The 143,685-nt window shown below is 37.0% G+C and overlaps 1 protein-coding gene across 1 annotated transcript; it reads left to right on the top strand.

The window, feature by feature from the left end:
* The first annotated feature begins 54,411 nt into the window (after positions 1–54,411).
* On the top strand, positions 54,412–121,558 carry LOC125861711 (uncharacterized). Its single transcript, XM_049541569.1, has 2 exons — positions 54,412–55,582; positions 121,416–121,558. The coding sequence occupies exons 1-2, from the start codon at positions 54,412–54,414 to the stop codon at positions 121,427–121,429; spliced, it is 1,185 nt and encodes a 394-aa protein (XP_049397526.1). The 3' UTR covers positions 121,430–121,558.
* The last annotated feature ends 22,127 nt before the right edge of the window (positions 121,559–143,685 follow it).

Genomic DNA, 143,685 nt, shown 5'->3' on the forward strand with positions numbered 1-143,685 from the left:
GCTAAGGTCGAAGAGTTCATTAACCATGGTCAATAAAGTATGAGCGTTAAAGAGTATGCCCTAAAATTCACTCAATTGTCCAAGTATGCTCCAACTATGGTGACAAATTCAAGGGATAAGATGAGTAGGTTTTTGACGGGTGTGTCTGACTTGGTTGAAAAAGAGTGTCGTACGGCAAAGCTCCATCATGGCATGGATATCTCAAGGCTTATGGTGTATTCTTAACAAATTGAGGAGTCAAAACTCAAGGAAAATAATAGAGAGGTGAAAAGAGCTAGAATCGGTAATGAGAACTTCTCCAATGCTAGGTCCGATGGACAAGGTCGACCAAGGTTTAGACAAAGGTTTTCCAATCAAGGCTCCTCTAGTGCTCCAAGGGTCAACAAGGATAGGGTTTCCAACCCTAAACCTCAAGGAGGTAATAGTGGTGGTTCTTATGTGGCTAGGCCTAATTGTAAAAAATGTGGAAAAAACATGATGGTAAGTGCCTAGTTGGCATCAATGGGTGTTTTAGTTGTGGGAATATTGGACACAAGATGAGAGATTGTCCGATGCTCAAGGTTAAGGGAATAGAATATAAACAAGATCCTCCAAGCGGTTCAAACTCCAATGCCCCAAAGCAAAAATGCTTTTATGCTATTTAATCTCGAGGTGACCAAGAGAGCTCTCTGGATGTGGTGAGAGGTATGTTAAAAGTCCTTCTATTGATGTATATGCCTTATTAGATTTCGGTGCTACTTTGTCCTTTGTGACACCTTATGTGGCCATGAAGTTTGATATGCTCCCCAAAGTGTTAGTAGAACATTTTTCAGTCTCTACCCCCATTGGTGATTTTGTGGTGGCTAGAAGGGTTTATAGGAGCTGTCCTATTTCCTTGTCCTATAGAGTTACTCTTGTTGACTTGGTAGAGTTAGACATGATAGACTTTGATGTGACTTTGGGTATGTATTGGTTGCATGCATGTTATGCCTCTATTGATTGTAGGACTCGAGTGGTTAGATTCCATTTTCCAAATGAGCTTATCTTAGAGTGGAAGGGGGGAAATTCTATGCCTAGAGATCAATTTGTCTCTTGTATTAAATCTTGGAAGATGATCTCTAAAGGGTATATTTACCATCTTGTTAGGGTGAGGGATGTTGAATCCAAAATACCTTCTCTAGAGTCAGTTTTGGTAGCTAATGAGTTCCCAAAATTTTTCCCCGATGATTTGCCTATTATTTCTCTCTAGCGGGAAGTAGATTTTGGTATTGACCTTTTACCGGATACGCAACCTATCTCCATTCCTCTTTATAGAATGGATCCGGCAGAGTTAAAAGATTTGAAGAAGCAATTAAAGGATTTTCTAGATAAGTGTTTTATCTAACCGAGTATCTCTTCATGGGGTGCTCCCGTGTTGTTTGGTAGAAAGAAGGACGGGTATCTTAGACTGTGCATTGTTTATTGTCAATTGAATAAAGTGACCATCAAGAATAAGTAATTTTTCCCAAGGATAGATGACTTGTTTGACCAACTACAAGGGGCTTGCTATTTCTCTAAGATTGATCTTCGTTCGGGTTATCACCAATTGAGGGTGAGAGGGGTTGATATTCCAAATACGACCTTTAGAAATCGGTATGGTCACTATGAGTTTGTGGTTATGTCATTTGGGTTAACTAATGCTCCGGTGGCATTTATAGATTTGTTGAATACAGTGTTTAGGCAATACCTAGGCATGTTTGTGATTATGTTTATCGATGATATTTTGATCTATTCAAGGAATGAGAATGAAACTATATACCATTTGAGAATTGTGTTGCAAGTTCTTAAGGACCACCAACTTTTTGCAAAGTTTAGAAAGTTTGAATTTTGGTTAAGGTCCTTAGCTTTCCTTATTCATATCATGTCAAGCAAGGGTATTTAGGTAGATCCTAAGAAGACAGATGTGGTCAAGAGTTGGCCTAGACCTCTATCTCCTTTCGACATTAGAAGCTTTTTGGGTTTGGCCGGTTACTATAGAAGGTTTGTTGATGGATTTTCCTCCATTGCCTCTCTTTTAACGACTTTGATTCAAAAGAAAGCTAAGTTCGAGTGGTCAGAAGCTTGTGATAAAAGTTTCCAAGAGTTGAAAGATAGACTTACATCCGTTCCGGTGTTGACCTTACTGGAAGGTACGAATGGTTTTGTTGTGTTTTGTGATGCCTCTAGAGTGGGGTTGGGATGTGTGCTCATGCAAAATGGTAAGGTGATTGCCTATGCTTCAAGGCAACTTAAATTCCATGAGAAGAATTATCCTACCCATGATCTTGAGTTAGCGGCGGTTGTGTTTGCCTTAAAGATATGGAGGCATTTTTTGTATGGGGTCCATGCGTATATTTTCACCGATCACAAGAGTCTTCAATATGTGTTTAGTCAAAAGGACTTGAATCTGCGCTAAAGAAGGTGGCTAGAACTCTTGAAACATTATGATATGAGTGTCCTTTATCACCACGACAAAGCAAATGTGGTGGTGAATGCACTTAGTAGATTGTCTATGGGTAGTGTGGCTCATATAGAGGATGAAAAGAAAGAATTGGTTTGTGATGTGCATAGGTTGGTTCGGCTAGGTGTTCTACTAGTGGATTCCACCAAGGGTGGCGTCATGGTCCATAATGGGTCCTAATCGTCATTTATTATGGATGTAATGTCTAAGCAAGATTTTGATCCTATATTGGTTGAATTGAAAAAGTCAGTACTTAAGAAGTCCGTTGACGCTTTCTCCCAAATGGGGAGATGGGGTGCTTAGGTACTAAGGTCAGTTTTGTGTCCTGGATGTTGATGGTTTAAGGGAACAAATTTTAGAGGAAACTCATAGTTCTCAATATTCTATTCATCTCGGAGCCACCAAGATGTACCGTGAACTACAAAAAGTCTATTGGTGAAATGGTATGAAGAAAGATATTGCGGGATTTGTAGCCAAATGTCCTAATTGTCAACAAGTTAAGTTTGAGCATCAAAGGCCGGGAGGCTTGTCCTAAGATATAAGTATTCCTACTTGGAAGTGGAAAGATGTGAATATGGACTTTATTCTGGGTTTGCTTCGCACCCAAAGGCAACATGATTCTATTTGGGTCATTATAGATCGGATGAAAAAATCAACCCACTTTATTTCCGTCAATGTTTCTTATTTGACGGAAGACTATGCTAAGTTGTATTGGGGGAAATAGTGAAATTGCATGAAGTTCCTATATTTATTATTTTCGATCGAGGTACTCAATTTACTTCTCACATTTGGAAGTCATTCCAAAAAGGGCTTGGTACTAAGATTAAGTTTAGCACGACTTTTCATCCCCAAACCGATGGGCAAGTGCAGCGTACCATACAAACATTGGAATATATATTAAGGCCATGTGTTATAGACTTCAAGGGTAATTGGGATGACCACTTCCCATTAGTAGAGTTTGCCTACAATAATAGCTACCACTCAAGTATCGGTATGGCTCCCTTTGAGGCCTTGTATGGTAGGAGATGTAGGTCCCTGATTGGTTGGTTTGAAGTGGGTGAAGTTGCTTTGATAGGTCCCAAGCTAGTTTATGAAGCCATTGAGAAAGTTTGGCTCATTAGAGAGAGGTTCAGAATGGCTCAAAATAGACAAAAATCTTATGCCTATGTGAGAAGAAGGGATCTAGAATTTGAAGTTAATGATTGGGTCTATTTGAAAATCTCACCCATGAAGGGTGAGGTTAGGCAAGAAAGGGAAACTTAGTCCCTGGTATGTAGTCCCATATCAAATTTAGAAACGAGTTGGTAAAGTTGCCTATGAGTTGGATTTTCCAAATGAGTTGGCCTTGGTTCATCCGATATTTCACCTTTCTATGCTTAAGAAGTGTATTGGAGATCCAGTATCCATTGTTCTCCTAGAAGGGTTGGGAGTTGACGAAAGTCTTTCATATGAAGAGGTTCCGGTAGATATCCTAGACGAGCAAGTCAGAAGATTGAGAAATAAGGAAATAACTTCTGTGAAGATTTTATGGAGAAATCACTTAGTTGACGGTGCTACTTGGGAGACCGAGGCTGATATGAAGTCCCGATATCCTCATCTATTTCCTTCTACTCCTATTCAAGCTTGACACATGTAGCTCCTCTTGAGATAGCTCGCTTGAACCTCTTTAACACAGTCACTAAGCACTCCACTTGTCTCGCATTCAAATCTGCCGCAATGATTACCGGCAAACTACTCTCTCTGCCCAAATATACATACCTCAAATGCGGTGGTAGAGCCTTAAGCTCCACTTTCGGTGCGTCCACAATAGATGGTCTTGCGGGTGGGGTACTCGCGATTTTTTATGTCTAACTCATACTTTTTTGGTTTGGACCGATATTCATACCTATCGAGTGCGGCTACCAACTCCTCATACTCTTCAATACCATCAGTATCGAAATTCATTGTAACTGTTGCTAGTGCCTCAACACCTAGTTGCTCTTCAATTTGCACTTCTATCCCACTCTCCACTCTATTAGTTATAGCAGATATTGTTTGGAGTTCACCACTCTGCTTCATGGACCTACAAATATTGAAAGTTGCTTCTTCATCTGTCCCTTTTCCATATCAACCAACGCACGCCCTGTGGCAAGAAATGGTCAACCAAGGATGATGGGAACCTCAAAATTGACCTCATAGTCAAGAATCACAAAATCTGCCGAAAAAATGAAAGATTCCACTTTCACTAGCACATCATGGAGTACAGCAATGGGCCTTTTCACAGTCTAATTGGCCATCAGTAACCGCATTGTAGTGGTCTTTGGGTCCCCTACACCCAACTTCTTGTAAATAGACAATGGCATGAGGTTAATGCTAGCACCAAGATCACACAATGCCTTAGCAAAGTGTAATAATCCAATAGTACATGGAATTGTGAAGGCACCAGGATCCTCCTTCTTTTGCACAAGAGACCTTGTGGCAATATCGCTACAATGATGCAATCTATCATTATCTTTAAAACTCACAGACCTCTTCTTTGTTACCATATCTGTCATAAACATTGCATACCCAGGCATTTGTTCCAAAGCTTCTATCAACGGAATGTTGATGGAAAGCTGCTTCAACATAGTAATAAACCTGCGATATTTACCATCTTCAGTCTTCTTCACTAATCTTTGTGGAAAAGGTGGTGGAGGTGTAGGTATGGGGACCACTTTTTGAGATATCTCCACTTCTTTCTCAGTAGCATTCTCAGACTTTTCTCTAACCTCTATCATATCATCTTCTTTTCTAATCTCAAATTCCACCACAGCCGGCATAGGTGGATCAATGTTTTGCTTACCCCCTCGAGTAGTAACTGCCATGCAATGGTCGTCATTCTTTGGATTATGGATGGTGTTGCTAGGAAGAATATCAGGTTGATGTGGTTTCAATGTAGTAGACAACTGTGTCATCGGCTACTCTAGATGCTTTATTGACACTGCATGGGCATCAACTTTTTGACCAATACTAGACAAGTCGTTTCTCATCTCCTTCACATTCTCATCAGCTGCATCAAACCTTCTCATCATCTTCTGCATCATATCTTCAGTACGCGCCATACTTCCTCCAGCTTCCCCAGTACCAGATTCCCAATTTTGAGGGGGAACATAAGGTCCAACTCGATCGTTTCTATTGCCATAACTGTTTTGATTGAAGCTTTGTCGCGATTGAAGTTCCTATACCGGACATATTGACCCTCTCGGTTGTAATTTCCATAGTTCTGACCTTGGCACCAATTTTCCATGTTGGATCCTTGGGCATTTGGTCGGAAACCCAATGTCTGATCATTCACAGCATAGGCATCCTCTTCATAGTAACACTCTTCCACTGGTGGTGGAGTTCTTGTCAAGTAGTTCACAATATTTACCTTCTCTGCACCTCCACTCACATGCTTCCATACCAATCCCAACTCGGTCCTCATCTGAGCCATCTCTTCACGAATATCATCCGTAGACTGGTTGTTTATAGAATGAATGGCAAATGTGTTTCTCCCAGTATCTGACTTCCTAGTTCTCCATGTTTTATTGTTGCGAGAGATCTTCTCCACCCTTTCTATGATCTGTGCGTATGTGCATTCACCGTATGAACCTCCAGCAATAGTATCCAACACTGCTTTATTGTTGTCATCCTGACCTCGATAGAAATATTCGTTAAGTGACTCATTATCAATACGGTGATTCGGAACACCTCTTATGAACGAAGTGAATCTGTCCCATGAGCTACTAAAAGACTCTCCAGGTAATGCCACAAAATTATTTACCCTATCTTTGTGATTTAGCTTCTTGGACACTAGGTAATATCTTCCTAAGAACACATCCCTCAGTTGGTTCCATGTATATATTGAGTTATAAGTTAGCTCAGTGAACCATATAGCAACATCTCCTATCAGTGATAGAGGGAACACTCTCAATCCGATGACATCCATATCCATGTCTGGCCGACCTACACAGCTTTTGTACACTACCCTTATCTTGGGTATGTGAGCATGTGGGTCCTCTAATGGAAACCCTGAGAACAAGCCCCTCACTATAAGCATCTGCATCAAGCTACTGGTTACCACAAATGTGTGCCCCGGAGGTAGATGAGGTAAGACTAGAGGTCCATCAGAGTCAACAATATTTGCGTTGCCCCTGTAGTTGGCATGCAGTTGTAGGTCTGGTGGACCGTGCACCCTCAATGCATTTCCCAATTGATTTTTAGCTAGAGCCCAATTTTCGCTACCAGCTACTCTCGGCTGTTGTAACTCAATGTATCATTAAAATTTACTCCGATAGGATTAACTGGAATTCCTTGATTGTTCATTCTTCGCAAAGTTTTGTTCGACTCTGGATCGTAAGGATTAAGTGGTTCACCTTGATTCCGTGTCCTTGGCATACACTAGAGTCAGAACCTGAAAGAGACAAAAACAAAGAGAAAAAGTAAAATTAGAAAATATTTGACTAACGTTCAATAATGTAGTTAAAATAAATCTAAAAGCCAATTTCCCCGGTAGGGGCGCCAAAATTTGATACCCTCAAATTACACTTCCCTAAAGAAGCATAAGCGATCGTTATCAAGTAAAGAACCCAACTTGTAGGTTGGGGTCGATCCCACGAGGAAACTGCTTTAGATTTAACTTTAACATACACCTATATTCATTTAGTCAAAGTACTTCTGGAAACAAGTAATAAAAAAAGGGGATTTGTGAAACAAATTGTAAGAATTCAGTAAGTAATCAGTAAACAAAAGTTATCAAGATGAGAAAATTAACTAGGGTATACGTGTTCACCACAAGCTCATAACCCAGTAATCCTAGTAATAGCAATCATGTCCTAGTGTATTACATGCATAGTGATAAGTTAGGTATCTCTATATCCTTGGTCCGACATCTAGAGAATTTCACCCCGCACCTTGGTCCAGCTACGTATGTATAAATTACTAATCTTTACCTTTACCTCATATTAGACATCATAATCGATGTTTGCCTAGTTATTACTTCGCACTAATCGACACTAGCCTATTAGATAGTATCACACTAAATCTATGTTGATAATTCTTTTCTACTTGATTATCTCGTTGGTCCGGCAAGTAGCAACAAGGCAAATTCAAACACGTGCACTCGTTAAAAAGACTTTTGAATGAAAGAATTATCAATGCATGCAAAACACTCTTCAAGAATTGCTTATTTACTATTCATACTTTGTTAATCGCTCATGGATCCCACAACCCTATTTGTGGAGCTTAGTTACCCATAATCATATGCACACAATTCATTGTTTTAGATGAAAGAATTATGAACTTACATAGTTGAGAAAAATAAACGTAGAAATTCAACTCCAAATTCAAACCAAATCTTCAAAACTAACCTTTTGAAATCAAGAATTGCTCAGGTAGCAAAATTAGTTATCAAGTCACAAAGTAAAACAAAAGTAATAAAGTCTAACCCCCAAAAACGAGGTTTACATGCCCTATTTATAGAAAAAAAAGTCCTAAATTAAGAGGGAAACAAATTAAGGAAAGTGTGTTCAGGCACTTGTCTTCATTCCACGAGACTGACTCACGGACTATCAATGAATCTACGATCCGTGAGTCCCTTCCGTCAGCCAGGACTTAGAAAATATTTCGGCCTCCAAAAATTAGCTTCTTTGAAGCAAACGACAGACATGAAGTACGGACAGTAGATTGATCTACGGTCTGTCAATCCCCTTCCATAGCTCCATACTTGGAATCTTCAAAAATCAGGTACTGGAACCCTCGCAGTATCAATCTACGGATCAATATTACGGTCCGTAGATGAATCTACGGACCGTCAATGGCCACTGTGGTTCCACACTCTGATTTCCTTGATTTGCCTTCCATGCCTTGCCTGCTGATCTACGGGCATCACGTATAGAGCGTCACTGGACCTACGGTCCGTAGATCACCTTCGTAGGTGCCCTTTCTTCCGTTATTTCAGTTGTCCCTTTACTTTCGCACCTGAACGTCGTTCTTGCAAAACATGATAAAAGCAAATAAAACCCAATACAAAAAAGGCCTTAGACAAACACAACTTGTAAGTGAAATATATTAGAAATACCGTAAACTCATAGTATATCAATTATCTTATTTTGTGACATGCTAAGTGTCTTACATGGAGGTGTTCAGGGTTCTATGTTCCATGTTACATCTAGGGGGTACTCCTGGATAGTGACAAACTTGGTATCAGATCACAAGGTTTAGAATGGTTCTAGGAAGTCTCAAACCACGTCTAGTAGAGACTTGTTCGTAAATGTGAAGCGCACCACATTTATGAATACGAGGCTATTGGATGTTTAGGAAACTTCACTTCTTCATTCTCTAAGTCGTGCCATAGAGTTTAACATTATTAGGTCTTTCTCTGAATTCGTGTCAGATAGTTTTTAGGATATGACTACTACAAGGGCTAATGTTAGAAGGAAGGAAGAAGACAATGTGGATCAAGAAGTTTCTCCTCAATCTCCAATTGACTTTATTGAAGAGAAAGTGACTAATGAGAAGATTAATTTTATTTTCAACTGTAGGTTGAGGCTGGGATATAAACTACAAAATTTTATGGGACAAGGATGGAGGAAAATCCTCGAGAGTTTATAGAAGAGGTCTCTAAGGTGTTGAACTTTCTGTTAGTAACTCCGGTAGAGAAGGCGGAGTTGGCTCCTTATCAACTAAAAGGAGTTGGTCAAGTTTGGTTTAATAATTTGAAAAAGGCTAGACCGGTAGGAATGGGTCCCATAGAGTGGGAAGGGTTCAAGAGTGGCTTACTAGATAGGTTCTTCCCTTTAGAGATGAGCGACGCTTTATTGATTGAGTTCATTAACCTTATGTAAGGTAATATGAGTATTAAGGAATATGCATGGAGATTTACCCAATTGTCTAAGTATGTTTCAATTCTACTGTCAAATCCTAGGTCGGGAATGAGTAAGTTTGTGTTGGGATTGTCTAATTTAATTGTAAAAGAATGTCATAGGGCTATGTTTGATCATGATATGAATATTACTTGCCTTATGATTTATGCTCATCAAATTGAGAAAGAGAAACTTGAAGAAATGTGTAGGGAGAAAAATAGGTTTAAGATTGATGACTATAACTCTTTTCTTGAGAGGTTCTCCAGACTAGGTCATTCTATGTTTTCCCCAAGATTTAGTGAAGAGATGGTTTTTAACCCTAAGACTCAAAGAGGGAGTAATAATAAATCCTTGTTGCCTAAGCCTACTTGTGCTAGGTATGTAAAGAGATATGAGGGTAGATGTTTAGCCGGTATGGAGAGTTGTTATTGCTGTGGTAGGAGTGGTCACAAGATGTAAAATTTCCCGGTACATACCGTTAGGGGAAGAAAGAGGAAGCAAATTAGGTTCTATGCTCTCCAAGTTAGAGGTGAATAGGAGAGTCCTCCTAATGTTGCTAGAGGTATGTGTTTCATGCTTTATTTAGATTTTGGTGTTGCTTCTCTTTTGTGATTTTGTAGACTTTGATGTTGTCTTTGATAGAAATGGGTTGCATTATGGTTATATGTATTTGATTGTAGAACCCGACTAGTCTCGAGGAGTTTTGTAGTAGACGGATAAATTTGATGAATAGGGTGTTTTAGCAATTGCCTTGAAGGGTTGAATCAGTAGACTCCTTTCAAGGGTAGTAGTATAATTCACCATGGTTAAGAATAATCTTTTGTGATGGATGTGAAAGTTTAGTGGTAACTAGATCTGACCTTAGAGTTGAAGGAGATGGTGCTTAGAAGAGTTCTTATAGGCTCACTCCCAAGGGAGAGATAATGTGTTTATATAGCAAGGTCGTTGAGTGTTCTTGACATTATTAATTTGGGTTTGCTTGAAATTATCACCTAGAGGGATGTAGTGAGTTTGGGAAGTTTAGTCCCTATTTTGTAGGCTCATATGAGATCTTGAGTGGAGTTGGTAAAGTTGCTTGTGAACTAGAGTTTCTTAAGGTGAGTGATACCGGTGTATCTAATTTTCCATGTCTCTTGGATATAGAATGGTGTTGGGGACCTATATTCATTAATTTTTTAAGAAGAGTTCGGAGTTAATGAGAATTTCTCTAATTCAGAAATACCGGTAGGGATCGTAGATCGGCAAATTAAGAAATCGGAGAACAAGGAAGTTGTTCGCATGAAAATGTTGAGGAATGATCTTTTAGTAAGGTTTTTAGTTTAGGGTGCTACTTGGGAAGATGAGGGCCAATAAGATGTCCCGTTATCCTCATTTCTCTCCTTCTACTCCTATTCTAGCTTGAGAGAAAGAGTTCTTCTTGGTTTTTTTTATGTCTCGGAGTCATGAGTGTTTTATGTGTTCCATGATCTCCTTAAGTTATGCATGTTCATGAAAGTTTATTTTTTTCAAAGAAAATGAATCATATGATTGTTGTTTCTTATGTTGTTGTGCATTAAGTATGAGTTGCCTATATGTTTCATGAGATAAATTGTTAAACATGCTTTATTTATGCATTTTGAGAGTAAATTACATATTGACTCCATGAGATTGTGTTGAGCATGTTTTAGATCAGAGATGGTAGTTTCCCCTTACACATGATTAGTTATGAGATTTCATGCATAATGGGTTCTTAGATGTTGTTCCTACCTTCCTTCTAATACATAGAGTTTATGTAGCATGGAGTGATGTTTCCTCCTTCGTTTTGTGCATTGTTATGATGTTGCATACATGATGGGCTGCTAATCTAGAGTCGTTTCCTTAGGAGGTATCAAGATCGTCATTCGAGGATGAATTTTCCCAAGGGGGAGATATTATAACACCTCGGAACCTAGTAGCCTAAGAGAGTGTCCAAGGGAGAGGTTGCAAACCTAAGAGTTAGCCTTGGCACCCTCCAAGAAGGTCATGCGAGTCGTGAAGGGCACTACAAGTCGTGGTGGGGTCCGTAGACCTTAGGAAGTAGTTAACAAGGCTGCCTCATCTCGTATGACCACCATGACCCCACGTGGTTGTGACCACGGTAGTGGTGACGGGCGTGGAGGCTAGGCAGTGAGTCCCTAGAATCTGGCCAAAAGGGATCCTCCCCATGAGCCACTAGACGGATCCTAAAGGCCACCATGGGTCGTGGGAAGGGTCATGGTGATGAGTTAGATATTTAGGGGCTAAGGGGTGGCAAGCTAGGCTACTTGTCAAGGACCAAGGGCATCTAAACGGTCCGTGAAGCCGTCCGTGAAGGGTTTTCAGTAAACTTACAATTTAGTGCCAACTTCAAATGATCATATCTTTTAGCTCAAAACGAAAAAGGTGGGCCATGATTTATAAAATTAAAGTTCTCTGAGTCATCTTTCCAACGCCACCGAGTTTTCCCAATTCCCATATCGTAGTAAAAAGTTATGTCCGAAATAGTGAAACACTGTCAAGCTGAAATTCTTCATGGCCTGTTAGACGGGCTGTGGTGATGTTGACGACCCTTGAAGGCGTCCATCATGCCATTTCAACAGTTCCAAGTAAGGGGAGTTATTGGGTCTTTTCCCAATTGTTTTAACTCAAAGCTATGTCGTTTTGCCCAAGCCTAGGACCCCTATATAAGACATTTTAACCCCATAATTCAGCCAATTAAGTCATTTATTCCAAAACCCAAACAATTCCCAAAGTTCATCCTCTCCAAAAATTCTCTCTAGAAAACTCAAAGGAGAAGAAGAAGAGGGTCAAGCTAGGTCAAGTCAAAACTACGTTGTTTCAAGCTTGCTTGACTTTATAATCAAGGAATGATGGCTTATTCATTCACGGATTCCATTCATCCATGAAGCCCCCATGTTTCCCACAATTGTTTAGGTGAATCCTAATTCTAGTTAAAGTTCCTTTTTATATTGTGGGTATTGTTGTTTGTTAATCCAATTAAGTGGATAATGATCAATTATGATTGAATTAGTAGTATATCATGTTTTTAAGATGAAAATACATGTTTGCATGCCTAACCCATGTCTAGAGAGATGAAATTGAAGTAAATGTGTTTTATGACATGATAGGGGAAATTAAGAATTTAGATGTAATACATATATGGATTCCTTGAGTGTTGAGCACCTAGACATGAATTGAATTTAACTAAAGTGTACATGAAGAATTATGACTAGTAGGGTTGAGATTGAGTTTTTATGATGATATATGACTAGAATCACTTAAGAAAGAAGTATGCGATTAGAATACCATTTTTTGGTAGGTGAGGGATTCATGATATTTTTGGTAGTGTGGTACGTGTGGTAGGTGAGCAATTCATTATATTTTGGGTAGGTGTACCATTTTTGGTAGGTGAGGATTCCATTTTAAACATTTTGTTATAATATTCTTTTGCTAAGTGTCTTAATCTTGATATCTCTTTAATATTATTTATGATATATTCTAGATATAACATATCTTGAGTTCTTAGGTATATATATAAATTATTTTCCATTATTTGTTCTAATAGTTTTATATTTTCCATAGCTTCTGTCCAATATTGTAAGTATTCGTAGTTCATTCTAATCTGAATTTATTTCTAAATCATACCATTCTATTCTTTCGAGGTCTAAATCACATAGGTCTATTTCATACCATTGTTGGATTAATATATTTTCTGATTCGTTATCATTAAATATTTTTTCCCATATGATTCTTCTTAATTCAATTATCTCTATATCTTTAAGTATATATAGGATTAAAGTTTCATATTTTTTTATTATTTTATCATGCATGTATGTAGTCATGTTCATTGTTATGCAGGTTTTTTATTTTCAATTATTCCTTCCTATCATATACATAATTGATTAAATTCATATTAGATCATTATGAACTAGATTATCTGTTTATCATGTTCTCCTGTCACTACTAGCATCGTACTATAGCGGATACTTCCTTCTTATCAGTGCCTCAACTTTGTTTACTCCCCTAAACGACTTTCCTTGCCTACTGCTTTCAACATTAGGATGGCATAGTATAGAAGTTTTCTCCTTGTTTCCAGTGTGCTAATAAACTAGAAATCATGATTCAAATAATTCTAATACATAATAACTAACATAAATTTATTCAATTATATATATGGTATTCAGACATATATGAAATTAGTTCCGCATATTTGTTGAACAATATACCTTTGCCTCTTGCTTATCCATGGTATATGAGGGCTGCTCCATTATCTATTAAGTATTTAAATATTTCAGAGAGTGTTTTTAAGAAAGCTTGCTTCGTTTTGTTGAAGGCTTGCTTAATATGTTACATGTACATTCCTTTATATATAAATAAATTTCTATCCTATGGCTATTTTACAGTAATGCACAATAATGCACGTACTATACTACAATAATGCACAATAATGCATATACTATACTACTTACCCTACAATAATGCACAATAATGCACATATAATTCACAATAATGCACCTACTTGATGACTTTTTTACATAGTACTATTTACTTTATACTATTTGGTTTTGGCCATATGTCTTATTTTCCTTATCTCTTTATTTACGACTTTCTTTGCACATTTTACTTCATGTGTCTTTTTATTTTTGTCTTTTTCTTCTTGTCTTCTTCTTCGTATCTTCTTTCGTCTCTATCTTATTTGATCATTCCAGCTGGACATCGGGAATCACATTATCTTCTCCATTACATTTTGAACATATATTGTCAGGATATTTATGTCCAATTAGCTTACAATATTTGGTTAATAGTTCGGGCGAAATAAATCCTGCTTTGAGTGCTTTTGTCGTAGGTCTTTCTTCTCGTTTTAATAATGATAAAATTCATTTCTGGACTTCATCCATATCTGCTTTCCTTAGTTTTCTTGAATTTGAATATATCATTAAATGGTCTCTAGAGTAGTAACTCCGTATAGCATTTCTGTTTAAATAATTGTTTGCTAACTCTTGTATAATAGTTGATATACTAATTATTCTTTTATTGGTATAAACACTTGGTATCTCTATTTTTTGTATTTCTTCCTGTTGTCCAATATCTTCAGGTATAATCATGTCTTTGGTTTGTCCGATCTTAATAACTTGAATCGGAGATTTTATCTCTTCGTATAATATCTCGGCTGGTGTTGTATAAAACTTTATATAAAATAAATTTCCTTTGGTAACACTTTTATATGTGACGAATGCTTTGTGTAGTTCTGGTATTCGACTTATCTCTTCTCCATCGTATGTATATACGGTATTTAATAGTCCATAATTGTAACATGTTCTTACTAAATTGGTGTTAGTTTTTGGTTGTGCGATTAACTTGTTATAACATTGTAATTTTTGGGTTAGGTAGTCTTGGTTCGGTTCTTTGGTTGTAGTGGATATAGGGTTAAGGTTCAAATAAGAATGGATTTTGTATATATTTTCAATATAGGTTCTCGTAACATGGTTATATAATTTTTCTCGTTCTCTAGACTATCTGCATATGTAGAGGTTTGTGGTTCCATAGTCAATGTGTTTCTTGACGTTCTTGGGGTAAATGGTTTTTCAAATAGCTAGTTTACGTTTGCATTCTTATGTTGTTTTTCACTAACTTGTTTAGTTGTACCTGCAGCTGTATTTAAACAAACATTATGGGTTTTAAGGTGTTTCCTAACATCACCTCTTAGCTCTGGATTTTTAAAGTCTTCCGATTGACTTAGCTTCGCATTTTTATAGTCATGTTGCTGAATTGTACTAGCTTTAGACTTCAGATTATCTTCATTAGTGTTTAACTTTTGTATCTTATTGTCCATACTGTCCACTTTGATACAAAGTGTAGTAATAGCTTCGAGTATCTCTTCGATTGTACTTTCTTTCTCAGTTTGGGTAGCTTTGTCTTGATAAGTAATCTGCAATAACATTCTTATCAGTTTTTATTACTTCAATAGTGAATGTAAAATTTAATATATTTAATACCAATCTTCTCATTTCTTTTGTAGTTACTGAATTATGTATTTTTCTTGTTAGCCACCATTTCACTTGTGTGTTATCTGTCCTATAATAAATTTGTTATATACAATATATGGTTCAAATGATAGTAAACATTTATACACTGAATATAATTCTTTCCTATTTATTTCCCATCTTATTTCTGTATTAGTAAATGTTCATGAATAATATCTAAAATACTTCTATTTCAAGACTCTTTCATAACTTTTTTCACTGGCGTCTGATTCTACTATATAAGTAATATTTTTGTTTTCATCCGAAAAATATAGTTTAGGTAGGTTCTTACATAATAGTTTTATCTTTTGTATTTCTAATTATTGGAACCATTTTTTCCATTGTTATTTGATACATTTCGGTCATTAACATTAATGAATTAGGTGAAAGTGCGGAAAGAGAGGGATTCGAACCCTCGGTAAACAAAAGCCTACATAGCAATTCCAATGCTACGCCTTAAACCACTTGGCCATCTCCCAAAAACCGAGTTTGTGTTTGGTCTTTCTTATCAAACTGGTATTTTACATCTTTCTTTAATTTTTGTTGTAATAGTTTTAAATTCTCTACTAATTTTGATATGTATTCTCTTACTAGATTTACTAGTCCGAAGAATGATTGTAATTTCTTTTTTGTGTTTAGTTGTTCATTTGACTTAATTAGTTTTTGTACTATATGCGTTTGCATTTTTATAAAAAATTTATCCATCTGTATTCCTAAGAATTCTATTTTGGTTCATTATGTCTGCTTTCTTTTTACTTAGGCTTATGCCTGAATATTCTGTAATATATATGAATTTTTCTAATAATCTTATGTGTTCATCTTGGGTTTTAGAATTTAGTAATATATCATCAGTATATACTACACAATGTTCTAGTTGCTTAAAGTAGTTATCAATAAAGTGTTGATATCTACCTGGGCATTTTTATACCCAAATGGTAATACATTTCATTCATAAAATCCTTGTGGTATTGTAAATGTTGTATGTTATTTAGATCCTTCTTCTAACTTTAAGCAGTAAAACCCTGATTTGTAGTTAAATTTACTAAAGTAATTATATTCTTGTATTTGTCTTATCTTTAATATTTTATTAGATATTGGGTAATTATATGTTTTAGTTTTTGCATTTAAGTTTCTATAATCAATAACCATTCTACTTTTTCCTCTTTTTTGTTCACTATGTTTATTTACTATGAATGCTGGGCTGGTATGCTTACTATTGCTTTCTTGTATATATCATTTTTCTAGTAATTCACTTATATGTATCTTAAATTCTGTTAAATCATTAAAATTATATTTTAATGATTTTTGGTTTATTATACTATTATTATCAACTAGCTCAATTTTTACTTTTGTTTTATGTTTTTCCCATCATTGTAAAGGATCTTCACTATATAATAATTCTAACTTGTCTTGGATTATTTTTACTTTATCTATAGAGAATATAATTAATTCTATTTTAGGGTCTTCTTCTTTTATATTTTCTAATTTTTGCGTAATTTTCTCACTTCCTTTTATCCATTTTGTTGTTTTTCGTTTTTTGTTATTTACTCTTTTTGCTCCTATTTTTTGCTTACATGTTATTGTGAACCACTCGTGTGTTTTTGTATTTATATGTGGGTATAATTTTTCTAAAAATGGCATTCCTAATAACATATCTTTTGTGGTCAATTCAAAGTTATATTTCTTCTATAGTTAATATCTTATCCCATATTTGTATTTTTATATTTTTTGCCTTATATGTGATCATGCTTCCTTCATTATTAAATCTTGTTACTACTATCGGTGTTTTCAATTTTTTCCATTTATCTTCTGGTAAGCAATTGTATTTACATATATTAGCTTCTACTCCTATGTCTATCATTGTTGTATAATATCTCTTCTAATATACTTCGATTATTATCTTTGCAAGTATATATATTTTCATGTTTTTATCATAAGAAATTTCTTTTTATTATTATCTTCTTATTATTATAATTTATTGTTAACCGTTTGTCTTCTAAATTATATGGTTTTACTTGTTCTAACCATTTTATTCCTATACTGATATTTTTATCTCCTTGATATACTTTAAACTTTATTATTATTGGTATTCCTCCAATGATTATTTCTTTTTCTGTAGTTTCTTCGGTATATATTAATTCCTTTGGTAGTTCAGGGCATAATTGTTCAGTAGTAATTATTTAATCTTCTGTTACTAGTCTCTTGTAATATAATTTTCTTCTTGTCATGTATTTATCAATATTAGATATTTTCGTTGTTCCATTACTCACGTTATGTAGTAATGATATGGTTTTATTTATTCTTCTATTGATTTTTGTGGAGTTTTTTCTATTCTTCTTGAGGTACTCATTTTTGATGATATTTGGGGTATTTCATAGTTTATTCTTTTTTATGTGCTTAATCTTTCTTTTACTATTTCTAAATCTTCTTCTATATCAATCTCATTATAACTATAATCATTATTATCTATGAATGTAACTATCCTTTCAAAAGGATTTTCTATTTTTATTTATTTATTTTATTTTTTGCTGTTATTTTATGTTTTGTTGTTAAAACATATAAGTTTTTACATCTAGCTGTAAATATTTTTCTTCCTGGGGCTAGCTCTATTCCTGACATTTTCCAATAGAATACTAGTGATTTATCTATGTTTCCGTCATTTATTGCTACTAAGTAGTTAGCACTTATTATAAATTTAATTTTTTGGTATATTAGGTTACCTTTTACTGCACTTATTATACTTTTTTCTATGGGTTGTCTAATTCTATCATCCGCTAAGTATATTTCTATGGGTGTATATATTCCTTTTCTAAAACATGCTTTTATTAGTATTTCTGTTCCTCCTAAATGTACATATTTAATTGAATTTTTAACCTTAATATCTTGTATTTCTTTATTTATTATTCGTTTATTTATTATTGGTGTTTTAGTCTTTCCTTTGGTGTATTTGCAATCTATGATATGTTCTCTTTGACTTACTGCATAATATTCTTCTTTTTGTCGTTTAGACCAATTTCTCATTGTTGGTATTTCGAATATTTTTTCTACGCTTAGGTCTAATTATTTTCCTTTTATTTGTTCAAATATATTATTATCAAATATTATTTTTTGTTCTGTCGATTCTTCATCTTTATATTTTTCTTTAGTTATTATTTGCATATCTGTTTCAGTCATTTGTTATATTATAGAATTCATTGTCTGATTCCATTTCTATATCATTATCCTTTCTGATATTTCATATATGCTATCTTCGCTTTTTAATTCATAATCTATGTATTCTATCTGCATATATTTTTCATCGTCTATTATTATTTCTGCTATTTGTTTTTTCTTTGGATTTTTAGATAATTTACAATCTTTAGCTATGTGTCCTAATTTTCCACAATTATAACAAGTACATTCCGTTAGTTTTCTCTTTGGCGTATATGGTGTTTTGGTTTTGTAATTTTTTACATAGTATCTTCTTCTCGGTTTTTTATATTTATATTTTGATCTGTATTTTTTATTATATTTCCTTTTATAGTACGTGTATGTATCCAAATTGGGGTGTTGTTTTATTTTTACAATATGCTATGTTTTTTACTAATATTGTTTTCATTTTTATTTCTTCTTTATGTTTTTCACACAGTTCTATAAACCATCGTTGTAAGAATTTCATTCTAGCTCCTAAGGTATCTGTTAATTCTACTTCATTCCAACTTTTTATTACTTTTGAATTAAAGGTTATGGTAATTTTGTAAAATATAATTTTCTTATTTCTTTACTCTCTTTTGTGCTATATGTTCCTTTATAATAGTATTCTCTAAATGCACATGTATAATCATCTATATAACACATATTACAGATTGCTAATTTTGGCATTAGATTACGGTTTATGATTTTTTCTCTATTTTGTTTTTCTACTTCTGTTGTCATACTACTAAATTCATTTCTTATAGTTACTTCGTACTTATATAATATTTCCATAGTTGTAGTAGCTAATTCACCATTAGATTTTTTATTACTTCTTAGAGTTTTTAAACTTTCATCTGATAAATTTTGTAGCCATAATTTTACTGTTCCTATAGATGTTCTTTCTATATATCCTGGTGTTTCTGTCATTCATATTTTGTTATCTGTTAATTGTTTTGATATATATCCCATCCATAATTGGATTGTTTTATTTATATCTGCTACACAATCTAAATCTAAAAAATTATATTGTTCAGTTATTGGTTTGGGTGTCCATTTTTTATTCAATCTTTTATCCCATATCATTTTTTCTTTATCATATTTTTCATAGTTTGTAATATAATATTTTAATTTTTTTGGGTTTTTTATACCTGATGTACTAGGTTTTTCATCTATGTCTACGTCTCCTGTATTTACTTCTAAATTCTTTGTATTATCCATGTTTGCTAAAAGTTCCGTATATGTTTCCCTTGTTTCTGAATGTTGTTCATCTAGATCATTGTCGTTTATTTCATCAATTCTTATTTCAGGTCGATTATCTTTGTTATTTTCTTCTTTTTCTTCCAATTCATCTTCTAATTGCAATTTTTTTTAAAATTTAATTATCTCATTTGCTAATTTTGTTTTTTGTTTTTTTTCTTTTTGTATAATTTCATACATTTCTTTTAATATTGCTAGCTCATTTTCTAATTCTATTATTTTAGTATTTCTTACTTCTTCTAATTGTTGTACTTCCTTTTTTGCTTGTTGTTTTATTTTTTCAACTTCCGTTTTTCTATCTCTTTCTTCATTTCTTTTGTTATTCTTATCATAGCAGTTAAACTATCTTCTAATTTTACTGTTTCTTTTTCTAACATTAAACTTAGATTGTCACATATTTTCTTATATCTTCTACCTTGATTAGAAAATATTATCTTTATACCATTTTTTTGTGGGAAATTCATTTTATTTGTAGGTGAGGGATTCATGATATTTTTGGTAGTGTGGTAGGTGTGGTAGGTGAGCAATTCATGATATTTTTGGTAGGTGTACCATTTTTGGTAGGTGAGGATTCCATTTTAACATTTTATTATAATATTCTTTTGCTAAGTGTCTTAATCTTGATATCTCTTTAATATTATTTATGATATATTCTAGATATAACATATCTTGGGTTCTTAGGTATATATATAAAATATTTTCCATTAATTGTTCTGATAGTTTTATATTTTCCATAGCTTCTGTCCAATATTGTAAGTATTCGTAGTTCATTTTAATCTGAATTTATTTCTAAATCATACCATTCTATTCTTTCGAGGTTTAAATCACGTAGGTCTATTTCATACCATTGTTGGTTTAATATATTTTCTGATTCGTTATCATTAAATATGTTTTCGCATATGATTCTTCTTAATTCAATTATATCTATACCTTTAAGTATATATAGGATTAAAATTTCATAATTTTTTATTATTTCATCATGCTTGTATGTAGTCATGTTTGTTGTTATGCAGGTTTTTAATTTTCAATTATTCCTTCCTATCATATTCATAATTGATTAAATTCATATTAGATCATTATGAACTAGATTATCTGTTTATCATGTTCTCCTGTCACTACTAGCATGGTACTTTAGCGGATATTTCCTTCTTATCAGCGCCTCAACTTTGTTTACTTCCTTAAACGGCTTTCCTTGCCTACCGGTTTCAACATTAGGATGACATAGTATAGAAGTTTTTCCCTGTTTCCAGTGTACTAATAAACTAAAAATCATAATTCAAGTTATTCTAATACATAATAACTAACATAAATTTATTCAATCATATATATGATATTCAGGAATATATGAAATTAGTTCTTCATATTTGTTGAACAATATACTGTAAAATAGCCATGGGATAGAAATATGCAGAACTAATTTCATATATTCCTGAATATCATATATATGATTGAATAAATTTATGTTAGTTATTATTTATTCGAATTATTTGAATCATGATTTCTAGTTTATTAGCACACTGGAAATAGGGAAAAAACTTCTATACTATGTCATCCTAATGTTGAAATCGGTAGGCAAGAAAAGCCGTTTAGGAGAGTAAACAAAGTTGAGGTGCTGATAAGAAGGAAGTATCCGCTAAAGTACGATGCTAGTAGTGACAGGAGAACATGATAAACAGATAATCTAGTTCATAATGATCTAATATGAATTTAATCAATTATGAATATGATAAGAAGGAATAATTGAAAATAAAAAACCTGCATAACAACGAATATGACTACATACATGCATGATGAAACAATAAAAAATTGTGAAACTTTAATGCTATATATACTTAAAGGTATAGAGATAATTGAATTAAGAAGAATCATATGGGAAAAAATATTTAATGATAACGAATCATAAAATATATTAAACCAACAATGGTATGAAATAAACCTACATGATTTAGACCTCGAAATAATAGAATGGTATGATTTAGAAATAAATTCAGAATAAAAAAAACTATGAATACTTACAATATTGGACAGAAGCTCTGGAAAATATAAAAATATTAGAACAATTTATGGAATATAATTTATATATATACCTAAGAATCCAAGATATGTTATATCTAGAATATATCATAAATAATATTAAAGAGATATCAAGATTAAGACACTTAGCAAAAGAATATTATAATAAAATATTTAAAATGGATTCCTCACCAACCAAAAATGGAATACCTACCAAAAATATTATGTATTGCTCACCTACCACACCTACCACACTAACAAAAATATCATGAATCCATCACCTACCAATAAAATGAATCCGCACCAAAAAATGGTATGCTATTGAGAGTAAGACCTATAGTTATGAATGTTGACTTCTAGGATTTGAAGGTAAAGCTAATATGATGAATGATGTATGTTAAGGCCTTAAGAGGGAAGTTGACATGGTGATGGTAGACTATTAGATAGAATTGTTGTGGAAGGACTTTACCAACCTAATTTGCCTAATGAATGTTTGAATACATAAAGTGATAGAATCACATGAGTTAGGATGTAATCCACGTCCAGTGCTTGAACCTTGGGGGTGATGATGGAAAGCAAATTTAGAACCTCCAGGAGTTGGAGTATGAGATTATGCTTGTGGTAATTGAACTACTTGAATTATGATTGTATCCATGTATAATGTAGTTATTCCAGATGTGTTGATTTGATATGAGCTTTGAACCTAGAAAGGGAAAGTTATGATATTATGCATGTTCTATGAAGTATAGTACATGCTTCAAGAACGTTTTGAGAGTAAAGTGAATATGCTCATGATCTAGTTATTTTGTGGTTGAAAGGTTATTCTCATATACACACTTATGCATGAATATGATATGATGTGAAAGGTTGGTCACATATAGTGATTCTAAGGTTGGAAGACTAGTCTTACCTATTGAATCTATATTTAGACACGGACGGTGAAAGGTTATTCTCACGCATGATCTAATAAGCTTTAGTATGAGTTATGTTGGATTGAGTGTCCAGACATTATTCCATAAATAATAACTTATGTCAAGACTTAATATGAACTCAATGGGAATTATTCTTGTAACAACCCGGAAATCTAGTGAGACCAACCTAGAGTCTAATGGAATCAAGTAGGTTAAACTAGAGCCTCACATGTGAGTTTGAAGTTGGAAACTTGATTAAATGTTGTTAAACGGTTTCCCAAGTGAAGGTTGAGGAATTTAGGGGTTAAACGTCAAGATGCAACTATAACGTCCAGAAACTAGTGAGTTGAGCTAGTATGTTGTAGAGTCTTGTAGTGGAGTTTTGCAGTGTTGTATGAGGGTTAAAACTCAAATAAATGACTCCCATACTTAGAATGTCATGTTTAGGGGTTAAACATCTGGGTACGACTCCCCAAGGACCACCCAAGGGGTCCTTGAGGAGGACCCCAAAACAGTCCCTAAAAACTGTCAAATTTGGTGATGTACGAGACCAATCCACGCCCCTTAGATCAACCTACGCCCTGTAGGTCATGGGAGTAGGTCAAGGCCTGCAAATGAATCCCCAGGTTCAAACCACGGAGGCGATTCACTGCCAGTAGACCCATCCGCGGTCCGTGGATGGGTGATCCGTAAATGCTGCTAATTTTCCAGATTTTTACTTTAAGTTAGGGACCTTAGTTTTAGTTAGTTATTTAATTAGGGGTTAGGAGGGACGATTAGATAACTAATTAAATTCCTATATAAACTATTTTAAGTAATAAAACGCTTCATTAACTCCTTAGAACCCAAGACCCCAAATCAAAACCCAACTACTCTTCCCTCTCAAAATGTTCTTTCTACAACCCCCATTGAAGAACAAAGGAAGAGATCAATATAGGGCTTGAATATGGAAGATTTTTCATAGGATTTTGATGTGAATCTACACCTAAGGTATGGGAGTTCTTCATTCTTGGTAAGCTACCACCAAGAAGCCCCTTCAACTATGTTTTCAAACTTCCCCAATTTCTAGGTTTTCAATCAATAGCATGGGTCACCTTCTAAAAACGTTTCAATTGCTTAATTATGATTTTTTATGTTTAGATATGATAATTTGTAGGTGGATTTATTGTGTATTGTTGGTTTATGAAAAAAATCCCCCCTATGACCCATGTTTCCCCCCCTTTTCTCAAATGTAAACCCTTGTATAGCTTGATTGATTAATGGAGGTTGATAATCTAATATGTTTACTTTGAATTGATTATTGTATCATGATGTTACCCTACATAATGTTCTAATTTCAAGAAGTAGGGTTGAATCTTGATGATAGCCTTGAGAGCCATGAATGAAGGAATTCTATGTGATAGGTATTCTAGTTATGAACTGTTGATCCACTTATGGTGGAGGTGTTTACCTATTATGTATCCTATGTACGAATTGTTGATCTACTTGAAAGGTGGAGGTGCTTACTTGTCATGTGTGTTGTGTTGTTGAGATAAGGTTCCTCTTCCCTACTAACCCTAGGTATGATAAGTATGATTCTACATGTATACTTGATTAACCTAATATTTCTAAGGTGAATTGATATAGTCTAGGGTTGTGTCATGAAAGAGACAAATTGAGGATCCTCGAAGAGTGATGAACCTCTTCTTGTAATGCCTTAGATTAGATCACATAGACTTGAATTAGTTTAGGGTAATGCTTCTAAACATGAATTGACTTGATCATGACATTATGTGCATGTAGATGAATATTTGATGTATAATGTGCCAATCATGATGTGAGTAATATTTTTATGAGTTGTTGGATCATGGCATTCCCTTATCTAATTTACTATTGCTATATGTTGGGATGAGTTGATCTATAGCCCTTGAAGGGCATATTACTAGGGTTTGTGCATATGAATGTGTGATGTGTATAAACTATTGATTCCTTTAGAAAGTAAATCTCCTATGATGTGTAAAGTTGGTATTGTTGAAATGATGTTCTTCCTTTACCCTTATACTTGGCATTATATGAATTGTCTAGGATGATGATAATGTTGTTGTTGGGTTGTTACAAGGAAAATTACACACACACATACACTTCATGTATAAAGATGATTATGATGTAATCAAATTGTGTTAATTGAATGTATAGTTCTCATATGCGCCTTTACACATTATTATGCATGAAATGTACATAAACCATGTTGATCATATTGTGTTGATTGAAAGTCCATTCTCATGAGAACACATGATCTTGGTGTGGAAGTCATTCTCACTTACTAATTATGATTCTAAAGTAGAAAGTACATTCTCACCTTTAATAATTCAAAGAGCTATTTTATGAATTGTATTGAACGAAGGGTAGAGCACTCCTTCACACATGTAAATACAATTCAAGACTAATGACGTGTAATTTGGGAAATATTGCATAGCACCAAATGGATATGGACAATGAGATAAAGGCCCTTCCGCTAATGCAATAGGGAGGGTCATCCACTAGGGAACTCATGAGATAGAAGCCCCTCCGCCAATGCAATAGGGTGGGTTTCTAGAAGCAATCTCCCTATACTAAAACTATGTTCCAACATAGGACCTTAGCTAGTATATCCACCTTATAGCTAGACATTTTAGTCCTACCTTAGGCAAGTAGGACACCTTTCTCAGTGTGGGGTTACAGGAGATCGGATTCCATGTAGCTCACATGGTCTATGCCGGTTGTGGCTATTTTTCCTTATATAATGAATATAATGAATGAGATGTGAATTATGGTATGACTTCTTGATGAGTTTACTTAGTTGGAGTGGGGGTATGGGACTTCACTACCACATTGTACAAGTAGACTTAGTAGGATTTCATGGTATGGTTCCTTTGCATTTCCATGAGATTTGAATGCATGCATGTATAGTTAATGGATAGTTGGTATGAATGACTTTCCTCATAATTGAAGTACTTTACATGACTATTTCCTTAATTGTGACTATTGATTATAATGAGGTCTAAAGATGAAGTACATGACTAAGGTAGCTTCATGGGGCTACTTAGTAGGGTTGGTTTTGTAGGATGCTAACCACACATTGCACACGTGTTCCTTAGGGGTTACTAAGGTAATGGCTTTACTATGAAATGAGTATAAATGTGATCTTGGCTTGTGTTGTACATTGTAAATGCATGTTAGTCACCATACATTGCACAAGTGTTTCTTAGAGGTTGCTTATGTGATGATTACTTCATGATGAGATGATCTTGGTATTTTTCTTTCTATTGTCTTGTGATTGGAGGCTATGTATTGTGGAGATTAGGATTTGTATTGTATTGATGTTGGAGACTATGATTGTTATTATAATGATATCTCTCATATTATAATGAAATGTATGTGAGTTGCCTTATTGGTTGTATTCTCCAACTATTTCAAAGATGATGTTCAAAAATGGCATAAAGCATGATTTTTAATGAAATGTCCCTTTTTATGCAGGTTTTAATTGTTATGTGCATGGCTTCCATACTTAGTACGTTTTCGTTGTAACCCCTTCTTTCTACATTTTCAGCAAGTGTAGGCTTTGGAAATATTGGATTCAATGTTCATGGCTAGGTTGATAGGAGATCAACAAGAGGAAGATTGGCTAGTCCTCATTGTATTCGAGGGCTCAACCTTAGGTCCTCTATTGTCTTTCTTTTATTTTTTAGACTTTTGTAAGGGCCGTGTCCATAAGTTGTAGTAAAGAGTTTTATTCCAAATTTAATAGATGGTATGAGACATAGTGTCACAAATTCTCTTCCATTTTTATAAGAGACTTTGATTGTAAAGAAAAGTTTTTAATTCTGCACTTTTTTATCACCTATGCGATGAATGAATGCTATGAGGCTTGCATAAGACCCCTTCGGGGTTGAGTAAGTCGTGTTACGACTAGGGGGTGCTCTCGGGTCGTGACAAACGTGGTATCAGGGCATAAGGTTTTTTTTGGGATGGTTCTTAGGATGTTTCAAACCACATCTAGTAGAGTCTTGTTCATAAATGTGAAGCGCGCCACATTTTATGAATAGGAGGCTATCTGATGTTTAGAAAACTTCACTTCTTCATTCTTTGAGTCGTGCTATAGAGTTTAATCTTATAAGTTCTTTCTTCTAATCCTTATCCGGTGATCTAGAGGAAATGACTACTCAAGGAGCTTGCACCAGTGGGTATGAAGAATACTATGATGATCAACGAGATTTTCCTCAAGATCATCAAGTTCCTATTGACTTAATGTCAAATGAGAGTATTAGGTATGGTTTTCATTGGTAGACTCAAGTCGGGATAGATATTCCAGATTTCTATGGGTCAAAGATAGAGGAAGATCCTCTAGAGTTTATAGAGGGAATATCTAGGGTGTTGAACTTTGTAGGAGTAACACCGGTAGAGAAGGCGGAATTGGCCGCCCACCAATTGAAAGATGTTGCCCTAATGTGGTTTAGTCAATGGAAAGGAGCTAGGCTGGTGGAAGTGAGTCCCATGGAATGGGTATGATTTAAGAATGCGTTCATTGATAGGTTTTGCCCTTTAAAGGTGAAAGAGGGTAACATACTTGAATTTGTTAACCTTCTTCAAGGTAGGTTGAGTGTTGAGGAGTATGCTTAGGTATTCACTAGGTTGTCAAGATATGCTGCATCCATAGTAGCCAACCCTAAGATGAAGATGAGTAAGTTTGTGTTGGGTTTATCCGACTTGATAAAAAGGGGATGTAGTATAGTTATGCTTGAGAATGATATGGATATGGATTGTCTTATGATTCGTGCTCAACGGTTTGAAAAGGAGAAACTTGAAGAAAGGTCTAGAGGAACAAAGAGGTATAGGCCTGAAGATGATGACTCCTCCCAAGAAGGGCCTTATGGTCACAGCTCTTCCAATATTCCCCTTAAGTTTAACCAAAAGGAGGTGACTAACCCTAAGCCTAAAAGAGGAAGCAATAGTGAAGTGATGCTACTTAAGCCTACTTGCAAAACAGGTAGAAAGACACATTATGGTAAGTGTCTAGCCGGCACAAAGGGTTGTTATAGTTGTGGTGGGAGTTACCACCTACTAAGAAATTGCTCGGTTCTTACGGCTAGGGGAAGGGAGATGAAGAAGATTAAGACCGATGCTCTTCAAGATAGAGGTGAACAAGAGTATCTTCCTAATGTTGCTCCTGTTATGTGTGTCATGCTTATTTCCATTCCGGTAATACTTGTCTTTGTGAGTTGATAAATTAGATATGATGAACTTTTGTGTTGTCCTTAGTAATCATGGGTTTAATTAGGGAGATATGTGGTTGTTAGTATAACCCAACTTAGTCATAATGAGTTTTATGATGTGTTGGATTTGGATGATTAGTGGTATCTAAGGTATCTAAGTGATGCCTACAGGATTTGGGTGAGTAAACTCATTTAAAAGAGGATAGAAGTGTAATCCTCCATGGCTTAGAATCATATTGTGTGCTGAGTGTGAAGGTTTAGTTATGACTTGGTCAAACCTTAGAATTGAAGAAATGTTGTAAAGGGTTTGTATAGGTTTACCCCAAGTGAGGGATAATGTGCTTAGATGGTAAGGTCATTGAGTGTCCTTGATGTTCATGAATTAGGCTTTCTTGATAATATCACCTTAAGAGGTGTAGTGAGTTGAGAAAGTTTACTCCAGGTTTGGTAGGCTCATGTGAGACTTTGAGTGGTGTTGGTAGGGTTTCTTGTGAGCCAGAGTTCTTAGATGAGAACCTCATGTCGACCCACTCCCACTTGCCATCAATTTAGTAGTCTTAGCTTTACAACCTCTCTCTCGAGCAAGTTGAAAATACAAAGGTGAAATCGTATTTTCAACTACAATTTCATTAAGTTCCACCACAACTACTAAACGAAATCACATTTACACAACAAATAAACCATCAACAAGCAAGAGTCCACAGATAATCTAACCCATAGAAATTTATACCAATATGAGTTTGCATTCAAATGGGTATGAAGATTTAAGTCTGAGAACAAGCAAAGAGTGAAGAATCAACAAGACCTAAGTCCAAAATCTTGGAGTTGAAACCCTTTGAATCTTAAAGTTCTTCAAAACCCTCTCCAAACTTAGAACTCAGAATTCTATGTTAAAAGTTCTATATTAAAAATTTGATACTAAGTTACAACTGTCAACGAGTATTTATAGTTTTAAAAGATTTGTGTTGTAGCGGATCATTTGGCGTCGTTAGTCGAGATCGCCGATCAACTCGGTGATCTACCAATGTTTCTTCGTCTCGCCTTCAATTCGTCATCAATTCTTGATCTAAGTCACTGTAACTTACGACTATCTTGATCGGGGTCACCGATTGATTCCACGAGTTGCCTTCTTCCTTGCTACTTTACCCATCAACACTTTCTTATAGCTTTCATCAGCACCTTCGGCGACTTCGTCATCTGACGCCGACTGGATCGGCAATACTCCGAACAAGATTGCTAGTTGCCGTCATTTTTCTCATCTTTCACTCCATCTTTCTGTAACTTTCAATGGTTTGGGAGCGTATTCAGCGGGTTACCGAATGGTTTTTGGGATCATCAAGTTTTCATTGTTGTTACTCTTTTGTGTTGTGATGCGTCTACAAATTGGACTAATTTAGGCATTAATTTTGATAGAAATAGTGTCCTCAATTGCTTATTTTGTCTCAATATCTGATGAAAACTCTTAAGTTTCAGGTATTTGAAGTTGTAGTGGAAGCATGGACACTTAGGCGCAAAAGGGAACAAAAAACCTGAAAAAAATGGAGAAGCTGAAGCCGGAGCATCGCCAACCACACTTGGCGAATCGCCGAAGGGTGCACTCCGCCCTTTGTTCCAGTATGCAAAGCCCTGAAGTACAAGGATCAAAAAGACGATGAAAGGAGTAGTTGGTGCTTTGCCGAATAGTTCCGCGAAACATCACTATACCACCCAATGGTCCAGAACGTGAAGATGCAGAAGGGAAGCACGAAACAACAATGAAACAGAAGAAGGGCGCGTCGTGGAATCATTGGGCGACATCGACTAACCTCGCCGAGCGATCCGCCAACACTAATTTATGAAGTCTATAAATACTAAACTCTTTATTAATTTTTAGTTTGTGTGTGAGTCAATTTATTATTATATTTTCCGAATAGAGTAGTACTTTTTGGGATATTTTTTTCTCTCAAGTTTGGAGAGGGTTTTGTAGGAGACTTGAAGAAAGAAGGATTTCATCTTCCACAAGTCGGAAGTGGGTCTTTTCCATTCTTCTTCCTTTTCTTAAATCAAGGTTTAATTTCTTATACCAATTTGATTTTAGTATCATTTTAGGTATATTTTGTTATTTCTTGATATGTGACTAGAACCCCCGATTCTTGGGGTGTGATTTAGCAAATATGTGTTGATATTGTTGTTGGGTCTTGCTTGCTAAAAGGTTAGATGTATTTTAATGTTAAATTCACCTAGTGGTTGTGGTTTAATTTAACGGGTTTGTAGTTGCAAATACAAAACCAGCTATGTGTTTTTGGCTTGCCCGAGGGGGAGGTCGCGAAATCAAAACCACTAAACTGATGGCCTAAGGAGTGGGTCGACATGAGGTTCAGCCCAAGAAGGTGACCCCTAGTCCCATATCCTAACACTCAGCTCGAGAAAGTGAGTGGGGTAAGGCATAGGCTGACCTTTATACGGCAAGGCTGTCCGAGAGAAACACATTTGAAATGGGGTAAGTTGCCTGAGAGGGAACTTTTTTCCATCTAAAGCTTAGCCTAGTAACTATTATCTTTCAAATTTCCCATCGAAAGCATGTACCCAACGATTTAACTCAACTTGTATTGCGGTCACATACTAAGAAATTTTCCCCTTACTTTATTTTCTTGTTAATTTTTGTTATTTTTACTACTTCTGACAAAACCCCCAATTGATATTTGACACTTTATGTCAGCCCCTTTAATTTACTATGTTTCTCATCGTTAATGTATTTAGCTACGACTAATTAGAACTAAATTTTATTTTTCTATTATTTCTCAAAAATACTCCGTTGGGACACGACCCTAACCTTTAGTTGGGTTACTATATTATCGACGATCGTAGACACTCATACCGTAGGATAGTGTCGTTGGTCACGATAAGCATCATGTTGGTAGTTTGAGAACATCTAGGTGAGCTGATGGTCAGATTGTCATATCGCCAAACATGTTAGGTGAGTATCAAGTTATCTTTTCCTCGGTTGTTTTAGCAGCTAGTTCCTTGTTGGCTCGATAGTGTCCATGTTTTTCCTCTAACATTAAATACCTGAAACTCACGGTTGTTCATTAGTTATTGAGACAAATTATGCATTTGTGGACACTAATTTTATCAAAATAAAGCCCTAAATGAGTCCAATTTGAAGACTCATCAGAAAAATGGTTCACTAGACCACACTCATAGCAACCTCTTCTATTACTACCCCTTTACGATTACTCAGTCGAACCTAACTGACCACTATGGTATGAATGCCTTAGAAGAACACCTTAGGAGGCCTGAACCGCATTATGAATCATCTGATCACCAGCATTTCAATACTATCATCTGTTAGCTGAACGACTACCTGAACCGGCCTAGCGGGATGAAACTGTTTTGGGTAAACCCTGCATGGAAACCCTCTACCATAGGAATGAGACACACTGAAAGTATCTTGTCGATGGATCCTCTTGTCGTTGTCTCTATAGTCCTCATGACAAATTCCCTCAATGGTGCGTGCATGATCACCTATCTAAAGAAAATAGAAACCTGATATCACCATATGCTCTGTAGTTATCCGCAAAGGAAGTGAGATCCCATGAAAAAACCTACGCACCCTATCGTGTTATGTCGACATCGGTATAGTTGCATGTCAGGATAAATCATTGAACCATGCCTCATACTTTGCAACGCCTAGGGATCCCTGAATAAAGTTTGTTAACTCATCTCACATCCACTCTCTCAAGCTACAAGGAACATACTTCATCTAATAAGCCTTAGAGAACTAAGTCTAAGTGATCAAAATTGACCTGCATGGTCTGCACTCGAGATAAGATCACTGTCGTACTCCCGACCCATCAAGGTAGAAGGTGGTATAAGAAACTCTATGACACTCCACTACTTCGAGATTATGCAACTTTTCCTAAAAACAGACTAGAAACTCTTGGGCATCCTCTCCCGCATCACTAGAAAACTTGGAAAGACCCAATATGATATACCATCCCAAACATCTTCTACTTCTTAGAAGAAATAGCTGGAACAAGGGCCATAGGTTGAGAAAAACTCAGAACTAGATAAACTACATAAGGATAGGCCATAGCAACATGATGTGCCGATAGGGTTCTCATAACCTGTGTCCCTTTTAGGGATGAAGTATGTGTCTTATCTTTGATCTGGGTCAAGCTAAGTTGTTACGCATAATACTCGTCTACGCCATGCTCTCCATGGAGGTGAGAATCTTGGCAAATGTATCATAGAGCACATGTGTGGCCCCAACCCCTGGTGGAGGATGAGCTGACCCCATGCCATCTGGCTGATGTTGGACATGCTTAACATATGTCTCGTGCTTTGGTGTTGGTGCCTGCTTATTGTTCCAAGCATGTGTTATAGCCCACGCCTCTCTCAAACTCTGGGTTTGCCTTAACATCTATCCTTAGCTGGGGCATTGCTCGGAGGTTTAGAAGGCTCTCGACATCAAGCAGCTAACCTTGTCCTAGCCATGTAGAAAGAGTCAGACAACCAGAATTTAGATGGCGCTACAACCATCAATGCACAATAAAAAACAATAAATAATGAATTATTCCTACAAATGCCATATAGCCTATCAGAGATAGGATACAAGAATCATTGTGGCGATCAGTGAGACTATACTAGCCAACTACTTTTATAGGGGTAAAAGGTGTGAACCTAGAGCTCTAATACCATGTTGTCATAATCCAAAATCAATTCATGATGGCATCAACTATAACCCTCCATGTGGACATGCCTAAACCCTAAGAAATCTTACAGAAAAAATAATTCGAGATATAATAAAAAATAAATTACGGAGATAGGAGCAAAATAAATGAATTTTCCATATCATAAATTTGTACTGTGATATAAAATATACATAAGAGGCCCAAAAGGAACATAAAGAAAAATTAAGAAAAGAACTAATCCTCGAAGCTGGTACCACCTATATAAAAGAGGCCAAGTCTTAGAATGTAAAGAAGGAAAGCATTAAGTCTATGGATGTCGGGAACTCACTAGGATTTGAGTTTGTGATGGACGTTGAAGATCTAATGCTCATTGAGGGTGGCATAAATTGGGTGCTGCATTAGAAAAAGATTCTTAAGTGCAGTATGAGTACCAAAAGAAGGGTACTTAGCAAGGCATCATAGTCCGACCGAGCTCGAAAAGGTCAAATATAATAAATGGCACGATAAAACTAAAGAGCAAGGGAAGAATCTAAACAACAAACATAAGATAAAGGACAACCAAATAATATCAAACAATAATTCATGATCTATACTATCACGACCCAAGGGTAACCCCTAGGCGTAACATGGCGGACAAGACCCCGTGAGGCCCCATACAAGCCACTTAGCTTTCATAATCCAAGATAATAAAATAAAGAGATTTAAAATATCAATTTCAAGATATCAAAGTTTTATAAAGCAAAGAGGAAATCTAAACATCGTCTCAATAACCATCTAGTACATAAGATGAAATTGGGCCTAGACAATACATCATGTTCAAAGCTTAAAATAAGGAAAGACTAAACAACAATAAATGTCTGATCCTCAAAGCTTGAGGACTCACCAGAGCTCAAAATCTCTCAAATGAACCTCTAGCCACGAATGTGAGAACCCTGATTGTCGGACCCTACATTTTAGGAAATGCAAGAAAGATTGTCCGTTAGTAAAAAATATTTGAAGCTCTAGCTACAGAGGATCCTCATGAACACATTTAAAACTATGTAGATGTGTGTGGGCCATTTTCTGTTAAGAATATCGCCTAAGAATCAGTTTTTAACACCTCTGATTTGAGAAAAAAAGCAAAATATCAGTTTTCAGAATTTCCATGTGGCATTTCACGGAGGCCAACCGCGGTCCATGGAAAATACCATGGACCGTAGGCCTGGTCCGTGTTTGGTCGACCTAAATGTGTTTAGAACCTAGGAAGATCAGCAAACCATGACCCATGGGCAGGACTAACAGACCGGTGTTGGGTCCACGGTCCGTTGATGAAGGTTCATAGGTCAGGGACCCAAAAATCATGTATGTGATGCTGAATTACACGTAAAAGACCAGGTTCTGTTAGTCATGGCCTGTCGATGGTGGGTTCAACAGTTTTTTTAGGGGCTGTTAGCTATTCTCCTAATTTGTCTAGCCTAATACTATGTCATTTTTCCTATGCCTAAGACCCTTATATAAATGATTTTTAACCCTAACTCAATTCATTTTCTTAAACTCACCAAAAGAAGTCAAGTTCTTCCTCTCCAAGATAATTCTCGAACTTCTATCTCTACCTAGAATGTTGAAGAAGAAGATTTAAGCTAGGGTTCAAAGTCAAGTCTCCATTCTTCAATTGCTTTTCATATTTGATAGCCAGGTATGCTAGTTTTTAATCAATAAAATCCTTGCATTCATGAAGCCCCTAAGTATTCCAAATTAAAAGTAGAAGTTCCCCAATTTGAGTACGGATTTTCTTCCAAGTTATGGATTCTTTATGAATGTTGATTCAATAGATTGAATTATGAATAATGATGCATGAATTGAGAGGATTCTATGTTTTTATGATGAAATTACATGTACTCATGTTTAACCCATGTTTGTAAGAGGAATTGATTAATAATGGGATTTACTCTATGTAAGGAGGATTTATGCATTTATGTGTATTCTTATAGATAAATAAGATATGATATGCATTGCTTTGATAGTGAAGAATATGTTATTAATTGTTGATTTTGATGTGATTATTATGGAAGGGATTTTCCTACATCATTTCTTTTGTATGAATGTGAAAGGCTTTCTCACATTGAATGATTCTAGGTTGAAAGGATTCCTCAACAAAAATGAATCTATGCTAAGGAACTATGAATATGATGATGGCTAGAGGAGATTACCCATGACACTAATTGAGAAGGTGATGAGTCCAAGATGTGGACTCATTTAAGGCTTTGTTTACATAGATTTAGTGTCCTCAAATGATTAATTTGTGCCAACAACTAATGTCAATTCCTTGACTTTCAGGTACATGGGTTGACGAACAAATCTAGAACGTTAGTAGGCAAGAAGGACAACAAAAGCTAAAAAAGGAAAGAGGAAAAAGAAACATGATGATCACCGAGGGAACTCGACGGATCGCCAATGAGTTCTTGGATCGCCTTAATTTACAGACCACTGAGCTTAAAATAAGTGGAATTTCGGTGAACTTCATCTCCTATCGGCGAATCACCGACTGCATCACTAGGGTATGACCATGTCGCCAAAGACTACTGATGGAGACCAAAGTTAATATAGATTGTTGAGATAATAGACTAAAGGGAGCATCGGAGAATGGAATGGTGATCCTAATCTAGATCGCCTAAATGTACAGTGGCTGGATGAGGAAAATGTGAAGAAAGAAGGTGAGATGCGAGGACGATAGGTGAGTTGCCGAACGGGTTGGCGAAGCCCGAATTTCCACGCCAAACCCCAGATTTGTATACCTTGATTTTTGGAAGAGAGAGAAGGTATTTCAGAAAATTGTGAGGACCAAAAGAATTATAGAAAAAACACTGCTATTGTTGATGTTCAATTAATTTTAGTTAGGGTTTTCAATTGGGTTTTGTAATATAGAAGATATTATTAATTTTTGACTTTCAAATTTCATCTACCTAGCTATGGAAAATGTGACAGGTATTGAATTTCATCTTTTTACCATGATTGACTAAGACCCTAACCTTCGGGGTTTGACAACGTGACCAATTGTTGCATTTGAATCAATAGGTCTTATCAATTAGTGTATTTTGGTGTTAATTTTAAATGGGTATGATGTATTACTGTGGTTTAATTTCAATGTTGTATGATGATTGTAATATACTTCAGAGTTATGTGCTTGCTTGAGAGAGACGTATAGAGCTAAGGTAGTAATTTGGCATCCTTAGTTAGTGGGTCATGATGGTTTCAGCTTGAGAGAGTGAAAGTTGAGATTCAACCTTTGTACCTAGCTCGAAAAAGTAGATTTGATGAGAATGTGGGTTGGTTTTCTTATGAATAGTTTTGAGGTTGGAAATAAGGTAATTGTTCTAGAGAAAAGTTCCTTACCTATTCTCCATGCTACCCATGAATAATTAGCCCCGTTGGTAATGATATACACCCGTTGAGTTGAACTCTACAGTTGGTTAGTCAATCCCCTAAGTGTTATCTCTCTACTTGGTTGTTTCTTGTTTTTTGTTGAAGTGAGTTGGTGATTTGAAAACAATTTTTTTAGGCTGATACGACGCCCTAGAATTTGACTTATAGATTCTTAACTATTTTGTTAGTTCAGCTGCAAAGGTCACTATCATAATTTCATATTTGAACTCAAAAGAAATCTACACTATGTGGGATATACCCCAACTCATTCAGTTGGATTTATACTAATTTACGATTGTTGACACTTTGAACTGGATGAAGTGTCTATGAAACGTTAATCAAAATGGTGTCACTGGCGGGGAGTAGAGTTGTTTAGAGTTCCTTTATCGAAGTTACACCTGTGAGTTTGTTGGCTGTAGTTTAATCATTTTAGACTGCATTGTGTTAGTGTTGATTGGGCTCAGTAGAAGTAAGAATGAGTGAGGAAGAGGTGAATGGTAGCCTAGCAGGTCACCGAGATGATATCGATTATATTAATAGTGCATACAACCCAACCCAATCGGGAGAAATTAGTGCAATTTGCCTACCATCAACTAATGAGAATGCAATATTTGAGGTCACAAGCACAACTATTAATCTCTTCCTGTAACACCCCTCAAAATGAAGTAGGATTAAGTAGAGCCTCACATGGGTTTTATGCATTAATAACTTATTAAAATAATGAAGAATAGCCTTTTTAGTCAGTTTTAAAGAGTTTGGAAGTCAAACGTCAAGGGACGACCAAGACGTTCAGAAACTAGTCTTTTACGTGTTGGTGTGTTCCAGTATATTGTTCATGTTTTTATGTGTTGTTTGGAGTCTAAAATCACTGGAGGTAACCCTAGTGTCTTAATAAATGTTTTTAGGGTCAAAACGTTAGGGTACGATGCCCCGGGGTCACCCTAAGGGGTCCCAAGGAGGACCCCAACCATTGGCCAAACAATCTACCAAGGCAGCTTGCAAAATGTTCATGGAAGGGGCAATGTCCGCGTCGCGGACTAGCTCCACCAAGGGCCAAAAGTTTGGTCCGCATCGCGGACGTGTCGCGAACTCTACTACCTAGAAATTTTATTTCCAGAAACTTGTAGGAACACCTCCGCGTCGCGGTCTTGTTTCCCGACGAAATCTGCGAAAATAAAACTCAAGTTTGACTTGTTTAAAAAGGTCCAACTAAATGAGGGGTAGTGTGGGTAGTTTGGGGAATTATTATAAATAGTTATTCTACCTATTTTAGGGTATTTAAAATGGATAAAACCCCAAAACCTAGAGTTGGACCTCATTATTCCAATTGAACCTTCCCTCTCAAATAAACTCTCTCTAGAACTCTATGGAAGACATCCTTGAAGCCTCAAGCTAGGGGATGGGTTCCTACTAATTTCTCCTTCAAATTCCTAGGAAATTAATCATAAATGTATGGGGATTTTATCTTTGATTCTCCTTTCAATCAAAGAGCCAAATCTTAGTGATTTCAATGTTTTTGAAAAACACTAAAAGCCCCCAATTTCATTTCTAATCTTGGGTTCTTGCATGAAAGTATTTGAAATGATGTTTTATGTTATTATTGATGGTTTTAAGGTAAAAAACGCCATGAAACCTTGCATATCTTGAAACCCTAATTTTGGGTCTAAAGTGGGTCTATTGATTATGAGCTAATAATGTGATATTAAATTGTAGATTGTTATGAGCTATTGATTTATCTACTGTTCTATATTGAATTATGAGGAAATGATGGTCATTTAAGGCAAAAGGGAAAGAGACCGATCAAGTTGCTCATGATGGCCCGGATCCAAATGCTCCTAAGAGGAACCGTTTTTATATGCTTCAAGCTAACAAGGATAAGGGAACAAATGACGGTAAGTCAATTTTCTTTGTTGTTTGATGATAAACTTAGGTGGGTTTACCCTAAGTGGGGGATGATGAGTTGAGTAGTAAGGTTGTTTATATCCGTATATTTTCCTTCTATTCTAATTCAACCTTGAAACAAAGAGTTCTTAGTAGCATGTTGCATGTTGGAGTCTTATGTGAATTGAGTATCCATATTCTCCTTATGATGTGCATATTTTAGTTGAATTCTTGTCTGAATAAATAAATGAGTTTTCTTGATTATGTCCCTCTTGATTTATATGCATTTATGAAGAATTGTTTAAATTCCTCCATGACATGCCTAGTTGAGCATGATATGCTATGGAGAAGGAAGTTCCTCCAAAGAAATGAGAAATGGTAAAGTTTTGTGCATATTGAGTGGAAGATGTTATTCCTACTTCCTTGAATCGGATGAAAGTCTTGTTGTAATGCATTTTATGTGGAGTTGATATTTCCTCCTAGATGTGTGCAGTAGTAATGATATTACATGCTTGTTGTGGGATGCTAGTCCTAGAGTCTTAGACTAAGATGTCTAAAGCGTCATTCGAGGGCGAATGTTCCCAAGTGGGGGATATTGTAACACCCCTCAAAATGAAGTAGGATTAAGTAGAGCCTCACATGTGTTTTATGCATTAATAACTTGTTAAAGTAATGAATAATAGTCTTTTTAGTTAGTTTTAGATAGTTTGGAAATCAAACGTCAAGGGACGACCAAGACGTTCAGAAACTAGTTTTTTTTGTGTTGGTGTGTTCTAGTATGTTGTTCATGTTTTTATGTGTTGTTTGGAGTCTAAAATCAGTGGAGGTGACCCTAGTGTCTTAATAAATGTATTTAGGGTCAAAAATTTTAGGTACGATGCCCGGGGCCACCCTAAGGGACCCCAAGGAGGACCCAAACCCTTGGCCAAACAAGCTGCTAAGGCAGCTTGCAAAATGTGCATGGAGGGAGTATGTCCGCTTCGTGGACTAGCTCCACCAAAGGCCAAAAGTTTGGTCCGCGTTGTGGACGTGTCGCGGACTCTTGTGCCTCAAAATTTAATTTCCAGAAACTTGTGGGAACACCTCCGCGTCGCGGACTTGTTTCCCGATGAAATCTACGAAAATAAAACTCAAGTTTGACTTGTTTAAAGAGGTCTAACTAAGTGAGGGGTAGTTTGGGGAATTATTATAAATGGTTATTCTACCTATTTTAGGGTATTTTAAGTGGATAAAACCCCAAAACCTAGAATTGGACCTCATTATTCCAATTGAACCTTCTGTCTTAAATAAACTTTCTCTCTAGAACTCCATGGAAGACATCTTTGAAGCTTCAAGCTAGGGGATGGGTTCCTACTAATATCTCCTTCAAATTCCTAGGAAATTAATCATAAAGGTATGGGGATTTTATCTTTGATTCTCCTTTCAATCAAAGAAGCAAATCCAAGTGATTTCAATGTTTTTCAAAAACACTAAAAACCCCCAATTTCAAGTCTAAGCTTGGGTGCCTGCATGAAAGTATTTCAAATGATGTTTTATGTTAATATTGATGGTTTAAAGGTCAAAAACTCCATGAACCCTTTCATATCTTGAAACACTAATTTTGGGTCTTAAGTGGGTCTATTGATTATGAGCTAATAATGTGATATTAATGTGTAGATTTTTATGAGATATTGATTTATGTATTTTTCTATACTGAATTATCAGGAATTGATGGTCAATTGTGTTAAATTGAATGTTGTCCTTGAATAGGCAATTGTGACCTAAGGTTTATGGTCATAATGAAGTTGTGAATAGATTATTCCGTTCTAGTATTATATATATATATATATAGTGAGGTGTTTACCCTTTGAAAGTAGGGAGGTGTTTACCTTATAAGCATGTTCTGATCACGGCCTTGTAGGCAACGTTGGATGAATGTTGTTTTTCGTAATGTTGATTATGTGAAGGTAATGTGATATGATGTGAATTTGTGTATGGTCTAAGAGCATGAAATGTGACCTTGTGTAAGAGACTTTATGTGTTATGCTTGGTTGTTGCCTTCTTTGAATGACTTATAATGAAGGAAAGGTTAGGATAGACTATGTTTACCTACTCTCACACCTAGTGAAGATTGAATGAAAATAATGGGAGTTAATGCTAATGAATAAAAGTTGGGTCTATTGTAAGGATATTCTCATAAAGTACTCCTTTTAAATGAATGGGGTTCTTAGATGAAAGGTTTTCTCATCTTGGAATCCAAGACCTTCCTTAATGAATTTTGGGCTAGGATAGGTGCTCCTTCGTGAGTTGAGATGAGAGTACTAAGTAGCAATCCTTATCCCTAAATGAAATGAATGTCCAAACTCCGTGGGGGAGTATAGTCTAGCACTGAGAGGATATGAAGATGGGTGGATACTCGTTCGTTAGTTGAGATGTGAGTATTTTGTAGCAACCCTTAAGATGGGTGCCCCTTGGTTAGTTGAGATGTGGGTACTTAGAAGAAATCCTTCTATCCATTAACTATGTGGCCACATAGGACTAGCAAGTGATCTCCATCACATACAGGCTAAAAGAATGACCCTACCTTAGGCAAGTGGGGATCCCTCATCCGATAAGGGTATTACCGGGAATCCATGTCAAGCTCCATGGTCTATGTTGGTTAAGGCTTTTCCCCCACACTAATCAATGAATGAACTACGTTCTCTTAAGGGTGTACTACTTAGGATAGGTGGTGGAACGGCACATAATTTAGACATTGCACAAGTAGACATTTAAGGGAGATCTTGGTGTGTCTTAGTAGTGATAATGAATGAATGAGTCTCTTTGGGCTAATTAATGAAAGTGTTGGTCTTTGAGCATGCTGATGTGAAAGTGAGTCATAATGAATTGAATGTAAGTGCTTATGTTGAATGGAATGCATGTGATGATCTTATGTCATTAGTGAATGAAGTTGTCTAAATGCATTAAGTTGAATGAACGATTTATGTTGAGATGTGAAAGGAGCTTGTCTTGTGTAGCCTTAAGGATCACTTGGGTGTGGTATGGAGAGGTAGTATGGGCTGCCTCACCATGCCTTACTTAGGTGAGTCTTGGGATGACATTTGATGGGTGTTCTAGCTTTATGAAGTTACTTGTTGGCTTATGTGCTTATATGTCTCATGTGACTAATTGGTGAAGGTTGAGGTATGCATGGTAAGTGCACTTTGTGTGACCTTAAGGTGGTGCCTTAGTGTGGGTGATGGTATGGGACGTTGCCCATGTATTGCACAAAGGTATTACTTAAGGGTTACTTGAGGTGAAGGTCTAAGGCAAGAAGGTAAAAGGTTAATGGGTTATGTATGTTTATGATGTATTGTGATGCATATGTCTTTGTATTGTTGGTTGTGACTTGTAAGGTGCCTATTATGTTGATGTTCATGAGATTTTATCAAAATGTCAAGAAAGCATAACTTCCAAACAAATGTCCTTTTTAGCATGTTTTGCATATCCTCATACTTTGTACGTGTGTTGTACTAACCCCTTTCTTCTATTTTACTACAAGTGTAGGTTGTGGTAACTAGGAGGAGATTGTGCTTTGGAGTTGCTTGGATGGCTTCATTCTTCCAAGTCTTTGGTATGTCCTCAAGATTCGAGGACTATGTTCAGAAGTTTCTTAGTCATTTTAATAGACATTTAAGTTCCATTTCATTTGTAAAAGGACATGTCCCTTAGTGCGTTTTAAGTTCTTGTGTAAGATTGGCTAAAGGGACTTAGTAGTTCCGCTTGCATATTAGTGTTTTCAAATGTTGATGACTCTTGAAGTCTTATGGTTTTATTGAATAAAAGTTTTAGATTCTTAGTGATTTTTATGATCTATGCAATGAATGAATACTAAGGCTTGTATAAGATCTCCAAGAGGTCGAATACACATGTAACGGCTAGGGGGTGCTCTCGGGTTGTTACACTTCCAAATGAAGGGACTTTATGGTGGGCTGGTTCATGTAGATCCACATGATCATGTGAGGAATTTTATAGATGTTTGCAGCCCGTTTTCATTCAAGATTGTGCCACAAGAATCAATCCGGCTCAGATAATTTCCACTATCTCTGATGGGGGAAGCTAGCACATTGTTGGCCGAGTTACCAAAGAATTTTATCACGTCGTGGGATGAGCTTATCACGTCATTTAATGAAATATTCATTCCTCCATCGAGGATGATGTAACTCAGGGATAACATTGAAGGATTTAAGCGATTGGAGGTTGAACCCATCCATGAAACGTGGTTGAGGTTCAAGAAACTCCTACTTCAATGACCAACTCATGGGCTACCAAAAGATTTGCTACCACAATATTTTTATCGGAGTCTGGATTTCGTTAATAAAGGAGTGGCTGATCAATTGGTTCGAGTGGGAATAATGTTGCAATCATATGAGATGGCTTCATTTCATCCTAATGACATGACAAAAAAAAATCAAGCTTGGTGCACTCAAGAAGATCAAGTTTCTCCTTTTTTGTTTTAGAATGACTCAAAGAACAACTTGATAAGGAAAGAGAAACAGATGAGAACATCAAGAAGATGTTGGCCCAAATGCAACTACTACAAGAGCATGTGATGGAGAATGTGAGAAAGACCAAGGGAGTAAGTGGAGTGTTTAGAGTTGAGGAGGGTTCTTTCGCAGGTTATTCAAAGCTGGGGGAGAATCAAGGTTGGAATTCCAAGAGTTATGAGGAAAGTTTCCACCCACGCTATTTAGGACGAGATGGGAATCACGGTTGGAAATATTAAAGAAGGGAAGAGAAAATAAGATACTATCAAGAATGGGCTGAGCAAAGTCATTTTTTGAGAAGAGAGGATGCCCATGTAGAATGCCACACTCAATCGAGTGAGAGTTCAAAGTCAAAAGGGAGTGTAGGTAGTCCCTGAGTTAATGACTTTCTGTAACGCATCCTTGACAAATTTGAAGGTTCAGATGATTTGTTACAAGGGATGCAAAACAATTTTTCGTCATTGAACAATAGAATGAACTCTCACGCGAATGCAATCAAGCTTTTTGAAAGTCAGTTGAGTTTACTTTCAGAACAATTTGAACCAAATATGATGAGGGAAAATTGAGATAGAGGTCTAGTTGTGGTTACTCGTAGTGGAAAGGTAGAGGTAGGCGATGTGACGGGCAATGACGAAGCTCAAGGTTACAAAAAAGACAAAGGTTTGGAGGAATAAAAAATACCCATCCATCAAAGCATTGCCAAAGGGTAACAAAAATATGTGAAAAAACATAATCCAATCCCAAATGCTGCGCAACCTCTACACAAAATATCTCCTCCATTTCCCCAATGCCTCAACAAGAAGAACGAGGATGAGAAGTTCAAGAAGTTCTTATCGGTATTCAATACATTATCGATTAATCTCCCTCTAGTGGAGGGATTGTTTGAGATGCAAGGTTATGCCAAGTTTATGAAGGAGTTAGTCACCAAAAAAAGAAGCTTAGATTTTGAAACAATTGAAGTCTCTCATAATTTTAGTGCAACAATGACTAAGGAGCTGATAAAAAATAGAGAAGATCTCGGAGCATTCACCATCCCTTGCACCATCAGCATTCTCCAATTTACCAAAGCCCTATCTGATTTGGGAGCAAGCATCAACCTAATGCCATATGCAATTTATAAACAACTTGGGTTGGGTAAACCGAAATCCACAATAATGAGACTCTTTATGTCAGACCGATCAATTAAACATCCTGTGGGGATATTATATGACATCTTGGTAAAGGTACCAATTCATTTTCCCGGTTGATTTTGTCATTATCAATTGTGAAATCGATGCAGAAATTCCCATCATTTTTGGAAGACCATTCTTGGCAACCGGGAGAGCGTTGGTGGATGTTGAAAGCGTACAGCTGAAGTTCTGGGTGAACAAAAATGAAGTAACCTTTAATATTTGTAAGTCAATGAAACACCCAAGCAATATTCACATGGTCTCTACTATCGATCTTATTAATGAGGTGGTGTCTTGTCAGCCATTTGATGTGTATGTGTGAACTACTTGAGGTCGTGCTTGCTAACTATAATGAATTCGAAATTCAATGCTATGAAGAGGTTGTAACTGATCTTTCAGGTTTGGCGGGGGGGTATTGAATGACTCTATTGATGTTGGACATCGATCTAAAGAATCGAGAGAGTCCTCTTGCATAGCCATCGACAGAAGAACGATCAAATTTGGACTTGAAATTAATTCCCTCATATCTCCGATATGCCTTCTTGGGGGCAAATAACACCTTACCGCTAATCATTGTAGTTGACTTGCTTGAATGGATGATAAAATTGCTCCTTGAGGTGTTGAGAAGGTATATCAAAGCTATAGGTTGGACGATCGCTGACATAGTAGGCATTCCTCCCGGTATTTGCACTCACAAAATCCAGGTTTATAGTGAGTGTAAACAAAGGTCTGATCTACCCTATTGCTGATAGCAAATGGGTAAGCCCGGTACAATGTGTACCAAAAAAGAGAGGTATCACAGTGGTTCCAAATGAAAAGGGGGGGCTTGCATCTATGAGACCAGTGACCAGATGGAGAGTATGCATGGATTACCGAAAGTTAAATTCGTGGACCGAAGAATATCATTTTCCCATGCTTTTTCATGGATCAAATGCTTGATCGACTCTCAAAGAGATGTTGGAATTGCTTTTTGGATACGTATTTCGGTTACAACAAAATCTCCATTGCTCCAGAAGACCAAGAGAAAACCAAGATCATATGCCCTTATGGACTTTTGCCTTTAAAAGGATGCCATTCGGGTTAAGCAATGCTCCGACAATATTCCAACATTGGATGATATCTATTTTTGCTGACATGTGGAGGATTCAATGGAGGTATTTATGGATGACTTCTCGGTTGTGGGTGACACCTTTGAGGCGTGTTTAGAGCACATAGGACAAGTTCTCCAAAGATGTGCGGAGACAAACTTGGTCCTCAATTGGCAAAAATGTCATTTCATGGTTAAAGAATGTATAGTACTTGGTCACAAAGTGTCGCAAAAGGGGATAGAGGTTGATAAAATGAAGATTGAAGTGAGTGAGAAATTACCACCGCCAATTTCGGTAAATGGGGTTCGTAGTTTCAAGGGACATGCCAATTTTTACCGGAGGTTCATCAAAGACTTCTCAAAAAATGCACATCCTCTATGCAAACTCTTAGTGAAAGAAGTAAAATTCCAATTTGATGATACTTGTATGTTGACTTTCAGGTGTTTGAAGGAGAAATTGGTATCCACCCCGGTCATCATTAGTGCTGATTGGTCAGAATCTTTCAGAGTAATGTGTGATGCAAGTGGAACGCCATTGGGTGTAGTGCTGGGGAAAGAATGCAGAAAACTATTTCACCCAATTTACTACGCGAGCAAGACTATAAACAGTGCTCAACGTAACTATATTGTTACTAAACAAGAATTGTATGGGGTAGTCTATATGTTTGAGAAATTTCGGGCATACTTTGTAGGTACTAAAGTGGTTGTTCAAACTGATCATGTTGCACTACGTTACCTAATGGCAAAGAAGGATGCCAAGCCGAGATTCATAAGGTGGGTGATACTATTGCATGAATTGACTTTGAGGTCAAAGATAGGAAAGGTTGTGAAAATCAGGTGACTGACAACTTATCAAGATTCTAAGGCAAGGATAATGATGAGCTTGAGATTGACATAAATGATTCTTCTCCCGAACAAGTGTTCGCGGTAACTCTCAAAGAACCTCCTTGGTATGTTGATTTTGCCGATTACGTATTGTGTGGATTAATGCCGAATGAACTGAACTTCTACCAACAAAAGAGGTTCATGTTCGATGTTAAAAAGTACTTTTGGGATGAACCATATTTATTCAGGGAGTGTGCAGACCATATCATTAGAAGGTGTGTTCCGGAAGAAGAAGCCATAGGAGTTCTCCATACTTGTCATGCTTCATTAGGGGTCATCATAGTGATGTGTGTACAACTGCTAAAGTTCTCCAAAGTGGCTATTATTGGCCATCCCTCTACAAATATGTGCATGAATTTTTTAAGAAGTGCAATCAGTGTTAAAAGCATGATGCACTGTCCAAAAGACACGAGTTACCCCTTACCCTCATTTTAGAAGTTGAACTATTTGATCGTGTGGGAATAGATTGCATGGGCTCATTTGTGAGTTCGTTTAATAATAACTATATTTTGGTGGCAATAGATTATATTTCTAAATGGGTGGAAGTTGTTGCACTTCCAAACAATGAAGGGAGTGTGGTTCAATTCCTGAAACGCTACATCTTTCCTAGATTTGGTACTCCTCGAGCTATCATTAGTGATGGTGGATCCCACTTTTGGAATAAGTGGTTCTTAGCCGCATTGAGTAGGTACGTAGTAAAACACAAAGTAGCAACTCCGTATCATCCCCAAACAAGTGGCCAAGTTAAAGTGTCAAAATAGAGAGATAAAGAGCATCTTGGCCAAGACAGTGAATGCTAATAGGACTGATTGGTCTCAGAAGGTTGATGATGCCCTATGGGCGTATCATACTGCATACAAAACACCAATCGTTATGCCTCCATATCAACTAGGTTTTTGTAAGTCTTGCCATCTACTTGTTGAATTGGAACACAAAGCACCGTGGACATTGTAGGCTCTAAATATGGACTGGACAAAGACTTTAAAACAGAGAGTAGAATAGTTAAATGAGTTGGACGAATTTATGTTCAAAGCTTATGAGAGCTCGGACCTTTACAAGGAAAAGATAAAGAAATGACATTATGTTAAAATCCTTATGAGGGAGTTCAGAGTGGGAGATTGGGTGTTACTATACAATTCTCGACTTTGAATCTTTTTAGGAAAGCTCAATTCCAAATGGTCATGACTATTTAGAGTGACATGAGTGTTCAGAAATGGTGCCATCAAAGTTGAAGGTCAAGAAGGACCTGCAACGTTTGAAATTATACTTTGGCGAGTGCTAATAGATCTCTCTGAATAAGGTAGTGTACCTAGAAGATGCTTGAGATCATTTCCACACGGTGCGAGGACGTTAAATAATGCACTTCTTGGGAGGCAACTCAAGTGTTACTGTTTTAAATACTGTATGTTGACTTTGCAGGTAAAGCATATTGTGTGAGGAGAAGATGCTATTGGCGAATCATCGAAACTGTTCGGCCAGAACGACTTAGCCAGCCTTATGGATCGCAAAGAAGGGGCTGAGATTCTGGAATATTCAGCAGGAAACCTTTATCACTCAGAGAATCGCTGATGTTGTTAGGCGAACCAATTTTTCTCGCCCTCTCTACTTCAGTGCTAGCAGCGTAACACAGTGATTGTTCGGCGATGTTTCAAGTCCATTATGGGATTCGCCAACCTGTTCGGCGACCTTATGCATCTCCGCTGATCTGCCCTTTCTGAGAGTGTCAGACAATGGAAATAACGGTGAGATTTTGCTCCTTGGGCGCACCGCCGAATCACTCTACGATTAGTTCATTACCTTGCCGACACGTCACTTAGTGAAGATTCCTTGTGACCTTGCTCTGCATATTTACATACTAGAATTTTATCTTTATCTACTAGTTTTCTTTTACTATTTTATTTTTACTTTTTAGTTTTATTTGAGGTGGTATCCATTCTCTAATCTATTGGGGACAATGTTGACTGCTTTTGGTAGGGGTAGCCCTTGGTCAGTGAATTCCTCTGTGTTCTTGGACCCTCTTGATTGTGTTTAATTGTGGTTGTTCTCTTGCAAATTTGAGTATTGATTTCGATCAATACCGATGACTTGAATAGTGCTCATAATCGAACCAAAATGAATGTGTGGCTACGATGAGGCCAACTGAAGTTGCATATGCAATATGTGAACTTTTTGCATCTCGTTGTGGCTAGCCAATTATCAAATTTAGTCTCTTGTGATAAACATTGCACACTAGAGAGAGTGTGAAGTCTTGTTTGACATTGGTGTCAATGTCTTTTGTGCGATGAGCTTACCGTGAATCATGTATGATGACACCTACAATTTCCCCGTTAGTCTAGTTTACTAAGTGATGCAATCTCTTGAAGTGATCTTAGGCAACTTTTAAGAGTGGAACAATTTGACATTATACCTCTTTTGTGGCCTACCTTGTGAATGTGTCAACTCCGCTTGAACACCTTTTGAGCCTTAGCCTTTCCATGGAAGAAACTTGATGAAATTGTAACCTTACTTTATCACTTCACCCTTAATCCTCATGAGATGCGGTTTGTGTGAATAGCCAACTTAGGCCAAAAGCCTAAGTTAGGGGTGTGGTGGAAAGTGAAGGTAAATCAAGAAGTGCAAAGAAGTCCCCTTTACCCATGGTTTTGAAAAAGATGGAACCCCTCCATACAAAAAAATAATAATAATGAAAAAGTTTAAGAAAGTGCAAAGAAAATGGGGTGTCCGGTATTCCATGGAAAGTGAATAATGGGTGTGACCTATGAGCATAAATGAGAATGATGAGGAGAAGGAAAGGAAGTGTTATTCACACCATATTTCATGACAATAGATGTCACTGAGCCTAAATGACCATACCTTTACAGTTAGCCCTGTTACAAGCCTTGAAAAGACCTTTTTTATCTTGAGTGAGCTTAAACTGTGGTTGGTTGGAAAATATGGGAAAACTTATGGGTGAAATGATGCATTGTGTTTATGTTTGTGAGTGTGAGTGTTGATAGTGATTTCAGAGCTATAAATTGTTGAAACATTGTGTGTGAATATAGAATCATTGTTTATGTGAGGGCATTTGAGTACCTTTGTTGAGCTTGAACTTGCATTTGAAGGAAGTATGGTGAACTTGAGAATCTTTTCTAATGGTGAGTCACAACTTCAATCCTTGAGTGCACAATTGAACCTTGAATGAGTAAGTTGAGTATTTTTGTGTGCATTCATGAGTGAGTCTTGTGTAGCACTATTTGAGACGTCCTTTTTGAACTGTTGAACTTGATTTTTAATTGAGGACAAGCAAAAGTTTAAGTTGGGGGTGTTGATGAGTCCACTATTTGGATTCAATTAGGGCTTTATTTGGATAGATTTAGTGTCCTTAAATGCTTATTTAGTGCCAAAAACTAATGCAAAATACTTGATTTCCACGTACTTGGATTTAGGAACAAAGCATGGCCACTAATGTACAAAAAGGAATGAAGCGAGCTAAAAGAATGAAGAAATGAGGCCCTAGAGATCACCAATGCCACTTGGTGATTCGCCAAGTTGTCACTCTACCGCCTAAATACACTGAATGCTAAAGCTGAATTGGGGGTAACTTCGACGAGTAGCAGTTTCTGTCGACATGTCGCCGATCACTTCAGCGAGGGACGACTAGGTCTCCAAAAGTGCTGATGGAGATCCAAACTAGTACTAATAGGTGAGATGAAAGAAGAAAAGGCGACACGTGGAATCATTCTGTGATCCCGATCTCGGTCCCCTAAAATTACAGTAGTTGTACTAAGAAAAAGTGAAAAATAAAGGTGAAAGGAAGGACAATCAGCGAGTCCCTGAACTGTCGGCGAAACCCTACTTACCTCGCCGATTGGTCTTAAACAGTCACACATCAGAATTGCGTAAATTGATTTTCCCTAGAGAGAGAGAGAAAACATTCAAAAACGTGTGGAATAAGAGATTAAGAGAAGAACCAATGCTAAAGGGGGTTTCCTAGTTATTTTAGAAAAACTTTCTTGGAGATCTTGTAAAAGTAGAGATTTTTAGCTAATCTTAACATTCAATTTTCATTTTTACCGAGCTATGGTAGACATAATGGATGTTGATTTTCCTCTTCTTACTATGATTAGCTAAAATCCTCTTCTTGGGGTTTTGACTATGTGACCAATTGTTGAGTTTTACTAAGTGGGTGTCATTGCTTTGCAAATAATGGTGTTAATTTGAAGTGGGTCTAATTTGCTGCTGCATTTTGAGGTCATCTTACATGATTAGTGTATCAAGTTCAGTGTTTTTACTTGCTTGAGAGATAAGTGCGAAGCCAAACTCGCAAGTTTAGCATCCTTTGTAGTGGGTCTCCATGATATCAGCTTGACATTGTGAAACATGGAATAAATCCTTTGTATCTAGCTCGAGAGAGTGGATTTAATGAGGACGAGGGTTGTGTTGTTCTATCTAGTGTTGAAGTTCGAGAGAATTAGACGAAGATAAGGTAATTGTTCGAGAGAAAATTTCTTTACGTATAGTTCTACCTACCCACGATAGTTTATCCCATTGTGAGCATCAATGTTCATCCACTAAGTTAAATTCAATAATTGGTTGGTCAAGTCCCCAAGTATTACGTTACTATTGGATCGTTTCCTGTTACGAGTTAAATTGGATTGATAATTATAGCCTAAAATTTGAAGTTTAAACCGAAAAGGGTGCAGTAAGTGTTCAGTTGAAGAGCTTATTCTCATACTTCTATAATTGAATTTGAAGGAAAAGCTACTCTATGTGGGATTGACCCCAAATCATTTAGTTGGGTTATTATACTAACTAGCGATCGTTGACACTTAGAATTGGATGAAATGTCTTGGTAACGTTAATCAACGGTTACCCATGTCTTGACTAAGGATCAATTAAGTTTACTTCAAGAAGTAGTCCTTACATGCTAAGATGATATATTATATGGATTGATATTTATTTATGACTTATGATGTTGAAATCTTATGTTATGTTTATGCATGCTATCATATTTAGTACATTTTTGTACTAACGCGTTCTCTTGTTTACATTTCTTCTCCAAATTTAGGGTTTGGCATTCCCAATTCTCATCCCCGTTGCTAGGATCTATAGTGGAGAAATAATTGATGATTGGTGAACCCTCATTCATCAGAGGATTCGGGAACTACTTTTCTTATGTTCTTTACATTTGAGTTTTCAACATTTATTTACGGGCTACTTCCTGATATTCTATTGTATTGCATGGTTTTGGAGACAAGTATTTTAGATATACACTTTATTTTTTTGAAAACTTTGGTTGTGTTGAAATAATGTTTTAAATCTTACCATTTTCTATTATCTCTACTATGAAAGCTAAGTGGATTGTATAAGGGATCTCAGGGTCTTGTGACCCATATTACACCTAGGGGGTGCCATTTGTCATGAAAAACATTCAAATCTAAGCAAAAGGTTTCGAAAGGTCCTAGGCTGTCCCCAACCCATGGCATGTAGAGTCTTGTTCATGAGTGTGAAGCGCTCCACATTTATGGATGAGAGGCTAGAGGCTTAGAAAGCTCCACTTCTTCATTATTCTAAAGTAGTGTGATACACTCTAACTCTATAAGGTCTCTCCCCTAATCCTTATCATATCCTCTACATGATATGGCTACTCATAGCACTTATGCTAGAAGAAATGTGAGGGAGAATGTGGAACAAGAAGTTTCTCACAAGCTCCTCAAGTTCCAGTCGATCCTCTAGCCTGTAACGACTCGAAAAATGATAGAGTGAAACTAGAGCCTCACATGTGAGTTTGGAGTCGAGAACTTAATGAAATGATTATATTTGAATTTGACCCAAAAAGTTCTTAAAAATGTGCTTCGGAAGTTACCGGAAACTTGTTTAGCTGTATATAAAAAGATCCGTTTCGTTTTTCAAAAATCCGACTTCATATTCTTGTTTAGGGGGTCAAATTGAGTGGGAAATGGGTCTAACCCAAATTTTAGAGCAACCGTATCAAAATCCGAAATTTCCAAGTGAAGCCTTTTTCGAGGGTCTACTTTGGAGGGTCATATCTCCTAGCACACAAATAATTGGGTGACCCATAATATATCCATGGAAAGCCCTTTGAGTTAGCTACCTAACGCACTTCGTTTCACCTCATTCGGAGTTCGGACGAAAAAGTTATGCCCATTTTCGTAAAGTCTGTCCGGCAGAGAAAGGCAATTTCCAGTAGCCGATTTTACTGTTCACCCGCCCCTTTTTTTTTTTTAAGTGTTGGACGAATTTTTTTTCCAAAGGGCATATAGTATTTCCTATATATCATTAGTTCATTCCCATCCCTAAAAACATTTCCCTCACTTCTCAAATATTCTCTCCAACTCAAGAAGAAGAAGAAGTGGGAGCTAGGCTTTGGATTCAAGTCTTTCTTCATCAATTTCTTGCAAGATCATAGCAAAGGTATGGTGATCCTTCATCTAGGGTTAGCTTTCACCCTAGAGTCCATTCAAAGTTAGTTTTCAAAGGTTTCAAGTTCTTCAAAACCTAGGGCTTTTATTCTAACTCATGGGTTCCTTCTTCAAACGTTTTCAAATGGTTATTAATGACTTATTATGATTGTATTAGTATTTAAATGATGATTTATGACGAAAATACTCCATGAACCCATGATTTCTCTCTATTCCTAGTTTATGCCTTTATAAAGTGGGTTGCTTGATAATGAATGTATATGAATCGAACTTGTTTAAATGTCTTTAGATTGTTGAAGTATGTCATTACTCATGCTTATTTTATGGTGTATTGTTGGTGTATTGGTATGAGAGGCTTATGGCCTTAAAGGCATAGTATGAGAAATTGAAGTGTTATCATGACATTGTATGAATGAGAGTTCAATGAAGATAATGTGATCATGTTATGAATGTAAAGGTGTTGTTGTAGGTTGTTCACTGGTTTGGTTGCATAATTACTACCCTATTTTCCATGCTCTTTGATTTCATTACATGCCTTCAAGGTGTTTGACAAAATGTCCAACTATGGAGAATTGATGAATCGATGTTTTAAAGCTTGAGTTATGAGATGTATGGAAATTCCATAGATGTGTTGATGACACTCATGAATGTTGATGATAGAATATGAAGGATTCTTCAATGTAAAGTATACCTTGGATCGGTAGGCTAATGGCACCCTTCCATTAATGATAAGTAATGAACCTTGGATTCGGCAGGCCTATGGCACCCTTTCCATAAAGGTTAATGATGAGACTTGAATCGGCAGGCTTATGGCACCCTTTCAAGAGGAGTTAATGAGCTTTCCTAAATGTACCTTGAATCGGCAGGCTTATGGCACCCTTTCATGTGTTAAATAATGTACCTTGAATCGGCAGGCTTATGGCACCCTTTCATGTGTGATGATGTCAAAGTAATGAACTATTCTATGGGAATGTAGGCTAAGCACCGAGCGGATTTGGTTAGATGGAAACTCCCCCGACAGTTAGGCATGAGTTTCAATGATCGTCTACCTTATCCCATAAACTATGTGCCCGCATAGGAAGCTAGTGGATCCATTAAGCTATATATACCGGTCTTCCTTAGGCAAGTAGACCACCTCTTTTCGGTGTGGGGACTCATGACACCGGATTCCATGACAAGCTCTCATGGTCTATGTCGGTTAAACGCTTACTTCCCATCATGTGAGATTTCATTATGGTTTCTTGACAGGTTCTACAAAGTGTAGGTAGTAGTATGGGATGCTACCTATACATTGCACGAGTAGGCTTGGAGAGGGTCATAGTGAGTTTCTCTAAATCCTAATGACTGTGACATGAATGTACCCTAAATGAGGTTATTAAAGAATGTTGGCTCTTAAATGCTTAATATGTTATGCATGTTATACTTGGGTTATATTACGAGTTATTTTCCCTTGTCATGTCTTAATTAATGATATACCTCTTATGTATGAATATTGTGCAAAGGTGAAAGAAAGGAATGATAAGTTACTTTAAGTGACCTAAATGTGGTGCCTTAGTATGGATGGTGGTATGGGACGTCATCCATACATTGCACGAGGTATAGCATAAGGGTTTCTTGAGGTGAAGGTCCAAGGTAAAGGTTTTCATGTTGATATTGTTTAAAGGTGATATTATGACTTACTTGATGTTATGCTTGTCTTGTATGTCTTTTATGCTATTGTTCATGATATTTCAAAAAGGTGGCATAATGCATGGTTTCTAACTAAAATGTCCCTTTTTAAGCATGTTTTGCATGGTCATCATACTTAGTACATTTTGTGTACTAACCCATATTCTTCATATTTTTACTATAAGTGTAGGTTCCGGCAAGTGATCCCTCCTAGCTAGTTTGAAGTGTTGGATTGCTTTCCTCCAAGACTTGGTATGTCCTCATGGATTCGAGGACAAGACTTTTAAGTTCTTTTGTTCATGTAATAGACTTCTTTTGATTGTAAAGGGCCGTGTCCCTACTTATGTTTTGCGACTGTGTCTAAGATGGCCATGTGAGACTTAGACTTCCGCTGTGTGTTTTTAAAGTTGTTTTAAGAAGTTTAAATGTGTGGATGTAAATAAGTTTTTTTTTTTTTTTCCGCACTATTTTCATTATTGAATGCAATGAATGACTATGTGGCTTGTATAAGACCCCTTCGGGGTCGAGTACGCCTTGTTACGACTTGGGGGTGCTCCCGGGTCGTGACAAACATGGTATCAGAGCATAAGATTTTGGAAATGTTTTTTTTTAGGATCGATGTCTCACATGCCACATCTAGTAGAGTCTTGTTCATCGGTGTGAGTCGCGACACATCTATGAGCGAGAGGCTATAGGATGCTAGAAGTTACACTTCTTTCATATTCTTAAAGTCGTGCCTTAGAGTGTGGTTCTATAAGTGTTCTTATCCTTATCCTTCTCTTGTGTTTATAGGATATGAATACAAGAGGGAGACCCGCAAGGAGAGTAGGAGAAGAGGATGTGAATGAGGAAGTTCCTCCCCAAGTTGTGCAAAATGGTCAAGGTGTGCAATGCAATCAAGTTCCTATAGGTGAGCAAGAGAATGAGGTTCCGGTGGTTCCCCCGGATATGACCAATGAAGAGATTAGGTCGGCTTTCTTAATCTTGGCCCGAGCCATGGCGGCTCAAGCGACTAGAGATATGGGGCCTAGGGTGAATGCTAATGAGGGTACTATGGCTTCTAAGTTGAGAGACTTTGTGAGGATGAATCCTCCGGTGTTTCTAGGTTCTAAGGTGGGAGAGGATCCCCAAGAATTTTTGGATGAAGTGTATAAGGTAGTGAGTGCTATGGGGGTGACTTCAAGAGAAAAGGCGGAGCTTGCCTCCTATCAATTGAAAGATGTTGCCCAAATTTGGTTCACTCAATGGAAGGCTAATAGGCCGGTGGGAGCGGATCCTATAGAATGGGAGGAGTTTAAGGAAGCTTTCCTTGGTAGGTACTTTCCCCGTGAGATGAGGGAGTGTAAGGTTGAGGAGTTTATCAATCTTCGGCAAGGTAATATGAGTGTGCAAGAGTATTCCTTGAGGTTTACCCAATTGTCTAAGTATGCCCCATCTTTGGTGTCAAACCCTAGGGATGAGATGAGTAGGTTTGTGACCGGCGTATCCGACCTAGTCAAGGAAGAGTGCCATACGGCAATGCTCCATAATGACATGAACATTTCTAGGCTCATAGTGTATGCTCAATCCATTGAGGAGTCCAAACTTAAGAGGATGAATAGGAATGTGAAGAGGGGTAGATCCGATGAGCAAAGTCAACCTAGGTTCAAGAAGAGGGCTCAAGATCAAGATTTTTCAAGTGCTCCTAAGGTTAACCAAGATAAAGGTGGTGGATCTCAATTTTCTAAACCTACTTGCACCACTTGTGGCAAGAGGCACTATGGGAAGTGCCTAGCCGGTACTAATGGATGCTATGGTTGTGGGAAGAATGATCACAAGGTGAAAGATTGTCCTACTTTTACGGCTAGAGGAAGGGAGGCAAAGCAAGCTTCTAAAGATGGAACGGTTCCTATTCCTCCAAATTATGGTCGTTTCTATGCTCTCCAAGCTAGCAAGGACAAGGAAGCTAATCCGAATGAAGGCGCCGGTAAGTTTTAGTTCCTTATGGTCATGAATGTCTTGATGAGGTTTCTATGGTGTTGTTTTTCATGTTTGCCTTAATTGGGTTTTCTTCTAAGTGGGGGATGGTAGGTTGAATAGCAAGGTTGTTGAGAGTGTTGATATCCTTATCTCATTCCTTCTATTCTTATTCAAGCTTGAGGCCAAGAGTTCCTAGTAGCTTGTTTTATGTTTTGGAGTCTTGGGTGAAAATGAGTTTCCATGGTCTCCTTATGTTATGCATGTCCTATTTGAATTCTTGTTAAATGATAAAATGAGTTTTCATAAACGTGTTCCTCGTGTTGATGTGCATTTAGTTGAGTTGTCTATATGCTTCATGAGGATAAATGTTGAACATGCTTAAATGTTGCATGAGTTGATTTATTAGGCATGCTTAAATGTGTTCTTGAGAATGTTGCATAATTGTACTTTTGTGAGAAAATTGCATAATGTGCCTAATAATTTTGGGATGAGTGTGATGTAAATTGGAGAAGGAAGTTCATCCAATGAAATGAGAAATGGTAAAGCTTGATGCATAAGGAATTGGTAGATGTATTCCTAATTTCTTGAATTGCATGAAGTTGTTTGAGCCTCATTGATGTGGAGTTGATGTTTCCTCCGATATTTATGTACTTGTATTGATGTTGTATGCATGTTGATGGGCTGTATACTTGAGTTGTTACCCCTTATGTGTTTAAAGTGTCATTCGAGGACGAATGTTCCTAAGTGGGGGATAATGTAACGACTCGGAAAATGATAGAGTGAAACTAGAGCCTCACATGTGAGTTTGGAGTCGAGAACTTAATGAAATGATTATATTTGAATTTGACCCAAAAGTTCTTAAAAATGTGCTTCGGAAGTTACCGGAAACTTGTTTAGCTGTATATTAAAAGATCCGTTTCGTTTTTCGAAAATCCGACTTCATATTCTTGTTTAGGGGGTCAAATTGAGTGGGAAATGGGTCTAACCCAAATTTTAGAGCAACCGTATCAAAATCCGAAATTTCCAAGTGAAGCCTTTTTCGAGGGTCTACTTTGGAGGGTCATATCTCCTAGCACACAAATAATTGGGTGGCCCATAATATATCCATGGAAAGCCCTTTGAGTTAGCTACCTAACGCACTTCGTTTCACCTCATTCGGAGTTCGGACGAAGAAGTTATGCCCATTTTCGTAAAATCTGTCCGGCAGAAAATGCAAATTCCAGTAGCTAATTTTACTGTTCATTACTGTTCACCCGCCTGAAATTTTTTCTAAGTGTTGGACCATTTTTTTCAAAAGACTTATATTATTTCCTATATACCATTAGTTCATTCCCATCCCTAAAAACATTTCCCTCTCTACAATCCTCCATTTAAGAAAGTCAAGAACTTGGAGCTAGGGCTTGGTTTGAAGGTGGTGTCTTCATCAATTTTCGTGGGAGATCATAGCAAAGGTATGGTGGTCTTGATCCTTGTCTAATTTTCCATTCAAGGAGCCAAATCCAAAGTTATTTCAAAGTATGAAAAATCTAGGTTTTCACTCAATCTCATGGGTTCTTCCACCAAATGGTTTTAAAAGGTTTCTAATGGCACTTTATGGTTATATTGTTGTTGTATTGACGATTTAAGATGAAAATACTCCATGAACCCATGATTTCTCTCTATTCCTAGTTTATGCCTTTATGAAGTGGGTTGCTAGATAATGAATGTATATGAATCAAACTTGTTTAAAGGTCTTTAGATTGTTGAAGTATGTCATTACCCATGCTTATTTTATGGTGTATTGTTGGTGTATTGGTATGTGAGGCTTATGGCCTTAAAGGCATAGTATGAGAAATTGGAGTGTTATCATGACATTATACGAATGAGAATTCAATGAAGATAATGTGATCATGTTATGAATGTAAAGGTGTTGTTGTAGGTTGTTCACTGGTTTGGTTGCATAATTACTACCCTATTTTCCATGCTCTTTGATTCCATTACATGCCTTCAAGGTGTTTGACAAAATGTCCAACTATGGAGAATTGATGAATCGATGCTTTAAAGTTTGAGTTATGAGATGTATGGAAATCCAGAGATGTGTTGATGACACTCATGAATGTTGATGATATAATATGAAGGATTCTTCAATATAAAGTATACCTTGAATTGGTAGGGCTTATGCATCATTTTCTTGTATAAATGATTATATTGTTGATTGTTGAATCCTTGGATCGGTAGGCTTATGGCACCCTTCCACACATGCTTATAATGAACCTTGGATCGGTAGGCTAATGGCACCCTTCCATTAATGATAAGTAATGAACCTTGGATTCGGTAGGCCTATGGCACCTTTCCATAAAGGTTAATGATGAGACTTGAATCGGTAGGCCCATGGCACCCTTTCAAGAGGAGTTAATGAGCTTTCCTAAATGTACCTTGAATCGGTAGGCTTATGGCACCCTTTCATGTGTTAAATAATGTACCTTGAATCGGTAGGCTTATGGCACCCTTTCATGTGTGATGATGTCAAAGTAATGAACTATTCTATGGGAATGTAGGCTAAGCACCGAGCGGATTTGGTTAGATGGAAACTCCCCCGACAGTTAGGCATGAGTTTCAATGATCGTCTACCTTATCCCATAAACTATGTGCCCGCATAGGAAGCTAGTGGATCCATTAAGCTATATATACCGGTCTTCCTTAGGCAAGTAGACCACCTCTTTTCGGTGTGGGGACTCATGACACCGGATTCCATGACAAGCTCTCATGGTCTATGTCGGTTAAACGCTTACTTCCCATCATGTGAGATTTCATTATGGTTTCTTGACAGGTTCTACAAAGTGTAGGTAGTAGTATGGGATGCTACCTATACATTGCACGAGTAGGCTTGGAGAGGGTCATAGTGAGTTTCTCTAAATCCTAATGACTGTGACATGAATGTACCCTAAATGAGGTTATTAAAGAATGTTGGCTCTTAAATGCTTAATATGTTATGCATGTTATACTTGGGTTATATTACGAGTTATTTTCCCTTGTCATGTCTTAATTAATGATATACCTCTTATGTATGAATATTGTGCAAAGGTGAAAGAAAGGAATGATAAGTTACTTTAAGTGACCTAAATGTGGTGCCTTAGTATGGATGGTGGTATGGGACGTCATCCATACATTGCACGAGGTATAGCATAAGGGTTTCTTGAGGTGAAGGTCCAAGGTAAAGGTTTTCATGTTGATATTGTTTAAAGGTGATATTATGACTTACTTGATGTTATGCTTGTCTTGTATGTCTTTTATGCTATTGTTCATGATATTTCAAAAAGGTGGCATAATGCATGGTTTCTAACTAAAATGTCCCTTTTTAAGCATTTTTTGCATGGTCATCATACTTAGTACTTAATTGTGCTAATTCCATATTTCTCTATTTTCTACAACTGTAGGTTCCGGAAAGTAAGCGGGTTCTATAGTAAGCTTGGAACTTGAAGTTCTTCCAAGATCTTGTGGTATGTCCTCATATGTCGAGGACAAGACTTTTCTATTCTAGTTTTATGATAAGGTTCTTGTAATAGACTTAATATACTTCTTTTGATTGTAAAGGGTCGTGTACCTAGTATGTTTTCCCGTTTATGTCTAAGATGGCTAAGAGACTTAGTATTCCGCTTGTGTACTTTTGAATGATGTTTTTAAAAGTGACTTTTGAGTCTTATGGGATTTTATTTAAAGAGTTTTTAATTCCGCACTATTTTACATATCTAATGTGATGAATGCTAAGGGCTTGTATGAGACCTCCGAGAGGTCGAATACGCATGTTACGACTTGGGGGTGCTCTCGGGTCGTGACATAGCCGAACGATTGACCAATGTGAAATTTAGGACAACATTACAAGTGTTTGCTCGAGCCATGACGGCTCAAGCCAAAAGGGAGGTCGTGGTTCCCGTGAACCAAAATATGGGTACGGTGGCATCTACAGTTAGGGACTTTACACGAATGAATCCTCAAAAATTCTATGGTTTCATGGTTGAGGATGATCCTCAAGAGTTCATTCATGAGGTTTACAAGGTATTGGCTATTATGGGTGGAACATTTCAAAAAATTCATGACTATACTAGTAGCGAACTGATGAGTCCATGATGTGAACTCATTTAAGGCATGTTTTTGATAGAATTAGTGTCCTCAAATGCATATTTTCTCTCAATATTTGATGTAAACCCTTAAGTTACAAGTATTTGAATTAAGAGACAAAGCATGGACACTATCGAGCTAAAAAAAAGAAATAAAGTGGCTGAAAAAAGGAAGAAAACACGGCTTGACGATCACCTAATCCATTAGGTGAGTTGTAGAAAGGCCTACAATCTCACCTTTTGTTCCAGTGTGTAGAGCCCTGAAGGGAAATATCAAGTTGGCGATGAAATGGAGCTGTTAGCGTGTCGCCGAGTAGTTCCGTGAAGTAGTACTATACCGCCCAATGATCCAGAACACGAAGATGTTGAAGGTAATATATGAAAGGTGATGAAGTAGACCAAAGGGTGGATCGCCAAGTGCATCGGCGATCCCGACTAACTGCGCCGAGTGACTCTTCGCAACACACTTTTTGACAACTATAAATACCCATTTAAAACCTTTAGTTTAGTATCAAGTTGTTTTAGAATCAAGATTTGAAGATTTGAAGGTTCTCATCTCCAAGAAATTAGGTGTGGGTCTTGAAGAATCTTCATCCTAGTCTCGTTTGAAGTGAAAATAAATCATACCCAGTTGAAGTTACTTCGATTTGGTATAATTTTCTTCCTCCTTTACATGTCTAGCTAAAACCCCAATTCTTGAAGTGTGATTTTGTGAATATGGGTTAAATTATCTGTTGGGTCTTGCTTGTTGATGGATTATTTGTTGTTTAAATGTTATTTCATTTAGTAGTTCTATATGAACTTAATGGGATTGTAGTTGCAAATACAATTTAATCTTACTGTTTTTATCTTGCTCGAGAGAGATATCGTAGAACTAAGACTACTAAATTGATAGCAGGTGGTATTGGGTGGACATGGGTTCAACGAGAGAGAGTGAATCCTAGACCTTTTCCCACACATTCATATCGACATAGTGAATGGGCTAAGGCGGAGGTTGTGCTTAATGCAGCAACTCGGTGTTCGAGAGAAACGTAGTTGATTCGAGGTAAGTTTGTTAAGAGAGTATTTATCCCAACTACAGTCTAGCCTAGTCACAAATATTCAACAATTTACTAACAAAAACATGTACCCGATAGTCTAGTTTATCTCGTATTCCTATCACATCCCAAGAAGCCCATCTCCATATTCGCATCTTTAATTATTTTACTGGTTTTATTTGATATTTGACTACAAATCCCCTATTCATAATCGATATTCTTGTCAACCTCTTTTAATTTCGTATGTTTTTACTTGATAATGTTTTTAGCTACGGTTAATGTTAGCATATTTGCGCTTAACCATTAATTTTCAGGAACCGCTCCCTTGGGACTCGATCCCAACCCATTTGGTTGGGCTATATTACTATTGTACGATCGTAGAAACTTGAATTGAAAGTTGTGTCTTGATTACGAAAACATTAAAATGGCGCCACTGCCCGGGAGTGGTGTTACGTGAAAATTTTGGTTAAGACGAATTTTTGTTTTGTTAGTTGTAGTTCACTTAACTAATTTTTAGTTTTGTTTTGCTTGTTGGTACTTTAAAGTAGAGGAGGTGAATATATCGAATAGTACTTACGAGCTAATGGAGTTTCCTCCATTAGATGTAATGATGTTTCGGGATCGCATCCTAACCTTCAATCAATTGGAAGGTGAACGGATCCCGAAATCGTGGGCAAGGTTTAAAGAACTGATAACTCAATGCCCAACTCATGACATTCCCGACATAAAGCTCCTTGAGTATTTCTTCAGAAGTCTTGGTCCCGAAGACAGGGTGTTGGTCGACCAACTCATTCTAGGAGGAATTGCAAAATAACCATATGTGATAGTAGCCCAACTACTTGATGAAATGATTGAAACGAACTAAGAAGTAGAAAAGGACTTCATGTTGGCCGCACTAATGTCTCAGATTGATGAGTTGGCCAAAAAGATGGTGGAGATCAAAGTCCAATGCAAATGGAAGGATAAATACATCCCTCTTCATGAGCGAAGAAAGCGAAAGGACAATTAAGTTAAACACATTGAGGGAATGCTCTCAATCATTCTCCACAATGAGAGCATCAAAGTGATAAAGCAATTGATTGCTTCTCATTCTAGATATGTCTAACTGCTCGAGAACCTTATGGGTCATGCCTTGACCCATCTCTACTCTCAGCAAAACAGGGGGTTGCCAAGTGATACTATGGCTAACCCCAAAAATGAGGTTTGAGTGTTGACTTGCGGCGTGCCACGACGTTAACTAAGGTGTTGTTTGGGAGGCAACCCAAAAGCCTTAAATGCTTTAGTTTGGTTTTTTTAAATAATGGTGTGTTAGTTGTGCAGATTTACATGCGGAAAGTGTTTGGAGAATGCAGATTGACAAGCAAATAGTCCAGTCGGCGTATCTCCGAAGAGGTCGGCGTGCCCGACTTGATCCTCCATGTGGCTTAACAAAATTTCAACTCAGAGCCTGTAAAAATAATCGAGCTCAAGAGCAGTTTGGCGAGTCGCCGACAACGATTAAGACGGCCATCTTAACACCCAAGAAAATGAAGGCCTGTAGAAATTGGCGGGGTAAGTGACTATTCGGTGCTTCACCGAGTGTATTAGCAGACGCGACTAACATCGCCGAACAGACGCAAACTAGATGGTTATATATGGCCAAAGGTTTTGAAGTTTCAAACTCTTTACCTTCCCTCGCTCTCAAACTTCACAAACTCATACCAAGTTAGTATTCTCAATATTCTTGCTTTTCATTAGTATTTTGGTTGTTGATTGGTGCTCGGAAGTAGGATTCCTTTGCCGCCTAGCATTTCAATCCTATTTTAATCAGCATCTATGGTTGGTCTCCGAATCCTAAGTTTATTGTCGAAAATTTTGTACTCATTTGCAATGATAATATCGTATTGTCGTGTGCTGGGCCTCTTTGATAGGAATAGATTATCTCAATGCCGATTTTAATTTAAAAATCTTGCCAGTATTGTTTGGATCATCGAATGGCCGTAATTTTATGGTTTTCAATGAATGAAGTTTTGTTTGGTTGTACTTACGTGTGTTTTAGATTGATTAGGTGAAGTTGAAGTAGCTCGTGTTTGCGCTAAATGACGTATATTGCTTAATGATAGAGCGGGTGGCACCCTTCCTAAGGGATATTGTCGTCAAATGGCCAAATTTGGCAAAACATGAAGAAATCTAAGTATTCCGGGATGATGGGTTCTATGGGTCTGAGCCTAATTTAACTATTGCATATTATGATTTGGTTTTCGGGGGTTGCGGGTTTGAATTCTAGAAGGTGGATTAAAAATAGGCATGTTGGGCCATTTGGCAAGCTGGGTCGAGCTCGCTGAACCACTCGACGGTTCACCAAATCACCCCTTATCGCCTTAAATTTCGTGCTATATGTATTTTTGGTTTTTGTAACTTTCGGCAAGAAGCCTTTTGTCACCAATAGCACTTGGCAACTAACCGATAGTATGCTTGATTGCCCTTTGTCTGCACCCCTGAAACCCTTGTTGCACTGTAACTTTCGGTGGAAAAACCCTTGATCGCCGAATGTACTCCCCAATTCGCTGAAACGGCTTTCCCATTGCCGACTTGCTGTAATTTTTTAGCCAATCCCTTAGGCAAGCCCGATCTAGCTCGCTAAAGAGGGTTGGCAACTTGCCGACTGGATCGGTCAGTTTGTCTGCAATTAATTTTCTATACTTCAGTGTGATTATTATTTAACCTGTCTTTAATGTTTTGCAGATATAGTTTGGAGCAATCTGACCATGCCACACCAGAAGAAAGCACGAGGCATTACGATAAATGAACGGGGAGAAAATCCTCCAAAGAGGAGAAGGGAAGAACTCCCACCGAGAGAGAAAGGCAAAAGAAAGAAACACTCAATTGAGAGAGTGGTTGTTGACACCCGGGCTAATTTGTCTGATCCTGAAGACGAGCAGCCTTTAATTTCCCGAAGATATGAGATCCAGGATAGATCTCAACCCAGGTCCACCAGAGCTCCATCAGCTGCCACCTCTCCTGAAACAGAGTCAGTGCCAGCTCAGGCACCTCCAGTGACCCCTACACTCCCTATCATTCCTCCACCTAAACTACTGAACAGATTGAAAGATGATGGGGTATGGACCATTCTAGAGGAGAAGCTTTTATCTACAGAGGGCCTACAGAGCAAGTACCCCGATATCAGGGACACAATCAACTACCATGAGTTTGAGCAGTCCTCCAGGACCTGAGGCCCTTAAAATCCCTCCTGGGTCCGGGAGTTGGTGCCCAAAAACAAAAAGTAGGTGAGCGAATTCAGACCAGTGAAGTCGGTCATGATTAGAGGCAAGGTAGTTGAGTGGGACAATGAATATATTAACACTGTTTTGGATAGACCGCTTCACTCTTCACTTCCTTACGAGGGGTTGTTCATTGCTATGTCCTTAGATGACTTGAAAGGGTGGTTGGCTGCACTGATTTTTGACACCACCTCGTTGTGGATGGATGCAGGGTCCCTATTGAGAAGGGGGACTTGAGCATTGTTGCCAAGTTCAGGTTTGGCTTTATCAGCAGCACCATAATGCCATCCCCGAACGAGTCCTTTTTGCACAATCCTAAAACAGATTGCCTTTGTTCTATAAAGTCTAGGAGACGCATCGACCTAGGGCTACAGATTTCAGCCATGAGAGCCAAGTAGAAACAAACTTCTCTGCCATTCCTAATCATGATCACTAAATTGTAGCGGCGTTCTAGAGTCCCTCGGGACACTGCGAGGGATATTGAGGTCACCCGTTCATCCTCCACTGACATCCAGCGTATTGAGGCTGCGTACATAGGAGAAGAGGCTGATGGGAGGAGAGTAGTATTGGCAAATATTTCACCGGAGGTTGATTTTGACTCGTTACCTGCAGAGGCATCTTCGCCTACTATAGCCTCTGGGCCTTTAAGTACATCTACTTGTTCCTCTTCTTTGCAACCCCCAGGTGCTTCCTCCTCCTCCCAGCCTATCAGGATTACTCAGGCCATGATCTTAAAAATGGAGAATTTGGCCTAATCAGTTGTTATATGGGTGACCCTACTCGAGAGATCCATCCCTGAGATGATCGAGAGAGCCATTCTTGCTGCACTCACCCCCATCCAGACTTCTGTTGATAAGTTGACTGTGATAGTCATAGCTTGTGAGAGCAGACAGGGGGATACCTCTGAGGTGACGACTTTGAAAGCCGAGTTAGCACAATTAAGAAAGGAGTTGGATTATCTAAAGTCTATCGACTTCAATTCATTAATAGAGGCTGCTGCTGATGAAGATGCCCCAGAGACTTCAGAGATTTCTCCCACACCCATATGAGAAGTATAGAGGGATGGCACAATAGAGGGGGAGTCGGATACTGAGACTGATGAGGAGATCATTGATTGCCGAGAGGAGAGCATATTTAGAGATTTGCCATATCTTGTAGAGACGGTTGTGTAGCCGGTGATCCAGACATCGCTGACTGAGACGTCCAGAGTAGGTCTTGTTTGATCTGGCACTGCTATTCCCTCTGAGGTGAATCCGGGCATTGATTCCCATATCCTGAGCACTATTTAGGGCACTGATGCCCAAGTACAAATTGTTGCACCGGGCACTGAGGCCCAGACAAATTGGGAGACTACATAGACATGATCCTTTCTTTACCTCCCTTTCTGTCTTACTTTTGCTCTCTTTTTGGATACTTTAGTTCATTTGCATTTGAGGTGAGGCCCAGCTTTGTGCAGATTTTTTTTTATATATATTTGGGTTGGAATTTATAATTGTGTTAATACTGCATTCTAGAAGATGTTTGAGGGCTCCGTATTTTAAATTGCAAAATGATTTTGGTCATTCCAAAAAATTTTTACCACACCTTCTTTGTTGAATGTGGATGTTCTTTGACAAATTTAATTATCGGTTCCGATCAATACCGATGACTTGAATAGTGCTTATAATCGAACAAACATGAATGTGCGGTTACGATGATGCCAATTGAAGTTGCATAGACAATATGTGAACTCTTTCCATCTCGTTGTGACTAGCCTATTATCGAATCGAGTCTCTTGTGATGATCGTTGCACACTGGCGAAAGTGTGGAGTCTTGTTTTACTGTAGTGTCAATGCCTTTTGTGATGAGCTTACTATGAACCATGCATGATGGATCCTAGAATTTGCATTGTTGGTCAAGTTAACTGAGTGATTTGAACTCATGAGATGATCTTAGGCAACTTTAAAGAGTGTGAGCTAATTTGACATATACCGCTTTGGTGGCCTACATTGTGAGTGTGTGTGAACCTCTTTTGAACACTCCTTGAGCCTTACTTTTCTTTGGAAGAAGCTTGATAAAACAATGACCTTTCTTTACCCAATACCCATAATCCTCATGATTTGTGTCTAGTTTGAATAGGAAACTTACGCCAAAATCCTAAGTTGGTGTGGTGAAAAGATATGGTAAGCATAGAAATACGAGAAAGCCCCCTTGTTACCCATGGTTTTGAAAAAAATGGAACTCCTCCATACAAAAAAAAGAGAAAGAAAGAAAGAAAAAGAAAAAGAAAGAAAAAGTTATGGAATAAAGTTATGAAAATGCAAAAAGAAAACAAGGTTTCCAACTATCCATGGGAAGTTAATAATGGGACTACTTGTGAGCACAAATGAGAATGATGAAGAAAAGGAAAGGAAGTGTTGTTCACATCACATTTCATGAGGACTATAGTCATTGAACCTAAATGACCATAGTTTTGCACTCAGCACCATTACAGGCCTTGAAAAAACCTTTGTGATTTTGAGTGAGCTAAAACAAATGTCTATTGGAAATTACAGGCAAACCTATGGGTGTAATTATGCATTGTGTTCCTATTTTTGAGTGTGAGCGTTTGATTTGATTTCAAATCTTTGAATTGCGAACTAATGTGTGAATATGGAATCATTCTTTTTGTGGCAGCATTTGAACACTTTGGTTGAGCTTGAACTTGCATTTTAAGCAAGTATTGTGAGCATAGGATTGTTTGATATTGGTGAGTCACAACTTGAATCTTTGAGTGAACAATCGATCTTTGCATGAGTAAACTGAGTCTTGTTGTGTGCATTCATTATTGAGTCTTGTGTAGCACTATTCGAGACTTCCCTTTTGAGATACTGAACTTAAGTTTGCTTGAAGACAAGCAAAAGTTTAACTTGGGGGTATCGATGAGTCCACGATTTGGACTCATTTAAGGCTTTTTTTTTATAGAATTAGTGTCCTCAAATGCATATTTTGTCTCAATATCTGATGTAAACCCTTAAGTTTCATGTATTTGAATTGAGAGACAAAGCATGGACATTATCGAGCAAAGAAAGGGAACAAAGTGGCTGAAAGAAGGAAGAAAAGATGGCTTAACGATCGCCTAATCCATTAGGCGAGTCACAGAAAGGCCTAAAATCTCACCTTTTGTTCCGGTGTGCTGAGCTCTGAAGGGAAAGATCAAGTTGGCGATTAAATGGAGCAGTCGGTGTGTCGTCAAGCAATTTCGCAATGCAGTACTACACCGCCCAATGATCCAGAACGTGAAGATGCTGAAGGCAAGAGCTGAAAGGCGATGAAGTAGCCCAAAGGGTGGATCATCGAGTGCATCGGCAATCCCGACTAACTGCGCCGAGTGACTATTTGCGACAAACTTTATGACACCTATAAATACCCATTTAAAACCATTAGTTTAATATCAAGTTGTTTTACATTCAAATTTTAGAATAAAATAGTTGTTACATTTCGGAGAATTTGTTCTTGAACTTTGAAGATTTGAAGGTTCTCATCTCCAAAAACTTTGATGTGGGTCTAGAAGAATCTTCATCCTAGACTCGTTAGAAGTGAAACTAAATCATACCCAGTTGATGTGACTTCGATTTGGCATCATTTTGTTCCTCTTCTACATGTTTAGTTGAAACCCCAATTCTTGGGGTGTGATTTTGTGAATGTGTGTTAAATTATCTGTGGAGTCTTGATTGTTGATGGTTTATTTGTTGTTTAAATGTGATTTCATTTAGTAGTTGCGTACAAATTAATGGGATTGTAGCTGCAAATCCAATTTCATCTCAGTGTTTTTGTCTTGCACGAGAGAGAGGTCGTAAAACTAACACTACTAAATTGATAGCCGGTGGTATTGGGTCGACATGGGTTCAACTCGAGAGAGTGAATCCTAGTCCTTCTCCCACACATTCATCTCGAGAGAGTGAATGGGCTAAGGCGGAGGCTGTGCTTAATCCAACAACTCAGTGTTCGAGAGAAACCGAGTTGATTCTAGGTAAGTTGCTCGAGAGAAAATTTACCCCCACTATAGTCTAGTCTAGTCACAAATGTTCAACAATTTACTATCAAAAGCATGTACCTGATAGTCTAGTTTATCCCGTATTCCTATCACATCCCAAGAATCCCGTCTCAAATTTGCATCTTTCATTATTGTACTTTTTTAGTTGTTAGTTAACTGCAAATCCCCCATTGATAATTGACATTCGTGTCAAACTCTTTTAACTTAGTATGTTTTTCCTCGATAATGTTTTTAGCTATGGTTAACTTTAGCATTTTTGCGCTTAACCATTAAATTTCAGGAACCTCTTTATTGGGACTCGACCCCAACACATTCGGTTGGGTTATATTTCTATTGTACGATCGTAGACACTTGAATTGAAAGTTTTATCTTAATTATGCAAATATCACTAACCTGAAACGAGTAGACTAAGATAGAGTTCTATGTTAGAATTAGAGCCTTAAAGTTGCCTTAAAATTGATGTTTTGGTGTTAGGAGGTGAAGTCCTAAACATCAAGGACCAACCTTAGGTCCTTTAGGAAAGGATCCTTAAGGTTGCCAAGCAGTGACATATGAGTGGGTTCCACACCACGTGGATGAACCCACGCCCCATAGGGGGGGTAGCGTGGGTGAAGTCTTGTGGAATCTGCATAAGGTACTAGCCAAGGGCAGGACCCATGCCTCATGGATGGGTCCATGCCACGTGGCCTGCCCCGTAGGGGGGGCAGCGTGGGTGAAGCCTTGTGGAATTTGCCTAAGGCAGTGGCTACATGCAAGACCCACACCTCATGGATGGGTCCATGCCACGTGGCCTGCCTCCATAGGTCGAGGTCCCAAAATCTAGCTCCCAGCCACGAACCATAGATGAGCAGCACAGGCCGTGGTCCCACCCACGGTCCGTGGGACACCAACCGTGGATCACCCCTTAAACTTCCTTTTGGCAGTTGAGTTGAGGGGCTCTTTAGTAATATCCTAATTCATTATTAGTTATGTGGTGTAGTTTTAAGAATATTTTAAAGGACTATATAACTATTTTCCCACCTAAAATAACCCATCTAAAGTCATTATCATAAATTCCCAAAATCGAATAAAAACATCTCAAAATATTCTCTCTCTAGAAACTCCATTGAAGAATAAAAACAAGGTCAAGTCTAAGGAACAAACTTCATGGTGACTTTAATTTATTGTTAACCTTTCACCCATGGAGTCCTTAAACTCTCTATTTCAAAGTAATGAAGTCTCCAAAAAACTAGGGTTTCTATTTTAAGCCATGGATTCATCTTAAAACGTTTTCATTGATTTAGTTAATGTATATTATGATTGAATTGTTGATTATCAAGGCTTTTATGAGAAAAATCCCCCATGAATCCATGTCTTCCCCCTAACCGTAGTTTGTGACTTGTGAATTGGGTGAATTGTAGTAATCATGAAGTTGTACTTATAGTAGATTAGTTCATTTAATCATGTCTCCATAAATATCTAATGTAGTAATCCTAGATTGATTGGTTGGATGTGATCTATAGCCTTGAAGGCCAAAACATGAGAATTTACTATATGTATGAGATTAGCGTGTATACAATTAGATTGCTTTGAGGGTAAAGTAACTAGATTATAATCTATTGTTGTGATGATTGGATGATTATACCCATGTACACACTTAGGTATGAATAGAGTATTATGGGAAAGGTTTGTCACATGCAATGATTCTTAGGAAATATAGACTTCAGACAAGAGTGCTAGCGGATTGCTCGGCGAGGTTAGTCTCGAACGCCGAATGACTCGGCGATTCGCCCTTCTTCTAGTTTATCGTCGTTTGCTCTTTGCCTTCAGCATCTCTATGTTTTGGATCATTGGGTGGGTATACTTCTATTTCGCGGAACTGATCGGCGAAACGTCGACTGCTGTTTTCATCGTCTTTTTGATCCTTCTCCTTTAGGGCTTCGCGTACTTGAACAAAGGGCGGATTGTGTCCCTTCGGTGAATCACCAAGCATGCTTGGCGATGCTCAGGCTTCACATTCTTCGTTCTCTTCAGCCTTTCTGTTCCTTTTTGTGCCTAAGTGTCCATGCTTCCACTAAAACTTCAAATACCTGAAACTTAAGGGTTTTCATTAGATATTTAAACTAAATAAGCATTTGAGGACACTATTTTTATTAAAATAAAGCACTAAATAAGTCCAATTTGTGGAATCATCAACACCCCCAATTTAAACTTTTGCTTGTCCTCAAGTAAAAATCAAGTTCAACAGTCCAAATAGGATGTCTCAAATAGTGCTACACAAGACTAAATTGACATACACAACAAGACCCAAATTACTCATCCAAAGATAAATTGTGAACTGAAAGATTCAAGTTGTGACACACCATTACCAAAGATTCTCATGCTAGCAATACTAGCTACTTGTGCAAGTTCAAGCTCAATAAAAAGTATCTAAGTGCCCTCACATAAATAAAGATTCCATATTCACACATAGAGGTTAATCAATTCAAGATCAGGAATCAGATGCAACGCTCACTCTCAAAAAGAGGAACATAATGCATGCTTTCACCCATAGGTTTGCCCTTATTTTCCAATCAACTTTCGGTTCGGCTTACCCAAGATCAAAAAGGTCTTTACGAGGCTTGTAATGGGGCAGAGTGCAAATGTACGATCATTTAGGCTCAGTGACTTTCATCTTCATGAGATATGGCGCTCTCAACACATCATTATTTTCTTCCTTCATCATTTTTTTTTCTAGTGCTTTATAGTCATCTAATTATTCACTTCCAATGGATTGCTTTGAAACCCAATCTCTTTCGCACTTTATTTCACAACTTTCTTTTTCATTTCTTTTCTTTTCTCTTTCCTTTTCTTTATTTTTATATGGAGGGTTTCCATTTTGTTTTGCAATACCATGGATTAAGAGAGTCTTCTTCTTGCACTCTTGATTTCTTCCTTTTACCTTTCACAACACCCCAAACTTAGGCTTTTGGCCTAGGTTGGCTATTCACTTAAACACATCTAAAGAAGATTCTAGGTAATGGATGAAGCAAGGTCTAAGTTTTCATCAAGTTTCTTCCAAAGAAGAATAGGCTCAAGGGTGCTCACGAGAGCACAAGCTCACAGGGTTTGCCACAAAAGACTTATATGTCAAATTGGCTCACACTCTTCAAAAGTTGCCTAAGATCATGTCAAGAGCAAGACTTACATAATCAATTCGACTAACGTGACAAATTCTAGGTGTACTCATGCATGGTTCAGAATAAGCTCATCACACAAGGCATCGACACTAAAGTGAAACAAGACTACACACTTTTGCTATTGTGCAATGGTCATCACACGAGAATCAATTTGATACATGTCTAATCACAACGAGATGAAAAGAGTTCACATATTGTTTATGCAACTTCATTTGGTCTCGTTGTAGCCGCACATTCCTGTTTGTTCGATTGAGAGCACTATTCAAGTAATCGGTATTTGAGAGCAACCGAGACTCGATTTTGTACGAGAACAACCACTTTCAACACAAGAGGTGGCAAAAAATTTTGAAAAATGAAATTTTTTCGAAAGAGTCAAAATATTTATGCAAATTAAAAACATAAAGGAGCCATAAGCTCAAGTAATCGCAAAGCAGTTCAAAAAACAAATAACCCAAATGTATATCAAAACACAAGTTTTACGATCTTTGTTTGCCTCCCATGAAGCGCCTTATTTAACGTCGTGGCTGGACGTATGTCCTGCCTCACTCTCTCTTATTGGAGCTAGGCCTACTGTCACTAGGTAACCCCCAATGTATCATTTGGTTGGAGCTGAGGCATTGCAAACATCAGGAGTGATCTGATGAGCTGGATTGATGTAGAATGAGATCCAATCAACTGATTCAACACTTCAACATTCTCTCTCATTTTGTCCAACACTCGATCTTGATTAGTGATCTTTTATAGAATGAATTGAAGTGTGTCCTCAATACGACTTTTCTCATCTTTTCTAGACTTCTTTCGCGCATGAGGAAGTATGTACCTTCCTTGGCGTTTGCACTGGTTTTCCACCTCAGATGTTTTGGTAGTCAAGTCATTTAGTTGAGATACCAGTCCAGCTAGTGTGAATTCACCCTCAACTTCTTGATCTGCCTCAACAGGCATGCCACCCACTCCCTCTGTCATGCTCAGAGGACAATAATACACAAAGAAAAACAAACCTAGAAGTAAAATTAGTAAAAACTAGACTAAAAAGAACAAAAACTATAGAAATCTATATCTTCATGTGACACCAATCTTCGGCAGCAGTGCCATTTTGAAGGCCAGCCTACGCCTTACCCCACTCACTCTCTCGGACACCCATTGTGTGGGGTAAGGCGTAGGCTGGTCATCATGCAACAAGTAGGTGTCCGAGAGGCACCTATTTGAAATGGGGTAAGTTACCCAAGAAGGAACTTAGTTACATCTAAAGCTTAGCCTCGTCACTGTTATCTTTTAAATTTCCTATCGAAAGCGTGTACCCAATGATTTGTCTCAACTTTTATTGCGGTCACACCCTAAGAACTTTCTCCCATACGTAAATTTTCTCTTTATTTTTGTTGTTTTAGTTGTAGTTGTAACAAACCCCCATTGATATTTGACACTTTGGTGTCACCCACTTGAACTTACTTTGTTTTTATTCGATAATTTCTCAAACTACAGCTAACTAGAACAAAATTACAGCCTAACTACTATTTTCACTACCACTCACTTGAGACACAACCCCAACCCTTGGTTGGGTTACTATATTATCACCGATCGTAGACACTCGTACCGTAGGATAGTGTCGTTGGTCATGATAAGCATTAGTTAGTAGGTGAACCGCCGAGTTATTCGGCGAGCTCAACTCAGCTCGCCGACTGACCTAATGCTTGGGATTCAACTAACTTTTCAAAATCAATCTACAAATCTCCAAAACAAAATTAAACTATGCATTATTGAAATTCAGTCCCCAGACCCATAAAACCCATTCATGGTTAACACCCATCATGCATAGTTCACAACATTTAATTTCAAGGCAAGTAGAGTGAAAAAAGAATTCGAACAGTAAAAGCAACTAGGCCCCAATTTACAAATCAGAAGCAGGCATTTGAATATTTCTATGCTTGTCAAAGAGATCTAACACACATTACTGGATACCTAAATCGCAGATGAATGTTGAACTATTCAACAGTGAACGGGGGTTTTCGAGAAACTAACATTTTGGCCGAGTAAAGTTTGATATCCTTGTTCTCATTGTTTCTTCTATTATGAGGGGGAATATATTTATATTCCTTTTGCAATGAGGTTCGACCTTCACCATATTTCTTTTTAACTCATCTATTTGAGTCATTAGTGTGGTCATCAAGAGATCCTTTTCAACCTCTTGGCTCATTTTAACCATATTGTCAAGTAGTTGGACTGTTATTATATATGGTTGCTTTGATGTCTAACCAGGAAGGAGTTGGTCAACCAATATCTTGTTTCTGGGCCAAGACTTCGATATAAGCAATCAAGGAGGATCGTACTAGGAATTCCGTGAGTATGGCATTGAGTTAGCATTTCATTGAATCTTGCCCATATCTCAAGGATGCACTCATCCTCCAATTGCTTGAAGATTATGATACAATCCCGATACATCATTACCTCTAATGGAGGGAACTCCATTAGCTCCCGAAAACTTCTTGCTTTCCCTTGTTTAGATTCCAACGAATAACGAAACAAACTAGGAATTAAGCTAGTGAACTACAACTAAGAAGAACAAAAATTCTACGAATCTTGCAGTTCTCAAATAACACCACTCCCCGATAGGGGCACCATTTAGATGCTTATCGTGACCAACGTCACTATCCTATGGTACGAGTGTCTACGATCATCTATAATATAGTAACCCAACTAGAGGTTGGGGCCGTGTACCAAAGGAATGGTTTTGAGAATTAATAGAAAAAGAAAATTTAGTTCTAATTAGTCGTAGCTAAAGAAATTAACGATTAAAAACATAGTAAAATAAACTGGGTGACACAAAAGTGTCAAATATCAATAGGGGTTTTTTTCACAAGTAGTAAAAACAACAAAAATTAACAAGAAAATCAAGTATGGGAAAAAGTTCTTGGTGTGTGACTGCAATACAAGTTGAGATAAATCGTTGGGTACATGCATTCGATGCGAAATTTTCAAATGTGTTCCTCTCAGACACCCATTTGCTGCATGAAGGTCAGCCTATGCCTTACCCCACTCACTCTCTCGAGGTGAGTGTTAGGATATGGGACTAGGGTTCACCCTGTCAAGCTAAACCTCTTGTCGACCCACTCCTTAGGCCATCAGCCTAGTTGTTTTGGTTTCACGACCTCTCTCTAGGGAAGGCCGAAAACACATGGGTGGTTTTGTATTTGCAACTACAAACCCATTAAATTAAACCACAACGACTAGGCGAAATCACTATTATAATACATCTAGCCTATCAAAAAGAAAACACATGGGTGGTTTTGTATTTGCAACTACAAACACTACAAGAAAAACTGTCTCTAAGGAAGGGAAATCCCGTCCCTAAATGTCCAAATTTGGTCCTTAATAAGCATTTGGGGACCTGAAAAGTCTGGTCGCCACTCGTCCTAGTAGCTTCCGTCGCTATTGATTAACAAAGACGACTTTAAGAATCCGGTCGTTAAATGGTTTTGGGACGGAAAAGAAATCTGGCCGCCTCAGTCATTTTAGAGACCACAATTCTGGTCTCAAATACATTTAAGATATCTTAGAAAAAACTTATTTCGGGTCGTTAACCCTCTTTAGGGATGAGCAACCACCTGGTCCTAGAAACACATTAAAGACGAGTAATTACCTAGTCCTAGAATAGAGTAGAGACGATCAACAACTTGGTCCTTGAATAGATTTAGCGACATTCAATGACCTGGTCCTAAAACAGATTTAGTAACGATCAAGCTATTCTAGTCCTAGCTTAATCATTAGAGACGAGCAACATTTCTCGTCTTCGATTGACCTTTAGGGACGAGCAATAATTTTAGTCTCAAATTGACCACCAATGGTCCTAAAGCAATTGATACCACTAGCATACAAATCATCCACAAATATTAATCTGGTACTAAAAATTTTTAAACAAAAAGATGATATAAATATACAAAGAAGAGACAAGATGATAGAGATCAAGAGTGTACGATTAATTACAATAAAGTGGCTAATATCTGATGATTTTAGTTATAATATTTGCTTAAAAAAACATATCAAATATCCGAACTATACTATATATAGTATCCTGTTTTGAAAAACATAAATTTGTGCTAAACAAATAGGGAGCTTGCGCATCAACAAAAGCTTGGCAAAAAGTTACAAGTTTCAGTCTTGAATTCATCGAGTTTTGTCCAGAAACATCAACAAAAGATGCAAAAAAAGTAAGAAAATCAATTAGAAAAACAATCAGATGCATTTATCAATATCAAAAATCTATTTTGAAGAACTACATCTAAATGGAATTTGGCAAATAATAGAAACTAATGAACTGATTAACTATTATTAGTTTATTTTTACTAATAGTAGCTACAGTTTTAGTAAATTCTCCCTCCTACATTTTTCTCTCTATACGTATTCTATATGTTAATCTACAACAACCATTTCTTAGAGAGTTAACTACACGCTCCGCCCTATGGAGCTGCCATACGGGACTCATCATGACAGGAAAAGGGAAACAGAGAAGCAACAAACTCCTATGACAAAGCTGAAAATTTCTATGGTGCGAAGCTCCTATGACCAGCAAACTAATGGACATAATGAGGCAAAAACCAAAAACAATCAGCTGAATTACAATGGTACCAAGCTGAAAATTTCTATGTCTCCTAATAGCTCAGAAGGAAAAGTGGAAAATACCTACCCAAATGAAGAAGTTGTCGAAAACGAGCAGCCAAGGATCAATCATATAAGCAAGTTTACTAGCTTAGTTACGAAGATTAAAAATAAAAAAAACCTCTACAGTTAGCGATGAAGCTGAACAGTGAGCAGACAACAATTCAAATGATTTTTTCAATCGTAAAAGGCACATAGATCTCACTACATCCAGTTCTACAATCTCCAACAAACAAGTATATTTTTACTTCCTCAGTTAGCAGAAAATATTGGTTATTCACTTTATGATAACCAGATCATGGCTGAGAGATTATGTATGAATGAAGCATAAGAAAAATAAAAAAAGTGCTCCAAAAAAATTAAAGCAAAGTCATGTTCAAATCAGATATATCTCTAGCATCAAAACAAGAAAGAATACGAGACAAAATAAGCCGGATCACGACAAGAAAGGGGAAACAGAGAAACAACAAACTCTTAGTCAGAAAACGAGATGCAACCTAATTGATATAATGACGCAGAAAGTAGCAACAATCAGCTGAATTACAATGGTACCAAGCTGAATATTTCTATGTCTCCTAACAGCTCAGAGGAAAAGTGGAAAATAGCTACACAAACGAAGAACTTGTCCAAAACGAGCAACCAAGAATCAATCATATAAGCAACTCTTCTAGCTTACTTACTAAGATTAAAAATAAAAAACCTCTACAGTTAACGATGGAGCTGAACAGTGAGCAGACAACAATTCGAACGATTTTTTCAACCGTAAAGAGCACATAAATATCACTACATCCAGTTCTACAATCTCCAACAAACAAGTATATTTTTACTTCTTCGATCAACAGAAAATATTGGTTATTCACTTGATGATAACCAGATCATGGCTGAGAGATTATGTATGAATGAAGCATAAGAAAAAGAAAAAAAGTAATCCAAAACAAGAAAAGCAAAGTCATGTTCAAACCGGCAATCTCTAGCATCAAAACAAGAAAGAAAACGAGAAAAAATAAGCAGGATCACGATAGGAAAGTGGAAACAAAAAACAACAAACTCCTACTCAGAAAATGAGAGGCAAACTAATGGACATAATGAGGCAGAATCAATCTTTATAAGAACTTGTCAAAAACGAGCTTAGAGGAAAAAGTGAAAAATACCTACCTGAATGAAGAACTTGATCAAACCGAGCAGCCAAGAATCAATCCTATAAGCAAGTCTACTAGCTTACTTACTAAGATTAAAAATAAAAAACCTCTACAGTTAGCGATGGAGCCGAACAGTGAACAGACAACAATTCGAAAGATTTTTTCAACCGTAAAAAGCACAGAGATCTCACTACATCCAGTTCGACAATCTCCAACAAACAAGTATATTTTTACTTACTCGGTCAATATAAAATATTGCTTATCCAGTTGAAACGGGTGATGTCATAGGTTGGACATGTGATTCTTGAGGAGCAAAGAGCTCTTGCATTTTCCTTATTTCTTTCATCTCATCTTCTAAGGTAGATAAGCAATTGTTCAAGGATTTGTTCTCTTCGTTCAAGTATTTGTTATCCTCTTGAGTTGAACATAGCGCAAATAATAAATCAGCCTTTGAAGAAGTTCCACCTTTCAAGTCTTTCGTCTTTACTCCACCCTAAAATACAAATACATGCTACGATTTTGAGGTCCACAAAATTTTTCAACAAGTTCTATAGTAGGTATAGATGGTTCAGCTTGAACCATTTCTTCAAGTTGAGCCTACAAATATATAAAAGAACATTTTCTATCATAACACATAACAATTTAAAGTAATTACTTATGAAATTGATCCCTTTAAAGATATGTTAAACCAATACATGATTACAAGCAACTACTATATATGTTGAAACTTACAAAGTCGATGATAGATTGTCTTCTTTAGTATATAATTGAAACCAAGTTCACATTTACACTAACTTCAACATACTCCCAAAAGAAATCAAGGGACTTTTGAATATGGATAGATGGAAAGTTCTCTCGGTAAAAACACAAAGAAGAACACCTGCTAGGCTGAATTTTGATCCTCAATACTAATATTTTAAATTGTTGGAGGACTATGTAAATTGTATAGATATTATTCTCCATGTTGCATTTAACGAGTCTTAAGATTAGATAAGATATATGGAGTATCAATTCTCTAATGTGGAAGCTTATTATACAACTCGCTTAAATCACTTGTAACTTTTTGGATTCCAAAGATGAATGAAACACAATCGTTTGATCAAAAATAAAAATACAATCAAATGACACAATGGAAAATAAAAGATTATAAACTAACTTGTAATTAAGATGTTAGTTCTTGAAACATGTATACATGATTCCTTTTAGCCTACCAAATATTAAAGTAATTTGTCAATAAAAAAATCTCTTGTTGGTAGTTGGTTTAAGATCACACACGTATCAAGATTCATGTGCCCTGCTATTTTTTTTCCCTTATCTACAAACACTTAGATTTTTCTTAATAATTAATGTTATGGAAGAAACATTTATATGGATACAGTAGGAGTTGTATGTTTGACATAACTTGGCTCATAAACTAGCTTCTTCAAGTTGGTCAACATAATTTATTGCAGCCTCAACTAATACAAAAAAAAGACCAAGAAAATTAGAAGTCGCTAAATCACAATTGCCCTCCATAACTATATGTTACATTGCATATATCTCTAAACTATAGAACACTATTATTTACCTCACCGAAAGTCACTCCACAAGAGAAGAAACCAGAAAAGCGAGGTACATAATTAGTGTTTAATAGTCATCCAGCTTCAATAATGAATCTACAAGCAGACAATGGTACCGTGATGCCTAATATTGAGCAGATGTTTAGTCTAAATTGGACATCACTTGGATCAGGTGAAAAATATTTAGGTAATACTCATGAATACACTATATTCGTTAATGATTTGACAGTTGATATCACATCTTACTTATTTTAGGAGACATTCAAGGTCAATTATCCTTTAATCAAACTGCTAAAGTTGTAACAGATTGTGTAACAGAAAACATAAAGAGCTACACGTTTATTAGATTAGGGGATGAGAGCGAGCAGTTACAAGTTATGACTATGCTTCATATCAATGTACTGAAACTCGAAATGAGCATGACCCTAATAAGACTAATACGTTGGGAACTTGGATACCAATAATCTAACAGATAATCACTTCAGGCAGGTTTCTAGAAACTACATGCAATTACTATATGTAAAAATATCAGTAGGCGATCATTTTGGTTTTGTTCAATAGTTCAGGATGATTTACTCACATCATCTTATATTTTGCAATGAGTAACTGGCTGCCTCAAAGTAATGCATAAAGAAGAACTAACAACATTAGAAATTGCTAATCTTAATAAACATACAACTATATATTAACTATTTATATTACTACAACATTTATATGTCCAAACTCCAAAACACTTCAATTTTCTAAGTAAATCACAATAACTAAAGGTAAACAATACATTTATATATTCTTGAACATGAATAACAATTTTGTCGAAACCTTTTCAGATGTAAATAAAATTTTCAATAAGACTAACAACACAAGTCCTTATTTGGCTCGTAAATAATTGAAACATTGATCATATAAAACTAGATAATGAAATCAGAAAATCAGATTATCTAGCTATTAGAAACCTCAATCCAATAATGTTTTCACTGATTGTACAAAATAAAAGACGAGATTATGAAATGAGTAACCTATTTAATGTTAGAAAAGATGAGGAAGAAGAAGAGAAACTTCAATATAACAAGAAAAAACGTCATCAAAGCAACCTATGGAAAAAAAAACAGAGCAAGTCAATGGGAAGAAGAACAAACCTGTAACTCTGCTGCTGCGATGAAATTTTTAGGGCTGACCTGCGACAAAAGCACAGTGAAAATGTTGGGATTAGGGTAGAGAATTTCGATTGGATATGAAGAATCTAATGGAGACATTGCACTGAAGAGAAAATAGGGCAGCTTTGCAACCGGCGGCGCAATGTGTTTTTGAGAAGACAAAGCGCTCTTTTTTTTTTATTTTTCACTTTCAATGTAAAAAGTTTGGCGCCTATGTTTTTGTTGAAACAATATTTCTATTTTAATAATTTAGTATTAAATTTGGGGGAAAATATGTCCCGCTCAAAGACCTTCAATTACCATTTGGGACTAATTATAAGTTCTTTCGGGACCAAATTTAATACCTTCGCAATAGACTATACAAATAAGGACTAGAATATAATCTCGTCCAAATAGATATACTTTTAGAGACAAGATTATTAGTGCGTCCCAAAATATTGGTCTTAAATAAGGCTTTTTGTTGTAGTGAAACCCATTAAATTAAACCACAACCAATAGGTGAAATCACCATTATAATACATCTAGCCTATCAACAAGCAATACCTAACACCAATATCAACACATATTTGCTAAATCACACCCTAAGAATGGGGGTTTTCAGCCACACTTCAAAAGTAACAAAATACACTTAAATTGATACTAGAATCAAATTGTTATAAGAAATTAAACTTTCATTTAAGCAAAGGAAAAAGAGTGGAAAAGACCTACTTTCAACTTGGGGAAGCTGAAATCCTTCTCTCTTTAAGTCTCCCACAAAACCCTCTCCAAATTTGAGAGAAAAATATCCCAAAAAGTACTATTCTATTATGAAAAAATAATAAAAAATTGACTCTCACACACACCCAAAAATTAATAAAGAGATCAGTATTTATAGACTTCAGAAATTAGTGTTAGCGGATAACTCGACGAGGTTAGTCGATGTCGTCGAATGACTCAGTGACTAGCCCTTCTTCTGTTTCATCGTAGTTTCGTGCTTGCCATCAGCATCTTCACGTTCTGGACCATTGGGCGGAGTAGTACTGCTTTGCAGAACTAATTGGCGAAGCACCGACTGCTCATTTCATCGCCTTTTTGATACTTCTCTTTTAGGGCTTCGCGTACTGGAACAAACAGTGGAGTGCATTCCTTCGGCTATTCGCCAAGTGTGCTTGGCGATGCTCAGGCTTCAGCTTCTTCGTTCTTTATAGCCTTTTTGTTCCTTTTTGCGCCTAAGTATCCATGCTTCCATTACAACTTCAAATACCTGAAACTTAAGAGTTTTCATCAGATATTGTGACAAAATAAGTAATTGAGGACACTATTGCTATCAAAATAAAGCCCAAAATGAGTCCAATTTAGTCGACTTGCTCGACCTAGGTCGCCAAACGACCCAACGTGCCTACGTTCAACCCAACTTCTAGAATTCGACCTTGCAACCCCAGAAAATAAAATCAAAGCCTGCACAACTCAAATTAAAATAAGAGCCATTACCCCATTACCCCGGGATAATCAGACTTCTCCCAGTTTTGCTAAATTTGGCCATTTGATGACTTTTACCCTTAAGATGACATCACCCACTCTATCATTGGGCAAATTATGTCATTTGGCACAACTACAGGTTACTTAGACTTCACCCGACTAGACCCAAAAACATGCAAGCACAACCCCCACAAAATTTAGCCAATTTTAAGGCACAAAAAATACAAGAATTCAATATTAAAAATAATACGGGCAAGCATATCAAATTAAAATAGGCATTCAAACAACAATAAAGATCAAAGAGGCCTAACACACAACACTAAGATAAGATCATTTTCATAAGAGTACAAAATCGCTAAAAATAAACTCGGAGTTGGGAAAACCAACCTTTAATGACCATTAAAACAATATTGAAATGATAGGCAGCAAAGTATTTCCAATCCGATTATAAATCATCGACTAAAATAGTTCAGAAATGCAAAAATACAGAAACTAAAGTGTGGGTGTGAGTTTGTGAAGTTCGAAAGTGAGGTAAATTGATAGATTTGGAAGTTTAAACCTTTGCCTTTTAAAAACCATCCAGTTCTTGCCCATTCAACGACATTATTCATGCTCGCCGACCCACTCGGTGACACGTCGACCCACCCGGCGACACGCCGATCCACTCGGTGATACGCCGAGTAGTCACTTATCTCGCTGAGTTTTACAGGACATTCAGTTGATGTAGAGGTCTAAATGGTGGTTTAGATCGCGATAATTTCCTGGGTTCACCGAGATTTATAGACACCAATTTAAAGTTGTCTTGATCCAGCGACGGTCTAGGTTGGGGTCGCCGATCTCTTTGGCGATGCACTGACTGGACCTTTAGCTCGCCAACTTGCACTTTTCAACCACTTTTCACCCTTTGACCTGCACATTCAACATACCAATATTCCAAACTTAAAAAGAAAGAAAATAAAACCTGGGTGTCCCTCCCAAGCAATGCCTTATTTAAGTCGCGGCACGACACAAGTCCACGCATAAAACACATTATTGGGGTTGGCCATAGTATCACTATGCAAACACCCTTGTTGTCTCGGGTTCAAATGAGACGACATATGACCCATTTGGGTCTCCAACTGCTTGATCGATATTGAATGGGAGGTAACGGTCTGGCTAAGTTTTAACACATCTTCTTTCATTTCTTTAAAAATCTTGTTTGACCCCTCAACTTTTTTGAGGATACGAGAAAGGATATTCTCACACCATTATTGGGGTTGGCCATTGTATCACTACGCAAACACCCTTGCTATCTTGGGTTCAAATGAGATGACATATGACCCATTTGGGTCTCCAACTACTTGATCGATACTGAATGGGAGGTAACAGTTTGTCTAAGGGTCGACACATCTTCTTTCATTTCTATTAAAATCTTGTCGACCACCTTTCGAATTCTTTGTCTTTTGGCGCTCATGGGGAGTCACATACTTATACTTTTCCCCATCTTTCCAATTGGCACCAATAACACCTATATGATGGGGGACATTAGCATTACGCTCGTTGACATCGTTGATGTTTCCGATGTAATCTTGATGGCTTACTTGGCTGCCATTCACACTCATACTTCCAGTTTCAAAACACAAACAAGCAAAACTAAACTAAAATTAAGTAACTACTACTATAACAAACAAGAAAAAAATCCAACTTAATTAAGAATTCTCAAATAACACCACTCCTCGGCAGTGGCGCCATTTTTTATTAATAAAGTTTCACATACACTTCATCCAATACTAACTGTCAACGATTGTTAAGTAGTTATATAACCCAACTAAGTGAGTTGGAGTCGAGTCCCAAGGTAGTTGGTTGTAATTGAGAATCAATAGGCAAGTAACAATATGCTCAAGTCAATCATATCTAAAACATTTACGAATAAAACCATGCTTCAAATTAGGGGTGACACAAGTATCAATTATCAGGGTGATTTGATTTCAACTATCAGCTACAATAGCAAATAACACAAAAAATAGCAAATATAGAGACATGTTCTTGGGATGTGATTGGATTATGGGCTAAGGTAGACAATCAAATAATTGCAATTAATAGTGAATAGCAGTAAATCAGTGAATAAGCTAGACTTTAGTGAGGATAAACTTTTTCTCGAACAATTTATCCCGAATCAAATTGGTTTCTCTCGAACACGAATAATAAGCAATTAAGAACAGCCTACGGTTTAGTCCATTACTCTCTCGAGCTGAATGTGTGGAAAAGGGTTTATGGTTCACTCTCTCGAGCTCGACCCATGACAACCCAATACCCACAGGACCATCAAATAAGTAATCTTTGTTTTACAACCTCTGTGTCGAGGAAGCCAAAAACAGGAAGGTAGAGTTGCATATGCAACTACAACCCTTTAGATTAAGCCAAAATTGCTAAATGAAATGTCTTTTAAACAACATTTACACTATCAACTAAGAATACCCAGTAGCTAAATCAACCTGTAATCACATAATCACACCCCAACGATTGGGTTTTAGCTAGACATCATAAAAAGGTAGAAATTCTTACCAAATTATGTTTCCATCAACTGGGTAAGATTAATATTTTCTTTACAAAGGTCTAAGATGAAGAATCTTCAACACCCACTTCCAAATTCTTAGAAATGGAAATCTCCAAATCTTCCAAGCTAAGGAGAAAATGTCTCTAAACTCAATTCTCAACTCTCTAACTTGAAAACTGAATATTAATGAAAACTATTGAAAGATAGATACTAAACTAAGAATTTAAAAATATACTCATAGTCACCCAAAAATGTGTTGTGAAGGACCATTTGACGCAATAAGTCGGGATCGCCGATCCACTCGGCGATCCACCCTTTGGTCAATTCCATCGCCTTTTTGCTTTGGCCTTCTGCATCTTCAAGTTTTGAAACTTTGGGCGATATGGCACTGTATCGCGAAACATTTCGGTGACTCACCGACTACTTCTTTCTATCAACAACTTGATTTTCTCCATCAGGGCTTGGCACACTGGAACATTAGGCGAGATCATGGACGTTCGGCGACTCGTACAATTGGTTAGGCGATCCTTAGGCCTTATTTTGTTCATTCTTTCAGCTGCCCTAGTCCTTTTTTCTCAATAGTGTCTATGCTTTGTTCCTCAATCCAAATACCTAAAATTCAAGGATTTACATAAGTTATTGACACAAAATATGCATTTGAGGACACTAAATCTATTAAAATGAAGTCTTAAATGAGTCCAAATCGTGGACTCATCATTGATCCACGTAAGCTAACATATTTAGTTCTACCTTAGGCAAGTAGGACAACCCATTTTCGATATGGGGTTGACACCGGATTCCATGAATTGGCTCTCATGGTCTATGTCGGTTAAAGCTAATTCCACTATGATAGAATGAAATAGAATTGGAATTATGAACTATAAGCACTTAATGAGTATTCCATAGTGTGGATAGGGGTATGGGAACTTATATATACATTGTAGAAGGTTGCTTTGATGGTTCTTATGGTTTGTTTCCTTTATGTTGAGATGATCAATATGTTAAATATGCATGTATCTTATGCTTTTGTACTTGTTTCTATGATAGTTCCTAAACATGATCAATAGCTTAGTTTTCATCTAAATTGTCCCTTTTTAGCATCTTAAATGGTTTTATGCGTAGTTGCCATACTTGGTGCATTTTTGTACTAACCCATATTTCTTTAATATTTTTCTACAAAGGCTAGGTTCCGGTGTTTAAGGTGATTCCTTCAAGTTCAAGCTTGGATTGACTACTCTTCAAGCTTGTGGTATGTCCTCATGAATTTGAGGACAAGAGATTTATTGTTGTTTCATTTCTTTAGTTGTACTAGACATTTTCATATTCTCTATTGTAAGTGTTGTTTCCCTATTATTTTGAGACTGCGATTGTAGTTGATGGATTAATTAGACTATGTCTAGACTTTTGCTTATTTCTATGAAATTTTCCTTAAAAGGCTTGAAATTGTGTTTTATTCTTTATTATTATATACTTACGTGATGATGATAAGCTAAGCAACTTAATTGGCTCCCTTTCGAGATTCCATGTGCCATGTTACGTCTAGGGGGTACCCTTGGGTCGTGACAATGGGAGTGATGCTGGTGGAAAAGGGGGAATTGGCCGCTTATCAATCTGAGGGTGTTTCTGGTCCTCTAAATTAGGAAAAGTTCAAAGTTTCTTTCATTGATTGGTTCTTTTCCATTGAGATGAAGGAGGCAAAGGTGCTTGAATTCATCAGCCTTCTTCAAGGAAGTATGAATGTTAAGAAATATGCTTTGAAGTTCACATAACTATCTCAATATGATCACACAATACTTGTCAATCCTATGGAAATGATGAGTAAGTTTGTGTCACGTGTGACCGAAATGGTGGTTAAAGAATGTCGTACCGCCATGCTTGTTAATGACATGGACATTTTTTGTCTCATTGTTCGTGCTCAAAGAATAAAAGAGGATAAACTCAAGGAAGAGTCTAGGGAGACAAAGCGAGCTAAAACTGCTGCTAGTAATTTCTCTCATGCAGGGTATGATGGACACGGTCATCCTAGATTTTGACAAAGGTTTTGCGGTCAAAATTCTTCCAATTCGCCTCCTAAGTTCAGATAAGATAGGTAGTCTAAACCTAAGCCTCAAGGAGAAAATGGTAGTGGATCCTTATTCCCTACTTGTCCTAAGTCTAGAAGGAAGCATGATGGTAAACGTCTAGCGGGTTCCAATGCTTGTTTTGGTTATGGTAAGATGGACCACAAGATAAGATATTTTCTTTCGGTTGCTAAGAATGAAGGGGATAATTATCGAAGGGCTCAACCTAATCCTTCATCCGGTCCTAGTACAGGTTAGAAGAAAAACATGTTTTATGCACTTCAAAGTGGTAGTGATCAAGAGGGTTTTCCGGAGGTGGTTACCGGTAAGTTGAAATTCTTACAACTTGATGTTTTTTATTTACTTTATCTCGGTGATACCTTGTCTTTTGTGACGTTGTATGTGGCTATGAGGTTCGACATTCTTCTGAATGTTTTGTTCAATTATTTTTTGTCTCTACTCCGGTTGGTGATTTTAATGTGGCCAAAAGGGTCTATAGAAAATTTCATGTTTCCTTGTCCCATAGAGTTATCTTGGTGATTTGGTCAAGCTTGATATGCTAGATTTTGGTGTTATCCTTGGTATGGATTGGTTCCACTCATTTTATGCTTCTATTGATTGTAGAACCCTTGTAGTCAAGTTTCAATTCTTGAATGAGCCTATCCTAATGTGGAAGGGGGGAAATTATATGCCTAAGGGTCAGTTTGTCTCGTGTCTTAAAGGTAGAAGGATGATTTCTAAGGGTTGCATTTACCATCTAGCTAGGGTAAGGGATGTAGATACTGAAACTCCTACATTTTAGTCGGTCCTTGTTGTGAATGAGTTTCCAAAAGTTTTCCCAGATGATTTATTGGGTATTGCTCCTGAAAAGGAAATAAAATTTGATATTGTCCTTCTCCTAGATACGCAACCTATTTCTATTCCTCATTAACGTATGGCTCTGGCAGAACTTAATGAGTTGAAAAAGCAATTGAAAGACTTTTTAGATAAGGGTTTCATCCGACCAGGTATCTCTCGATGAGGTGCTCAAGTCTTGTTTGTTAGAAACAAGGATGGTTCTGTCCTAATGTTATAGACTAACGATAATTGAATAAGGTTACAGTTAAGAATAAGTATCCTCTCCCAAGGATAGATGATTTGTTTGACAAACTTCAATGAGCGAGTTACTTATCATAGATTGCCCTTAGGCCGGGCAACCACTAATTGAGGGTGAAGGAAGATGATATTTTTAAAATGGCTTTTAGAACGTGATATAGTCATTATGAGTTGCTAGTGATGCCATTTGATCAGACTAAAGCTCAGTTGGCTTTTATTGTTTTGATGAATACAGTGTTTAGACAATACCTTGATATGTTTTTTATTGTGTTCATCGATTATATATTGATCTATTCAAGGAGTGAGGATGAACACATTGATCATTTGAGGACTGTGTTGCAAATTATCAAGGATCGACAACTTTTTGCAAAGTTTAAAAAATGTGACTTTTGGCTAAGGTCCCTTGCTTTTCTTGGTTATATTGTTTCAAATAAGTGTATTGAGATAGATCCTAAGAAATTTGATGCGATCAAGAGTTGTCCTAGACCTCTAACCCTTTCGGATATTACAAGTGTCTTGGGTTTGGCTGGTTACTATAGAAGGTTTGTTGAAGGTTTTTCTTCGATTGTGTCTCCACTGACGGCATTGACTCAAAAGAAATCTAAATTCCCATGGTCCGAAGCATGTGAGAAGAGTTTTCAAGAGTTAAACGATAGACTTACTTCCTCTCCGGTGTTGACTTTACTGGAAGGGACTGATGGCTTTGTTTATTAATGTGATGATTCAAGAATTGTGCTAGGCTATGCACTTATGCAAAATGGGAGAATTATTTCCTACGCTGGAAGGCAACTTAAGATTCACGAGAAGAATTATCCAACCCATGAACTTGAGCTAGCGGCTATTGTTTTCCCCTTAATGATTTTGAGGCATTATTTGTATTGTATTATGTGGATATTTTGACCGACAATAGAAGTTTGCCATATGTGTTTAATCAGATGGACTTGAATCTTTGGGAGGTGGCTTGAATTATTGAAAAATTATGATATGAGTATTCTCTATCACCCCGGTAAGGTGTGGTATCAGATGCTCATAGTCTGTTATCTATGGGAAGTGTTGCTCATATATTGAAGAAGACAAGAAATAGTCGGTTCAAGATGTTCATAGATTGGCCCGATTTGGTGTTCAGTTAGTGGACTCTTCCAAGGGTGTTGTTGTGGTTCACAATGGTTCAGAATCATTTTTCGTGGCAGATGTGAAACTCAAACAAGGTCTTGATATAACTTTGGTTAACTTGAAGGAAAAGGTGCTTATAAAGTCCGTAGAGGCTTTCTCCGAAGGGGGAGATGGGTTCCTTAGATATCAAGGTAGTTTGTGTGTTCCTAATGTTGATGACATGAGGGAACATATCTTGTCACAAGCCCATAGTTCTCGGTATTCCATTCACCCGGGAGCCACCAAGATGTACCGTGATTTGCAGGAGATCTATTGGTGGAATTAGATGAAGAAGGATATTGGGGAGTTTGTGGCTAAGTGTCCTAAATTCCAACAAGTGAAAGTTCAACATCAGAAAACTACGAGGTTTTTCCCAAGATATTAGCATTCCTACTTGGAAGTGGGAAGATGTGAATATGGACATCATTGTTGGTTTGCCCCGCACTTGGTGACTAGATAACTAGATTTGGGTTATAGTAGATCGAATGACGAAATCAGCACATTTCATTCCCGTCAAGGATTCCTATTCGGCGGAGGATTGTGCTAAGTTGTACTTGAGGGAAATTGTAAAGTGGCATGGAATGCCTTTGTCCATTATTTCCGAATGTAGTACTCAATTCACCTCTCAGTTCTGTAAATCTTTCCAAAAGGGTCTTGGTACTCGTGTTAACCTTAGTACGACCTTTCATCCCCAAACAGAAGGGCAAGAGAAGCATACTATCCAAACCTTACAAAACATGTTAAGGGCTTTTGTGATTGATTTCAAAGATAATTGGGATGACCATTGCCATTTATCGAGTTTTCCTATAACAATAGTCATCATTCAAGTATTCGTTTCGCTCCATTAGAGGAATTTTATTGTAGGAGGTGTAGATCTCATATAGGATGGTTTGAGGTGGGTGAAGTTGCACTAATAGGTCCCAAGTTGTTGCATGAGGCTATCAACAAAGTTTGACTTATAACATAAATGTTGAGAACAACCCGAAGTCAACAAAAGTCCTATTCCAATGATAGAAGAAGAGATCTTGAGTTTGATGTTCATGATTGGGTTTACTTGTAAATCTCAACAATACTTGGTGTAATGAGGTTTGGTAAGAGAGGGAAGCTTAGTCCTCATTATGTAGGCCCATATCAGATTTTGGGGCATGTTGGTAAGGTTGCTTATGACCTTGAATTGCCCAATGGATTGGCATTGGTTCATCCAGTATTCTATGTCTCTATGCTAAATAAATGTGTGGGTGATTGTCACACCCCAACCCTAGGTGAGATGGACATGTACCATATGAACACATGCTTTACAAGTGACCTATGATGAGAAAGTAAACTACTATGCATATAGATTTACTGATAAGAAACTTCATGTACAACACATGATGACTAGCTGAACGATACATGTGATAAGTGAAACTACGAATATAGATTATAACTTTACATTGTCTACAAAGCCTCTACCAGAATCCATCATTGTTCCACTATGAAAACACACATAGTAAAGACTCTGCAAAGTCCCAAATCAACCGGGATTTAACCAACAACTGCTGAGTATCATGTCCATTTATTGGGGAGATCTATTAGTTGAGTACATGTATCTGCATAAAAAATTGCAACATCCCCAATAAGGGATATCAGTACGAAAGAATGTACCGAATATGTAAGGCATTATAAACCATATGTGAAATGAGAGCTCAAGTAAACCAAATACCGATAGATAAGTAATAGAGATTACCTTTGCTTATACTTCTGGAATAGTGTATGTACATTCTTTTCTTTACTTTTCTGTGCATTATATGATTTATAAGACATATGATACAAAGTAGAAGAGGATGATACATGCTAGGCATTTTAACCCCTAGGATGATGTCCTCATAATTTCACAAATTGGGATCGGCCCATGCTAGGCTTTCGCCCCTGAGCTGCCACCCTTCCATAATAATTGGGATCGGGCAATGCTAGTCTTTCACCCCTGAGCTGCCATCCGCCTATTATAATTGGGATCGACCAATGCTAGGGATTTGCCCCTGGGCTGCTACACATAATTAAATAGATAGCTTCACTTAAATTATTTATCTTTGAGATTGTTGTTTTGATGTTCATAACTCTTTTGAGATTATTCTTTTGATGATCATAAATCTTTTGAGATTGTTGTTTTGGTGGTCATAATAATCATTGATATTTGGAACTATGAACCACTAGTAGAAGACATGTGAATATGGACTTACGATAATAACAATGACATGGGAAGCAAATGCGACACCAACGTAATTCTTAGGAGCTTATATGACTCATTAAGCATTTTGACATCTCAAATTGAAGCACATATCATGTTAAAACATTTTACATTCAGCCAAGAGATTTGAACTCTATATGGTAGGCAAATACTCACTAACTAATATCAAATTCAAGGTATGCATGAAAGTTGAACCAAGGAATAACGTGGGCAGATTCAACTTAAGGACGGATACATATTCCAAGTAAGTACATAAAAAATGTAGAATAGAGAGAGTAGGGATCTTGTGAGGTAACATTATAGGCTAACACAATGGGGGTAATAACCAATAAAGGGAACATATAAAATGTGACAAGATGACATATAAATAGACAATTGAAGGAAGTTGGCATGATATGGGCAGAATGTATATCCAACATATAAACATATGTACTATGCGTAATCTAGGATCATTTTGATTTAGATAAGGGAAATACCTGCAAAGGGTACTTTGACGATGAAACAAGTTTAAACCATGCATGCTAATACTTGGTATAGTAAGCACGTACATTTAGTAACAAACTCATATTAGAGTATTCACTTTAATGATCTAGGGAGTAGGAACTGCAACTATGGATCAGTCACTACCATTGGCACTTAGAAAACTTACATGTTGTACTACAAGTGTTGGATTCATGCCAAATAAATAGGAAATTGAATAGCCTTACATACGTTTCTATACAATTAAAAAAATATGACTTAAGCTCATTCTCTCTTCAGATTACTAATCTACATTAAATAAGTTCTAAGACTAGCATTAGTAGCTAATCAATCAATTTGAGCTACTTGAACTCACCAAAATAGTAACTAAGCAGTAACCATGCAATTTATCTAGCCAATGTTTTGTTTCCTTCCCTTCCCTTTCCCTTAAATCGTGTCTATATAATGTACAACTTTCGTATCAAGTGCACCCCAAAAATCCCTACAATATTTAAGTCCTTTAACGTCTGCATAACTTGCCCGCACATCCACTCACCTCCCTAGTCATAACATACATAAAATAATCCTTAAACATAATAATGTAACAGAAGAAATATGAATCATGGTTTCTGATCACCAACACTTGAAGAGTTAACATTACTTTCAAAGTGCTCAAAGAAGCTCATAACTAAATTTAAAGAGGGCTCCCCTCGATGGTTGTACCAACATGCACCAATTACCAGAACATCCTCCCCAATATTACACCATGTAAAAGGAACAAATTCCCACTCACTAACACATATAAAATGTCCTAGTTAACTCAAGAAAACGAGGGAGAAAAATGCAGTAGCTTACTTTGCTTGACAGAACTACCACTTGCTAAGACTTAGATTCTTCAAGGTAAAGGTTGTCCTCCTTAACTTGTCTTAAATTATAGCTTCCAATAGCTTGAACTCCCTAATATTCAAGAACTGTAATGGTATTTAATGGCTAATGTTGGAATCTAAGAGAGAGAAGAGAGAAAGCTCTAGAGATTAAAATTATTTGTCAAAGTAAAAAATGGTTGGAAAAAACTGATATCAATCCCTTTTAAAGAGACTTGCTTTGGCCGACTTTCAGACTCATTTTGGGCCATAATTTGTCAAGTAGGTGATCCACCTACTTGGACATTTCACTTGGGACTTTTTGGACTTAAGAACATTGGGCCTTGGCTGTCCATTTTCCCCTTATTCTTCTACTTAACATGGGACAGATTAATGCAAGTAGATGGTAGTACACGGCCCAATACCATGGTCAAAAGAGTCTTAGTAGGTGATGCACCCACTTGGTCCTTTGGATTGGTCAATTAGTCAAAGGAGCTAATGCACGTACTTGGTCCCTTGGGCTAGTCAATAAATCAAAGTAGGTGATGCACCTACTTGGTCATTTGGGCATGTCAAGTCAAAGTAGGTGATGCACCTACTTGTCACCTACTAGCTTGGTAAAGTCAACCAAGCACCTCAATATTTTATTCCATTTCTAGATCTTAATAACTTTTACTTAACTTAAAACTTATATACACTATGTCACTTTAAACTTTAGACTCCAATACCACCTTATGATCTCACGTTTAACTGCTTCCATCGACGTCAACTTAATTGGGTCGCATCAAAATGTACGAACAAATCGCTTTAAACCTATTCTATTGTCAGTAGTCGCATAGGAAATCGAGTCCGTAACTATACCATAAGACAAATTATAAGCATCGTGCAAATAGAACTAGTACACGTAGAATATGAGGTGTTGCATCCTCCCCCCTTATGATCATTCGTCCTCGAATGATAGGTGCACCTGATAGTTCGATTAATCTTGGAATTTCATATACAGATTTGCGAGAGGTCCCATTGTAAATAGTACTATCCAAAATCCATACACTAACCTAAAACACGTATAGACAAGTCTAGCATGAAGTCTCAATAGATATGGTTCATGAAATAATAATATGAAAAATTAAACCCCTTTCTTGACCATGTAATTCACTGAAGATACACAAGTAGAACTCATACAAATAAGGACTTTAATATACATAAACACAAGACATGCAAATGAATTATTAAATGAACAAATGCTAGAAGAATTTATGATCATATAAGGGGACCACATGATCTCAGATCCTTATGTTGATGTTTACAATGAGGAGGGGTATTTAGGATCTCTACCATCTTCTATTCCTTCGACAATACTTCGATGGACGTTACGCCTTTTGAGCTTATCTCCCGGACCTTAACAATCAAGAATAACTATAGTATCTCCCAATTTTTTTGTTAATGGAACGGACACAGAAATCATAGGCCTAACCTGTTGGGGCACTACTTTCCCTTCTCTTTTATCTCATGACGCTTTTTAGAGGTGAGTCTTATAAGAACACATAGTTTTTAATATACACTCTAAAGTTTTATGTCTCACCTTCGAATAAGGCATTATGCTAAGTTATTTATCTATGGTTGTGATAAAATTTACATAAATGGCAAACCTTTTCTGGTCAAAATCATCACTACATCATGATAAAAGGCAACATTATCCCAAAATTTTCAAAACTCAAGTCAATAAGGACATAGGGGCATAGAATACTAGATAAATAAGTCACATTGAGTATGCCACATAGGTAGACTAGCACAAATTGGAGCGCATAATATACGTGGATGAAGCAACAAAAATATGTGGTGTACGCGCGCATATGAACTATAGGGTAGCGTGTAAGCGAATGAGCTATAAGGCATGTAGGAAATAGACTAGATGAGCACATGATGCATGAGTACTAAATCAATGAAATATATAATATGTAAGCAAGTAGACTATAAGACATGTAGACATAAAGGAAAATGAACTACGGAATACAAATCACATTGAGCAAGTGCGTTATATGGCATGGATAGGTGGACTAAAATGTCAATGAGTACACATATGAAATATGAGCAAGTGAGCACATGAGACATGTCCATAAAAGCTATAAGGCATGTAAAATCTATAGAAATGGTCATATGATCAATTAGCCTGCAGTACCCACACTATATGGACAAGTGACATAAGGAAAGTAACTAGTGCAATAAATAACATGTAGGGAAAAGGTTTTACGAAAACATATAGCAATAAACAAGGGTGCTCCGTAACCGATTACACTGACATGAAAGCATTCTAAGACATTAGGTAACCTGTGAAAAGGTAATCCACAAAGGGAAAATGACATACAAATAGATAAGTGAAAAGGTAATCCACAAAGGGAAAATGACATACAAATAGATAAGTTATAGAACATGCAACATGTATAATTATATAACAAACCCTCACTGGAAACTACGAGATATCCTATAGAACCACTCTACCATAATAAGGGAAAACACACTGTCTTAAGCATTAAGTCACGGGTGAGATAGTCCTGCACATATTACTTACTAACCTCAAAATACATACAATTGATTTCCCCATCCACACTTTTCAATCTCGTAAGAATTCTTATAGGTGTCCTGCTATTGGGACTTGGATTCCATCTAGGTCAATATAAATACTACAGTAAAGAAAGAAACAGAAAATCCTCAATAGTGAATCTTTTAGAGTAGGAGGCCGAGGTCAACTTTGCCTTCATTACTAGCTTGTGTTATATCACGCTCAATGACTGGTGCCCTTTGAAGGTCGAAATAGAAAATAAATATTGAAGCTTGAACGCACCATAAAGCATGAACTCTAATAACTTGTAAATGTCAGGTATCTATTAATTTATACCATGATTCATAACATATTAGAGTTTGCCGCTTTGGGCCTAACTAGATAGGTCTTGCCATACTAATAGATTTTGTCTTTTTTCTATAACAAGTGAGGGTGCTCCGACTCTTTTGCCATGCAACATAGAAAATAAAAACAACTAGCATAAGTTCAATTTTTCCTCTCCCTTAACTAGACTATGACTGACGAATTACTATAGGCATATATTAAATGAACCCTGTAGTAGCTCTATTCAATTTGATGGAAGTCTATACATGTGTATAATGCTCTACTTCTCTTTTGTACTAATGATGTCGATGAACTAGGACCATGTATTTTCTATCTAGGTAACCTTTCTATTCACCTCTTTTTTCTTGTTGTTATCAAGACCAAATATCAAAACTTCAATCATGTGCGCCATAATTACTCGTTCGGGTTGAAGAGTTGATATCGTTTTCTTGCCTCATACACTTTGCAATAACTACCTATCTCACTCTTCTATAGCATCCTCATATCACCCCTACTATTATGTTTAGGGAATTTGACATATCCCATCTCTTTCTAACTAGAAACTTTACGAACATATTTGGCCCGTGTCATTCAAGCTTCATTTCGACATGCTTCTTATCTAACAAGAACATTTTCATCAAAAACTAGTAGCTTCATGTACTCTAATCCTACTATGTACAACCGACTAATCACAACTTATGTCTAACCAATCAATTATCCTTTTGTTAACCTTACCCTTCTGGCACATACAAATACTTTATAGCCACACATAGATCATAATAGGAACTACCATATATATATCATTTGCAGCAATTGGCACACTTATCCCTAAGTTTTATTACCATGAAAAGAATACAAATGTTATTAGTACTTATTCGGGGTGGTTGGCACATCCCATATAAAAAGGAAACTATTACCATATTCATGATTATATATAGTGAGAATTTAGGCCTTGTTAGCCAATTAGGGGTATCTCTAGTAACACTATTGCACTAATACATTCAGCTATCAGATTGTGCCACTGTCTTCTTCAAACTAAAAGAAATTGGTTCAACAATATTAATTTCGACTACATGTGTAATGCAAAAAATTCTATGTATAGCATAGACTAAGAACAAATGTCCTCTATAGGAATATATCCTATAAATATAGAGGAAATATAGAACTCAAGAGTTGGTTATATCCTCCTAAGAAGATGAGCTTAGTAATTGTACAACTCATATATGCAATTAGGTAACCTATCATTTTTTTTAAGCATATGGATAACCATACTATATCTTTCTCAATTGAACAACCGTGATACAAATGGTACAAATGCAACTTAAAATACAAATAACATAAAAGTCTTTACATACCATGTGGACTGGGATGGTCAAATAAAATGAGCTCAATCTAGTCTAAATTTTGATAACTTCAGCTCCTTTTTCATAGGCTGCATACTGACATTTTAGCTACCATTAACCTTAACCATTGTAAGCATAATATCAATAGCATGATCAAGTGCAAGTTGGAAATTAACTTCTTAACATTGCTCTATTGCACAATTTGGATTCTAAATGAAGGTAACATTTCCTAAATCTCGAAGCAACCCCCTATATATAAATGTGGCACGCAAAACGTTCATAATTAAGGCTCTACTAGACATGGCTTGTAGACTCCCTAGGATGAACTACTATGATACAACTTTTGTCAAACCCCAACCCTAGGTGAGGCGAACAAGTACCATATGAGCATATGTTTTATAAGTGACCTATGATGTGTAAGTAACCTACTATGCATATAGATTTACTGATGAGAAGTTTCATATACAACACATGTTGACTAGCTGAACCGATATATGTGATAAGTGAGACTATGAATATAGATGATAGCTTTACAATGTCTACAAAGCCTCTACTGGAATCCATGACTGTACGACTATGAAAATACGCATAGTAGAGACTCGGCAAAGCCCCAAATCAACCTGGAGCTCACCAACAACCGTTGAGTATCATGTGCTTATAATGGGGAGATCTACTAGTTGAGTACATATACCTGCAGCACGAAATGTAGCGTCCCCAATAAGGGACGTTAGTACGAAAGAATGTACTGAATATGTAAGGCATAATACAACTATATGTAAAATGAGAGGTCAAGTGAAATTAAATACCAATAGATAAGTTATTAACGTTTCACGGACACTTCATCAAATTCTAAGTCTCAACGATCGCTAGTCAGTATAAAACCCAACTAAATGAGTTGGGGTCGAATCCCACAGGGAGCGGTACATGTTCGAGAATCAATTAGGAAGTACGAATATGATCAAATCAGTCATAGGAATATAATTTATCGAATAAAGACATAATTCAAATTAAGGGGTGACACAAATGTCAATTAACAAAGGGGGTTTTGGTTTCAAATTATCAACTACAGAAGCAACAAACAATACGAAATACTATAAGGAGACAGGTTCTTGTGATGTATTTCGATTAGAGACTAATATAGACAAATGGGTAAATGCAACTGTTAGGATATAGTTGTTTATTAGTGAGTAAGCTAAGCCATAGAGGGAATAAATTTTCTCTGAGACAATTCACCCCGAATCAAGTTGATTTCTCTCGGACATCAACAAGCAAGCAAAAGTAAGACCAGCCTGCACCTTAGTCTATTCACTCTCTCGAATTGAATATGTGGGACTGAGTTTAGGATTCACTCTCTTTAGCTGAAACCATGTCAACCCAATACCCACTGACCATCAATTAATAATCTTTGTTTTAAAACCTCTTTCTGGAGAAAGACAGAAACACAAAGGTAGAACTGCATTTGCAACAACAATTCTTAAATTAAACCACAATTACTGATTATACTCACTTCTAAATAGCATTTAAACTAACAATTATCAACACCCATAAACTATATCAGCCCATAGTAACATAATCAGACCCCAATAATTGGGGTTTTAGATAGATAATATAAAAAGATAAAAATCATTTTGATGATCGAGTAGATTTAATGATATAAGTTCAATCCATACTGGACCAACTCGGAATAGGGTTATATACATTCTCATAATGAGAAGGTTTACCAAATTGAGTTTCCATCAAGGGGGTAAGATTAATTTCGTCCTTATAATACTCCAAGTTGTAAAATATCAAATACCCACTTTCAATTTCTCAAAAGTGAAAAACTTTAATTTTTCAAAGCATAGGAAAAACTAGTCTCAATACTCACAATTCAATGTCAAATAATAATCTCTTCAAATGTCATGTAATATCATTTGATTAATAATACACTTAATGTTCAAAAATGTATTTTCGCCAAAAATATACTACGAATGACCATTCGGCATGGTATGTCAGGCTCGTCGATCAGCTCGGCGATCCGCCTTTTGGTCAATTCCATTGCCTTTCTATTTTGGCCTTTAGCATCCTCAAGTTCTGTAACTTTGGGCGATCCAAAACTGCATCGCGGAACCACTCAGCGATCCGTCGACTCCTCCTTTCTCTCACCAACTTGGTTTTCTCCTTTAGGGCTTGGCACACTAGTACATTAGGCGATCTAATGGCCATTCGACAACTTGCCAAATGGACTTGGCGATCATCAGGCCTTCATTTCTTCGTTCTTTCAGCCCACTTTGTTCATTCTTGCAAATTAGTGTCCAAACTTTGTTCATCAATCTATATACCTGTAAATCAAAGGTTTTGCATCAGTTATTTACACAAAATAAGAATTTGAGGACACTAAATGTTTGTAAATAATTCCTAAATGAGTGCAAATCTTGGACTCATCAACACCCCCAACATAAACTTTAGCTTATACCCCCAACTTTTGCTTATACCCAAAAAATGGTATCAAAGATATAGATAAGAAAAAGATGATTAAAAGAAAATTAAGAAAAATTAGAAAGAAATTAAACAAATTATACCCAAAATATAAACAACTTAACATTACTAAAACTAATAATGATAAATTAGAACAATTGATAAATAATATATCTAAAATAGAATATAAATATATTCAATAGTTAAAATTACAATGAATAACGAATACAGACAACAGCTTATTAAAATAATCGTAGCAAAAAGACAAGAACTAAGACATAGGAAATATAGACTTAAGAATAATATATTTGCAGGAACTTGTAAAAAAACTATAATAGCACAGTGATTGATTAAGTTTATGTTAATTATTATGTATTAGAATTATTTGAATCGTGATTTCTAGTTTATTAGCACACTGAAAATAGAGAGAAAACTTCTATACTATGTCATCCTAATGTTGAAACCAGTAAGGCGAGAAAAGCCGTAATAGGGGAGTAAACAAATTTGAGGCGCTGATAAGAAGGAAGTATCTGCTAAAGTACGATACTAGTAGTGATAGGAGAACATGATAAACAGATAATCTAGTTCATAATGATCTATTATAATCTTAATCAATTATGAATATGATAGGAAAGAATAATTGAAAACAAAAACCTGCATAACAAAGAACATGACTTCATATATGCATGAAGAAATGATAAAAAGTTATGAAACTCTAATGTTATATATACTTAAAGGTATAAAGATAATTGAATTAAGAAGAATTATATGGGAAAGAATATTTAATGAAGACGAATTAGAAGACATACTAAACCAACAATGGTATGAGATAGAACTACATGATCTATATTCTGAGCTCGAATATATATGATTTAGAAATAGAAGATTCAGATTAAAATGAACTACGAATATTTACAATATTGGACAGAAGCTATAGAAAATATAAAACTACTATAACAATTAATGGAAAATAATTTATATATGTACCGAAGAACCCAAGATATGTTATATCTAGAATATATCATAAATTATATTAAAGAAAAATCCAGATTAAAACCCTTAGCCAAGGAATATTATACTAAAACCTTCTGCTGAAATTAATATAGAAACAGATGAATTCCGCACCCCCAAAAAATGGTTTAAGAAGTATGGATAAGAAAAAGATGCTTAAAAGAAAATTAAGAAAACTTAGAAAGAGATTAAACAAATTATCCCTAGAATATAAACAACTTAACATTACTAAAACTAATAATGATAAATTAGAACAATTGATAAATAATATATCTAAAATAGAATTTAAATATATTCAATATTTAAAATTACAATGAATAACGAATACAGACAACAACTTATTAAAATAATCGTAGCAAAAAGTCAAGAATTAAGACATAGGCAATATAGACTTAACAACAATATATTTGCAGGAACTTGTAAAAAACCTATAATAGCACAGAGAAAAACTATTTTGTATCTACAAATACAAATAGAAAATTTAGAATATAAACACCAACAAAATTTATAAATGAACAAAGAAGAATATGCAATAGATGAAAAAACATATGAGAATTACGATGGATTAAAAATAAATATAGTATTTTCTAATCTAGGAAAAAGATATAAGAAAATAGGTGACAATCTAAGTTTAATATTAGAAAAAGAGACGGTAAAATTAGAAGATAGCTTAACGGCTATGGTAAGAATAACAAAAGAAAAGGAAGAAATAGATAGACTAAAAGAAATTGAAAAAACAAAACACCAAACAACGAAGGAATTAAAACAAGTAGAAGAAATAACAAATACAAAACTATTAGAATTAGAAAAAGAACTAGCAATGTTAAAAGAGATGTATGCAATAAAACAGAAAGAAAAAGAACAAACAGCAAAATTAACAATTGAGATAAATAAATTTAAAGAAAAATTGCAATTAGAAGACAACCAAGATAATCTACCTGAAATAGGGATTGATGAAATAAATAATAATGATCTAGAAGAACAATATTCAGAAACAAGTGAAATATATACAAAACTTGTAGCAAACATAGATACTACAAAGAATCTAGAAGTAAATACAGGAGACGTAGACATGGATGAAAAATCTAGTACATCAGGAGTAAAAAACCCAAAAAATTTAAATCCAAAATATTATAATGCAAACTATGAACAATATGATAGAGAAAAAACTATATGGGATAAAAGATTGAATAAAAAATGGACACCAAAACCAAGAACTGAACAACATAATTTTATAGATTTAGATTATGTAGGAGATATAAATAAAACAATCCAATTATGGATGGGATATATATCAAAACAATTAATAGATAACAAAATAGGAATGACAGAAATACCAGGATATATAGAAAGAACACTTATAGGAACTGTAAAATTATGGCTACAAAATTTATCAGATGATAGTTTAAAAACGTTAAGAAGTAATAAAAAAATTGATGATGAATTAGCTACTACATGTATGGAAATATTATATAAATATTAAATAGCTATAAAAAATGAATTTAGTAATATGACAACAGAAGTAGAAGAACAAAATAAAGAAAAAATTATAAACAGGAATCTAATGACCAAATTAGCAATATGTAACATGTGTTATATAGATGAATATACGTGTGCATTTAGAGAATATTATTATAAAGGAACATATAGTACAGAAGAAAGTAAATAAATAAGGAAACTATATTTTACAAAATTACCTGAACCTTTTGGTTCAAAAGTAGTAAGAAGTTGGAATGAAGCAGGATTAACAGATACCTTAGGAGCTAGAATGAAATTCTTACAACGATGGTTTATAGAATTGTATGAGAAACATAAAGAAGAAATAAAAATGGAAAAAATATTGGTAAAAAACTTAGCATGTTGCAAAAATAAAATGACACCCCAATTTGGATGTACAAATAGATATTATAAAAAGAAGTACAATAAAAAATATAGATCAAAATATAAACATAAAAAACCAAAGAAAGAGATACTATGTAAAAAATTATAAAACTAAAAGACCATTTAGGCCAAAGAAAAAATTAACTGAATGTACTTGCTATAACTGTGGAAAATTAGGACATACATCTAAAGATTGCAAATTACCTAAAAATACAAAGAAAAAACAAATATAAGAAATACTAATAGACAATGAAAAATATATACAAATAGAGTATATAGATTATGAATTGGTAAGCGACGATAGTATATATGAATTATCAGAAAACGAAACAAATGAAGAAGCAAATGAATCAGATAATGCATACTATTTAAATGACTTAAACACATATACAAATTATAACTAAAGAAGAATATTATCAAGATGAAAAATATGTAGAACAAAAAATAATATTTGATAATAATATATTTGAACAAATAAAAGGAAAAGAATTAGACCTAAGTGTAGAAAAATATTCGAAATACCAACAATAAGTAATTGGTCTAAACGACAAAAAGAAGAATATTATGTAGTAAGTCAAAGGGAATATATTATAGATTGCAAATACACTAAAGGAAAGGCTAAAATACCAATAATAAATTAACGAATAATAAATAAAAAATACAAGATATTAAAGCTAAAAATACAATTAAATATGTACATTTAGGAGGAACATAAATACTAATAAAAGCATGTTTTAGAGAAGGAATAGATACACCCAAAGAAATACTTAGCATGTGATAGAAATATACAACCTATAGAAAAAAAAGTATAATAAGTGCAGTAAAAGGTAACCTCATATACCAAAAATTTTAATTCATAATAAGTGCTAACAACTCAGTAGCAATAAATGACAGGAACATAGATAAATTATTAGTATTATATTGGAAAATGTCAGGGATAGAACTAGTCCCAGGAAGTAAAATATTTGCAGTTAGATATAAAAACTTGTATGTTTTAACAACAAAACATAAGATAACAGCAAACAATAGAATTAAAAAAAAAATAGAAAATCCTTTTGAAAGAATAGTTACAATTATAGATAATAATGACTATAGTTATAATGAAATTAATAAAGAAGAAGATTTAGAAATAGTGAAAGAAAGATTAAGAACATCAAAAAAAATATACATAAACTATGAAATACGACATATATCGTAAAAAATGAGTACCTCAAGAAGAATAGATAAAACTCTACAAAAATCAATAGAAGAAGAAATAAAACCATATCATTACTACATAATGGAAATAATGGAACAAAGAAAATATTTAATATTAATAAATACTGGACCAAAAGAAAACTATAGTACAAGAGAATTAGTTACAGAAGATGAAATAATAAGAAAGAAAATAAAATTGAAGAGATACTTAAAGCCATTACTATACTTTGTATAAAACTGGACAGTATGGACAATTAAATACAAAAGCTAAAGACTAATGAAGATAACCTGAAGTGTAAAGCTGTACAAGTCAGCATCATGACTGTAAAAATGCGGAGCTAAGTCGATCGAAAGACGTTGAAAATCCATAGTTAAAAGGTGACGTTGGGAAACACCTAAAAACCCATAATGTTTGTTTAAATATAGCTGCAGGAACAAGGAAACCAATTATTGAGAAACAACGAAATGCAAATTTAAATCAGCTATTTGAAAAACCATTTCCACAAAAACCAAAAAATCGAGTAGCCATAGAACCACAAACTTCGACATATGCACATAGTCTACAACATGAGAAAAAGGTATATAACCATATTACAAGAACATACATCAAAAATATATACAAAATACATAGTTAGCTAAACCTCAATCCCAGATCTACCACTACAAAAGATCCAAACCAAGACTATATAACCTATAAAATACAAGGATACAACAAGCTGATCGCACAACCTAAAACCAATGCTAACCTAGTTAAAAGATGTTATAATTATGGTTTAATAAGTACTGCATATACCTACGACGGAGAAGAACTAAGCGGTATACCAGAATTATACAAAGCATTTATTATATATAAAATAGTAACCAAAGGGAATTTATTCTATGTGAAATTCTATACGGCAACAACAGATATATTACATGAAGAGGTAAAACCTCCGATTCAAGTTGTAAAGAAAGACCTGACTAAAGATATGATAATACCGGAAGATATTGAACAGCACCTAGAAATATCGAAAATTTAGATACCCAATTTCTATGCCAATAAAAGAAAAATTGGTATATCAACTATAATACAAGAGCTAGCCCACAATTATTTAAATGGAAATGCTATATGGAGCTACTATTTCAGAGATCAATTAATGATTTATGCCAACTCAAGAGAGCTAAGGAAATGAGATATGGATGAAGTCCAGAAAAGGATTTTATCATTATTAAAACCAGAAGAAAGACCTACAACAAGAGCATTAAAGGCAGGATTTATTTCGTCAGAACTATTAACCAGATATTATAAGCTAATCGGACACAAATATCTCGACCACATATGTTCAAAATGCAATGGAGAAGATAATGTGATTCTATATGTCCAACTGGAATAATAAAGAGATAAGAACATAAAAAGACAAAGAAAACGAAGATAGAAACGAAACTAAGATATAGGAAGAGATAAGAAAGGACAAAGACAAAGATAGACATATTTGGCCGACAAAGCCAAAAGCAAATAGTGTACAGTAGACGAATTATAGATGCATTATTAAGAATAGTGTGTAAAAAGTCGTAAAGTGTACAGTAGGCACATTATAAAGGTGAATTATTGTAAGAATAGTATAGATTAGAATTGTCTATATAAAGGAATGTATATGTAACATAAGGGCAAGCCATCAATAAAGGAAGCAAGATTTCGTAAAAATACTCTCAAATACTTAAGATAGTAATACTTAAAAGATAATGGACCAACAATCTGAAATGCAATCAGATATTTCAGATATCATGGATCAGAAAGAGGCAAAGGTATATTGTTCAATAAATATACAGAATTAATTTCATATATTCCTGAATATCATATATGATTGAATAAGTTTATGTTAGTTATTATCTATTAGAATTATTTGAATCATAAGTTCTAGTTTATTAGCACACTGGAAATGGAGAGAAAACTTCTATACTATGCCATCCTAATGTTGAAACCAGTAAGGCGAGGAAAGCCACAATAGGGGAGTAAACAAAGTTGAGGCGCTGATAAGAAGGAAGTATCTGCTAAAGTATGATGCTAGTAGTGACAGGAGAACATGATAAACAGATAATCTAGTTCATAATGATCTATTATAATCTTAATCAATTATGAATATGATAGGAATGAATAATTGAAAACAAAAACCTGCCTAACAAAGAACTTGACTACATATATGGATGAGTTATGAAACTCTAATCTTATATATACTTAAAGGAATAAAGATAATTAAATTAAGAAGAATCATATATGAATCAGAAGACATACAAAACCAATAATGGTTAGAGATAGAACTACATGATCTATATTCAGACCTCAAAATATAAGATTTAGAAATAGAAGATTTAGATTAAAATGAACTACTAATATTTACAATAATGGATAGAAGCTATGGAAAATATAAAACTACTAGAACAATTAATGGAAAATAATTTATATATGTACCAAAGAACCCAAGATATGTTATATCTAGAATATATCATAAATAATATTTAAAAAAAATCCAGATTAAAACCCTTAGCCAAGGAATATTATACTGAAACCTTCTGCTAAAATTAATATAGAAACAAATGAATTCTGCACCCCCAAAAAATGGTATCAGAAGTGGGAGCAGGTATACTTGTAAGCCTGGAGGCCTGAGTAGGCAAATATGTCTTTGCATGAATCAACTCTATGTCAATCTTTGGGGATGTGTCCACTGGAACTGCTCTCCTCTTATTTACCTCCTCCCGAGTGTACTCAACATCTATACATCGAATATTAGTGGAGGATGTAGGAGTGACCTCAAAATATCTTGTCTCTTCATGAGGAACATCTAGCATGCCGACACAACTCAGTAATCAAGACCGGGAAGGGAAGGGATTGTTAATGCAATTTGGCCCTCATGGCCATCTCCTGCTCAATAATCAATCTACAGTTGATCGTCTTCCTGGCTAGTATAGATCTAAGAAAGGCTGCCTTTGGGTGACTCAGGATGGACTCATTTTTCGAGGGCATAATAGAGTTACTGATAAACCTATACTAGTATCGAGCGACAATATTCATATCTTTTTTCTCGATCGGAGCTGTTGCATCGATCCACCTCTAGGTGGTATCAAAAATCAAGGGTGCAAGCCAGCCTTTTAAATCATCCGGGGACTGAGTGGTAGGCAAATCCTCATATGCATGTGTAGAACCCATAGCCTTGTCGAATATAATATTAATATGGTCACTACTGCACCTACTTCCTTCCCCTGAACTAAGACAAACTTCACTGGTCTAAAGTCACTGAACTTCTTCTTTCCTTTGGAAACTAGCTCACCATATGCTGAGTAGAACTCTCGGACCCATATAGGAATATAGGGGCCTCGGGGCCTGGTGAACTACTCGAAATGATGATACTAGAGTGTGTCCCTAACTCTCGAGTATCTACCTACTGAGCCCTCCACGGATAGCCGCTTCTCTTCTAGAGTGGTCCTCAACCCATCAGCTCTTAGCCTGTTGAGGAGTCGTGTAGGAGGAATATGTGTTGGTGGCACTGGGGACACCGTAGGTGCCGGAGTTGGCACTGTAACTGTTGTAGGAGAGGAGGCTGCTGGAACTCTCGAAAAGTCAGGGCGAGACCTAGGACGGATATCTGCTCGCCTAGACTGCGGTGGCGGATAATCATCCAGCTCAGAGAATGCTACTTGGGAGTCAAAGGACTCTCCCTCACTGCTGGAGTTGTGCTCTGGAACCTCAGTCATGGGATTCCTGCCCTTGCCCTTGCCTCCCTTTGGAAGCTCTGTTCTTCCCTTTTTTGAAGGATTAGCTCCCTTTATTGATCACTATGCCCCGTTCTCTTTTATGGGGTGGCATGTTGAGGTTAGTTCTAGCCATATCTTCAAAAACATCACAAAGAGTTAGCTTCATTTCCAGAAAAATTGCAAAAAAACAATAGCGGACAGAGTCGTTGAATCACTTTGGCGACCCAAATTGGGCTCACCGAAAGGATTGGCTCCAAAATTATAGGAAAAATTGGCATGTCAGAGATGGGAGGGTCCTTTCAGCTAATCGCCAACAACACTCGGCGAGCAAGGACTAGCCCGCCAAAAGTTACAATGTATTTTAAGGGTTAGGAGCGCAGAAAGGGCAATCAAAAAAGACTTTCAGCGAGTCGCAGAGTGCACTTGGCAAACTTAGCTTCGCGCCAAAATTTATAGAACCCAAAATCTATTTTATCATGAAATTAAAGGCGATCTTGGGGGATTCGGCGAACCGCCGAGTGGTTCGGCGAGCTCGCCATACTACCCAACGTGCCTAATTTCAACCCCAACTTCCAAATTTTAACCCCACAGCCCCGGAAACAATGTCAAAATACAAATTAGTATAATTAGACAAATACCCATACTACCCATGCCCACAGGATACTCAGACTTTTCCCGGTTTGGCCAAATTTTACCATTTGATCACTTTTGCCCTTAAGAATGACGTCAACCGCTCCATCATTGGGCAAGGTATGTCATTTGGTACAAATGCAGGTTACGCAGACTTCACCCGACTAGACCCAACAATAAATTACCACAACCCAACAATTTTGATCAATTTTAAGGAACAAAATTTGGGAAATCAGCAATACGGGCAATTTAGGCCTGATATTCAAATAGAAAAATACATACAAGCATAGAATTAAAATTCAGAGAGGCCCAACACCCATCACTAAGTTAAAAACAATTGCAAATGAGTAAAAATAGCTAATTACCAGTTTGGGGTTTGGAAAACCAACCTTTAATTCCGAATATAAACTTTGAAAAGCTAGGCGACAAAGATATGCAACTTCGTACACACAATCAACGAATAATGAACGTTAATAAAGAAAAAATATGGGAAAATATAGTGCGGGTGTGATTTTAGGAAGTTAAAAAGTGAGGGAATGTGCAAGAGTTTGAAAGTTTAAGCCTTTACCCTTTAAAAATCGTCCAGTTCTTGCCCTTTCGGCGACATTAATTATACTCACCGACACACTCGGTGACATGCCAACTGGGCGCTTACTTCGCCATGTTTTATAGCACCTTTAGATAAGGTGGGGGTCCAAATGGTGGACTAAATTTGGTTTGCCGATCTCTTCAGTGAGTCGCTGACTGAACATTTGGCTCGCCAATCTGTACTTTTCCACACATTCCATAGTTCAACCTGCAACATCAACACACGATTATTTGTGAAAGAAAAGGAAAGCGATAAAACTTGGGTAAGAAGCACTTTAGTTAACGTCATGGCACGACGCAAGTCCCCACGTAGGTTACACTCTTTGGGTTTGCCTCAATTTCACAAGACAACCCTTTTCTTTGCTTTGGTAGAGACAAGATAACACCTAACGCATTTTGGTGTCTAGAAGTTGAATGAACATGGAATGAGAGGTTGTCATCTGGTTCAGCATCGAGATTTTTCTCTTATCTCTTTCAACACTCTGTCGTGCTCTCCGAATTTGTGATGAATGAGTAAGAGTATCTCCTCAATCTGCCCACCCTCATACTACCTGGGATTTTTACACTTGTGAGGGGGAATGTGCCTATCTTTCTTTTTGTACTTTGCCTCCAATTCCATGACTTTCTTGGCCAAGAAATCTAGCTGATTCAACATTTTGGCCAATTGTTGGTCTTTTTCCATCTCCTTGTTGGTGTTGATCATACCATCAAGGAGTTGGGTTGCTGCTTCATATGGTAGTTGTGTTAGACTACTTGAAAATAGTTGGTTAGCCACTCTTCTATGTTCAGGACCAAGACCTCTGTAGAAGCATTCTAGTAGCATCTTATCTAGAATTTCATGAGTTTGGCACTGCTGCAATAGTGCCTTAAATCTTGGGCACAACTCGTGGATAGTCTCACCCTCCAATTTCTTGAAAGTTAGGATATTATCCCTAAGAATTATCAATCTAAACGGAAGGTGGTACATCGGGTCACTGTTGATACAAGATGTGCTCATCTCTTATGTTCAATAAGCAACACACGAACCAAAACTGGAAGTAAGTTTATTTAACTATGACTAAGAAGAAAAAAATTCAACTTCACAATACAAAATCTCAAACAACACCATTCCCCGGCAGCGGCGCCATTTTGATTAACGCTTCAAGGACACTTCATTCAATTCTAACTGTCAACGATCGCTAGTCAGTATAAAACCCAAATAAATGAGTTGGGGTTGAATCCCATAGGGAGCGGTTCGTATTTGAGAATCAATTAGGAAGTAGGAATATGATCAAATCAGTCATAGGAATATAATTTATCGAATAAACACATAATTCAAATTAAAGGGTGTCACAAATGTCAAATAACAGGGGGGTTTTGGTTTAAAATAATCAACTACAACAACAGCAAACAAAACCAAATACACTAATGAGACGGGTTCTTGGGATGTGATTTGATTATAGGCTAATATAGAAAAATGGGTAATTGCAACTGTTAGGATATAACTGTATATTAGTGACTAGGCTAAGCCATAGAGGAAATAAATTTTCTCTTGAACATTTTAACCCGAATCAAGTTGATTTTTCTCGAACATCAACAAGACAAAGAAAAAATAAGACCATCCTACACCTTAGTAAATTCACTATCTCGAGCTGAATATGTGCGACTAATTTTAGGATTCACTCTCTCGAGGTGAACCCATGTCAACCCAAAAACCACTGACCATCAATCAAAAATCTTGGTTTTAAAACCTATCTCTCGAGCAAGCACAAAGGTAGAACTACATTTGCAACTACAATTCTTAAATTAAACCATAATTACTGATTAAACTCACTTCTTAACATAATTTAAACTAAATATTAGCAACACTCATAAACTAAATTAGCCGAAAATCACATAATCACACCCTAAGAATTGGAGTTTTCGCTAGACATCATAAAAAGATAAAAATTGTTACCAAATTGAGTTTCGATTAACTGGGTAAGATTAATTTCGTCCTTAAAATGCTCTAACTTGAAAAATCTCAAAGACCCGACTTTCAATTCCTCAAAAGTGAAAACTTCAATTTTCCAAATCATAGGAAAAACTAGTCTCAATACTCAGAATTTAATGTCAAAAATTAGAACTCAAAAATAATAATCTCTTCAAATCTGATGTTATATGATTTGATTGATACTACACTTAATGTTTAAAAAATGTATTTATAGTCGCCAAAAATATACTGCGAATGACCATTTGGTGCAGTAGGTCGGGCTCACCGATTAGCTCGGTGAGCCGCCATTTGGTCAATTCCATCGCCTTTCTGCTTTGGCCTTCATCATCCTCAAGTTTTGTAACTTTGGGTGATCTAACACTTCATCGCAGAATCATTCGGTGATCTTCTAAATGGAAAGGTTGAATGGTAAATATGGGATGCTTATGTTTCTAATGTGGTTAAATGACTTGTATGTTGATTATGTCTTGTATTATGCCTTTTGTGCTTATGTTCATGAAGGTTTTATCAAAATGGCATATAACATGACTTTTAAACAAAATGTTTATTTTAAACATGTTTTTGCATGGCTATCATACTTAGTACTTAATTGTGCTAACTCATATTTTCTTTACCTTTATTAAGTGTAGGGATTGGTACTCAATTTGCTTACCTCTAGTTGAATCTTGGATTGAGATTCTTCCAAGACTTGGTATGTCCTCATGGATTATAGGACAAAAACTCTAATGTTTAATTTCTTTTCATGTAATAGACAATGTTAGTCTTTTTTATTGTGAAGGGATGTGACCCTATTTTGTTTAAAATATGTTGTTTAGATGGCCATATGAGACAATAGACTTCCGCTTGCTTTTAATAGAATGTCTTAGATTGTATGGTTTTTGAATAAAAGTTTTAATTCCGCACTATATCTAAGTATCTTATGTTATGAATGCTATGAGGCTTGTATAAGACCCCTTTGGGGTCGAGTACGCCGTGTCGCATCTAGGGTCTAGACTTGGCTCATGACAAACATGGTATCAGAGCACAAGGTTGTGGGAATGGTCTTAGAATTGATGTCTCATAAGACACATCTAGTAGAGTCTTGTTCATCGGTGTAAGTCGCAACACATCTATGAGCGAGAGGCTATAGGACGTTAGGAAGTTTCACTTCTTTCGTATTCTTGAGTCGTGCCTTATAGTGTAGTTATATAAGTTTCATTTTCCTAATCTTTATCTTGTGTTTATAGGATATGAATACAAGAAGGATGCCCACAAGGAGAGTGGAAGAGGAGAATGTGAATGAGGGAGTTCCTCCCCAAGGTCCTCAAGGTGGCCAAGTTCCTCAATGCAACGAAGTTTCGGTGGATGCTCCACCCTTGACCAATGAAGATATTAGGTCGGCTTTTCTAACCTTAGCCCAATCCATGATGGCTTAAGTTAATCGGGATGTGAGGCCTAGGGTTAATTCTAATGAGAGTACCATGGCCTCAAGGTTGAGAGACTTTGTGAAGATGCATCCTCTGATATTTGTTGGTTCTAGGGTGGGAGAGGATCCCTAAGAATTCTTGGATGAATTGTATAAGATAGTTAATGCTATGGGGTAACTTCTAGGGAGAAAGCGGAGCTTACCTCCTACCAATTGAAAGATGTTGCCCAAGTATGGTTCGCTCACTGGAAAAACAATAGGCCTTTAGAAATGGGTCCTATAGAATGGGAGGATTTTAAGAAATCTTTCCTTAGTAAGTACTTTCCCCGTGAGAAGAGGGAGGTTAATGTTGAGGAGTTTATAAACCTTAGGAAAGGTAGCATGCGTGTGGATGAGTATTCCTTCAAGTTTAACTTATTGTCTAAGTATGCTCCATCTTTGGTGTCCAACCCTAGAGATGAGATGAGTAGGTTTGTGACCGGTGTATCTGACCTAGTTAAGAAATAGTGTCGTATAACGATGCTTCATCACAACATAAATATCCCTAGACTTGTTGTGTATGCCTAATCTATTGAGGATTCCAAACTTAAGAGGAAGGATGGGGAGTTGAAGAGGTTTAGGCCCGATTAGCAAAGTCAACCAAGGTCCAAAAATAGGTACTACAATCAAAATTCCTCAATGGTGAACAATGATATGGTGTCTAGCCCTAAACCTCAAGGAGGAAATGGAAGTGGTTCTTCTTTTGAGAGGCCTAGATGTGCCAAGTGTGGGAAGCAACATTCGGGTAGGTGTCTTGCTGGCACGGATGGGTGCTTTGGGTGTGGAAAGACGGGTCATAAGATAAGATATTGCCCAACACTCTCAAAAAAAGGGAAGGAAGATAAGCAAGCGTCTCTTGATGGCTTGGATCCTAATGCTCTAAAGAGAAATCGTTTCTATGTGCTTGAAGCTAACAAGGACAAAGCAACTAATCCGGATGAAGGAAACGGTAAGTGATAGTTCCTTATGGTTATTAATGTTGTATTGATGTTGTTATGTTGTTTTTCATGTTAGACTTAGTTGGGTTTTCTCCTAAGTGGGGGATATTATGTTGAATAGTAAGGTTGTTGAGAGTTTTGATACCCTTATCTCTTTCCTTCTATTCCTATTCAAGCTTGAGAACAAGAGTTCCTTGTAGCTTGTTTCATGTTGGAGTCATGTGTGTTTATGAGTTTCCATGGTCTCCTTATGTTATGCATGTTCTATTTGAGTTTATGTTCAAATGAGAAAATGAGTTTATATGAATTATGTTCCTCTTGTTGATATGCATTTAGTATGAGTTGTTTATATGCTTCATGAGGTTAAATGTTGAACATGCCTAATTGGTCTTTTGAGTAAAGTTGCATAATTGATTTAATGATGTTATTGTGAGCATGATATGAGCTGGAGAAGGTAATGTCTCCAATGAAATGAGAAATGTTGAAGTTATGTTGCTTAATGAGGTGGTTGATGTAGTCCCTACTTGCTTGTTTTTCTTTGAGCTCTTTGATGTGGAGTTGATGTTTCCTCCTAGTTTTGTGCATGGTTTATAATGTTGCACGCATGATGGACTGCTAGTCTTGAGTCTTTAACCCCTTAATGTGTTTTAAGTATCATTCGAGGATGAATGTTTCTAAGTGGGGGATAATGTAACGACTCGTAAAACAAATAGACGAAACTAGAGCCTAACTAGTGAGTCTTTGAGTTTGGTGTGAGGTTTGATGTTTTCCCGATCTATGGTTAAGGGGTTTAGGGGTTAAACGTCAAGGTATGACTTCCCAACGACCACCCTAGGGGTCTTGAGGAGGACCCTAAAGCCTAACCCCAAGGTTGTCCCTTAAAGCAAAAAGCTGTCAAAATGTGAGACCTATGGAAGGCCATCTACGGTCTGTAGGTCAATTGACGCCCCGTAGGTCTTGGTCCGTAAGTCAAGGGCCACTCTGACAAGTTGCTGCCACAAACCACGGACTAGCCGGATGGTGGCATAGTCCAACCTACTATCTGTAGGTGAGGGCGTCATTTGCACCTGCAAAAGCTATAATGAGTTTGTCCATTGTAGGGGTGAATTGGTAAATTCACCTCAAGTCTATTTTAGTTAGGGGACGGTTTTAATTGGTTTATTAATGTATTTTAAAGGTTTTTAAAGTATTAAAACATTTTTTAGACTTCCTTATTTCAAAACCCCAAATCAAAACCACCCCTTACCTCCATAATATCTCTTTCAAGAAACCTCCATTGGACATGATGACTTCAAGTTCTCAAGGTCAAATTTTCAAGGTTTTCATAGGATTTTCATGGGGAATCAATAACAAGGTATGGTAGTTGTAACGACTCGGAAAATGATAGAATGAACTTGAGTCTTGACGATTGGGTTAGTGGGAGCTTAGGTTGTTGTTTATGCTGTTTTAGAACTTAAATGGAGCTAGGTAGCATCTTAGGGTGCAAGCAAGGGCCTAGGCTAGGGAGTTAGCCTAGTGGACTGCCCAGTTGACCAGCCTTTGAGTAATCCCACTGGAACAGACGGGCAAGGGGCAGATTTTTAAAGTTACGACTTTTAGGGTCAACTTCAAATGATGATATCTTTTAGCTCAAAATGAATTAGGTGGACCATTACCTATCCAATTAAAGGTATCTGAGTCCTCCTTCCAACGCCACCAAGTTTGCCCTTTTCCGATCTCGGAGTAAAAATTTATGCCCAAAATAGTGAAGCACTGTCAAAAAGGGCGAGCTTAGACGGGTTTAGTGGAAACTTTTAAGTGGGTCTTTATTTCCTTTCCTAAGTTGAGCCCCTTTTATTATATGCCTTTGCTAGCTATTATAAAACCCTTCTAGACCAAATTCTTCCATTTTAAGTCGCTCCAATTAGAATTAAAAAAAAAAACCCACCACCTCTCAAATATTTCTCTCTACAATCCTCCATTTTAAGAAGGTCAAGAACTTGGAGCTAGGGCTTGGATTGAAGGTGATTTCTTCATCAATTTTCTTGGGGAATCTTAACAAAGGTATGGTGACCCTTGATCCTTGATCAATCTTTCTTTCACGGAGTCCAATCAAAAGGGTTTCAAAGAACAAAATCTCAAATTCTAATCTAAGCATGGGTTCATTGGCAAAACGTTTTCTAAGCCATTATATTGATGAATTAATGTTTGATTTATGATTTTAAGATAATTTTATATGAAACTTCTTCAAGAACCCATGTTTTCATTAAAAGCCTAGAATTTGCTTATGAAGTGGGTATTAGCCTATGATTTAATGTTGATGAAATTGTGTTTAAATTGGATTGTATTGTTGATTTATATGGGTTTCTATATCTATTTATGATGAATTGTTGGTATATGGATGAATTGAGGATTGTGGCCTTATGGGAAAGTTTTGGGTGAATCACCTTGTGGTGATAGAATTGTTGGGAATTGAGTAATGGTGATTATGGCTTTGGAGGATAGTAAGTTGACTTAATCTCATATTATTAGTAGAATTGTTCTTGATGTTGATCCACTTGAAAGGTGGAGGTGTTTATAGATTGGATTGTATTGTTGATTTATATGGTTTTCTATACCTATTTATGATGAGTTGTTGGTATATGGATGAATTGAGGATTGTGGTCTTATGGGAAAGTTATGGGTCAATCTCCTTGTGGTGATAGAGTTGTTGGGAATTGAGTAATGGTGATTATGGCTTTGGAGGATGGTAAGTTGACTTAATCTCATATTATTAGTAGAATTGTTCTTGATGATGATCCACTTGAAAGGTGGAGGTGTTTACTTATTTTGTACATTGTGACCATGGCCTTGAAGGCATAGTATGAGAAATTTAAGTGTTACATGACATTTTATAAATGGACATTCAATGGAGCTAATGTGATCATGTTATGAGCGTAAATGTGTTATTATTGAAAGGCTTTTTCTTAATTTGACACTCATGAATGTTGATAATAGAATATGAAGGATTCTCCAATGTATTGCATATCTCGAATTGGTAGAGCTTGTGCATCCTTTTCTTGTTTAAATAATTATATTATTGGTTGTTGAATCCTGGAATCGGTAGGCTAGTAGCACCCTCCCAATCATGATTATAATGAACCTTGGAATCGGTAGGCTAAAGGCACCCTTCCATTAATGAGAGTAATGAACCTTGGAATCGGTAGGCTAAAGGCACCCTTCCATTAATGAGAGTAATGAACCTTGGAATCGGTAGGCTAAAGGCACCCTTCCATTAATGATAGTAATGAACCTTGGAATCGGTAGGCCTATAGCACCTTTCCATGAAGGTTAATGATGAGACTTGAACCGGTAGGCCCATGACACCCTTTCAAGAGGAGTTAATGAGCTTTCCTAAATGAACCTTGAAACGGTAGGCTTAAAGCACCCTTTCATGTGTTAATAAACGTAATTTGGAGTTGGTAGGCCAATAGCACCTCTCATATGTGATAATGTCAAGGTAACGAACTATTCTATGGGAATGTAGGCTAAGTACCGAGTGGATTTGGTTAGATGGAAACTCCCCCAATAATTAGGCATGAGTTTCAATGATCGTCTACCTTATCCCATAAACTATGTGCCCGCATAGGTAGCTAGTGGATCCATTAAGCTATATATACCGGTCTTCCTTAGGCATGTAGACCACCTCTTTACGGTGTGGGGACTTATCACACCGGATTCCATGGCAAGCTCTCATGGTCTATGTCGGTTAACCGCTTACTTCCCATCATGTGAGATTTCATTATGGTTTCTTGATAGGCTCTACAAAGTGTAGGTAGTAGTATGGGATGCTACCTATACATTGCACGAGTAGGCTTGGAGAGGGTCATAGTGAGTTTCTCTAAATCCTAATGTATGTGACATAAATGTGCCCTAAATGAGGTTATTAAAGAATGTTGGCTCCCAAATGCTTAATATGAGATGAATGCTATACTTGGGTTATATTATGAGTTAATTTCCCTTGTCATGTCTTAATTAATGATATACCTCTTATGTATGAATATTATGCAAAGGTGAAAGAAAGGAATGATAAGTTACTTTAAGTGACCTAAATTTGGTGCCTTAGTATGGATGGTGGTATGGGACGCCATCCATACGTTGCACGAGGTATAGCATAAGGGTTTCTGGAGGTGAAGGTCCAAGGTAAAGGTTGTCATGTTGATATTGTTTAAAGGTGATATTATGACTTACTTGATGTTTATGCTTGTCTTGTATATTTTCTATGCAACTGTTCATGATACTTCAAAAGTGGCATAATGCATGGTTTCTAGCCAAAATGTCCCTTTTTAAAACATGTTTTGCATGGTCATCATACTTAGTACATTTTGTGTACTAACCCATATTATTCATGTTTTTACTACAAGTGTAGGTTCCGGCAAGTGATCCCTCCTAGCTAGTTTGAAGTGTTGGATTGCTTTCCTCCAAGACTTGGTATGTCCTCATGGATTCGAGGATAAGACTTTTAAGTTCTTTTGTTCATGTAATAGACACTGTTAGTTTTGTTTCGATTGTAAAGGGTTGTGTCCCTACTTATGTTTTGTGTCTAAGATGGCCATGTGAGACTTATACTTCCGCTGTGTGTTTTTAAAGTTGTTTTAATGAAGTTTGAATGTGTGGATGTAAATAAGTTTTTCATTCTGCACTATTATCATTGTTGAATGCAATGAATGACTATGTGACTTGTATAAGCCCCTTCGAGGTCGAGTACGCCTTGTTACGACTTGGGGGTGCTCCCGGGTCGTGACAAATATAGTATCAGAGCATAAGATTTTGGAAATGGTTTTTAGGATCAAAGTCTCACAAGCCACGTCTAGTAGAGTCTTGTTCATCGGTATGAGTCGCGACACATCTATGAGCGAGAGGCTATAGGACATTAGAAGTTACACTTCTTTCATATTTTTAAAGTCGTGCCTTAGAGTGTGGTTCTATAAGTGTTCTTATCCTAAGCTTTCTCTTGTGTTTATAGGATATGAATACAAGAGGGAGACCCACAAGGAGAGTTGGAGAAGAGGATGTGAATGAGGAAGTTCCTCCCCAAGTTCCTCAAGACATCCAAGTTCCGATAGGAGTTCTGGATATGACCAATGAAGAGATTAGGTCGGCTTTATTAATCTTGGCCCGAGCCATGGCGGCTCAAACGACTAGAGATATGGGGCCTAGGGTGAATGCTAATGAGGGTACTATGGCTTCTAAGTTGAGAGCCTTTGTGAGGACGAATCCTCCGGTGTTTCTAGGTTCTAATATGGGAGAGGATCCCCAAGAATTTTTGGATGAAGTGTATAAGCTAGTGAGTGCTAGGGGGGTGACTTCGAAAGAAAAGGCGGAGCTTGCCTCCTATCAATTGAAAGATGTTGCCCAAATTTGTTTTAATCAATGGAAGGCTAATAGGCCGGTTGGAGCGGATCCTATAGAATGGGAGGAGTTTAAGGAAGCTTTCCTTGGTAGGTATTTTCCTCGTGAGAAGCGGGAGTGTAAGGTTGAAGAGTTTATCAACCTTAGGCAAGGTAACGTGAGTGTGCAAGAGTACTCCTTGAGGTTTACCCAATTGTGTAAGTATGTTCCATCTTTGTTGTCAAACCCTAGGGATGAGATTAGCAGGTTTGTGACCGGTGTATCCGACCTAGTCAAGGAAGAGGGCCATACGGCAATGCTCCATAATGACATGAACATTTCTAGGCTCATAGTGTATGCTCAATCCATTGAGGAGTCCAAACTTAAGAGGATGATTAGGGGTGTGAAGAGGGGTAGATCGGATAAGCATGGTCAACCTAGGTTTAAGAAGAGGATTCAAGACCAAGACTCTTCAAGTGCTCCTAAGGTTAACCAAGAAAAAAATGGTGGATCTCAATTTTATAAACCTACTTGCAAGAGGCACTATGGGAAGTGCCTAGCCGGTACTAATGGGTGTTATGGTTGTGGGAAGAATGATCACAAGGTGAAAGATTGTCCTACTCTTACGACTAGAGGAAGGGAAGCCAATCAAGCTTCTAAAGATGGAACGGTTCCTATCCCTCCAAATTATGGTCGTTTCTATGCTCTCCAAGCTAGCAAGGACAATGAAGCTAATCCGAATAAAGGCACCGGTAAGTTTTAGTTCCTTATGGTCATGAATGTCTTGATGAGGTTTCTATTTTGTTGTTTTTCATGTTTGCCTTAGTTGGGTTTTCTCCTAAGTGGGGGATGGTATGTTGAATAGCAAGGTGGTTGAGAGTGTTGATATCATTATCTCGTTCCTTCTATTCTTACTCAAGCTTGAGACCAAGAGTTCCTAGTAGCTTGTTTTATGTTTTGGAGTCTTGTGTGAAAATGAGTTTCCATGGTCTCCTTATGTTATGCATGTTCTATTTGAATTCTTGTTAAATGATAAAATGAGTTTTCATAAATGTGTTCTTCATGTTGATGTGCATTTAGTAGAGTTGTCTATATGCTTCATGAGGATAAATGTTGAACATGCCTAAATATGCTTTAGTGAAAATTTGCCTAATTCTGCTTTTGAGAATAATTGCATAATGAGGTTAATGTTTTGTAGTGAGCATGATGTGATTTGAGAAGGAAGTTTCTCCAATGAAAAAAAAAATGAGAAAGGGGAAGTTTTGATGCACAATAAGTTTGTGGATGTAGTTCCCACTTGCTTGATTGCTTTGAAGTTTGTTCGAGCCTCTTGACGTGGAGTTGATGTTTCCTCCTATGTTTATGCATTTATGTTGACATGTTACGATTGTTGGGCTGCTAGTCTTAAGTTGTTTTTCCCTTAATGTGTTTAAAGTGTCATTCGAGGACGAATGTTCCCAAGTGGGGGATAATGTAACGACTCGGAAAATGATAGAATGAACTTGAGTCTTGACGTTTGGGTTAGTGGGAGCTTAGGTTGATGTTTATGTTGTTTTAGAACTTAAATGGAGATAGGTATCATCCTAGGGTGAAAGCAAGGGCCTAGGCTAGCGAGTTAGCCTAGTGGACTGCCCAGTTGACCAACCTTTGAGTAATCCCACTGGAACAGACGGGCAAGGGGCAGATTTTTAAAGTTACGACTTTTAGGGTCAACTTCAAATGATGATATCTTTTGGCTCAAAATGAATTAGGTGGACCATTACCTATCCAATTAAAGGTATCTGAGTCCTCTTTCCAACGCCACCGAGTTTGCCCTTTTCAGATCTCGGAGTAAAAAGTTATGCCCGAAATAGTGAAGCACTGTAAAAAAGGGCGAGCATAGACGGGTTTAGTGGAAACTTTTACGTGGGTCCTTATTTCCTTTCCTAAGTTGAGCCCCTTTTATTATATGCCTTTCCTAGAAATTATAAAACCCTTCTGGACCAAATTCTTCCATTTTAAGTCACTCCAATTAGAATTAAAAAAAAAAAACCCACCTCCTCTCAAATATTTCTCTCTACAATCCTCCATTTTAAGAAGGTCAAGAACTTGGAGCTAGGGCTTGGATTGAAGGTGGTTTCTTCATCAATTTTCTTGGGGAATCTTAACAAAGGTATGGTGACCCTTGATCCTTGATCAATCTTTCTTTCAAGGAGTCCAATCAAAAGGGTTTCAAAGAACAAAATCTTAAATTCTAATCTAAGCATGGGTTCTTATGCAAAACGTTTTCTAAGCCATTAGATTGATGAATTAATGTTTGATTTATGATTTTAAGATGATTTTATATGAAACTACTTCAAGAACCCATGGTTTCATTAAAAGCCTAGAATTTGCTTATGAAGTGGATTTAATGCCTATGATTTAATGTTGATGAAATTGTGTTTAGATTGGATTTTATTGTTGATTTATATGGTTTTCTATATCTATTTATGATGAATTGTTGGTATATGGATGAATTGAGAATTGTGGCCTTATGGGAAAGTTATGGGTGAATCACCTGGTGGTGATAGAATTGTTGGAAATTGAGTAATGGTTATTATGGCTTTGGAGGATAGTAAGTTGACTTAATCTCATATTATTAGTAGAATTGTTCTTGATGTTGATCCACTTGAAAGGTGGAGGTGTTTATAGATTGGATTGTATTGTTGATTTATATGGTTTTCTATACCTATTTATGATGAGTTGTTGGTATATGGATTAATTGAGGATTGTGGTCTTATGGGAAAGTTATGGGTCAATCTCCTTGTGGTGATAGAGTTGTTGGGAATTGAGTAATGGTGATTATGGCTTTGGAGGATGGTAAGTTGACTTAATCTCATATTATTAGTAGAATTGTTCTTGATGATGATCCACTTGAAAGGTGGAGGTGTTTACTTATTTTGTACATTGTGACCATGGCCTTGAAGGCATAGTATGAGAAATTTAAGTGTTACATGACATTCTATGAATGGACATTCAATGGAGCTAATGTGATCATGTTATGAGCGTAAATGTGTTATTATTGAAAGTTTTTTTCTCAATTTGACACTCATGAATATTGATGATAGAATATGAAGGATTCTCCAATGTATTGCATATCTCGAATTGGTAGAGCTTGTGCATCCTTTTTCTTGTTTAAATTATTATATTGTTGGTTGTTGAATCCTCGAATCGGTAGGCTAGTAGCACCCTTCCAATCATGATTATAATGAACCTTGGAATCGGTTGGTTAAAGGCACCCTTCCATTAATGATAGTAATGAACCTTGGAATCGGTAGGCTAAAGGCACCCTTCCATTAATGATAGTAATGAACCTTGGAATCGGTAGGCTAAAGGCACCCTTCCATTAATGATAGTAATGAACCTTGGAATCGGTAGGCCTATAGCACCTTTCCATGAAGGTTAATGATGAGACTTGAACCGGTAGGCCCATGGGACCCTTTCAAGAGGAGTTAATGAGCTTTCCTAAATGAACCTTGAAACGGTAGACTTAAAGCACCCTTTCACGTGTTAATGAATGTAATTTGGAGTTGGTAGGCCAATGGCACCTCTCATATGTGATAATGTCAAGGTAACGAACTATTCTATGGGAATGTAGGCTAAGCATCGAGTGAATTTGGTTAGATGGAAACTCCCCTAATAGTTAGGCATGAGTTTCAATGATCGTCTACCTTATCCCATAAACTATGTGCCCGCATAGGTAGCTAGTGGATCCATTAAGCTATATTTGTCGGTCTTCCTTAGGCAAGTAGACCACCACTTTACGGTGTGGGGACTTGTGACACCAGATTCCATGACAAGCTCTCATGGTCTATGTCGGTTAAACACTTACTTCCCATCATGTGAGATTTCATTATGGTTTCTTGATAGGTTCTGCAAAGTGTAGGTAGTTGTATGGGATGCTACCTATACATTTCACGAGTAGGCTTGGAGAGGGTCATAGTGAATTTCTCTAAATCCTAATGTATGTGACATAAATGTGCCCTAAATGAGGTTATTGAAGAATGTTGGATCTCAAATGCTTAATATAAGATGCATTCTATACTTGGGTTATATTATGATTTATTTTCCCTTGTCATCTCTTAATTAATGATATACCTCTTATGTATGAATATTGTGCAAAGGTGAAAGAAAGGAATGATAAGTTACTTTAAGTGACCTAAATGTGGTGCCTTAGTATGGATGGTGGTATGGGACGTCATCCATACATTGCACGAGGTATAGCATAAGGGTTTCTTGTGGTGAAGGTCCAAGATAAAATTTTTCATGTTGATATTGTTTAAAGGTGATATTATGACTTACTGGATGTTTATGCTTGTCTTGTATGTCTTCTATGCAACTGTTCATGATACTTCAAAAGTGGCACAATGCATGGTTTCTAGCCAAAATGTTCCTTTTTAAAGCATGTTTTGCATGGTCATCATACTTAGTATATTTTGTGTTCTAACCCATATGCTTCATGTTTTTACTACAAGTGTAGGTTCCGGCAAGTGATCCCTCCTAGCTAGTTTGAAGTGTTGGATTGCTTTCCTCCAAGACCTGGTATGTCCTCATGGATTCGAGGATAAGACTTTTAAGTTCTTTTGATCATGTAATAGACACTTTTAGTTTTGTTTCGATTGTAAAGGGTTGTGTCCCTACTTATATTTTGTGTCTAAGATGGCCATGTGAGACTTAGACTTCTGCTGTGTGTTTTTAAAGTTGTTTTAATGAAGTTTGAATGTGTGGATGTAAGTAAGGTTTTCATTTTGCACTATTATCATTATTGAATGCAATGAATGATTATGTGGCTTGTATAAGACCCCTTCGGGGTCGAGTACGCCTTGTTACAACTTGGGGGTGCTCCCGGGTCGTGACAAACATGGTATGAGAGCATAAGATTTTGGAAATGGTTTTTATGATCAAAGTCTCACAAGCCACGTCTAGTAGAGTCTTGTTCATCGGTGTGAGTCGCGACACATCTATGAGAGAGAGGCTATAGGACGTTAGAAGTTACACTTCTTTCATATTCTTAAAGTCGTGCCTTAGAGTGTGGTTCTATAAGTTTTCTTATCCTAATCTTTCTCTTGTGTTTATAGGATATGAATACAACAGGGAGACCCGCAAGGAGAGTTGGTGAAGAGAATGTGAATGAGGAAGTTCCTCCCCAAGGTCCTCAACCATAAGTAGTTTAATATTATTTTTCTAGGTTTTGAAGAACGACAATTTTGGAGAGCTATTTCATCAGTTTTTAGGGTTCTTTCTTAAACTCTTTTACTTTCGATCTATTTATGATACTTAAACTATGCTTGATCGAAATTAAGTGTTTATTTATGCCATTTTGATTGAATAACGCTATCAAAGACACGTCATCCAATACTAAGTGTCAACAATCGTTATGTATTAATATAAACCAACTAAGTGAGTTGGGGTCGAGTCCCAAGGGAGTGGTACGTAGCTGAGAATTAATAGGCAAGTAAAAATATGCTCAAGTCAATCATAGCAAAAAACATTTACGAAATAAAGCATAGCTCGAATTTAGGGTGACACAAGTGCCAAATATCGAGGGGGGGTTGTTATTATCAACTACAACAGCAAATAACACATAAGTAACAAATATAAAGATGAGTTATTTGGATGTGATTGGATTATGAGCTAAGGTAAACAATTGGGTAATTGCAATTAATACTAAAATAGTTGTAAATTGGTGAATAACCTAGACTGTAGTGGGGATAAACTTTTTCTTGAACAATTTATCCCGATTCAAATTGGTTTCCCTCGAACACCAATAAGAAGCAATAAAGACCAACCTTCGCCTCAGTCCATTCACTCTCTCGAGCTGAATGTGTGGAAAAAGGTTTAGGATTCACTCTCTCGAGCTGAACCCATGACAACCCAATACCTAGAGACCATTGAATCAGTAATATTGGTTCTAAAAGCTCTCTCTCGAGCAGGCCAAAAACATGAAGTTATGATTGAATTTGCAACTACAACCCCATTAAATTCAACCAAAATTACTGAACGAAATCATCTTTCAATAGAAAATAAACTATCAATTAACAATACCCAACAGTTAAATCAACCCATAATCTCGTAATCACACCCCATGAATTGGGATTTTAGCTAGACATAGTAAAAAGAGAAATATCATTACCAAGTTGCGTTTGCATCAACTGGGTAAGATTGATATAGTCTTTACAACGGTCTAAGATGAAGAATCTTCAACACCCACTTCCAATTTCTTAGAAATGCAAATCTTCAAAGCTCAGGAAAAATGTCTCCAAACTCAGTTCTAAGCACTCAACTTGAAAACTGAATAATAACACTAACAAAAATGAAATCGCATGCTATACTACGAATTTAAAATGTATTTATAGTCGCCCAAAAATGTGCTGTGAAAGACTATTCGGCGCAGTTAGTCGGGATCGCCATTCCACTCGGCCATCCGCTATTTGGTCATTTTCATCGCTTTTCTACTTTGACATTCATCATCTTCAAGTTCTGTAACTTTGGGCGATGGAGCACTGCTTCGCAGAACAGTTCGGTGACTCGTCGACTGCTCATTTCTATCGCCGACTTGATTTTCTCCTTGAGGGCTTGGCACAATGGAATATTAGGCGAGGCCAAGGCCTTTCGGTGACTCGCCCAATGGTTTAGGTGATCCTTATGCCTTCTTTTTTTCGTTCTTTCAGCTGTCTTATTCCTATTTGCTTATTAGTGTCCATGCTTTGTTCGTCAATCCATATACCTGAAATTCAAGGATTTATATAAGTTATTGGCACAAAATATGCATTTAAGGACACACAATCTATTAAAATAAAGCCCTAAATGACTCCAAATTGTGGACTCATCAACACCACCAACTTAAACTTTTGCTTGTCCTCTTTTAAAATTCAAGTTCAGCTGTTCAAAAAGGATGTCTCAAACAGTGCTACACAAGATTCAATCATGAATGCACACAAAAAGACTCTAGTTACTCATGCAAGAATTAGTTGTGCACTCAAAGAGTCAAGTTGTGACTCACTAATATCAATGAATCTCAAGCTCACAAAACTTGCTTCAAATGCAAGTTCAAGCTCAACAAAGGTATTCAAATGTCCTCACACAAAGAGTGATTCCATATTCACAAACAAAGGTTCATAATATAAATCCTTGGAATCAAATGCAACGCTCACACTCACAAAGTTGAACACAATGCATAATTTCACCCATATGTTTGCCCGTATTTTCCAATCAACACTTGCTTCAGCTCACTCAAGATCAAAAAGGTAAACAAATCATTTCATGATTTGGTGAGTCGTCGAATCAGTTTAGCGAGTAGCATTGGGCTCGCCAAAAGGATTAGCTCTAACATTTAGTATTATATTTTCAACGATCGGTGGTTTATGCATTTGAAAAGTTTTGAGTGTACTTATTAGGCACTAGAGTGATTGTGTACACTGACAATGCTGCACTCCGTTACCTAATGGAAAAGAAGGATGCCAAACCAAGGTTGATACGATGGGTGCTTTTTGAGTCCACAAATTGGACTCATTTAGGACTATATTTTAATAGAAAATGTGTCATCAAATGCATATTTTGTCTCTATATTTGATGCAAACCTAGAAGTTTCAGGTATTTAAAGTTTGATGGAAAGCATGGACACGATCGATCAAAATGGAGCAAAAGAAGCTAAAAGAATGAAGAAATGAAGATCTATGAATCGCCGAATCCATTCGGCGAATCGCCAATAGATCACATATTCGCCTTTTGTTCCTATGTGCTGAGCCCTGACGGAAAGGATCAGGTCGACGAAAAAAGGTAGCAGTCAGCATATCGCTGAGACGTTTCACGAAGAAGTACTTTTTCGCCCAATGATTCAGAGCGCGACGATGTTGAGGACTGGTGAAAGACGACGATTAACTACACCAAAAGGCGAATCGCCAAGTTGATTGACGATTCTGACTAACGACGCCGAATGATCCGCTGTAGCACAAGTCTGTGAAAATTATAAATACTAGTCAGAGTTTTAGTTTTATAAGTCAAAAAATTGTTATAATTTTCATATAGAATAGTACTTTTTAGTATTTTTGCTCTGAGATTGAGATGATTTGATCTCCAAGGATTTGGACTTGGGTCTCTTGGATTCTTCATTCTTGGCATGTAACAAAACTTAAATCTTCATACCCATTTAAATGCAAGCTCAATTAGGTATAAATTTCTATCTCTTGATGTGTAGCTAAAACCCCCCATTCTTGGGGTGTGATTTAGCAAATATGGGTTAAGATTGTTGTTGGGTTTTGTTTGCTGATAGATTAGATGTAATTTAATGGTGATTTCCTCCAGTAGTTGTGGTTGAATCTAATGGATTTTTAGTTGTAAATACAAGTTTATTTATGTGCTTTCTGCTTACTCGATAGAGAAGTCGAGAAACCAAGACTACGAGATTGATGTCCTAAGGAGTGGGTCGACATGAGGTTCAGCTCGAGAGAGTGAACCCTAGTCCCATATCCCAACACCCAGCTCGATAGTGTGAGTGGGGTAAGGTGTAGGCTGGTCTTCGTTTGGCAAGTGGGTGTTCGAGAGGAGCCCATTTGAAATGGGGTAAGTTTCTCGAGACAGAGCATATTCCCACATAAAGTTTAGCGTAGTCACTATTACTCTATATATTTTCTATCACAAGCATGTACCCAATAATCTAGCTTAACCCGTATTCCTATCACATCCCAAGGATTCCCTCTCATTACTTAGAAACCCTTGTTTATTTTGTTTNCCCCCCCCCCCCCCCCCCCAATTGTTAATTGACACTCTTGTGTCCCCCTTTTTAATTTACAATGTTTTTACTCGTTAATGTGTTTAGCTACGACTAATTAGAAATAAATTTTATTTTTCAATAAATTCTCAAAACCACTCTCTTGGGAAGATCCCAACCCTTGGTCTAAACTATTGTACGATTGTAGACACTTGCATTGAAAGTTGTGTCTTGATTACGCAAACATCAAAATGGTGCCACTGCTGAGGAGTGGTGTGATTTGAAAATTTTTAGATTAATAGAATTTTTGTTCTTCTTAGTCGTAGTTTAGTAACTTAATTTTTATTTTTGTTTTGTTTGTTTGTCTATATCAAGGAAGAAGAAGCGAGTAGTACTCGGGAGGTAATGGAGTTTCCTCCATTAGAGGTAATGTAGTTCCGTGATCGTATCCTCACCTTCAAGTAATCGAAAGGTGAACGGATCCACAAGTCATGGGCAAGGTTTATTGACCTGATCACGCAATGCCCAACTCACAACATTCCTGACATGGCACTCTTGGACTGCTTCTACAAAAGTCTTGGTCCTGGAACCAAGAGGTTGGTTGACCAACGCATTCTGGCCTTGCAAAACAGTTATATGTGAAAGCAGCCGAACTGCTTAATCAAATGGCTGAAACACACCAAGAGGTAAAAAAAGACTTCATGTTGGCCGCCCTAATGACTCAGAATGATGAGTTGGCCAAACAGATGGTAAAGATCGAAGTCTAGTAAAAAAGGAAGGATAAATACATCCCTCCTAATGAGCGAAGAAATCCCAGGGAAAATGAGGTCAAACGCCTTGACGGCATGCTCTCAATCATTCTCCATAAGGTAACTGGGCAAGAGAGAAAGCTGGAAGAAATGAAGAAAGACATTGAAGGTATGAAGCGATTGATTTGGTCTCAATCCAGAGCTGTCCAACTGCTCGAGAATCTTACGGTTCATGCGTGACCCAATCTACACTCGAAACAAAACAAGGGGTTGCGTATTGATACGATTGCTAACCCCAAAAATAGAATTTGACAGCTGACTGAGGAAAGATGTGGACAACCTAAAGTCTACCGATATGTCCATGATCTTGGGAACAATGGAAATTCTAGATATGCTCGAAATGCCTCAGACTACCACAGGAAATGGATATGGAATGAAGCATATAGTCAATCCCGACTCAGAGGCATGGACTGACAAAGAGATGTTTGAGGAAGCTGTAGTGGACGACATAACCGAGACTGAAGAAATCATCATAGATGTTGTTGTGCAGGCTTCCTTGGCAAAGGCTGCTACTACTGGATCCAATAAAGCTGGTCCTTCTAGAGGTCACTCCAGGCACTGATGCCCATATACAAAATGCTACACCAGCTGCTGAGACCCCGACAGAGAGAGAGATCGCATAGACAGGACCTTTCTTTACCTCCCTCTCTGTCTTATTATATTTTTACTGTTGTTATTTTTATTTGTATTTGAGGACAAACACTTTTTGATTGTGGTGGGATGAGGCCCACACCTTTTGTGTTGATAGTTCTGATTTGTGTATATATTTGGGTTATTGCATTTTATCTGTTTTTGTCGACGTTTGAGCTTATGGCTCCCTTCTTATTTTAATTGTAAAATAATTTTGACCCTCTTTTAAAAAAATTTGATTTTTTCGAACATTTTTACCACCTCTCATGTGTTGAATGTGGTAGTTCTTTTGCAAAATTTTGAGTCTCGGTTCCAATCAATACTGATTACTTGAATAGTGCTCTCAATCAAATGAACATGAATGCGAGGCTACGATTCTCTTTTGTATCAAATTAATTCTCTTGTGACAATCATTGCACACTAGCGAATGTGTGGAGTCTTGTTCAAATTGTAGTGTCAATGCCTAGTGTGGTGAGCGTACCTGTGAACTATGCATGATAGATCCTAGAATTTTCCCCGTTTTTCCTGTCAACTAAGTGATGCTATCTCTTGATATGATCTTAGGAAACTTCGAAGAGTGTGAACCAATTTGTCATATACCTCTTTTGTGACCTACCTTGTGAGTGTGTGATTCTCTCTTGAACACCCCTGGAGCCTTACCCTTCCTTGGAAGAAAACTTGATGAAAACTAGACATTTCTTAATCCATCACCCATAATCCTCATGAAGTTGTGGTTAGTTTGAATAGCCAATTAATTGGGGGTGTGGTGAAAAGAAAAGGGAAAGTCAACAAGTGCAAGAAAGTCATTTCTACCCATGGTTTTGAGGAAAATGGAACCCCTCCATCTAAAAAAAAGAAGAAAGAGAGAAGAGAAATAAAAAGAAAAAGAATGAAAAAGAAAGTTGTAGAATAAAGTACAAAAGAGATGGGGTTTCCAAATAATCCATGGAAAGTGAATAATAGGATGATTGATGAGCACTAATGAAAATGATGACGGAAAAGGAAAAGAAGTGTTGTGTGAACCACATTTTATGAGGATGAAAGTCACTGAGCTTAAATGACCATACCTTTGCACTCAGCCCCATTATAAGCCTTGAAAAGACCATTTTGATCTTGAGTGAGCTGAAACAAATGTTGATTGGAAAATACGGGCAAACATATAGGTGAAAGCACGGATCACGTTCTTCATTGTCAGTGTGAGCATTGCATCTGATTCCAAAGATTTAAACTGTGAAACCATGGTGTGAATATGGAATCATTATTTCTGTGTGGGTATTTGTAACTAGAGTTGAGCTTGAACTTGCATTTGAAACAAGTATTGTGAGCATAAGATTCGTTGATATTGGTGAGTCACAACTTGAATCTTTGAGTGCAGATTTGATCTTTGCATAGGTAAATTGAGTCTTGTTGTGTGAATTCATGATTGAGTCTTGTGTAGCACTGTTTGAGACACCCTCCTTGAACGACTGCACTTGAGTTTTCTTGAGGACAAGGAAAAGTTTAAGTTGGGGGTGTTGATGAGTCCACAAATTGGACTCATTTAGGGCTATATTTTAATAGAAATTGTGTCCTCAAATGCATGTTTTGTCTCGATATCTGATGAAACCCTTGAAGTTTGAGGGAAAGTATGGACACGATTGAGCAAAAAGGAGCAAAAGAAGCCAAATAAACGAAGAAATGAAGATCTGCGAATCACCGAACCAATTCGGTGAATTGCCAACAAATCACATATTCACCTTTTGTTCCTGTTTAACTGAGCCTTGAATGAAAGGATCAAGTCGGCGGAAAAGGGGAGCAAAAGTCTGCGCATCACCGAGAAGTTTCGTGAAGCAGTACCATGTCGCCCAATGATTCATAGCACGACGATGTTGAGGACTGGTGCAAGACGGCGACGAACTACACCAAATGGCAAATCACCGAGTTGATCAGCTATTCCGACTAACGACGCCGAACAATCCGTTGCAGCACAAATATGTGAAAACTATAAATACTAGTTAGTGTTGTAGTTTTAGAAGTCGAACAATTGTTATAAATTTCATACAGAATAGTACTTTTTAGTATTTTTGCTCTGAGTTTGAGAGGGTTTAATCTCTAAGGATTTGGACTTGGGTCTCTTAGATTCTTCATTCTTGGCCTATAACAAGACTTAAAGTTTAATACCCATTTGAATGCATGCTCATTTAGGTATAAATTTCTAGCTCTTGATGTGTGGCTAAAAAGCCCCATTCTTGGGTTCTGATTTAGCGAATATGGGTTAAGATTGATGTTGGGTCTTGTTTGTTGATAGATTAGATGTAATTTAATGGTGATTTCCTCTAGTAGTTGTGGATGAACTTAACAAATTTGTAGTTGCAAATACAAGTTTATTTATGTGTTTTCGACTTGCTCGAGAGAGAAGTATCGAAACCAAGACTACTAGATTGTTGGCCTAAGGAGTGGGTTGACATAAGGTTCAGCTTAAGAGAGTGAACCCTAGTTCCATATTCTAACACTCAGCTCGAGAGAATGGGTGGGGTAAGGCGTGGGCTGGTCTTCATGTGACAAGTGGGGTATCCGAGAGGAACCCATTTGAAACGGGGTAAGTTGCTCAAGAGAGAACTTATTCCCACATAAAGCTTAGCCTAGTCACTATTACTCTATAAATTTTCTATTGAAAGCATATACCCAATAATCTAACTTATCCGGTATTCCCGTCACATCCCAAGGATTTCGTCTCATTACTTAGAAACACTTGTTTATTTTGTTGTTTTTACCTTTCTTGTGACAAAACCCCCCATTGTTAATTGACACTCTTGTGTCCACCTTTTTAATTTATAATGTTTTTACTCGTTAATGTCTTTACCTACGACTAGTTAGAACTAAATTTTATTTTTTTATAAAATCTCGAAATCACTCTATTTTTACGATCCCAACCCTTGGTTGGGTTACTAAACTATTGTACGATCGTAGACACATGCATTGAAAGTTGTGCCTTGATTACGCAAACATCAGTGCTTCTGTTGCAAGAATTTGATTTTGGGGTCAAAGAGAGGAGAGTGTGTGAAAATCAGGTGGCTGACCACTTATCAAAATTAGAGGGTAAGGAGTATGATGAAGCTGAAGTTGAGATAAATGATTATTTCCCCGATGAGCAAGTGTTTACGGTAACTATCACCCAACCTCCATGGTATGCTGATTTCGCAAACTACATAGTGTATGGATTGATGCCAGATGAAATGAACTTCTATCAACAAAAGAAGTTCATGTTCGACGTTAAAAGATACTTTTGGGATGAACCATATTTGTTTCGGGAGTGTGTAGACCACATCATTAGAAGGTGTTTTTCGGAAGAAGAAGTGATAGAAAATCTCAACGCATGTCATGCTTCACTTGTGGGGGGTCATCATAGCGGTGTGCATACAGCCACTAAAGTGATCCAAAGTGGCTATTACTGGCCATCCCTCTACAAGGAATCGCACAAATTTTTAAAGAAATGCGTTCCTTGCCAAAAGCAAGGTGGAGTGTCCAAAAGAGACGAGTTACCCCTCACACCCATCTTTGAAATTGAACTATTTTGATGTTTGGGGAAAAGATTCCATAGGTCCATTCATGAGCTCATTTGGGAATAAATATATCTTAGTGGTCGTGGATTATGTTTGCAAATGGGTGGAAGTTGTTGCACTTCCAAACAATGAAGGGAAAAGTGCAGTTCAATTTCTGAAACGCTACATCTTTGCTAGATTCGGTACCCCTACAGCTATAATTAGTGAGGGTGAATCACATTTTTGTTATAAATGGTTCTCAGTTGCATTAAGCAAGTATAGGGTGAAACACAAAGTAGCAACTCCATATCATTCCCAAATAGGTGGTAAAGTTGAAGTGTCCAACCGGGAGATCAAGAGGATCTTGGTCAAGACAGTAAATGCTAGTAGAACCGTCTGGTCTCAAAAGTTGGATGACGCATTACGGGTATATCGTACTGATGAGTCCCCAAATTGGACTCATTTAGGGCTATATTTTGATAGAATTAGTCTCCTCAAATGCATATTTTGTCTTAATATCTGATGAAAATCCTTAAGTTTTAGGTATTTAGAGTATGAGACAGAGCATGGACACTACTTAACAAGAAGGAACAAGGCGGCTAAAAAGAACGAAGAAATGAAAGCTTGAAGATCGCCGAGCCCAATTGGTGAGTTGCTGATAGGCCTGTAGATCGCCTTTTGTTCTAGTGTGCTAAGCCCTGAAGGAAAAATGTCATATTGGTGATGAAATAGAGCAGTCGGTGCATCGCCGATCAGTTCCGCGAATCAGTACCATATTGCCTAAAGACTCAAAACGCAAGGAGGCTAAAGGCTAAAGGAGGAAGGCGTATTGGCGATCCCAACTAACTGCGCCGAATGATCCTCCATAGCACAAATTTACAAACACTATAAATACTTGTTTATCATATCATATCAAGAGACTTCTATATTTTGAATTTTTTACAGCTTTTGGAGGGTTAAAGTTTTAGAGGGTTTTGGAGACTTTGTTCTAAGACCTTGAAGTTTCAAAGGGTTTCAACTCCAAGAAATTGGACATAGATCTCGAAGATTGTTATCATCTTGACGTGTTTTAAGACTTAATTCTTCATACCTAGTTGATGGAAAATGATATTGGTATAAATTTTTATCTCCTTTACATGTCTAGCTAATACCTCAGTTCTTAGGGTGTGCTTTTGTGAATATGGGTTAAATTATCTGTTGGGTCTTGGTTGTTGATGGTTTATTTGTTGTTTAAATGTGATTTCATTTAGTAGGTGTTTACGAACTTAATGGGATTGTAGTTATAATTACGATTTCATGTTAGTTTTTTGGCTTGCCCGAGGGAGAGGTCGTAAAACTAAGACTACTAAATTGATAGCCGGTGGTATTAGGTCGACATGGGTTCAGCTCGAGAGAGTGCTTAATGTGGCAACTCGTTGTTCGAGAGGAACCAAGTTGATTTGGGTTAAGTTGATCGAGAGAGAATTTACCCCCACTATAGTCTAGCCTAGTCACAAATGTTCAATAATTTACTATCAAAATCATGTACCCGATAGTCTAGTTTAACCCGTATTCCTATCACATCCCAAGAATATCGTCTCCATATTTTGTTTCCTTATATTTTTACTTTTTCTTGTTGTTGTTAATTAATACAAACCCCATTGATAATTGACGCTAGCGTCACTCCTTAGATTCAGTATGTTGTTATTCGTTAATATATATAGCTATGACTAATTAGAACTTGATTTTATTTTTCTACGAATTCTCAAAACCACTCCCTGTGGGAATGATCCTAACCCTTGATTGGGTTATATCACTACATGCAATCGCTTCACACTTGAACCAAAATAGCGTTAGTTCATTACGTCGAACATCAAAATGGCGCCGCTGCCGGGTAGTGGTGTTACTTGAGAATTTGTAGTTAAGTAGGAATTTCTTTCTTCTTAGTTGTAGTTCTACTTACTTAATTTTTAGTTTTGTTTTGTTTGTGTAGGTAAATATTTCAGGAAGCATGAGATTTAATGGCAGCAACGGAAGCCAGGCGGGCCACAAAGACGACATTGGAAATCTCAACGATGTCCAAGAGCCCAACATTAATGACCCCTTATCTCATGGTAGGTATTGGGGCCATCTGTTTACCTTTAGCCGAAGGAAATGCAATGTTCCATATAACGACCACTATATTGAATCTATTGCAATTAAAGGGACTTTTCAGTGCATTGGCTCATGAGGATCCTCACGAGCATCTTCGAAACTCCATGGATGTGTGCGGACCATTCTCTTTCAAAAATATCTCTCAGTAGTCAGTTCTGTTAAGGTCATTCCCTTTCTCGTTGATGGGAGAAGCGCACAAGTGGCTAGCGGAGTTGCCATGTGAATCCATCACTTCTTAGGAGGAGTTGGTCACTGCATTGAATGTCTAATTTTTCCCTCCTTCAAAGATGATGACTCTTCGGGACAATATCCAAATCTTTAAGCATTTGGAGGGCGAGCCAATACATGAGACCTGGCTGCGATTGAAGAAGTTGGTGCTCCAATGCCCGGCTAATGGCTTGCCTGACAACGTATTGCTGCAATATTTCTACCGAAGCCTAGACTCGGTGAACAAGGGTGTTGTTGACCAACTTCCTACGGGAGGATTGATGAAATAGCCTTACGTGATAGCAACTCAGCTATTGGATGGCATGACCACGATAAATCGGGCTTGGTACACCCGTGAAGATCAAATCTCCCCTCTTACATTCAAATTAACCAAGGAGCAGATGGAAAAAAATCTGGAGAGAGACCAAAACATGGCCAAGATCATGACACAACTTGACATTTTGTCCAAAAATGTCATGGGAGCTGGTGCTTGGGGTGTCAATGCTATGGGTATCGGGTGTACAAATCACGGGGAGATGAAGTTTGAAACCTTGTATAATGAGGAGGTAAATTTTCTAGCCAACCAAGGCGGTGGTTATCGTTCAAACTACCCAAGGCATAGTGGTAACCAAGGTTGGCCTAGAAAGGATGGTTGGAAGGATCGCGACAGAGAATGGAGGGACCGAAATCCTAACTGGAAGGATGGGTAGAAGGACATGTAGGTGCCTCCCCATGAGAGCCAAAAGTCGAACGATTCGGAAGGTGGTAGGTTTGACGATATGCTCTCTCGTATCCTCAACAAAGTTGAAGGGTCAGACAAAATTTATAAAGAAATGAAAGAAGATGTGTCCAACCTTAACCAGGCCATCACCTCCTTTCCAGTGTTGATAAAGCATTTGGAGACCCAAATGGGTCATATATCGTCTCATCTCAATTCGAGAAAATAGAGGGGTTTTCCTAGTGATACCATGGCTAACCCTAAGAATGAGGTTTGAAGTTGGACTTGCGTTGTGGCGCGACGTTAACTAAGGCGTTGTTTTGTAGACAACCAAAAACCCCTTACTATTATTTTATATGTGTTCTGGTGAAATAATGGTGTATTGTTTGTATAGGTTGAACTATGGAAATTGTGCAAAAAAGTGCACGGTGGCGAGCAACAAGTCCAGTTGACGAGTCACCGAAGAGATCCGTGAACCTGACCTAATCCACTGTTTGACTCAAGACATCTTCAAATTGGAGTCTGGAAAACTCGGCGAGCCTAGAAAATTATTGGCAAATCACCGACCATGTCAAGGATCTCAATGGAGAACGTCGTTGTTCCCCCCACACTCCTTGGAGGTTCTTTAATATTCGTCGAGGTGAATGAACACCCAACGAATCACCGAGAGGTTAGATGACCTCGACTAATGTCGCTGAATGGGCGAAACCTGGATGTTTCTTCAGGCCAAAGGTTTAAAAATTCTAGCTCATTCACTTTCCATCACCTCTTATCTTCCCAAACTCACACACCCACACTTGTTCCGATATCTTTTTCATTTTTAGAGTATTTTTAGTGCTGATTTGTCCTCGAGATTTGATTGCATTGCCACCTAGCATATCAATAGCATTTTAATCGGCATCTAAGTTTGGTTTCCGAGCCCTGAGTTTCTTTTATCAAAAGTTGTACTCAAATGCAATAATATCATTTTCTTGATGTGTGCTAGGCCTCTGTGGTAAGATTAAAATTTTTGATTGCCTATTTTTATTCGATAATATTGCCCTTACTATGTTAAATTGTTGAAATCCCATGATTGTATGCCTTAAACTGTATTAAAATTCGAGGGGTCGTGTTTGGGTGTGATTGGTATGAGCATAATTGAACTAGTGCATGCTTTGATTTTATTTTTGGGGGTTGCAGGGTTGCGAGGTTGAATTCGAGAAAGTGGGTTGAAGGTAGGCACGTTGGGTCATTTGGTAAGCTGGGTCGAGCTCGCTAAACCACTCGGTGGTTCACCTAGTTCTTCCACATCGACTTTAATTTCTTGCTGCGTAAGTAGTTGAAGTCAGGAACTTTTGGTGAGAAGCCTGAGGTGGCCAAAAGCACTCGGCGACACGCCGAAAGGCTTTTCAGTCTCCCTTTGTCTGCACCCCTAAACCTTTGTGTACTGGAACTTTCGGCGGGACTATCCTTGTTTGTCAAAAAATATCAGCGACGCGCCAAGTGGTTCCTCCCATCGCCTACTTACTGCAGTTTTTAGAGCTAATTCCTTCGGTGAGCTCGATCTATCTTGCCCCAGAAATTTGGCGATTCACCCTATAGTTTGGCAAACCTGTCTTAAATTGTTCTGATGTGCTTCTGTTTAGGTTTTTCTAAATTCTCTTTGAGATTTTGCAGCCATAACTAAATCAAAAGTTTCTGAAAGAATAAAACCTGTCCAAGAGAAGTCCACAGAGATTGTGATAAGTGAGGATGCAGCTACGTCGAAAGGCAAAGCTACAAAACTACCCACAACTACTGGGAAAGGCAAGGGCAAGAGGCCCACTTCTTCCAGGAAAACCATTACCCTAGATCCTAATATTCCTTCATGGGCCCGGGGATTCTGCAGGGCGGTGCATGTCTTTCTAGCAGACTCAAACTCAACAGAACTTGGTGAATCTGGTACTGTTGTTCCTCCTGAGGTAACCTCGGGTACTGATGCCCAGGCTTAGGGTGAGGCATCGGGTACAGATGCCCAGATAAATGGAGAGACTACATAGACAGGATCCCCTCTTTACCTCCTTCTATATTTTGCTTTACTTCACTGTTGAATAATTCCTATTTTCATTTGAGGACAAATGGTTTTTGTTTGTGGTAGGGTGAGGCCCACCTTTGTGTGTTGATTATGCTCATGTTTTATTTATATATTTGGGTCGCTGTGCTTAAAATTTTGTTGTGCTTAAAATTGTGTCTTAAACTATTTCTTATGGATGTTTTAGCTTGTGGCTTTTTTTTTTATATATTGTAAATGATTTTGACCCTTCCGAAAATTGTTAAAATTTTCACCACCTCTTGTACGTGTAGAATGTGGTTGTTCTTTAGTAAATTTGAGTCTTAGTTTTGATTAATATCGATGATTCAAATAGTGCTCATATTCGAAAGAACAATAATGTGTTGCTACGATGAGACCAATTGAAGTTACATAGTCAATATGTGAACTCTTTGCATCTTGTTGTGACTAGCCAATTATCAAATTGATTCTCTTGTGATGAACGTTGCACACTAGCGAAAGTGTGGAGTCTTATTTGACTCTGGTGTTGATGCCTTCTGTGATGAGGTTACTATTAACGATGCATGATAACACCTAGAATTTACCCCGTTGGTCCGGTACACTTGGTAAGGCTATCTCTTGATATGATCTTAGGCAACTTGGAAAGAGTGTGAGCCAATTGACATATACCTCTTTTGTGGCCTACCTTGTGAGTGTGTGAACCTCTTTTAAACACCCCTTGAGCCTTACCTTTCTTTGGAAGAAACTTGATGAAAACATGACCTTTATTAAATCCACTACCCATAATCCTTGTGATTTGTGGTTGATTTAATAGCTAACTTAGGCCAAAATTCTAAGTTGGGGGTGTGGTGAAAAGAAAAGGAAAGAAGTGCAAGAAAAGTCCCTTTTAACCCATGGTGTTGAGAACAATGGAACCCATCCATACAAAAAAAAAGACAAGAGAAAAGAGAAAAAAAAAGTTGTGAAATAACGTTATGAGAAATGTCAAATGAAATGGGGTCCTAAACAATCCATGGAAGTGAATAATGGGATGATATATGAGCACTAAAGAAATTGATGATAGAAGAGGAAAGAGAGTGTTCAAAGCACCACATTTCACGAAGATGAAAGCACCACATTTCACAAGGATGAAAGTTACTAAGCCTAAATGACCATACTTTTGCACTCAACCCCATTACAAGCCTTGAAAAGACCTTTTTGATCTTGAGTTAGCTGAAAAAATTGTTAATTGGAAAATACGAGAAAACATATGGGTGAAAGCATGCACTGTGTTCTTCTTTGTGAGAGTGAGCGTTGCATTTGATTCCAGAATTTTAAATGATTAAACCATTGAGTGTGAATTTGGAATCATTCTTTCTGTAAGGGCATTCAAATAACTTTGTGGAGCTACAACTTGCATTTGAAACAAGTATAGTGAGCTTGAGAATCTTTGATAATGGTGTGTCACAACTTGAGTCTTTGAATATACAATTCATCCTTGCATGAGTAAGTTGACTCTTGTTGTGTACATTCATGATTGAGTCTTGTGTAGCACTATTTGAGACATCCTTTTTTAATTGCTGAACTTGAGTTTCACTTGAGGACAAGTAAAAGTTTAAGTTGGGGGTGTTGATGAGTACATAAATTGCACTAATTTAGGGCTATATTTTGATAGAATTAGTATCCTCAAATGCATATTTTGTCTCAATATCTGATGAAAATCCTTAAGTTTCAAGTAGTTATTGTTTGAGGCAAAGCATGGACACTACATGGCAAGAACGAACAAGGCGGCTTAAAATAATGAAAAAATGAAGGCCTGAAGATCGCTGAGCCCAGCTGGCGAGTCGCCGATGGTACTAGAGATCGCCTTTTCTTCCAATTTGCTGAGCCCTGAAGGAAAAGGGTCAAGTTGGTGATGAAATAGAATAGTTGGCACGTGGCTGATTAGTTCAACGAAGTAGTACCATATCGTCTAACGAGTCAAAACGCGAAGAGGTTGAAGGCTAAAGTAGGAAGGCGATGAAATCGACCAAAAGGCGGATCGTCGAGCGTTTCAACAATCCCGACTAACTGCATCGAATGGTCCTCGGTAACACAAATTTTCAAACACTATAAATACTTGTTTATCATATCATATCAGGAGACTTCTATTATTCGAACTTTTTACAATTTTTGGAGAGTTTATGTTTTAGAGAGTTTTGTCACTTTGTTCTAAGACCTTGAAGATTCAAAGGGTTTCAACTCCAAGAAATTGGACGTGGGTCTTGAAGATTTTTCAATCTTGACGTGTTGAAAGATTTAATTCTTCATGCCTAATTGATGGAAACTGATATTGGTATAAGTTTTTAAAAATTTTACATGTCTAGCTAAAACCCCAATTCTTGGGGTCTGATTTTGTGAATATGGGTTAAATTATTTGTTGTCTCTTGCTTGTTGATGGTTCATTTGTTGTTTAAATGAGATTTCATTTAGTAGTTCTGTTTGAAATTAATGGGATTGAAGTTTCGAATACGATTTCATCTTATTGTTTTTTGCTTGCTCGAGAGCGAGGTCGTAAAACTAAGACTACTAAATTGATAGTCGGTGGTCTTAGGTCGACATGGGTTCAACTCGAGAGATTGAATCTTAATCCTTTTCCCACACATTCAGCTCGAGAGAGTGAATGGGCTAAGGTGGAGGTTGTTCTTAATGCGGCAACTGGGTGTTCGAGAGAAACTGAGTTTATTCGGGGTAAGTTACTTGAGAGAGAATTTACCCCCACTATAGTCTAGCCTAGTAACAAATGTTCAACAATTTATTATCAAAAGCATGTACCCGATAGTCTAGTTTAACCCGCATTCCTATCACATCCCAAGAATCCCGTCTTCGTATTTCGTTTCCTTATATTTTTACATTTTTTAGTTGTTGTTAATTAATACAAACACCCATTAATAATTGACAATTGCATCACTTCTTAGATTTAGCATGTTTTTTTTTGTTAATATATATAACTATGACTAATGAGATCTTAATTTTATTTTTCTACTAATTCTCAAAACCACTCCCGGTGGGATCGATCCCAACCCTTGGTTTGGTAATATCACTACACGCGATCGTTTGGCACTTGAACCGAAATAGTGGCAGTTGATTACGTCGAACATCACGTACCGCCTACAAAACACCAATAGGGATGTCACCATATCAGCTGATTTTTGGAAAGTCTTGCCATCTACCTGTCAAATTAGAAAATAAAGTGATGTGGGCAATGAAAGCTTTGAATTTGGACTGAACAAGAACCTCTAAAAACAGAGTGGAGCAGTTAAACGAGTTGGAAGAATTCGGGTTGATAGCTTACGAAAGTTCAGCTCTTTACAAAGAAAAGATGAAGAAGTGGCATGATGCTAAAATACTTAAGAGGGAGTTCAAAGTGGTAGATTGGCTGCTACTCTACAACTCCTGTCTTACACTTTTCCTGAAAAACTCAAGTTCAAATGGTCAGGACCATTTAGAGTGACACGAGTGTTCACTAATGGTTCCATAGAAGTTGAAGGTCAGGAAGGACCTGCTTTTCAGGTCAATGGGCAACGTTTGAAATCATACATTTGCGAATGCCAAGAGATCTCCCTGATTGAGGTGGAGTACTTGGAAGATGCGTGAGGGCATTTCCACTTCGTTCGACGACGTTAAATAAGGTGCTTCTTGGGAGGCAACCCAAGTGTTAGTGTTCTAAATAATGTGTGTTGATGTTGCAGATGAAGGATACTTAACCAGGAAGATTCATTCGACAAATCACCGAGACAGTTCGGCAATCACGATGTAGCTCGCCTTGTGAAATGCGAAGACAAGGCTGACGGTCTTGAATATTATGTGTGAGATATATGTCTCTCAGCGTATCGCCGATGTGCTTAGGAGACTCGACTTTTCTCGCCTTTCCACTTTAGCCCTTGTAGTGTAATTCAGTGATCGATTCGGCAGTTCCCCACGTCCAATCTGCGAATCGCCTAACTATTCAGCGATCTTCTGTGTCTCTGCTGATTTGCTCTCTTTCGAGATTTCCATGCACTAAAAATAAGGGTAAGAGCCCATTTTCTTCGGTGGATCACCAACACATAATGAGTCCAAGTATTGGACTCATTTAGAGCTATATTTTAATAGAAATTGTGTCCTCAAATGCTTATTTTATCTCAATATCTAATGAAAACCTCTAAGTTTTAGGTATGTGAACTTTTTAGGAAAGAATTGAAACTACATCGCAAAAAGGAATAAAAGGGCTGAAAAGAACGAAGAAATGAAGGTCAGAGGATCGCTGAGTCCACTTGGTGAGTCGCCGAAGGGTCTCACTTCACCTTTTGTTCCAGTGTGCTAAGCCTTGAAGGAAACGATCAAGTCGGTGGAAAAAAAGAAGCAGTCGGCACATCGTCGAGAAGTGCTACGAACCAGTACTAAGTTACCCAATGACCCAGAGCACGACGATGCCGAAGGATGGTACAAAATGGTGATGAACCACACCAAAGGGTGTATCGCCGAGTTGATCGGCAATTTTGACTAATGTCGCCGAATGGTCCGCTGCAGCACAAATTTTTGAAAACTATAAATACTCGTTGAGAGTTATAACTTAGTATCAATTTTTTAGGGTGAAAAACAATTATTATAATTTTCATATAGAATAGTACTTTTTATTTTTCTTTGAGTTTGAGAGGGTTTTGGAAACTTGAAGAAGAAGAGGGTTTTGGAAACTTGAAGAATTAGAGGGTTTCATCTCCAAGGATTTGGACATGGGTGTCTTGATTTCTTCATTCTTGGCATGTAACAAGACATAAATCTTCATACCCATTTGAATGCAAGCTCATTTAGGTATAAATTTCTATCTCTTGATGTGTGGCTAAAAACCCCCCATTATTGGGGTGTTATTTAGCGAATATGGGTTAATATTGTTGTTGGGTTTTGCTTGTTGATAGATTAAATGTAGTTTAATGGTAATTTTACCTAGTAGTTATGGTCGAATTTAATAGGCTTGTAGTTGGAAATACAAGTCCACCCATCTATTTTTGGTTTGATCGAAAGAGAGGTCGTGAAACCAAGACTGCTAGACTGATGGCTTAAGAAGTGGGTTGACATGAGGTTCGGTCCGAGAGGGTGAGCCCTAGTCCCATATCCTAACACTCAGCTCGAGAGAGTGAGTGCGGTAAGGTGTAGGCTGGTCTTAATACGGCAAGTGGGTGTCCGAGAGAAACCCATTTGAAATAGGGTAAGTAGCTCAAGAGAGAATTTATTCCCACGTATAGCTTAGCCTAGTCACTATTACTCTATAAATTCTCTATTGAAAGCATGTACCCAATAATTTAGATTAACCTGTATTCTGGTAACATCCCAAGAATCCCCCTCTCATTGTTAGATTTTCTTGTTGATTTCGCTAATTTTAGCTAACTTGTAATAAAAACTCCAAATCAATATTTGCACTTTTATGTCTCCTTCTTTCATTTACAATGTTTCTACTCGTTAATGTCTTTAGTTACGACTAGTTAGAACAAAATTTTATTTTTCTATATTTTTTCAAAACCACTCCCTTGGGGCGATCCCAACCCAAGGTTGGGTTACTATATTATTGACAATCGCAGACACTTGAATCGAAAGTAGTGTCGTTCGTCATGATAAACATCAATGAATTTTGCGATCGACCCCCTACCTCGCCGACTGGATGCTTAGTGAAGATTCATTGCTATGTTACCCTGCATGTTTACATACTAGAAATTGATTTTTGGTTGCTAGTTTTCTCTTATTATTTTAACTTTTATCTTTACTTTGTTTGAGGTAGTGTTTGTTCTCTAGCTACATTGAGGATAATGTTGAATGCTTTTAGTGGAGGGTGGCTACCCTGCATGTGGTTGTTCTCTTTCAAATTTGAGTATCAGTTCTGATCAATATCGATGACTTAGATAGTGCTCATGATCTAACAAACATGAATATGTGGCTCCGATGAGGCCAAATGAAGTTGCATAGATACTATGTGAACTTTTTGCATCTCGCTATGACTAGCCATGTATCGAATTGAGTCTGTTCTGACGAACGTTGCACAGTAGCAAAAGTATGGAGGCTTGTTTGACTTTGCTATCAATGCCTTGTGTGATGAGCTTACTATGAACCATGTGTGATGACACCTAGAATTTACCTTGTTAGTCCGGTTGACTAGGTGATTCAACCTCTTGATATGATCTTAGACAACTTTAAAGAGTGTGAAACAATTTGACATTATACCTTTTTTTGTGGCCTACCTTGTGAGTGTGTGAACCTCGCTTGAGCCATCTTTGAGCCTTAACCTTTTCTTGGAACAAACTTGATGAATGCATAACCCTTCTTGATCCATTACCTTTAATCCTCATGATTTGTGGTGTGTTTGAATAGCCAACTTAGGCAGGGTGTGGTGAAAAGAAAAGGGAAATCAAGAAGTGCAAGAAAGTATCCCTTGACCCATGATTTTGAAAAAAATGGAACTTCTCCATACAAAAAAAAGAATGAAAAATAAAAGGAACAAAAATAAAAAGTTGTGGAATAAAGTTGTGAAAATGCAAAGAAAATGGGTTTTCCGAACAATCCATGGAAAAGTAAATAATGGGATGACTTATGAGCATTAATGAAAATAATGAAACAAGAGGAAAGAAAGTGTTGTTCACACAACATATCACGAGGATAGAAGTCATTGAGCTGAAATGACCATACCTTTACACAACGCCGTTACAAGTCTTGAAAAGACCTTTTTGATCTTTAATGAGCTAAAGCAAAAGTCAATCGGAAAATAAGGGAAAGCCTATGGGTGAAACAATGCATTGTGTTTCATCTTTGTGAGTGTGAGTGTTGATCTTGATTCCAGAGCTATAGTTGATTGAACCATTGTTTGTGAATATGGAATAATTCTTTGTGTGAGGGGATTTGATCACTTTTGTTAAGCTTGTACTTGGATTTCAAACAAGTATTGTGAGCTTGATAATCTTTGGTAACGGTGAGTCACAACTTGAATATTTGAGTGCACAATTTATCCTTGCATGAGTAAATTGAATCCTTTTGCGTGCATTCATAATTGCATCCTACGTAGCACTGTTTGAGACATCCTTTTTGAACTACTGAACTTGAGTTTTACTTGAGGACAAGCAAACATTTAAATTGGGGGTGTTGATGAGTCCACAATTTGGACTCATTTAGGGCTTTATTTTAATAGATTTAGTGTCCGCAAATGCATATTTTGGGTTAATAACTGATGTAAATCCCTAAATTTTAGGTATTTGGATTGAGGAACAAAACATGGACACTATTGGGCAAAAATAAAAAAAGCAGCTGAAGAATGAAGAAAAGAAGGTCTGATGATCCCCTAACTGTCACGACCTAAGCCTAGGGCCTAGACGTGACATGGCGAATGAGGAACCCGAAGGAACCCCAAACAAGCCTCTCAAACTTGTCATCACACTTTATCGGTCGCGGAAGTACATTCAACATTAATTAACGGGAAATAGGGACTAAGGCAAACCATTTCAAAATGACATCATAGAATAAGAGTCAAACTCGTTTACAAAATACTTGTCCAACGCACACCTCTACATACATAGATAGGACGGGGGCCATGACATATTACCGGCTCCCCTCATAGTTAAAATACAATTGCAAGCTAAAGTCTTAAAACATAGGAGTAAGAAACATAACATAGCCCTCGGATTATTGAGGACTCACCAACAAACTCAGATAAGCGTCGTACTAGCCACGTGAATGGAGAGAAGGATCAAGAGTAGATCCGGTCCCTACATGGTGACATCATGTAGGCAAAATATGCGTTAGTACTTGGAATGTACTAAGTATGCGGGGTGCAACACAACAATAAACAAGGACACAATCGAAATACAAGAAATAGTTTCATAGGCATTATGAATAACAATATGAGGATGCATGATCAAAGTGAAGTCAAAACATGTTTAAGTAAATCTATACTAATAGTAGATATCATATGTGTATGCATGATCCAACCAATCTATAACCCCAACTTAGGATG

This window comes from Solanum stenotomum, chromosome 1 (genome assembly GCF_019186545.1).
Source record: "Solanum stenotomum isolate F172 chromosome 1, ASM1918654v1, whole genome shotgun sequence".
Taxonomy (NCBI): Eukaryota; Viridiplantae; Streptophyta; class Magnoliopsida; order Solanales; family Solanaceae; genus Solanum; species Solanum stenotomum.

What these genes read in the sequence shown, in the direction of transcription:
- LOC125861711 (XM_049541569.1), top strand. Translation starts at nt 54,412, where the DNA reads ATGAATACAAGAGGGAGACCCGCAAGGAGAGTAGGAGAAGAGGATGTG.